General features: G+C 33.5%; 3 protein-coding genes across 4 annotated transcripts; 2 read left to right on the top strand and 1 right to left on the bottom strand.

Annotated features, from left to right (window-relative positions):
* Positions 1-46,000: 46,000 nt before the first annotated feature.
* Positions 46,001-48,016, top strand: LOC120158553 (putative 12-oxophytodienoate reductase 11). Its single transcript, XM_039169369.1, has 5 exons — positions 46,001-46,170; positions 46,316-46,456; positions 46,585-46,715; positions 47,000-47,176; positions 47,357-48,016. Exons 1-5 carry the CDS (start codon positions 46,070-46,072, stop codon positions 47,956-47,958), a joined length of 1,152 nt encoding a protein of 383 aa, XP_039025300.1. The 5' UTR covers positions 46,001-46,069; the 3' UTR covers positions 47,959-48,016.
* A 15,517-nt stretch (positions 48,017-63,533) lies between these two features.
* LOC120158569 (tRNase Z TRZ1-like) lies at positions 63,534-67,939 on the top strand. Its single transcript, XM_039169396.1, has 8 exons — positions 63,534-63,865; positions 64,568-64,730; positions 64,815-64,885; positions 64,977-65,072; positions 65,384-65,497; positions 66,520-66,588; positions 66,702-66,776; positions 67,633-67,939. The coding sequence occupies exons 1-8, from the start codon at positions 63,626-63,628 to the stop codon at positions 67,705-67,707; spliced, it is 903 nt and encodes a 300-aa protein (XP_039025327.1). The 5' UTR covers positions 63,534-63,625; the 3' UTR covers positions 67,708-67,939.
* A 1,699-nt stretch (positions 67,940-69,638) lies between these two features.
* On the bottom strand, positions 69,639-84,665 carry LOC120158830 (delta-1-pyrroline-5-carboxylate dehydrogenase 12A1, mitochondrial-like). Of its 2 annotated transcripts, XM_039169571.1 has the most exons (16): positions 84,354-84,665; positions 83,688-83,761; positions 83,308-83,411; positions 73,283-73,350; positions 73,116-73,173; positions 72,892-73,005; positions 72,464-72,547; positions 71,711-71,815; positions 71,501-71,614; positions 71,262-71,393; positions 71,078-71,167; positions 70,743-70,832; positions 70,372-70,581; positions 70,189-70,299; positions 69,989-70,068; positions 69,701-69,839 (listed from the first exon to the last, which is right to left on the bottom strand). In XM_039169571.1, the coding sequence occupies exons 1-16, from the start codon at positions 84,443-84,445 to the stop codon at positions 69,701-69,703; spliced, it is 1,665 nt and encodes a 554-aa protein (XP_039025502.1). In that variant the 5' UTR covers positions 84,446-84,665. The 2 variants fall into 2 exon arrangements, with proteins under 2 accessions (XP_039025504.1, XP_039025502.1); XM_039169573.1 differs by lacking the exon at positions 83,308-83,411 and having other exon boundaries at positions 69,639-69,839; positions 84,354-84,663.
* Between the last annotated feature and the right edge of the window lie 59,514 nt (positions 84,666-144,179).

Here is a 144,179-nt window from a genome sequence, read left to right as displayed (position 1 = left end):
GGTAACTGTTGTTATATGTAAATTTCGCTAAAGGCAAATACCTTACCCATGATCCTTAGAATTCAATCACGCATGCCCTTAATATATCCTCTAATACTTAAATAGTTAGTTATGACTACCCATCTGTCTACGGATGAAAAGTTGTGTTGAAATTCAATCGAGTACCTCATGCCTCAAGTAAAGATGTTTAAAATCTTAAAGTAAACCTTGGGTCTTGATCGGAAACTATCGATATAGGCACTCCATGCAGTCGAACTATCTCTTTTATATACAATTCGGCATATTTATCAATCGAGTAATCTACCCGAACTGGAATAAAGTGAGTTATCTTGGTCAATCTGTCTACAATTACCCTATCGAGTCCTTTTTACCTGGTGACAAAGGTAGCCTCGAAACAAAATCCATTGTAATTCGTTCCTACTTCCACTCATGAATGGATATCGGTTGTAGCAATCCGAGTGGCACTTGATGTTCAACTTTCACTTGCTAACATGTCAGGCATCTCGCATAAAACTTTGATACAGCTCTTTTCATGTGATGCCACCAATAACGACTCTTCATATCCTGATACATTTTATTCCAGCCTGGATGCATAGTCAAAGGATTATAATGTGTCTGAGAAAGAATATATTTTTTCAGTTCATCATTATCAGGAATGCAAAGTCTACCATGATAATATAAACATCCATCATACCTCATTTCGAAGTCCTTGGCCTCTCTTTTTTCTACTTGCGTAATTCTTGCCAAGCATTTCTCATCTTGACCTTGGAACTCTTTTAACTGATCCAAAAGCATCAGCTTTAACTTAAGTTCAGCAATCAAGGCACCATCTTCCTTTAAAGACATATACGTATCTAACACCCATAGAGCGGCATAAGTCTTTTGGCTAAGTGCATCTGCTACCACATTAGCCTTCCAGGGATGATAATCATGATCAAATCATACTCTTTTAAAAGCTCGATCCATCTTCTCTGCCTCAAGTTCAGTTCTTTTTGAGTCAGCAAGTACTTTAGAATCTTGTGATCCGTATAAATATGGCACCGCTCACCGTACTGATAATGACACCAAATTTTCAAAGCAAACACGACTTCTGTCAATTCCAAGTCATATGTCGGGTAATTTCTCTAATGAGTTTTCAACTGTCTTGAGGAATAAGCCATGATTTTTCCATCTTGCATAAGCATACATCCCAACCCATTATGAGATGCATCACTAAAGACTACATAGTATTTACCCCGACTCAAATTGTACGAGCAATAGGGCCTCTGTTACGATTCTCTTTAACATTTCAAAACTTTCTTGGCATTTCTCCAACCAAAAAAAAGGCACATCTTTCTGTAACAACTTAGTTAGAGGAGAAGCTAAAATTGAAAAGTTCTTCAAGAACTGTCTATAATTACCAGCAAGCCCCAATAAACTTTGAACTTTAGGAATATTCTTTGGGGGTTGCCAATCCACTATAGCTTGAATCTTTTTGGGATCTACTCTGATTTCTTCTATGGAGATTATATGACTAAGGAAAACAATCTCATCTAACCAAAATTCACACTTGGATAATTTGGCACACAACTTATTCTCTCAAAGAGTCTGAACAACAACACGAAGATGAGCATCATGCTCCTCTCTTGACTTGGGATACACCAAAATATCATCGATAAATACCACCACAAATTGATCCAAGTAAGATTGAAATACTCAGTTCATTAAGTCCATAAATGTCGCAGGAACATTATCAAACCAAATGGAATTACCACAAATTTGTAATATCTATACCAAGTCCGAAAAGTTGTTTTTGAATTATCATCATCTTTTATCTTTAATTGGTGGTATCCTGACGTTAGATCTATCTTAGAGAACACTAATGCGCCTTTCAATTGATCAAATAGATCATAAATTCTCAGAATAGGATACTTATTCTTTATGTTACTTTATTTAATTGACGATAGTCGATGCATAATCGCATAGACTCTCCCTTTTTTTCATAAAAAGCACATGTGTTCCCCAAGGAGAAACACTGGGTCTGACAAATCCTTTATCGAGAAGGTCTTGCAATTGGTCTTTTAATTATCTTAAATCCATTGGATCCATTCGATATGGAGCCATTGAAATAGGTTCAGTATTGGGTAAACCTCAACCTTGAATTCCACCTCACGATCTGGAGGTAAACCCGGTATTTCTTCCAAAAAAATCTAGAAACTCCCTAACCATTAGGATATCATCTAATTTTGCTTCAAATACTCGAGTGTCTAGCATGTTAGCTAGGAAGCCTATACACCCTTTTGAAATCATTTTCCTTGTAGTCATGGTTGATATCACATTGGATGATGATTTTGCTTTTTTGTCGATCACTGCGATTTCTGTGCCTTCCCCATCTTTTAAAAATAATCGCTTCTTGTGACAATCAACCCATCCATGATGTGGAGAGAACCAATCCATGCCCAAAATGATTTCAAACTCATCGAAAGGAAACTCCATTAAGTTTGGTGGGAACAAAATCCATTGAATCTTTAACTGGCACTTTCTACATACACGCGTTACTCTCACGTTGTGACCCATAGGGTTTACCGCTATCATTTCACTAAAAATCAATTCTAAAGGAATTCTTATAGCTCTAACTAGCTTTGTACTAATGTATGAGTGTGTAGAACTAAGGTCAACTAAAAAAATACAGGTTCATCAAAAAGATGGAATGTACCTGTTAAGTTATTCGAGTCATCCCAATTCTCATTGGTTTTAATATTTTAAATTTTGGCGACTCCCCAAGTCTCTTATCGCAACATCGATTCAGATTGTCCCCTTGATCTACCCCTTTCTTTTCTTCTATTAGAAGTTGTCATCGATCTCTCAAATTGCGTTGAATTATCCCTGAATTTCTTAGGACAGTTTCGGGCATAGTGACCAGTCTCACCACATTGGAAACAAGCTCCACTGAGAAATCTACATACTCCACAGTGAAATTTGCCACATGTCTGACATTGAGTAGTTCTCTCTCCAAATGCTCTACCCGAGCTAGCAGCAAAAGACTCTGATTGTTTAGTTTTATGTGAAGTTGTAGTAGAACCATCTCTATCAGTATATCGGGAACTCGAGCCCTTGCCTCTTTTAGCATGATGGGAAGTTGAAGACACTCCAACTCTTTTCCCCGTCTGCATACTCTACTTCGTTGTTAGAGTCTCCTTTTAAGCTATTTCAATAGTCATAGCTTGGTTTATAGCTTCTTACAGGCTAGGCAAGTTTAAAGCCAACATCATCTCTTTTACTTTGTCCTCAAACCCTCGATGAACCAATCACGTCGAGCTTTGTCATTGGGAACTACCTCAGTAGCAAAATGGCTCAGCTTGTTTTACTCAGCCTCGTTCTCATGTACTGCACGATCACCTTGTTTAAAATTGAGGAACTTCAGCAGCATTGCCCGCCTAAACTGCTCACCAGCATACTTGTTCTTAAATTCCTCCTAAAAGAACTGCCAGGTCACTTGCTATGGTGTTGCATACATCATAGTATTTGACCACTACACTCGAGCTGATCCTCGAAGTAAAAATATAGCTCCACCCAACTTTTTAGAATCCAAGCATTTAAGACTTTCAAGCATTACCATAACATCATTTAGCAAAAAATCAACCTCTATAGGACGTTCATCCTCTTCTCCCATGAACTCAGGAGCTACCAAACTTTTCATCTCTTTTGGGATCAACATCCTCGGTGCTGGAGGAGAAGGAGGAGGCGAAGAAGGTTGGAACCGTGTCAAGATGGCATCGAGAGCTTGCATAAAAGCTCCAAACTCTGACACCAACATATCATGATGTACAGGTGCACTAGTGTTTTCAGATGAAATCGAATACTCACTATTCGTCTCATAGCTTTTGCTACCTAATCCTTCTCTAATTTCTCGTTCAGCCGCTCTTCGCGAATTCGAATATTCCGACATATAATAGGACGTACATAATAATAACACTCAAGTTAGTAAGAAGTGACATCAATCACACTCTAATAACACCATATCAGTAACCTTAACAATCTTAGTGGCGTGTAACCCATTTTTTTTCAAGTCAAGTAAACTCGATTTCGGCTGAGAATCGGCTAAACCTATAGCTATGATATCAATAAATGTAACACCTATTTCCCATATATGTTTCTGTACACTAGTCACAGGTGTCACATGACTTATAAAAATATTTATTTATTTGTAAAATCATAAAATTTTGTTTCGAAAATAAAACAAATCATTTTCGTTTTATATAATAATAAAAAATGTTTGTTATAAAATATTATAAAATTATCAATTTAATACATTCCAGAACATTTTTCTTAAGTTCAAATACATGCCAGCTAATTATCAAAATAGACTTAATTGTCCTACTGTTACTGGTGAGTCAACCTGGGATTGATGACAGCTGTTGCACTCCTTACTCGTATAGTCTTTGCTAATACCTACGCGTAAAATCAACCCACGCTAAGAATTTACTTAGTGAGGCATAATAATGTAAAAGAATTGTAATTTATACACAAGTATATCATGACTATCAAAATACGAAATAAATCGTATACTTCATAAGAATCATTTAAAAACCATCTCAGTTAAACCAAGTTTCTTTCATATAGTCATCGAAACTATTCTTAGTATGCCCAACATACCTATCTATCCGTATCTTTCCTATTATCTTTTAGTTTGTTCAATGTATGTCAACTGAGAATGCAAGGTACATGTGTTGAACCGAAATGCCAAAATGGTATTTCACCTCATTATGAATACCATGGGTGGCACATTTTATGTCGAAAATGCACTGTTATGCATTAAGCAAAATTGATCGATAACTTTCATACACGAAGTATGTCGAAATGGTAATTCACCTCATTATGAATACCATGGGTGGAACCTTTTATGTAAAAAATGCATCGTTATGCATTAAGCAAAATCGATTGATAACTTTCATACATGAAGTATGTCGAAATGCACCTATAACTCTCAATGCAAATACAACGTTCTTTTAAGTTAAATAAACTGATTTAAACATTTATTTTTGTTACATCAATAACCATTGAACAACATCAATATTCATCAATTCATTTTAGAGCAGTTCATACTCTAAAACTTATTCATAATATCATTCCCATACACATTATGAAAATATATCAAAATTTTGTTAAACATACATTTAATAAAACCTTTGAGGTTAACTCATCGCGAGTCTTCCTCATCTCATATAATACAATAAATGCACTCACCTGATATGCCTCACTAGTATGTTGTATTGATGTTCGACTATTATGCAACTTTATCATTTCCCTTTTTCTTGCTTGACTCTGGAGCTTGGTTATAATCTACACAAGTATCCATTATTACACATACCATACAATGTTAGAATACCCTCTAACATTTATACTTTAATAATACTTAGAAAGTACTATTATTTCCAATTCATATTAAAATCCATCATATATAAAACATTCCAGGCTCAATGGTATCGGTACCCCTAGTATGGTATCGATACTTCTATACTATGGTACCAATACTCCCTTCAGTATCGATACAATTTTTGCATTCTGGAATCTGTGGTATTGATACCTTCCTCTTGGTATCGATATCCACAATAGTATCGATACTAATTGCATCAGTAACGATATTTTTCATCCTATTTCCCCAAATTTAAACCTATAATATCGATATTGTTCTTCCAATACTGATATCCTTATCCATATTTTCAAATTTTCAACTAGATTTTTACCCAAATTTATTTAAATTATCTTACTTTTACCACCAATAATACTATTAAACTCATCATTACTTAACCCAACTAACTTTTCTTCATTAATCTTCCTATAGCATCCAAATTCTCTAAAGAACTCTCCAAACCAAGAATCATACTACTTTTTCATGCATGTTTTTAATCACATACAAGGCTTCAAATCTCTTATTACTTCTTTTAAAAGTCAAAATTACTTGTAATCCTTAATAAAAAAACTCATATTTTAACATATCACTCAAAAACACATTTTCTTAAATTTCAAATAATTCACTAATACTTTGGTTTTAATCATCCTTAAACTTTCCTTAAGCCTCTATATCACTTAAGGTTTCAAAACTAGCCCATAAACTAAAGTAAAAACTAACTTAAAGAAAGCTCACCTTTGGCTATGGAGGAGAGCACGAGATGAGAAGAATGTGAAGAGAAGATAACTTATCTTGTTTTTTTTCAACTTTTCCCCTTTTTTCTCTTCTTAAAAAACCCAATAAAAATAAATTTTAAATTCATTTCCCTCTAAATGACCAAAATGCCCTTTCATTCTTTTATTCTTACTAATTGGTCTTAAACACAATTTGTAAATCATTTCCTATACTTTACCATTTATTAAATTTAATCCTCCAAATTTTAAATCCTTTCAATATAGTCATTGACCCGATATTTGGGGTATTACAATAGGAGGATAATTAAAAATAGCTTTTTAGACTCGATATGGACATTATGAATTGGTGGTGATGCCATTTGGATTGATAAATGCTCCTGCCGCATTTATGGATTTGATGAACCGAGTATTACAACCTTAATTGGATCAATTTGTGGTGGTATTTATCGATGATATTTTGGTGTATTCAATGTCAAGAGAGGAGAATGATGTTCATCTTCGTGTCGCTCTTCAGACACTTCGAGAGAAGAAGTTATTTACCAAACTATCCAAGTGTGAATTCTGGTTAGCTGAGATTGCTTTACTTGGTCAAATAGTCTCCGCAAAAGTCATAAGAGTAGATCCCAAAAAGATTCAAGCTATAGTGGATTGGCAACCCCCAAGGAATGTTTCTTAAGTTTGGAGTTTCTTGGGGCTTGTTGGTTATTATAGACGGTTCGTGAAGAATTTTTCAATGTTAGCTTCACCGCTAAATAAGTTGTTACGGAAAGATTTTCCTTTTGTTTGGTTGGAGAAATGTCAAGAAAGTTCTGAAATGCTAAAGAGGATTGTAACAGAGGCACCAGTGCTTGTACAACCTGAGTCGGGTAAAGACTATGTAGTTTTTAGTGATGAATTTCATAATGGATTTGGATGTGTGCTTATGCAAGAGGGAAAGTTGTGGCCTATGCCTCAAGACAGCTGAAAACTCATGAGAGAAATTACAAGACACATGATTTGGAATTGGTAGCGGTCACGTTTGCTTTGAAAATTTGGCGTCATTATCTGTACGGTGAGTGGTGCCATATTTATACAAATCACAAGTCTAAAGTATTTGTTGACTAAAAAGAGCTGAACTTGAGGTAGAGAAGATGGATCGAGCTTTTAAAAGATAATGATGTGATAATTGATTATCATCCAGGGAAACTAATAAGGTAGCTGATGCACTTAGCTGAAATAATTTTGCAGCTTTATGGGCTTTGGATGCGCGTTTGTCTTTAAAGGAGGATTACGTCTTAATTGCTGAGCTTAAGTTAAAGTCGATGCTCTTGGATCGGATAAAAGAACTGCAAGGACAAGATGAAAAGTACTTAGCAAGAATTGTAAAAATAGAAAAAAGTGAGGCCAAAGGCTTCAAAATGAGGACTGATGGATGTTTATATTATCGTGAAAGACTTTGCATTCCAGATAATGAAGAACTTAAGAAATATATTTTTTCTGAGGCATATTATAGTCCTTTGATTATGCATCCAAGTGGGAATAAGATGTATCAAGATGTAAAGAGTATTTATTGGTTGCCTGGCATGAAAAGAGTTGTATCAGAGTTTATTGTAAAATGCCTGACATGTCAGCAAGTGAAAGTTGAACATCAAGTGCCTTCTGAATTGCTACAACCGGTATCCATTCCCGAGTGGAAGTGGGAACGAGTAACAATGGATTTTGTTTCAGGGCTACCTTTGACACCCAGTAAAAAGGACTCAACATAGATAATTATGGACAAATTAACCAAGACAACTCACTTTATTCTAGTTCATGTGTATTACTCGATGGATAAATATGTGGAGTTGTATATAAAAGAGATAGTTCGGCTGCATGGAGTACCTGTATCGATAGTAACCGACCGAGATCCAATGTTAACTTCAAGATTATGGAAGTCTTTGCACGAGGCATTGAGTACTCGATTGAATTTCAGTATAGCTTTTCATCCGCATACATATGGGCAGTCAGATCGAACTATTTAGATATTGGAGGATATGCTAATAGCATGCGTGATTGAATTCAAAGGATCATGGGAAAGATATTTTCCTTTAGAGGAATTTTCTTATAATAACAATTATCAATCGAGTATTAAGATGGCTCCGTATGAGGCATTGTATGGGATGAAGTACCGAACACCATTAAATTGGTTTGAGCTAAAAGATCGAGATTTAGATGGCCCAAATTTAATGAAAGAAATTGAAGATAAAGTGAAAGTTATCCAATATAATCTTAAGATAGCTTCCGATCGACAAAAGTCTTATGTTGATCTAAAGAGAAAAGATATTGAATATTATATGGGGGATAAGGTATTTATGAAACTATTGACTTGGAAGAAAGTGTTGCGGTTTGGGCGCAAAGAAAAGTTGAATCCGAGATTTATTGGACCTTATGAAATTCTAAAAAGGGTTGGACCAATAGCTTATGAGTTAGCTTTGCCTCATGATATGGACAAGATCCACAAGGTTTTTCATGTGTCGATGCTCAAGAAGTACTAATCAGATCCATCGCATATCATCACACCAGAGGAAATAGAGATCCAACCATATTTGACTTATGAGGAAAAACCAGTGTGGATCTTGGCTCGAGAAAACAAAGAACTACGCAACAAGAAGATTCCTCTAGTTAAAGTACTTTGGGAAAATTATAAAGTCAAAAAGGATACTTGAGGATGAGAGGAGGACATGAGGAAGCAGTTTCCACACCTCTTCGCATCAGGTACGTCTTCAAATTCGAGGATGAATTTTCTTAAGGAGAGAATTATAATACCCCAAATATCAGGTAGGTGAGCATAGTGAAAGAATTTAAAATTTGGTGGGTTAATTGGAGTAAATTGAAAAGTATAAGGAATGATTTAGGAATTTGTGTTTGAGACTTATTAGTAAGAATGAAAGAATGAGGGGCAATTTGGTCCTTTAGATGGAATGAATTTAATATTAATTTAAATGGGGTTATTTAATAAAAGTATATTTGACTCTCCAAAGAGGTAAATAAGAGATTTGATGCCTTAGAAGTGGTTAAAAACATGTTTGATATTTGGCTGTGATCTTTTAGTTTTAAGGGTTCTTGGAAGTTATTGGATCGTATAGGGAGATTTATGGATGTATGTTAGTTGATTAAGTGATCATGAGTTTAATGATATAGTTGGAGATAAAAGTAAGAGATTTAGATAGAAATTTGGTAAAAATCAAAGTGAAGTAAGAAAAATATGGGTAAGGGTATCGGTACTGGATGAATAGTACCGATATTATATAGTTAAATTTGAGGAAAGAGTATGAACACGATGAGCAGTATCGATACTAATGCAAGCAATATCGACACTGAAGTGGGATATCGATACTAAGAGCAAGGTATCGATACTATTATTGAAAAATGAATTCCAAAATGTAAAAATGGTATCAATACTGAAAGGAGTATCGATACCTTAGGAGGGGTACCGATACTATTCAGTCTGTAATTTTTAAGTTAGAATGAATTTTAATAGAATTCGAGAATAATAATACTTTTGAATATTATTATTTTGTATAAATGTTATAAAGTATACTAGCATTTGTATTGTATATGTGATTATGAATGCTTTTTTAGATCGTAATCAAGCTCCTAAATCAAGCAAACAAAAAGGCAAGGATAAAGTTGTTGAATAGTTGGCCATCATTAAGGCATAATAGTTAGGCATACCAGGTGAGTGTATTTATTGTACTTATATGAGATGATGATGACTTGCTATGAGTCAACCTCAAATGTTTGATAAAAGTATTTTTTACAGTATTTCGATATGTGTTCATAATGTTTATGGAAATGATATTATGAATAATTTTAGAGTATGAACAACTATAAAATGAATAGATGAATGTTTATGTTATGTAATCTATGAATGCTGATTGAATAGCCCATTGTATGTGCATTGAGAGACATAGGTGCATTTCGACATAAATTGTATATAATGGTTATCGATCGATTTTGTGTAATGCATAATGGTGCATTTTTAGTATTAGTACTATGTGTACTTTCAACACTAGATGTTCAATCATGGTATTCATATTGAGTTTGTAAATTACCATTTTGATTACAATTATGTATAATAGTTATCGACCGATTTTGTTTAATGTATAATGGTGCATTTTCATATCAGTACTAGATGTAATTTCGACACTATGTGTTCATCCATGGAATTTATAACGAGTTTGTGATTTTCCATTTCGACACTTCGGTATAATGCATGTACCTTGCATTCTCATTTGACATACATTGGGCAAATAAAGGATGAATTGGAAAATACTGATTGATAGGTATGTTGGGCATATTAAATATATAGCTTATCAGGTTATGTGAATGAAACTTGGTTTGCCAAGCCAGTTTATGATATGTTTATATTTAAGTACAGTTCATTTTGTATTACTATACCTCACTAAGTACATACTTAGCATGTGTTGATTTTACATGTAAGAAATAGCAAAGATTAGCGGAGTCAAGAGTGTCGCGGATATCATCAATCAAAGGTTGCCTCATTAGTAACTGTAGGACAATTTTGTCTACTTTTAATAATTAGTTGGCATGTATTGGATTTATGAAAATGCTCTGGATTTTATTTGACTTATAATGTTGTAAGACGTTATAACTATAAGATTATTTAACTACTAAAAGTTAACTAATATTTTATTATTATTATATTAAAATGGTATTTTAGAAACAAAATTTTATGGGTTTACAAATAAGGAAATGTTTTAAAAAATATGTGACACTAGTGACTTGTGTACGGAAACGTATACGAGAAATGGGTGTTACAAACAATGCAAGAACATGTTTCATAATCATTTCCATATCAATGACATTGCTTGTTTTGTTAACATAGATGGAAGAAGTTGTACAAATTTCGTCAGTATTTTGATGGTAGAGAAACTTGGGTTGAAGACAAAAAAACATACAAGCTCATACAAGTTGCAATGAGTGAATGACATAGGAGAATTTAAAGTCACAAAGAAACTAATTATCTCATTCTCAATTGAGAAGTAAAAATATGAAGTCCTCTATCATATGGTCCCAGTACACGCCAATCACTTACTGTTAGTCCGACCTTGGCAATTCGATAAAAAGGCAAGTCATGATGGATATACCAAGCAATACACTCTTTCTTTGGAAGGAAATAAAATCACTTTGACACCTTTGAATATGAGTCTAGTAAATGATGATCAAATCATTTGAAAAAAAGCATTAAGGCCATAAAGGAATATGAGAAAACTGATGAAATTGAGAGAAAAGAAATATGGAAAATGAGAAAACATTTTTTGTCATAACAAAACCAACTTGTACTATTGTACAAGGAGAATTTTCTCAAACCCAGAAGAAGATTTTTCTTCTTCTATTTCTTATTTATTATATGATTTTAAAGACATATTTCTGAAGGATATTCCTATTGGATTGCCACATGTTTCGAGAATTGAACACCAAATTGATTTCATTCTCAAAGAGACTATTCCAAATCGACCTTCATATCAAAGTAATCTAGAAGAAGAAAAAAAGGATATTAAAAAGCAAATTATTTAACTCATGAAGAAAGGTTATATTCGAGAGTTTCTTAGCCCCACATTGTACCAAAATTATTTATGCCAAAGAAAGATGGGACTTGGCGGATGTGTGTTGATTGTAGAATAGTTAACCAGATCATTATCAAATACATGCGCTAAACATTAATCCAAGATCTTCCATCCTTTTCATATCCTTTAAATCCTATAATCATAATCCTTTATACCCTACACATTTATCATACTTAAATCCTAGCCCATTTCTTCTTTCTATTAAAACAAGTATCATCAAGGATATTCTCGAAGCACGATTGGCTACTACAATAATTGGTTCTATATGTTTTCATATTTGATCCAATTCATCTGCATTAACCTAAAACTCAAAGATTCTTCTAGAAACTAACTACTAGAACATGGTAGAGTTCTTTTTTTCTATATATTTTTGAAGGAACAACCTTACCTTTTCTTGAAAACGGGTGACAAGAGAGGCTAAAAATAAAAACGGCTTTAATTTAAAATTGTGGTAAAACAAATAAAGGTTATAAGGCTCAAAATTGACTGTCTAAGGGAAAAATAAATGAAGGGTAGGCCATTCATTTTTGGGAAGAGAAAAGGTTTAATCCTAATGCCTCTATCATACTAAAAACATCAAATTCGTGCATGTAGTCTCGACTAGCATTACATCACAAGTTCTAGAATGCTAAGACTAGTTTGGCACACACAAAGAAACAAAGAGCACGAATGAAAAGGGTATGCTCATAAGGCTCAAAGCTCACAAGAATAGGCTCAATGTATCAAGTCTAGCATCAATTCAACCAATAAACCATGGAATGTCAACAATTTCATGAAAAATTCACTAGCTATGCCAACTAACCATCATGCATCCAATGTTAATTTCAAAGCAAGATTAAAAAGTTGTTCAAAAAATTAAAACAATCAAGTAAACTAACGAATAGGCAACAAGAAATTTCAACATATCAAAATCAAAATAACTCAAATTCAACCATCCAATAAGCAAGGTAAAATTCAACATGCTACCCTTCCCCCCTCACGACATCCGTTTTGTCTCAAAGCGTAAATCAAATTTAAAGTAAAAGAGAGAAAAAATGAATACTCCTCGATCTAGTGAAAATTGTGGCCATGGTCGTGTCGAGATGAGCCCGGACGAAGGTAGGATAGAATCTCGGCAATGTTGGTTTCAATGGAAGCCAATGCACTTCATGAATTTCATTTCGCAAGTCTGATTGTGGGTGCTCTGCCGGTGCCGCAATTTATGGACCCCATCGAAGAAATACACGTGCATTGTACGGGGTAGTCGTTCCTAAGAATTTATATACGGTGCATCGGAAGTGTATGCTAGAAATCGATGTATGTAACCGAGAGGAGGGTAGTGGATGTGCCACCCTTTGGTGGTGCGAGAGTCAAAAGTAGCACCCGCTGATCCGATGAGCGATTCAAACGCGATGTCAATTTTAAAATCCAGCGGACTCTCGTGCAAAGAAGTTATAAAATCATGGTCTGTGACATCCATCATGAACCCTTTAGAAAAATTAAAATCCACTAAAGACTGAACAAAATGGTATCCAAGTAATCTAAAAGAAATCACGCCTGGCATATTTTTTGAAACCATTCAATTTGGCAAAAATATAAATGTAGTATAAAACTCGAGAACCAATTCGTTTTAGGTACTACAACGAATTTTAGAATATGAACGCCATCCAATTGCATCAAAGTAAACAATAACATAATCACATATATGCAACGAATCTAAAATGTGGTTGGAAATATACTTACAAACTTGTAACTTACGATGTCGTATTCCATCAAATCGCCACACCTCTTCATCTCGAAGTTGAGATACCCTTGAAGCAGTTCTTAGGTGGAACGAAATAGGTTCAGCCACGAAGATGGAATTCGGATGAATAGGCATGTTCAAGTTAATGATTTCAACATTAATGTGTTCGAAACTTACCTTGGGTTGGTTGGGTATGGTGGCGGTAGCAGGTGCCAAGTGAGACATCGACAAAGTAAAGAGGTTCCGCCACGGTCCAGATGGACTGGCAAAACCTTATGGAGCACCATGTAGTCTGTCGAGGATTAGGTAGCGGAATGCGAAGGGGGTTAGTGGTTAGACTGACTCGGGCGTGAGAGAATGCACGCGCAGTTGATGCGCACGACACCCATCTCATTGAGCTACTGGAGTAGGTGCATTTGCAGACGAAGGGGGTTACTGTGGCATCGAGTTCAAAACATTGGGTATGTCAATCATCGGTGGCGTAGTGAAACGGTGGCGGTCTCTGTTGAAGGTGACCGGGCGATGACAGGGGTTACCGAATTAATTTCTAGTGATCAACATTGTTTAAAAAATGAGAGAGATGAAGGTAAAGTGGATCAGCAACGGCGTGATGAGTTCAGGGAGGGTAAATCGATCAGAGAGATTGGGAAGAAAAACCAGTGGTGTAAAGCGTGAGTTGGCTGAGAGCCGGTTATGAAAGAATTAGAGAGTGCAGGCGAGCGGCTAGGAAGAAATAAATGGTGGAATGGTTTTGTGGGTTTAAAATTCACATGGGGAAGGACATTAAAAATAAAAGAATTTTAATTTGCTAAGGGAGGATGGTTATCAAAAAGAGTTTGATGGGGATTGCCACTAGGGTCGGTCGAATTTCACAAAATGGGGAAAGGAAATTGGTTAGAATGTTAGCGGCAAGGGAACAAAAGTTTTAAGGGTTTTGGGTTACACTAACTTGCGCATGGTTCAGGGGTAGACTAATGTGCACCATTAATTATGTTTTCCGTTTAGGGGAAGGAAACTAAATCCCAACATTTTGCCCGATGGTCCCCTGTAGCTTATGCGATTTGATGCTTCAATGTTAAAATCAAGGAAAAATATCGAACGAAATTGAATAAAAACAAAAAATTAAAAACGAATAAAATTAAATATAGATTACCTCCCATGAGCGCTTTTTTTAGCATCGCTAGCTCAATAACCTGTTTCGTTAAATTTCATGCTCCTCTAATTTAGTTTCTTCAATTAATCCAACCGGAGCATTATTGTAACAAGACTTCAATCTTTGGTCTTTTACTTTGAATCGATATCTCGTATCGTCTTCGATCTCTATCGCATTGTGTAGAAATATTTGAGTTAACTTATAAAGTCCAAGCCACATTAACTTTAACTTGCCTGCAAAAAGTTTGAGCTTGGAATTAAATAAAAAAAACTTTTTGTCTACAAAATGATTTAAAAGAAATAATTTGGTCATGATATTCTTTTAATTTTCCTTTAAATTTATTGGCATTGTCTTTCTTCCAAATCTTGAACGTATAACTTTCGTGCCTCGTCGATCGATTCCATGTCTATGTTGCATTGTTTAACGCGTAATAGGCTCGAAGCTCAAATTCAACCAGCAAATGACATGGCTTACCGAAGACAATTCGATATGGCGACATTTAGATGGGACCTTTATAAGCAGTTCGATATGGCCATAATGCGTCGGATAGCTTAAGACTCCAATCTTTACGATCTTGCTTTACAATTTTTCAAGAATTGCTTTAATCTCACGGTTTGATACTCCCGCTTGTGTGTTGATCTGCGGATGGCAGGTAGTGGCAATTATTTGAGTTACTTTGAACTTCTTCAAGAACGTGTCAATTATTTTGTTGATGAAGTGGGTTCCTAGATCACTTATTATCGCTCCTGGTGTTCCAAACCTTAAAAAAAACATTTTTTCCAAAAAGTTAACAGTAGTTCTAGCGTCGTTATTCTGGATAGCCTTAGCTTCTACCTATTTAGAAACATAATCAACATCAATAATGATATAAGTATTTCCTAATGAATAAGTAAAAATACCCATGTAATCGATTCCCACACAAAAAAATCTCACAAACGTGAATCAGATTTTGAGGTAATTCATTCCTTTAGCTTAAATTCCTTGCACACTAGCACTTATCGCATAATTTACAAAATAAATAAGCATCACGAAATAAAGTAGGCAAAAAACCATATTCTAAAATTTTATGGCAGGTCACTTTTGTCTAAAGTGGTCACGAGTAGAATAAGAATGGCAAAAGTTTATAAAATAATCGACCTTTTCTTCAGTGACAGTTACCTAATTACCTTATCCAAGTAGTGCTTCCATAAATAAGGATCATCTCAAATATAATATTAGGACTCCCACTTTAGATGATTAATTTAGATATAGGCAAGTCTACGGGTAATTTACTTGTCGCCAAATAATTTACCATATTTGCTAACCATGGAACCATTTTTCGCGCTAACATCAAATGTTCCTTTGGGAAGTCTTCTCGAAGTGGTGGATCAATTATAGAAAGGGGAATATGGTTCAAGTGATCTAAAACTATGTTCTCACATCCCTTCTTGTCTTTAATTTCCAAATTAAATTCTTGTAAAAGCAAGATCCACCATGTAAATCTTAGTTTCGCCTCTTTTTTCTCAATATGTACTTTAAAGTTGCATGATCAAAAAAGAAATTACATTAGTTCCAAGTAAATAAGATTTAAATTTATCTAAATCAAATACAATGGAAAGTAATTCTTTTTCTATTGTAGAGTAATTTCTCTAAGCCGACTCCAGAGTTCGTGATGTGTAGACAATAACATGTGGTTATTTACCGATTCTTTTCCCTAGAACGGCGTCACACATAAGCTCAAAATCATATTTCCTATTTGGTAATTTGACAATTGGTGTAGTGGTCAACTTTTCTTTAAGCACATCGAACGATTCTTCGCACTCAAGATTAAAGTCAAAGACTTTATCTTTGTGTAACATCTCACACAACGTCCGTGCCAGCTTTGAAAAACATTTAATAAATCTTCGATAGAAACCTACATGGCCAAGAAAAGAACAAACCTCCCTCACAATTGTGCGGTAAGGTAGTGAGCGTATAACATTGGTCTTGGATTTATCAATGGTAATCCCATTAGATGAAACAATATGTCCCAAAATTAATGCCTTATCAACCATAAAATGAATTTTTTCATAGTTCACTACAATATTAAATTATAAGTATCTCTTAAGAACATTAGTTAAATTATGAAGGCATTCACTAAAAGAATTATTGTATATCGTGAAGTCATCAATGAAAACTTTAATGCCCTTCTCCACATAGTTAGAAAAAATACTCAATATAAATCTCTGGAAAGTGGTCGATGCGTTACAAAGGCCAAAGGGCATCCGATGATATACAAACGTAACAAATGGACAACTAAAAGCCATTTTTTCTTGGTATTCTGGCGCCACTAGATCTGGAAAAACATGAAAACCCATAAAGGCAACATTAATGAGTTTTCCCATCTAATCTCTTAACTATTTGATCTATAAGGGGAAGAGGGAAATGGTCCTTTCTAGTGAGAGAGTTCAACTTCTTATAATCAATGTAGACTCACCATTCGTTCTAAACTCTTGTTGGCACTAACTCCCCTTCTTGATTTTCGATCACTGTAACTCTCGTTTTCTTGGGAACTACATGAATCAGACTTACCCAATTACTATCTGATATCAGATAGATCACGTCAACATTAAGAAGTTTTTTTAATCTCTTTCTATACCACTTCCATCATTGGTGAATTTAATATGTGTTAACCTTTTCCTGATGGCTTTGCACCATCTTAAACCTTGATTTTGTGCATACAAGTTGAGGGACTAAGTCCCTTAATGTAAGTAATAGTCCATCATATGGTTTTTTGTAAGCATGCAACACTTTCACCAATTGTTTCTCTTCTTCTTCGGATAACTTTTTTGAGATGATCACTGGTAAGGTCCATTTTTCCCAAACAGGCATACTTGAATTGCTCCATTAACTATTTTAATTTTATCTCGGGTGCCAGCAAAACAAAATCTAGTATTTTAGTTTTAGAGGAAAGTAAAAATAAGCTATAATTAATAGAAAAATATTTTCAAACTCTCTTTCTTCCTCTCTGCGGAAAAGTCTAAGATCCTTGTAAAAATTGTAAGAAAGATTAGATTTAACAAATTCATCAATTAAGGGATCAATAATATCGATATAATTAATTCTTTCAACTTGATATGTGTTTCTCATCGTTTTATAAACGTCAAATTCAATGACCTCGCCATCAAACTCCATTGTTAAAATACCACTCTTTACATGGATATTTATATGCGATGTGCTTAGGAATGGTCTTCCTAAAAGAACCTTGGAACAAGTATATGTCCTATTGTTTTCCATGTTTATAACATAGAAATTGGCAGGGAAAATGAGAGCATCGACCTTCACCAAGACATTTTCAAGCACTCCATCTGGGTATATAAGAGAACGATCAGCTAACTAGATAGTTAATCTTGTTTCATTCAAATTCTTGTTAGTGATCATTTTGTAAATAGAAAGCAACATAATGCTAATTGAAGCTCCTACGTCGTAAATTGCACGTTTAATTAAAACATTACCTATTTTACAAAGTATAACGAACATACCTTGTTCCTTCATTTTTGGTGGAAGATTATGTTGAAATATTGATTAGACATGTTCTCCCAGATTTACTTTCACGTGACCGGCCAGTCTCCTGTTTGTGGTGCAAAGATCCTTTAAAAATCGATAATACCTCGACACTTTTTGGATTACTTCAAGGAAAGGTATGTTGACTTGTAATTTTTGGAACACCTCAATGATTTCCCTTTATTCAGCTCTTTTGTCACACCTCATCAATCTTAATGGGAAGGGTGGTGCGATTTCAATAGAAGAAGGAGAAGGAAGTGGCGATGAAGATGTACCTTGAATGTAGGAAGGTGGCGTTTCCTTTTTTCTCTGGGATCCTGCGCCTGCTGTTGTTTCATCCTCCTGGGATTTCGGTTCTTTAGTTTTTCTGTGGGATTTTACTTCTAACTCCTTTCGTATTGGTTGATCTACAATTGTTCCACTTCAGAGGGTGATAGCGCTTACATTTTCCCGCATATTCAACTTCGTTTGAGATGGTAGTCTTTCTTGTGACTCTAGTTTCCCCACGGTTTGAGCTAGTTGACTAACTTTCTTATCTAACTCTTGAAGATGTGCTTTAGTTCAGATTTATAATTTTTTTCTGGGAAGTAACTAGTTTCTCCTAAGAAATCCCCAGCTTCTCCGTTCTCGCCTCAAATGATGTCTTTTGTGATTGTTGTTGTAGATGAGGCCTCAGTTGATATGTTGGCTTCTCGTTTTGTGCATAATTGAAGTTCGTTCTACCATCTCAGATTGTATGTATTTCCATACAGTTTGTATGGTCTCTATAGAGGTCTCATAAAGTTTCCTATAGCATTGACTTGTGCGCCTCCTTCTTCTTGTAGCATCAGGAAATAGTCCGTTGAATGATTAGGTGTTGTGCATATCTCGCATACTCTTATTGATCCAAGTTTTCCTGTAATAAGATAATCAACCACTTTAGTAAGTTTATCAATTTAATTTTCAAGGGAAGCAGTAATTACCTAATGAACCCGTTGGATGGGTTCATTGTAGAGCCAAACCGTTGAGAGTTAGCTGTCATCATTAAAATTAATTCCCTTGTTGCGTATGGGTTCATATTGACAAGAGATCATTTACTAGAAGCATCAACCATTTTCATCTCTGAAGGTAACATTCCTTCATGAAATACTATAGAAGTGTTTATTTGATTAATCCATGTTACGGACAATTTACACAACACTTCTTAAATCGCTCCCAGTAATCGTAAAGCGATTCTCCATATTTTTGTTTAATCCCCATGATGCTTCTTCTCAAGTTTCTTGCCTTTGCTGCTAGGAAAAACCTGTCAACAAATATACTATTTAGATCAACCCATGTATTTATTGAATTTTGAGAAAAATAAAATAACAAAATAAAGAAAAACAAAATGCTTGTAATTTAATTTGGTCATCGGATACTTCCTGAGGTTTCATGCTTGATAATGCCATGTGAAATTCCATGAGTTGCTTGTGTGGATTCTCACTGGGAAGACCACTAAAAGTAGGAAGAAGATGAATTAGTTCTGTTTTTAGTTGAAACAAAGTTTTAACTTGTGGGAAGGCGATACAGAGAGGTTGTTAAATAGCAGGTACTGCGGCTAATTCCCATATGGTGTATTCATCCATTGGTTCTGGAATTTGTGCATTGGCTTTGTCTTTGAGTAATGAAGAATGCAATTCGTCGTATGATGATGCTTAAATGGAATCCGTTGATTCTTCTAGTGTGGCATCAATTTTGGTTGATCATTCAGGATTTGATTGTTCTTTTTGTCATCTTATTTTCTCTCGAATCGTTTGTCTATGGATTATTCTAGCTCATGCTTTTATCTTAGGGTCAAATTCCTCTAATGTTCCAGGATTTTTCCTGGCCATAAATAAAAAAAATAAAAATCAATAACTTTTGCTGAAATCCTCGGTAACGACATCAATTTGACAATGCAGCGTTTCTGTGTCAAATAAATTTATCCTTAATCTAAAATAAATGAAATAAAAATAGATATTATAGATAGAGTAAGGGTCGATCCGCAGAGACTAAGGAAGTTGCCAAAAATTTGATTCTTGATTTGACATGAATTGTAAAGAAGTATAAAGAAAGGGGTATTTATTGAGAGTATATAAAAGGTAAATTTAATCTAAAATAATAAAGAAAGCATTTTAAAGAAAAACAAAGATAAAAATTCAATTTGCTAAAATTCAGCCTCATGATTTAGCTTCGCCTCAATTCTAATTTATCCATGAATAGGATTTTTACTCCGGTTAAATGCCAGTTTTGAGTCTACAAAGTTCAATCCTTGTAGCTCACTTTTCTCTTTGGTGATTGATTTTCTCAAATTTATTTTAGAAATCTCAATCCTTGTTTGGATTAACCGTGACTATCATTTTTCACTCAAAATAGTTTAAACCCGCTTGGAAATGGCCAACTTGAATTATGCTTTCTCTATGAAAGTCAAAATCGATCCCAATTTCCCATTAACGTGTTATCACTAAGTGTGTTCAAGGGAATTCAAATCAATTGATTTTATAATCCCAACAGTAAACCATCACGACATCCGAGCCAAAATCTATTTTTAAAGTGAAAGCATTTTGATTTTAAGAAAGGCAATCTGCCAATCTAGTTTTCATAAAATTGAGAAATTTAACCCGAAAGGTATAAGGTGTTTTTCAATTGAGTCATAACTTTAACCTTTGACCATGAAAAACTTAGCTGAGCATGATAGAAATCATACTCAACATTATTTAATAGAAAATAACTTGAAAATAAAAGAAGAGCGAAAAAGAAAAAGAATAATAATTGTATAAAATTAAAAGAAGAAAATGAACAAGTAACTAGAAATGTTTTGAATAACTGGGATTATCTCTAAGGCTTACCCCGAGGGGGTATTTATAGTCTCCTAAAACTCTAGCAAATCAAATTTGAAACAACTCAAGACAAATCCTAAAATTATCCAAATAAAATCCAAAATAAAGATAATTACAAATGTAAAGTTTGAATTTGCAGTTGAGTCTTCTGCTTCAATGAAAATGCTAACTAAACTTCTAGAAGATGTTGATTAGATTCCACGTCTGCACTTTCATGCCTAGTTTCATGCCCACTAGGTCACCCTTGATTTTGTAAAAATAAAAAAAGGTGCAGAACTTCATCTTTTAAGTGTAATTTCTAGAATTAAGGATCCTGCATATAAAACAAGTAGAAACACCCAAATGAGCAATAATAATGAACAATCAAGGAGTATTAAAACACAAAAAATAGCACAAAATAAACACCAGTCAATCAAAAACAAATGACTCAAATCAAAGTTATCTTTAGCACTATCGTTTAGGTCATATAAGTGAGAGGGGCATATCAAGGCTCCATAAAGATGGATTCTTATATTCATTTTTTAAACAATTTGATGTATGTGAATCTTGGTTATTGGGAAAAATGACTAAGGTTCCATTTAATAGTAAAGGTGAGCGAGCAAGTGATTTATTGGGATTAATATATAGTGATATATTTAGACCAAGGAATACACAAGCCAGTGGTGGATTCCAATACTTCATTACATTCACTGATGACTTCAGTCGGTATAGGTACGTTTACCTTATGCACCATAAATTTAAAGCCCATGAAAAGTTCAAGGAATTAAAAAATGAAGTATAAAACAAATTAGGCAAGAGTATTAAGGTACTTCTATCGGATCAATATGGATAATACTTGAGCATAGAGTTTGATGAACTCCTAAAATAGTGTAGGATTGTCTCACAGCTTACACCACCTGGTACACCACAGTGTGATGGAGTTTTTGAGAGAATGAATCAAACACTATTAGACATGGTTCGATCAATGATGAGTTCTAGTGATCTTTTGACTTCTTTTTGGGGACATGCACTTGAAACAACCACTTTCACACTAAATCGTGCTCTCTCTAAATCGGTTCAAAAGACAAAATAGAATATATAGACTCAAAAACATCCTAGTATGTCTTTTATGAAGATTTTGGGTTGCGAAGCTTATGAAAAAAATTATATGTCTTCAAATCTTGAACCTAAATCTCATAAATGTATAATTTTTGGATATCCTAAAGAAACTACAGGATATTATTTCTTCAACCATAACGAGAACAAAGTGTTTGTTGCCCGAACGGGAATCCTTTTCAAAAGAGAATTTCTTTCAAAGAAAGGTAAGGATAGAAATATTAAACATGGTGAAGTTCGATAACAATAGATCAATGAACCAGAGGTTGAGCATGTTTCACAAATTGTTAAGGATCAATTAATAGATTTAGAAATATAACCACTACGAAGATCCACAAGAGAACGCCATATACCCGAGAGATATGGATTTTTTTTACTACACATAAAGACGTTCTTCTTATGGATCAAGATGAACCTAGAACTTATCAAGAGGCAGTGTCAAGCCCAGACCCTGAGAAATGGCTTAAAGCTATGAGAATTGAGATGGATTCCACATTAGTAACCAAGTGTGGACTTTGGTTGAACCACCTGAAGGGCTTAAATATATAGGGTGTAAATGGGATTTCAAGAATAAAACCAACATTGATGGTATTGTACAAACATACAAGGGATGATTATTCGCTAAAGGTTTTCAATAAGTTCATGGCATAGACTATGATGAAACCTTCTTCAATATTGTTATGTTTAAATCTATATGGATTTTGCTTGCAATAGATGCATTCCATGACTATGAAATCTAGCAAATGGACATCAAAACTACTTTCCTTAATGAAAAACTTTAAGAGGATGTGCATATGACACAACCAGAAGGTTTTGTCACTCCAGGAAATGTTGAAAATATTTGTAAGCTACAAGGTATATTTAAGGACTAAAACAAGTTTCTCAAAGCTATAATCTTTTTTTCATTAGTTTTATCAGAAAAGAAAATGAGCCTTGTGTTTATAAGAATGCTAGTGTGAGCATTGTTTCTTTCTTAATCTTTTATGTATATGACATATTCATCATAGGAAATGATATACCTACTTTATAGTATGTTAAGACCTGTTTAGGTAGTTATTTTTCTATAAAACATTTAGGTGAAGTAGTGTATATCTTAGGAGTTAAGATCTATAGAGATAGAACAAGACGACTCCTAGGTCTGAGTCAAAATACATATATAGACAAAGTTCTAAAAAGCTTTAGTATGGAAGAATCAAATAAAGGATTTTTTCCTATGAGACATGGTATTTCTCTTTAGAAGGAAATGTGTCCTTCAAATCCACAAGAAAGAGAACGAATAAATAAGATTCCATATGCTTCATCTATTGGTTCTATCATATATTCCATGATATGTACTCGACTAGATGTATAGTATGCTTTAAGCATGATGAGTCGTTATCAGTTAAATCCTGGTAAAGGTTACTGGGTTGCAGTAAAAAATATCCTTGAGTACTTAAGAAGAACTAAGGATACAGTTCTTATCTATGGAGGCGAAGAAGATCTTAGTGTAAAAGGTTATATTGATGCCAACTTCCCAATTATCAAGGATGACTCATGATCACAATAGAATTTTATATTTTTTCTTAATGGAGGTGATGTAAGATGGAATAGTTTAAAGAAAGACACAATAGATGATTCTACAATAGAGGTTGAATACATTGCAGCTAGTGCGGCAACAAAAGAGGTTATTTGGATCAAGAAGTTCATATCTAAACTAGGGGTTGTTCCCAACATATTGGATTATATAGAACTTTGTTGTGATAATAATGGAGCCATTTCACAAGCAAAAGAACCCATATCTCATCAACGGTCCAAACATATTCTTAGGCACTTCCAACTCATTTGAGAGATCATAAATCGAGGATATGTGGATATATGCATAGTACACATGGATTACAACATTATTGATCCCCTGACGAAACCTCTAGAATAACAGAAGCATGATTGTCACACTGAGTCACTCGGTATTAGATATGTGAGTGATTGGTCTTAGTACTAGTGAGAGATTATTAGAGTATGCCTAAAGACAATTCATATGGTGATTGTATTGACATATTTTCTTTACCGTACATATTGAATAAAGGCATTATCGTTATTTTCTTGTGTTATATTTTTGTGCATTAAATAAACTAAAAGATAATAATGTTCATATAATAATATGATTATCATTTAAAGATCCTTAGTCAAGTACTATTATGGGCATGGACAATAATAATACGCTTAAGACTAACATTGTATTGATAGATGACAACAAGTTGTCATTGACATAGAGATGTCAGAATTGATACATGAATGTGTTGTTAGAGAACAATGTATTGGATTGACAGCTATGAGCATATGTCTTGGATTATTATGTGACGATCACAATATTGCTCATGGTGATAACTATATGTATGATCTTTAGACTTGATATCATTATTATATCAACATATATTGTTGTATGTTTTGATACAATTAAACGTACTCCGTAACTGGTTGCACTATAAAGGCTTACATTGAACATATCACGATATATGTAGTGGGGTATAAATGATCGAGATAAGATTTGTCCTTCCTGTATAATAGGAAATATATCACAGGCCACTTGATTAAGTGAGACTAGAAATGCAGAGCCATGCTCGAATAAGTTGATATAAGATATCACAAATTATTCATTTATTATAGTTTACTCTAAATATCAAAAAATAATATATGGGCTATACAAATGTGATTATTTCAATACTTGTGTCTATTCTAGATATAAAGGACAAAATGATATAATAGTTAAAAGAGTTAGTCACAAACATGTTATGTCAAATCATTATTTCCTGTAACTTAGGTAACAATGATATATTTCTAGATGACACTCATTGTTTGTAATATTATAACCGTTCTAATTATTACAACTAATGTTATAGGAACATATAGGGTCACACCCAATTGTTGAAAAGGCAAATTTATAAATGTGTTACATATGTACAATTTTATTGTACATGAATAAAATGTGTAGATTATATATATGTGTGTGTGTGTGTGTGTGTAATTTTAATTACATATTAAATATTAAATTTAATGAAAAGAATATAATTAGGGTAATTATATTCCTTATTAAATTTGGATTAAACCTTAATAGAGAGGAAAACATTGCTTAAAACTATTGGTCTAGCAGCCGTTTACCCTTATCCAATTATGAAATTCCTCAAAATTGTTCTGAGAAAGAAATTACTCTCGACTTCTTTTTAACCGGGTGAACTGAGTAGAGGCTGAGATGATTTTTCCTGGAGTCTAGGATTTGAATCATTTGTGAGATCATGAATTGTTGTTGTATTATGCTACTAAAGGAACCCAAGGTGAGAAATCGTATCTATTTATCCCGATCTCGATTTTATTGTATATGGATCGCTGGTGAGACTGTCGAGTTTGTTTTTGTTGCATCATGGAGTGCGCTGACAGTCCCAACATAAAAAAAAAACCATATTGTTCTGCTTCATCCCATGCTTCCACTTACCCCACACGCTTCGTAGCTCTTGGACATTGTTTTGCTTGAGGATGATTGAATCATAGACAACTAACTCTGACACATAATCTTATTGTATACTATCCTGATTATTCTCATACCATTATTGCACCTCTGTATTTTCAACCTCTTGCATCATAACCCCTTTGTCTATTAATGAATATTATTCAAAGTTGACGAACACTACATGAATCAACACCTTTATGTAATGATGCATATGAAAATAAATAAAATAAATATAAAAGAAGAAAAAAGAGAGACAAAAGAAATGATTAGTATGATACAAAGAAAAATTATAATAGTTCCTCATGGTATCTACCCTACATGTTTTGGTTCCTACTCGATCATAATTCTCTATCCTGCATGCTTTTCGACATAAAAAATCCTAACCGCATGAATTTCTAGTTCGCATGCTTAAAGTAGAAATAAAAGAAATAAGCATCCTAGGGTTTTCTTGTGCCTTTGGGGTAGGCTCTAATCTCCCGATAAAACATGATTTAGTTCTAAAAACGTACTTGGGTTCTCCTTGTCGGTGCCCCTTTGGGCCTGCGAGACCCTCGATCCTAAACTCATCATAGGCTTATATGGAATGAGTTAAACACGAGAAGATACATTCCCCTATGTCCATACTTTGAATAAATTCCTATAAAGACATATGATATATGAACCCCAAAGACTAATTGCTAGGCCCATGAGGATAATAAATTCTCACGAATGTATCGCTTTCACCATCACTTAAAAGGTTAGAGCTCGATATAGAGCTTGAGAAATGAATTTTTGAAAAACAATATGAAAACACTGAATTTCACATCAGTACAACTATTTACAAGTAAAATAAATATAAACTAAATGGGGTAAACATATTGAATAAGTATACATTTAAAAGACAACAACTAACCGAACATGGTATGACTCTCTAATCTCCCCTTAAAAGTCACCAAGCTATTAAAACGTCTTTAAGTCTAGAAGGTGGATCTTCCTTTAAAGTATCGCTTTGAATGGTATTGAATCTCGATTTGAGAATTTGCCACCAATCCTTTTTAGGGTGTGACTGAATCACCCAAAACCTTGTTAATTTAATAAAATTAAAATAACAAATTGAAGTCTACTAATCTTAGAAATAAATCATGGAGTCGATCACATTTGGGGAAGGATTAGCACCCCCACAATGCCCTTTCAGTATCTAGTTGATTACGATGTTGTCCTGAGAATGAAAAATAAATTCAATGATTAATTTAATTTAAGACCCCCTAAGAAAATAAAAATTGGTTTTGCACCTAAAAAATAAAATTAGTTAGTAAATATACAAAATAATAGGAAACTTAGTAAGAAGATAACATAAATACAAAAACTCAAATAAATGAAGAGAATTAAAAAGGAAATATAAATGCAAAAATAAAAAAACTAATTTAGAATAAAGAAAGATAAAACAAAGTTAAACTCGAATTAAAAAAGGTTGTTGAACCTATTTTGATTTTAAAAAATTAATGTCAAAATGTTTTTAGATTTGATTGCATTTATTTAAAGTTTTAAAAAATAATTCAAAGTCTATTTAATAATAATTTGAGCACAAAAACAATTTATGGTAAAGTAGTATTGATACTAATATTGTTTTTACAGTATCAATACTGCTTAAAAAATATTGATATTATTCTTGCAGTATCGACACCAAAGGTCAGAGAAATATTGATACTCATGTGACAGTTCTGATACTACCTGTTGTTTACAAGGATGTTCATATTGCAATAGGCATTTTTGGTACCGATACTGAAAAGAGTATCGATACACTTTACATAGGAGTATCGATACACTTTATATAGTAGTATCGATACCATGACCATTGTATTGATATTATTGTATCTCAACGGTCATAGATGAATATTTTATTTAAAAGTTATTAGAGCAGTACCGATACTCCTATCCTGAGTACTGATACTCCCTAGTCTGGGCAGTTTTATATTTTCAATAATTAAGTACCCAATGGCTAGAAACGGTCATAAACACATTCTAATATATTAAAACAAGTTCATGACACTTGAAGAAGGTTACAACACCTATCCAAGCCACATCAAGAAAAAAGCTCTTTCAATCTTATTTTTCCCTTTCTCTTATAAATAGAGTGTTTTTTAGTGAGCTTAAATTGTAAACACCTACCTTGTAGAGATTTTCTTATTTACACAATTGTTATCCTTTGTAAAAGGGGTTTGGTTCTATATTAGCTATTGAAAAGATAGATAATTTGTAAAGTTACTATTCATCCTAGAAAAAGGAAAGAACAAACTAGTGAAGTTATTAGAAATCCTTAGTGAGGAGATAAGGTGGTGGATTTAGACTTCATTAAGTAAGTTTAACCACTATAAATCTTTATACAAATATTTCTTATCCTTAATTCTCAAATTTTCAAATAGCCAGTTTACTCTTTCTTGGCCACTTTTTTGGTTAATTCATAAAACTTCAAATCTCAACAATTAGTATCAGAGCTTGACTTATTTGAAGGTCTTATAACCTCTTAAGATGGTCTTCAAAGAATCTCTATCAATTCCCGACAAAACTGAGAAGATAAATTTTAAGTGTCAAGTTATTAGAGTCAATTATTTTTTGGAATGCTTTTGTTGAGGGGGAGCTTTGATTTTTCAAAAAGATTTTATGTTAAAATTTATACTTGTTCTCCATTGTTATTTTGAACTTAAAAAGTTTGAATTATATTTTATATAACAAAAAAGGAGGGAAGTATAAGTTTGAAAAATTCAATTTCAAGAATGAAAAAGGGGGAGCTTAAATATTTTTCCAAAATACTTCTATTTTTCATTAAATGTTCTATATAAGGGGAGTTTTTTCCAATGTCATTTTTCAAATGTTTGGTCATATAAAAATGGGGAGATTGTTGTACATATTTTGATATAACAAATTAAGGGCAAAATATTTTTAGACTTAATTGAATTTATTCAAAGTTTTCAAAAATAATTTGAAGTACATTTAACAATAGTTTGAACACAAAAATAGTTTTATGGAAAAGCAGTACTGATAATGTTCTTACAGTATCGATATCGCTGAAAAGTACTGATACTATTCTTGCACTATCGATGCCAAAAGCAAGAAAGTATTGTTACTCATATGGTAGTACCGATACTACCTATTGTTTTCAAAGGTGTTCAGATTCCAGTAGACATTTTTGGTATCGATACTGCTAAAGTAGTATCGATACCATGGCCCCTAGTATCAATATTGTTGTATCAAACGATCATAAACGACTATTTATTTAAAAGTTATTAGGGCAGTATCGATATTCATATCCTGAGTATCGATACTTCTAGGTATGGGTAATTTTAATTTTTGCTGCAATTAAGTTTCCAACGGCTCCAAAATATCCCCAACAGCTAGAATTGGTCATAAACACATTCCAAAATATAAAAACAAATTGATTACACTTAAAGAAGGTTACAACACCAATCCAAGGAATTCACATCAAGAGAAAAGCTATTTCAATCTTATTTTTCCTTTTCTCTTGCAAATATAGTGTTTTTTAATGAGCTTAAATTGTAAACACCTACCTTATAGAGGTTTTCTTGTTCACACAATTGTTATCCTTTGTAAAAGGGGTTTTGTTCTATCTTAGCCATTGAAAAGATAGGGAATTTGTCAAGGTTACTCTTGAGCCTAAAAAAAGAAATAACAAATTATTGAATTTGTTAGAAATCTTTTGTAAGGAGCTAAGATAGTATATGTAAACTTTATTGAGGAAGTTAAATCACTATAAATATTTTCGCAAATCTTTTCTATCATCTCTCCTTGATTCACAAATTTTCAAATTGTCAATTCATCCACTCTTAGCCACTTTTTCGGTTAATTTATAGAGGTTCAAATCTCAACAAAAGTAAATTAGGACAAAAAAAGGAAAATCATACCAAATTAGATGACATAATTTCCTTGTTGACAAAACACATTATATTAAAATTTGAATAATGGAAATGGAGTGAATCATGCAAAATTAAAGTAAATGGAAACAATTGATCATGAATGAAAATTAAGGTAGATTGAAAATGAATTGAATTAAAATATTATCAAAGAATGGAAAGATTAAATAATGAAAGATGTCAAATAAAATAAATTTTAAAAATATACTAAATTAAAATAAAAAGCATGGTCTTGATTAGAGGAAACCTAAAAAAAAAAAATAAAGAAAAATAGATTTAGATAATTATATAATTAAACTTTAAATAAAATAAATAAAATAAAAATAAAATGGTTAAAATAAACCAAAAATATTAAAGGTGTAATAAATAAAAAAATTAAACAAGATAAACAAAAAATACAGTAAACTAAATACATATGCTAGAGAAACTTGAATATATATATATATTAGTAAAATAAAGCATGAATTAAATATTTGAATAAAAATTAAAATAAATAATAAATTAGAAAATACTAGAATAAAATAAATATAAAATCAAATGATCAAACAATTCACAATTCCATCAAAAATATAGGGACCGAAAGAGTAATGTCCCCAACAACTTAAAATAGGCGCATATAGGTGTTTAAACGACGTTGTTTTGATGTCTAAACAACCCTCCTAAAACTACATTGTTTTGGAGAGGGTTTAAATCCCCTTTAAGGTTTTTTTTTCATTATGCCTCATTTTTTATTTTTAGTGAGAAAATCTCTCCCTTGTCTCTAGACCTGAAATAGATAATCGTCGTCTACCACTGCTCTTCGTCTTCAATCATAGCCAACCGACAACCACCGTTGATGAACACTGATGGACACAAAACTTGACCACAAGGTTCAACTCTTTTAAAAAATACGTAATAAGAATACATAATAATAACATAGTATTAATTGATAATAATATAATGACTAATAAGTGTAATAAAATAGTACATAATAATTAATACATATATTCGCAATATAAAATAATATATAATAATAACTAAATAGTAATGATAATAATATATTAGAGTAAAAATATTAAATAATAAGAAATAATAACAAGATAAAAAATAAAATTCAATCTCGGACGAAAATAAGTGTCTTGTAGAAATTATTGAATGGATGAACCATAATTTTGCTGGTTTTTCTTGAGCAAAACCTTAGTAGGGATTTTTTATGTCCAAATGGTCTGAGTTTTTTACCGGAAACCGATCCTGTGATGGGCAACATGCCTATAAACATTTAGATCAAAATTCATTTAGTAGAATTTTCTAAATTTTTTACAACGAAGACCCTAAATCTATTGAAAACTTTTGAATGATGTTTTTGAGGAGCCTATTGATGTCCTATTGACCTGAATTTTTTACAAGAGATCACTATTGGGATGAAGAATTTACATGCAAAAAATCATTTCCAAATTCGTTCGTTTGGTTTTTCTAGGATTTTTTGCTTTTTCGGTTTTTTCTCTTTTATTTTCCCCCCAAATTTTAGTTTTTTCTTTTTTTTATGAAAAACAAAAAACTACAAGAAGAAATTCAAAAAATTAAAATAATGCAAAAAGAACCTAAAAATGATTAATCATTTCGAACTAGCTCTGTTAGAGTACCTTGAAGTTGATGTGCACAAGAATAAGCAAGATTCCTTTATTTTCTCCAAGAATCGATCTAAATGTGATACACATGATAGGGAATGGTAGCAGAGAGATGAACATTTCTTTTAGTTGAAGAATCAAGCTTAGGGGTTTAGACCTAATCAAAGAACGAGATGAAAGATGAATTAGATTATTGTTGCAATCTAGGTTTTGAATGGGGAAGAAAATCGCTGGAAAATTAAGATAAGAACGCGATTTTAAGGTTAAAACAATCTAGATAAACAAAAGATAAAGCAATTAAATAAAGGTGATGAATAAATAAAGATGATGAATAAATAAAGATAAGAATATTTAGCCAAAATTACGATTTTGGTGATGATGGGCGATAATGATGATTTGAAGATGATGATGGTGATTGATAGATAGTTTTCTTACAAACCCTCCTAGTCACAATTGATTAGGCAAACTCAATATGCAACTCTAACCAGCACTTTTAATTACAATGAAAATGAAAACTGGAGTGTGAAAATCTCTCTCACGAAGAACTTGAAAAACTTAATGATGAAGAATGTTTTGAAGGTACAAGACAATCAACATTTGAAAAAACATTCTCACACTACATTATTAATCCAAAGAAATCGGATCTACAAAGGTTAATGGTGCCTCTTTTAAATAGGAAAGAAGTTCCAAAGTCCTAAGTAACTAATGAATAAAATAATATTAACTAGCGATAATAATTGAATATATTTCCTAATAATATCATAAATCTAGTCTTAAACTATAATGCAACTTCCTACATTAAATTATATTACAAATAATCAATAACATATTGAAAATTCATAATATTTGCAAAATCTCGTATTAATCTTGTATAGGAATTTCTGTATGCAATTTCTTCACTAAAATGAACGTATCTTGTGTTTCTGACATTGGATTAATGTCGTTCAAGTACCGTTGGAAAGCTAAGAGATAATCGGTCGTATCTCCAGAAGACATGTTGACCAAATAACACCTAGATACCATTCAAAAAGTCATCGCAAGTGTGTTGTTGTTCTAATCTTCTTTTCCAAGGCTTGAATGTGTGAATCAATTGGAAGAATTAGTCCCTCTTCCTTTGATGTGAGCCTCATGGTGCATGTATCAATCATTCTCATTTCAATATATTAAGATTGGAATCTGATAAGTGTTGAGCCTTATGCATCAGTATTATGATTAATATTAGATCAATGGAAATCATTTGTATGTATGGTAAAAGTGTAAATCTCGAGGTTAATATATTATGTCTGAAAGAAACAATTATGCTTGTATACTGCAGTAGAGGTAAGTAAGCCGATTATATTTTTCGATACTCATGAATGAGAGCTCTACTTTTCAAAATGATGTGTCTAATTCATGATTTTTAAAGGTAATCATGGTGGATGAGTAGGTCATTCCTTACTATAAACTTGGGTTAATATTTATTTGTGATGGTACAAGTAAGGCTTTTGAAGAATAAGAAACTTATGGTAACCTGAAAAAATGTGACATTGATTTCAGTGCATAAGATTATGCATTACCTAAGTATCATTGTGGAATAGAATACCAAGATTAGGCGTAAAGGGCAAACTAAGTCATGGATTCTCTGAACTACTCTAGATACTTAAGATTATTAGATCAGTCGTTTACTAGCTTGAGTTGAATCTAAAATCCAATTGCATTCAGGATCTTTAATGTGTCTATGATGAGATAATACCGTTCTGACCCCCATTTAATTGAAGTTTGATTGGTTCTATTAGAAGAAATGTTCTCATATTTTGGAATTATAATAAAAGAGAGTTTTGTCTAGTAAACATACTCTAATGGCTAAGGTTCAATGAAGGAATTGTAACCCTGCGGAATCTACTTGAGTGACTGAAGAATAGATGTAACTTTAGTTTCAACATTTCTTTTACTCGTGTAAATTTTAAAGATAAAATTTCTTTTATGGGGAAGAGTTGTAACGTCTCAAATTTAATTAAAGGGTTAAATAGAGAAGTATTAAAAATATAAAAGTCGGTGCTGTCATGGTGGAGGGTGAAGCTGTCTTATCTTTCCGTTAAGGCCATATCCACCAATCTCACGTAAGCAATGACGATAGCAAGTTACTTAAAATCGTGAAATCTTCAATTCTATAGGTTTTAGCTTTGTTTTGAGCATCGGTGACCTTCGGACACGCCCCACGTAATTGATAAATGAAAAAATACGTAGTAAAGAGAAGTAAGGGTTGATTCCATAGAGACTTAAAAAATTATAAATTTTTGTCTGATTTATTTAAGTCAGGCGTGATATAGTAAATAGGGGTTTTGGTAAAAAGCGTTTAAGTAATAAAAGAGATTAAATAAAAGGTAATTTTGAGTGAAAATAAAAGAGTGTAACGTTGAAAGTTGAATATGGTAAAAATAGCCTCAAGCCTCGCTTTCACTCAATTTCCTTCAGATCATCGAATTAGATTTTCCCTTCGGAATTCACGTTGGTTACTTTGTCTACAAGGGCAATCCCCGTGACTCTTTTTTTTATACCGAATACCCAAGGCAATCTTCGATTCTAGCTTCGGAAATTGATCTAATCAACATCAATTGTCGTAGATCAATTACTGTTTAAGTTCGTGGTGACCGACTTGGATTGTCGCTTCAATAACCGTCAATTTCGATCTCAATTCCCTCTTGGCGAAGCTATCTCACCAAGTGTGTTCCTAGGAAGTCGAATGTGCTTTCAATAAGTCGATCCTTTCTCCCACACATTCAATCACAACAACCTCTTAACCAAAGTCAATCTTTGATTTTGAAAATTGTTTTGATTTTGAAAATTGTTTTGATTTTGAAAAATAAGTGCAGAAATTGAGAGAGATATTTCGAAGTTATTAAGGGCTTGTTTCAATTCTCCCATTGGAATTGAGTCATCGCTTCAGCTCTCGGCTTATGAGAAAACTAGCTAAGCATGACAAAAGTCATACTTAGCATATTTAAAAACAAAGCTAAAAAATAAAGTAAAAACCCGAAAACTTGAAAATAAAATAAAAGAGAGAATTTTTATAAAACTAGAAAGAAGAAGAAGATTGTAATCCGATTTGTGTATTTAGCTTACCCCAATAGGGTATTTATAGCCTCTAAAAAACAAAAGATAAATAAAGAAATTAAAATAAATAATTATTTTTCCTAAATTCAAACTTTTAACAAGTCTCCTAATGCAACCCTGCTCGTCCATCTTCCAGAAGGCGAGCTGACTAGATCTTCTAGAAAAATGACACTGACTAGACCTTCTAGAAACTGTCATGTCAGACCGTGTCATGCCAAGAGACGTGCCCATGTCTCCAGCCGTGACCAAAAAATTAAAAAAAATGCAAAATGCGTCATTTTTACCACTAATTCTGGAAAGTAAGGCCCTGCACGAAAACAAACATAACACAACCAAATCAGCAGCAATAAATCCATAAGATCGAAGAATTAACGAGAAAATACTACCGATTCTGAACACTCATCAAATTCCCCCTCACTTATCTCATGCTTGTTCTCAAGTATCATATAATCAAATAAGTCAAAAATTTCATTTACCGTTCTTTATAAAGTTTCACATTCAAGGAAGCAAGGTAGAGACCACAAGAATTATTCAAGTCAAGACATCAATCAATTGAACATCACCAATTGGAACAAGTTAAAAGCAATTGTAACAACCATTCATTCATTAATCTCAATGCCCATTACTCAACACCTTACCGGGATTCACTCAAATCACTCAATGTGTTTGGGGTAAAGAAATGCTCAATGTTAGAACGGACACAATATTACCCTAGGCCTGCAAGTAAATCAAATATCTACTACTAATAAGAACAAGATGCATAAATCAAAGGGTCTTTGATTGGTTGTAACGGGGCTTAGGTAAAGATGGGGAAAAGGCTAATTAATATGGCTAGAATTCAAGGCAATGAACTGGCAAATAACAAGTTCAACTCCATCAAAATATTAAGAACAACAAGATAAAAACACAATCTATCAAACAATAAATTTCTTTTTGAAATGCATAGGATTTTTTTCTCTCTTTGTTGTTGTTTCGTTTTTCATTTTTTCACGTCTTTTTTATTTTCTTTTCTCTTTTTTCTGAAAAACTTCTTTTTTTTCTTTCAAAATGCTGTTGTTTTTTTCTTTTATAGATCGTACATCGGATTGACTGTTCACTTGCCTTGAAAAGGCTAGAAAAGAAGGATAAAATAAAAAGTCTCAGGTTTATAAATGTGGTGAAAATAAAGAAATGAGAATAGACTAAAGAGTGGTTAACTAAGGGAAAATGCAGGGGTAGGAAATTTTAGTAGGGAAAACGGAATGGTTAATCTTAAGGTGCCCAAATCATTTTTAAGAATCATGTTCATTTGTAATCTTGACAGTATTTAAAATGCAGGTTCTAGAATACCAATGTCAAATTCGACACACTCAATCCAACAAGATGAGAGAAAAAATGATATGCTCGTAAAGGCTCAAATCTCACCAAATTGTTTTCATGCATTGAGCTAATCACATTTCAACCAATAAAATCATGGAATATCACAAAATACCAACTTGATCACAATTCATGCTATCCGCTATCAAGAATATCTTAATTCTAAACAATTATGTGTTCCCAAACAATCATGGTATTCCAAAAATATTCAACAAGACAAAGGAATTCAATGAAATTTTCTGTAAATCCAATCAACACGTACTAGCATCAAAACATAGAGATAAGCAAAGGGAAATTCAACCTATACTCTACCCCCCCTCACTTAAAGTGTTTTTCCCTAAAACGTAAAAAGAAAGTGCAAGAGAATTAATATAATACTCCCCGGATTTATTGTCAACCACGGTCACGACCACGACCGCGGTGGAGAGGGACGGTGAATTAAACTGCTCGGGTTGATGCTGTGAACTAGAAGCATGGTAATGTGGTGTCGTCGGTGGAAGACTATCATCGAAATCCTCTGTAAAACCATAAATCGAATGGTACATCAGTAACAGTTGAATGAAAATAAGATCAGAATTTACCTCTCAATGCATTGAATACGATTGAAAATTCGATGGGCATGGCCGAGAGGAAGAGGAGACCACGGTTAGCATAGACTGGAAGGATAGTGATGGTGAGCACGATGATTATGAACAGTAGACAATGCTCGGTCCGAGGCATAACAAGGCGGTCGGTGCAAACGTCGAATGGTACGACGTGGTCGGAGTGTTTGGTACGGGCCTCGGCATTATTGTTTTGCTGGTTCCTCGTGCACACCATTTTGGAAGTGATGGATGATTAAAATCTCGGTGGTGGGTATGACAAGGGAAGTGATCGGTGCGGCGTAGAAAGTGGGACAGGCCAACGGCGGGAGTGAATGAGAAGAGAATGAGGCGACATGTTTGGCTTGGGGAAGATGAATGTGCTGGGTTTTGATTTTTTTTGTTTGGTTAAAAAATATAGGAAATGGTGTTTTGATTGGGGTGAAATTGGTTTTCAAAATTAAAAATATGGTAAATATGATTGGGATAGGAGTTGAAAGGATAGATTGGTTAGGGGTATGGCCCACAGTGAAAGGAAAATAAAGGAAAGATATAGGTCGGCGACACATTATCTCACAAAAAAGGGGAAAAGGTGATTTGGGCTTTGCTAACGTGTGTCGATCTTCAAAGAGTTATGCAAACGTGCATCGTTTTTAATGAAACGATGTGCACGGGTTTGAACAAGTTTTGTCAATGCTCTACGTGATTTCTACTGCTCTTGGGGTCCGAAATTGGCACTGTTTCAAATGATAATTTCATAAATCTCCATCGTTTAAGTTTGATTAACAACATTTGGTTCTCTCAAAATAATAAAGATTAAATGAAACATGTTCAATCGAAATAAAATAAAATAAAATAAATGATATAAAATTAAAAATAAATAATGGGTTGCCTCCCATAAAGCGCATTTGTTTAACGTCGTTAGCTCGACGACTTGATTCAGACTACAAGTTCCAAGAGAAATACTTCTTCCACTTCATACGCTTTTTCCAACTAAGAATTTCCTTATTAGAAATTCTATGATCTTATAATTCTTTTATTTTCTCCTTGCAGAATTTGGCATTCTCATAGGTTATTCTTCAAATCTTTTTTAGCTTTGAAAGCTTATTCGAAATAACCAGTGAAATAGTATTTTCTCCTAAAAAAGCACTCTTTATGGGTTTAGGCATTTGTTTCAGTTTTATCTCAGGTGCCTGTAAAACAGAAGGCAGAACTTTAGACTTAGAAAGAATCAATTTTAAATCGGCACAATCTGAAAATATTTTTTCAACTTCCTGATTTCCTCATCATGATCTTCTAACTCCCTACATAGATCAAAAGGATCAATAATACCAACATAATTTATGCTCTCCACTTTGTCAGGATATCTCATTGTCTTATACACATCAAATTGAACAATCTCACCATCAAACTCCATGGTTAAAATCCCACTTCTTACGTCAGTTTTTGTGTGCGTTGTACTTAGGAAGGGACGCTCCAATAGAATATCGGAAGAAGTACTGGTGCAATCATTCTCTATATCAATTATATAAAAGTCGGCGGGAAATAATAAGTTGTTTACCTCTACTAGCACATTTTCCAAGAGTCATTCTGAGTAAATCACAGATCTGTCGGCAAGTTAAATTGATATTTTTGTATCCTTCAAAGGCTTTCGTTAGTAATCATATTGTAAATAGAGAGAGGCATTATATTAATAGAGGTGCCAAGGTCACACATGGCTCGTTTTATCCCAACTTTACCAATTTTATACGGTATTACGAACATACTTTGGTCTTTCAGTTTCGGTAGTAACTTTCGTTGGATAACATACTGAGACATGTTCTCCCAAATTCACTTTCTCATTCACGGTAAGCTTCCTCTTTGTTGTACAAAGGTCCTTCAAAAACCGAGCATATCTTGGAACCTTTCGGATAACCTCAAGGAGAGGTATATAGATTTCCACCTTCTGAAATATGTCTAGTATTTCCTTTTCCTCAGCTTGTTTATCCTTTTTTACTAATCTCGATGGAAAAGGTGGTGGCACGTCATAGGGAGATGGCGTTGGATTCATTTTTTCTTCGTCATTTGTCTTCTGGGATCCTGAATTAACAATCTTCTTCTCTATTTAGATTGCTTCATCTCATGGAACAGGTGGCGCCACTACTATAATATTCCGAAGAGTGATGACACTGACATTCTCCCTTGGATTTACCTCAGTTTGAGATGGAAGTTTACCTTATGATTCTAAATGTCTTACGGTTTGAGCCAGTTGGCTTATCTTCTTGTCTATCTCTTGGAAGTGGGCTTCAGTACGAATCTAGAACTTTTCTTGGGAAAGAGCTAATGTTTTGACAATTGATTCTAATGATTTCTTCTGCGGCTGTTGTGGCAGTGGAGGTGGTCTCACTTTATAACCTTGATTCGCCCTTGAGTTTTGAGCATAATTAAAATTTGGATGATCCCTCCATCCTGGATTGTAAGTATTACCGTAGGGATTATAAGCTATTTGGGGAAGTCCTTGAAAGTTCTCGACTGCATTGACTTGATTCGATGTGTCATCTTGGATCAGTGGACAACCATCTGTTGGATGATCAGGTAACACACATATTCCACACGATCTATTTGGTTTTGTATTTCTTGCAACAAGAGAGTTGACAACTTCAGTTAATTTATCTATCTTATTTTCTAAAGAATATGAACTTATCTCATGAATCTTTCGAGGAGGTTCATTATTTTTGCGAAAGTATTGGAAATTTGCAGCCATTGTGGAAATTAAGTCCCTAGCCTCAGTAGGAGTCATATTCACAAAGGCTCCACCACTAGAAGCATTGATCATCTTCATTTCTAAGGGAGTTAATCATTCATAAAAGTTTTGAAGGAGTGTTTTTTCTGTTAACCCATGTTGTGGGTAACTAGCACACAACTTTTTAAACCGCTCCCTGTAATCGTAAAGCGACTCTCCTTCAAGCTGCTTGATTCCAAGTATTCTCCTTTGTAGTTCACTTTATTTCACTCCTGGGAAAAAACTGTCAAGAAAAAGACGAGTTATTTGAGTCCATGTAGTAATAGAATTAGGGGGTAGATAAAATAACCACTCCTTATCCGAATCGGCTAAGGAAAAAAGAAAAGATCTAAGATTGATTTGATCATCGGTTACTCCCTGTGATCTCATGTTGGAGCAGACCATGTGAAATTCCGTGAGATATTTATGTAGATTCTCATTTCGCAATCCACAGAATGTAGGGAGGAGATGAATAAGGCCAGTTTTTAACTGGTATGGAGTTTCCCCTTGGGGAAAGTCAATGCACAAAGGCTCTTGTTCAGTAGGTGTCGCGACTAACTCTCTAATAGTTGGATCAGCCATCGAAATTGGTTTTGTATTAGCGGATTCACCTGAATTTGACTCTGATTCTGGATTTGATTGTTGCGTCGTTCTTTCCTGAAGCATATGTGCATGAAGTCTCCTAGCTCTGGCTTCGATTTCCGGGTCGTACTCCACTAATGCGCCCAGATTAGTCCTGGTCATAAATCAAAAGAAAACAAAAAATTAGTAACTTTGGCGAAGTCCCCGACAACGGTGCCAATTTGACAACTGTCGTTTTGATGTCAAAATAAATTACTTCTTCTCAATTGATAAATAAAGAAAATATGTAGTAAAGAGAAGTAAGGTTCGATTCCACAAGGACTTAGAAAATTATAATTTTTGTCTAATTTGTTTAAGCCATGCGTGATGTAGTAAACAGGGGGTTTGGTAAAAAGCATTTAAGTAATAAAAGATATTAAATAAAAGGCAATTTTAAGTGAAAATAAAAGAGTCTAACGTTGAAAGTTGAATATGGTAAAAATAGCCTCAAGCCTCACTTTGACTCAATTTCCTTCAGATCATCAAATTAGATTTTCCCTTCGGGATTCACATCGGTTACTTTTTCTACAAGGACAATCCCCGTGACTCTATTTTGTATATCGAATACCCAAGGAAATCTTCGATTTGTCTTTGGAAATTGATCTAATCAACATCAATTGTCATAGATCAATTACCATTTAAGTTTGTGGCAACCGACTCGGATTGTTGCTTCAATAACAGTCAATTTTGATCTCAATTCCCTCTTGGTGAAGCTATCTCACCAATTGTGTTCCCAGGAAGTTGAATATGCTTTCAATAAGCCAATCCTTCCTCCCACACATTTAATCACAACAACCTTTTAACCAAAGTCAATCTTTGATTTTGAAAACTGTTTTGATTTTGAAACATAAGCTCAGAGATTGAGAGAGATATTCCGAAGTTATTAAGGGTCTGTTTCAATTCTCCCATTGGAATTGAGTCATCGCTTCAGCTCTCGGTTTATGAGAAAAATACCTAAGCATGAAAAAAATCATACTTAGCATATTTAAAAACAAAGATAAAAAATAATGTAAAAATACCAAAAACTTGAAAATAAAATAAAAGAGAGAATTTTTATAAAACTAGAAAGAAGAAAAAGATTGTAATCTGAGTTGTGTATTTAGGCTTACCCCAAGAGGGTATTTATAGCCTCTAAAAACCTAAAGATAAATAAAGAAATTAAAATAAAATAATCATAAAGATAATTATTTTCCCTAAATTCAAACTTTAAACAAGTCTCCTAATGCAACTCTGCTCGTCCATCTTCCAGAATGCGCGCTGACTAGATCTTCTAGAAAACTGTCGCTGACTGGACCTTCTAGGAACTGCCACGTCAGACCGTGTCATGCCAAGAGTCGTGCCCATGTCTCCAGCCGTGACCAAATAATAAAAAAATGCAAAATGTATCCATTTTACCATTAATTCTGGTAAGTAAGGCCCTGCACGAAAACAAGCATAACACAACTAAATCATCAGCAATAAATCTATAAGATCGAAGAATTAATGAGAAAATACTATTGATTCTAAACAATCATTACCCCATGTGTCGCCCTACATGTAGAGGTTGTTTTCCAGCTTGAGAGTTCCCAAATTGATCTGGAATGGTCCAGACTACCCAAATCGATCCAAACTGTCTGAACCAGATTTAACTAAGCCATTGACTAAGCTGAATGAGCCATTAACCAAGTCATTGGCCAAGTTAACCTAGTCGGTAACCATGACATTAACGGAGTCGACCAAGTCAACTAAGCCATTAACCGAGCATACCAAGCCGTTGACTAAGCCATTGACTGAAACATTGATTGAGCCCCTGACTGTGCTATCGAGTTAAGCCATTGGCTGTCATTGACTTTCATTTACCGTCGTTGATTGGTTGTTAAATTTTTCTAAGACCACTTATATTTATGTTTTTGACATATTGAGTCCATTTTTAATGTCCATTTTGCAAAATTCAAACTAGGTAAGTTGTTTTTTAGTGTTTTATCTTCTGATTTGATCCAATTTTCACGCTTAAGTTCTGTTTCTAATGCAATTCATTTTCCGTGTATCTGGGATGTCATGGAACTTCAAATTCAAGTTCAAAAGCAATCAAATGATGTTTAAATAACGATCGATATAGCTTAGAAATCAAAGTAATACTTTACTACCCTGTGTATTATTTATGGTACATGTTGGTAACTAGTTAAAGCATGGATCAAATGATTGGTCATGTAAATCCCAATAATTATTCTTAACTCATGCTGAAAATGGGTAATAAGATAGTAAATTGGTTAATAATCAATTGAATCGTATAGGAAACTAGAAGATCGATAAGAAATAATTCTAAGTTTAGTGACTAGTCGGTTAAGCGATTAACCTTAGAATTCTTAGATTATGATTATTCTCGTTACAAGTTTTAAATGACGAAAGTACTTAAATAAGAAATTACAAAATTAAAGCAGAGATAACCCTAAATATTTATGCTTGATCAGGTAGAACTCTTCTTTGACTTGATAAATGATTGATCTGTTTAGAAAAAATACTTAAAATTTTTATTTCTGAAAAAAATGCATACTTGTCCACCAAAAGTATTTCATATGTTTGAATTATTCAAAATGACCAAACTACTCTCGAAATCTCAAATGACTAAAATAACATCGAGTACTGAAATGATCCAAATACCACCCCTAAATTCTAAAGATACTAATAAACCTAAATATTGTACCGCACCTAAAGGTTATGAAGCATGACCCAAGTATGTCGATCATTCTTGATACTGTTGCAAAATAGAAATAAAACAAATACCACTAGAATACATGTTCATGTCCTCAAGATTCGTTCAATGATGATTTTGAAAGTGATTAGTTAACTATATAGTGTAGGTAGTATTAAGAAGTGAAAATTCATGAAGTGCCTCATTCCAAATGATTGGCACTCATAATCTTGATAATTTAAATAAATCTTGAATGTTGAAAATCATCGTTTTACCCTATTGAGTTAACTTACTAAGAATTCTTTAGAAATCGATATGTCTAAAATACTTTTGATGTCTTGAAAAATGGAACCACTCCTATTATATTTGAATGTTAATAATTTTGATACACAGGTTCCTGAATACCTTCAAATATATATGAATTGTAAATTATCCTAAAGTATATATTTTCGAATGCCTGATTAGATCGGTTGGATATCAATCCCTTCTCAATACGAATCTCATTTCTAAAAGCAGATCGATACTATCCAAAATTCTATGTTTTCTTCCTGGTAATTACCATGTAGCTCCGAATAATAAATTAGACCCTATCGTGTGTTCCATGTGTATTTGGGTATTTCCCCCTATTTAAAACTTAGATTGTTTTCTTTGATTTAAAAGTATGACTTTATTATTTGAAATGAAATTTATGATATTTTTATTTATTTTTCCCAATACGAAAATATATTTGATTCGTGATTCTTGATATTACTAATGATCGTCTGAAAATTAATTTTTATTCGGGGTAATACTTGGAATCTATTATGGAGTCTCTATAAGTTTAGCTCTGATCAAGCTGGTAATTCTTTATTAACTTAAGGCGACCTTTGGTAGGCTCTCATGCTCAATGGGCCTAGAGTAAGACCTTATGGATCCTAAGGTATCCCCTTAGGATGACTCCTCTATTTTTTTTTAAAAGGGTAAGTCATTATAGACCTGAGGCACCCCCTCAGCTGGGCTCCTAAGCTTCAGCTAGGGTAAGCCCTTATGGTCCAAGGTATTCTCTAACTCATGTACCCAATGGGTATAGCGTAACTCCTTATGGATACAGTTCTTGTGAAATGCATATCGGTGTTTGATTGGAGGGTATTAATGAAATTTTGAAATTTATTTTACTGAAACAAATTATTTTTGTATTTAAACTATATATACAATTTTCTCTAGTTTTTTTTTTTGGATACACTAGACTTCCAAATTCAATTTATTGGATTTGTATCTCTAAATGTTTCATTTAGACTGTAGGTTTTTCTGAATTCTACATGAAGATTTAATTTTAAGAAACTACCACCCATCACTAGAACCTATATATGACTGGATCACTAAGAAAATTTTATGATTTACATATATATGCTTGACCCTTAGCATTGATCTGGTAGTTTGTATTATAGAGGTTTCCCAAAGCTCAATCTATTGCTTATCATTTAAAGTTAAATGAATTGTTGTGCAGTTATCAACATCAGTAATGGGAGTTCTTTTGACGTTACTTACAGAGTATGGTACTCGTATAATTAGGGGCATGTAGGTCACATTTTGTATGTATATTAGAATCTGAAAATTGTTTTGATATTGTATTTTTTTATTTTTTTTATTTTAATAAATGAATGATTTTTAACTTATTTTATGATTTTAAATGGTTTAATAAAAAAAATTCCTAAATATTTAGTGTAGGTTGCTCTTGTGGCCCTAATGCGACACATTGGATTGAATCGGGTCAACTGTATCGATTTGAGGGTGTTAAAGTAAATTAAGCACATAATTAAGACATTTTCCTAAAATTATTGAAAAAAAAAGTAACTTAAGATCACATAAGAACCATACAAAGAAAGACTGTAAAACCTAACCAAAACTCGAAAAATATAGATATAAACAGATTTAATCACATTAGCAAGCGAATTGCAAAATTGGATTAAGCTATTGAAAGATCATTGACAAAACCGTAAATTAGAGTCGAGCGACATGAAAAATCTATCCATGAACGCAAATCAAGTATCCAAATCCAATCCGAAAGTCTAAAGTATGTAATATCATCATGATAACATATAAGCGCCATCTTGACCAATTGTGGCAATGTCGAATCAAACCTTAAAGAAGATAAATGAAAACAACGACCAAACAACCGAAAACGTGCCAAAAGACAGAGAAAATGTGTCATAAAGGTAAATGAAAACGTGCCATAAAGACAAACTTGTTAAAAATTAAAAACAAGAAAAAAATAAAGATGTGATATAAAAAACGTAAAATGACAATAAAAAATATCGGCGATCGACAACTAATGTCAAAGTTAATGTTGTCGTCAATCAATAAAGATGAAAAGAAAAAGTATGGATGGCACACAAAAAATGAGAGAAGCTAGAAAACCTATTCTTAAAATGTTTTATTTGAATATAGCTGTATTTGATCAGATATTGGAGTAGATTTAGGCATATACCAAGTTTTATTTACTTTTATGTTAAGTTTGCTTGAGATGTTTACATGAATTTTATTTGAGAGGAAAGAACAAAAGACAATTTAGGGGTTAATCAAGGAACGAAAGAGAAAAATTTTAGTGTCAAGCTCAATAGAAGCTACATATATAGATTTGATTTTAATAATTTATAGATATGTACATATTTGGATATTATTGAATAAAATTTATATTTTTCAAGATGCTGGTAGATTTATGCTTTTAATTGGGTAATGATACATACGAATTATATAAAAATCTATAAACAATCTATGTTTTAATCTATTTTACAATAGATGCTTTTTCATAACTATTCAATTATTTTTATATATTAATATATATTTTGGTAAAGTATTTAAAATTAGAGTAAAGTATATAAATGGTCTCTTGATTACAGAGAGTTGTTTTATTGAGTCTCTCAACTATTACAAGTTATAAAATTGTCCATAGATTATAGGGAATTATTTTGTTGAGTATCCCGAATATTAAAAAGTTACAAAATGTTCATTTAACTATTCATTTGTTCTAAAATTGTCCCTTTCCTTTAAAAAATCAACGTTCGTCTAAGTTGAATGTTAATCTGGTGAATGAGATACGATATAATCATATTTTAATGATATTTATTTGCACCGTCGTTGTTTTCAAGTATTGACTTTATGATATAATATTTCAAGCATTGACTCGATGATATTATGTAAATGGAGAGTCGATCCATAAAATACAATTCAAACAATTTTAAGATTAGATTTTAACATGCCCAAATCAATATGTTAATGTCCAACTTACATGACTACCAATTTTTTAACGTAAAAGATGAGTTTGGAACATATGTATAGTTTGGTGACCATTTTATAACTTTTAATAGTTAGGGGAGTTAATAAAGTAATATCCTACAATCGAAGAATAATTTTGTTACTTTTAATAATCGAAAGACTAAATAAAACAACATCTTATAGTCGGAGCCCATTTCTATATTTTACCCTTAAATTACAATATTTAAATGGAGGAAGTGATAGAATTGTTGGCCAAATCACGTGTTTGGATTTGAGTTGACCGATGAAAAAGAGTGAGAGAATGCGTGAAGTTGATCATTGATGGAAGTAGGTCAGGTATGGCGGCAGTATTTGTTCTCCATTAACCTTAAAAATAGTATTCAATAGCAGACAGGATTGAAGTCACCATGCAACTGTTTTATTTTAATATATTCAATAGCAGTCACACTTGAAAAATTCATTAAAATTACTCTAATATTATATTAATATTCTTGCTATTACTTACTTGAAAAAATAAGTCTACTGCGTCAATAGCATTTGTTCACACTTTGATGGCACTATAAAACCATCAAAATCCATACCAAAAAGGAGGTGGCAATCGAGCTCTAACACCAAACTAAACCATAAACAAAAGGGTTTTCTTCTCAGTTCCTGCAGAAACCACAAGAAAATGGGTCACAGTGTAGTAACAGTTCAGCAAGAAGTTGAACAAACTCTCACGATGCCTGTTCTTACTCCCTACAAAATGGGAAAATTTAACCTTTCCCATAGGTAATATCTTTTCTTCCGTCAATGTTACATGAATAGGGGTGAGGGTTCGACCAAGTTGAATAGACCAAAGTTTTAAGTTTAGTCGAATTCTGCTCACCCTTACAAAGTAAAGGTTTGATCATTTTTTGGTTCTTTTGCCTCTCAGAATGGTAATGCCACCAATGACAAGGCAGAGATCTTGGAACAATATTCCTCAGCTGCATGCTGCCGTTTACTATTCCCAGAGAGCCACCAAGGGCGGTCTTATTATAAGCGAGGCTACTGTCATTTCTGAAGCTGCTCGAGGGTAATCTAACTCTCCTCCTTTTACTATAACTGTAAATGTACAAGTTTGGATATATAATATTGAATTGTACCCTTTTTTTTAATCACTTTTAGCATTAAACTAAAAACATGGGGTCTGCCCTTATAAAGGTACAAAGATACACCTGGTATATGGTCAAAAGAGCAAGTAGAGGCATGGAAACCCATTGTTGATGCTGTCCATGCAAAAGGTGGGATCTTCTTCTGTCAGATATGGCATGTTGGAAGGGCTTCTACATATGGTGAGTTAGGATTTTCTCTTTGTTTAGTGTGTGTTTATCAAAGATTACTACTCTTGTCTTCTATCAAGATGGATGGTAGGGACTGGTGGAAGCAGACGAATTATTATATATTTTAAATATTTTATTATAATTTTAATTGATAATCTATTTTCATCCCTAAAATTTTATAAATTCACTCACTCCTAAAACTTTAGAAGTTTATCCCTTAACGTAAGATCATATGTTGTATTTGTCTTCTATATTCTCTCGCTGATACCTAATCACTCCAATACCCTAATTAACAGAGTATCAACCAAATGGGCAACCTCCAATCTCCTCCACCAGCAATGTATTGAAGCCCCAAGTTCAGGCAAATGCCGAGGAGCCTGCGAAATTCTCTCCTCCAAGGAGATTAACCACTGAAGAGATCCCTCAAGTTGTGAATGAGTATAGACTTGCTGCAAGGAATGCCATGGAAGCTGGCAAGTTCCTATCCCCCTTTAAACAACTTCTATGTTGTCGTCGGAGATTTAAATAGCGAATTGCTATCGTGATAAATACAACATACCGTAAACGTGACCGCAATCGTTATTTAAATCCTGATTACTGACACCCTTTTCGCTATTTTTAGTTTCTCTAAAACGAGGCCTTTGGATTCACAGGTTTTGATGGAGTTGAGATACACGGGGCGCATGGATATCTACTTGACCAGTTCATGAAAGACCACATTAATGATCGAACAGATCAATATGGAGGGCCTCTAGAAAACCGCTGCAGGTTTGCATTAGAAGTAGTTGAAGCTGTTGCTAATGAGATAGGAGCAGACCGAGTTGGACTCAGGCTATCTCCATATGCAACCTACTTGGATTCAGGTGATTCCAATCCGACAGCATTGGGTGTTTACATGGCCGAGTCTTTGAACAGATACGGTATCCTGTACTGCCATATGGTTGAACCAAGGATGAAACTTTCTGAAGAAAGTTTTGAAACAACTGAAAGTTTGGTTCCCATGAGGAAGGCTTTTAAGGGTACTTTTATTGTAGCTGGAGGGTATGATAAAGAAGATGGTAACAAAGCTGTGGCTGAGAACCGCACTGATCTGGTGTCGTTTGGTCGTTTGTTTTTATCAAATCCAGATTTGCCAAAGAGATTTGAGCTCAATGCGCCTCTCACCAAGCACAACCGTAGTACCTACTGCGAACCGGATCCTGTTGTTGGCTACACCGATTACCCATTTCTTCAAAACACGGCTCAGGCTTGTTGAGATTGGGGATTTCGCAAGTATTTAAATAATAAATAACAAAATCAATTTAATATTCAGCATTTGTAATTTTTCTTTCTTTCTTACTTTGTTGCGTTTTCATTTTATCAATCTAAAGCTTACAATTACAACAATTTAAGTATGTAGAAGAATTCTCACATTCTTTTCTTATTCATAGTGTGCAGACTTTTTCAGATTTGTACCAAGATGTTGCTTTTATGGCACTAGAAAATCTTTAAACCCATTAAAAAAGTATAAGTCGAGTTCTAACAGCAAACTAAACCAAAACAAAAGGTATTATTTTTAGTTATGTATAAACAAAAAAGGGTACACAACATAAAAATATAAAGTTTAACAAACTATCACTAAGAATGGTCCCCAGATGCACGTTTTTATATTATATTCGATGGTGAAATTCTAAAATTTTAGGAGATAAATTTAATATTTTAAGGGTAAAATTAGATTATCAATTAAAAATATAAGAAAAATAAATAAACTATATAGTAATTTAAAATTTTTAAGAGACGGTTATGTTCACCCACCCTCACAATTTTTAAGATTTGATGAGTTCATCAAGTCTGTCTCACAAAGACCACCCAAAGTAAGGGATGTGAATTCATTAAGAATATTTAATAGTTCACCCTATAAATTTGTGAATTCATCATGTCCATCTCACACAGACTTCCCAAATATAGGGATATGAATTGATTAAGACTATAAAACTCAACCTCTCAAGTCAGTAATCAATCAAGTCCATCTCACTAGAAACATCTAAATCTTGACTATGAATTCATTAAGAGTGTAAAGCTCATCCTTTCACATTGGCGGGATCTTCAAATCATTCTCACTAAAATCACCCAAAACCATGGTTATGAATCCATTAAGAGAAAAAGTTCAACCTTATGCATGCACATTGTTTGCCATATAGACTACAGGAAGATGAATTCCTTAACATGACAAAATAACTTCCCTTTACCCTTTATTGATCAAATGGTTGAAAGATTAGCATGAAAGTCTCACTATTGTTGCCTTGTTGGGTTTCAGGATTTTTCCAGATTCCAGTGGCACTCGAAGACCAGGAAAAGATGATGTTTACTTGCCCATTTGGAATAGTCACCTACTGCAGAATGCCTTTCGGACTCTGTAAGATACCTGTGACATTTCAAAGATGCATGTTAAGTATTCTTTTCGACCACATCAAAAAAGGTATTGAAGTATTTATAGATGACTTCACAGTTTATGGTAACTCTTTTAACCAATGTCTTTCTAATTTTACTTATGTGCTTAAGTGTTGCATCAAATTTTATTTAGTCCTTAACTATGAAAAATGTCATTTCATGGTAAGTAAAGTATTAATTCTTGGGCATGTTGTTTCCTCTAAAGGAATTGTGGTAGACATATAAAAAAACTAATGTCATTTTCTCACTTCCGCAACCCACTACGGTGAGAGAGATCCATCCTTTTCTTGGTCATACAGGTTTCTACCGATGATTTATCAAAGATTTCTCCAAAATAGCGTAACTGCTGTGTAGATTGCTGCAAAACGATGTGACATTTTATTTTGATCAAGAATGCAAAGACTAGTTTGATATCCTAAAGGAAAAACTAGTATTAACACCAATTGTTCAACCACCGAATTGGAACTTAACTTTTGAAATCATGTGGGATGCTTCGGATTTGAGTGTTGGAGTTATTCTCAGGCAAATAATTGGAAAAGAACCTCACATAATCCCCTACACATTAAGAACCTTATATTCGACTCAGTGTAATTACTCAACTATAAAAAAAAACTATTTGTTGTTGTTTTTGCATTAGAGAAATTTTGATCTTATTTACTCGACACTAAAAATATTTGTTTTCTCTAATCATGCAACACTAAAGTATTTGATGAGCAAGAAGGAAGTGAAATTAAGATTGATTCGCTGGATTATCCTTATCCAAGAATTTGATCTGGATTAAGGACAAAAAGGGAAGCAAAAATTTGGTTGTCGATTTCAACAGTTGAACCACTGATCAAAGAATAATTCCCGGAGGAAAGCTTGACATGGCACACTAGTCACTCCCTTGGTTCGCCAATATGGTGAATTTTTTAGCCACGGGTAAGTTGCCAATTGATTTTCCAAAATTTGAAATTAAATGAATTATACGGGAATCTCGGTTTTATGTTTGGGATGACTCCTATCTCTCGAAGCATTGGTCAGATCAAATCATTCGTCGACGCGTCACCGAAAGTGAGGTAAATTTAATTATTTCTTTTTGTCATTTCTATTCTTGTGGAGGTCACTTCGAACCTAAGCGAATTGCACACAAAATTTTGGAGTGCAGATTTTTTGGCGTAATCTTTTTTGTGATACCTACGCTTTTTGCAAAGCTTGTGAATGATGTCAACGTGTGACCAATTTAAGCCGAATGAACAAAATGCCTCTCAACCCTATCACACATATACGAAATTTTGACATTTGGGAAATCAACTACAAGAGGCCTTTCACGTCTTCTTTCGGGAATTTATATATCATTCTTGTTGTTGATTATGTCTCTAAATGGGTAGAGGCAAAGGTCATCCGAAACAATTATTCTAAAACGACTACTAACTTCCTTCAAAATTTTATTTTTTTCAAAGTTTGGAACCCCAATAGTGATCAAAAGTGATAGAGGGATGCATTTCATCAATCGAGTGATAGAAGAGTTAATGAACAAATATGGTGTAACTCAATGGATTGCCACATCTTATAATCCACAAACAAACAGACAAGGAAAAGTATCGAACCGAGAGATTAAGAAAATTCTAGAAAAAAATTTCAAACAAAACTGTAAGGATTGGAGTTTGAAGCAAAGGTATATGTGATCACAAGGCCATGCCATTTATTGGTCAAATTAGAGCACAAGGTGTACTGGGCAGTCAAACATTATAATATAGAAATGGATGTGATTGGCGAGACATGCAAATTGCACATTCAAGAGCTCGAGGAAATATGTAGAAACAATTACGATAACACGAATATATTTAAAGAAAAAACAAATGAGTTCAACGACCGAAGAAGATCATTTAAATCATTTTCTATCGGAAAAAGGATATTCTATTTAACTCTAAGTTTAAATTTTTTGCAAGTAAACTTAGATCGAAGTGACTCGAACCTTTGACGGTGACTCACATTTTTCCTCATAGTGCGGTAGAAGACGAAGATAGCTAGGGGGCTTGGTTTAAAGTCAATGGCCAATGACTTAAACCATTTTATGAGAACATATCAGTTGGACTAATTGAATAAATCAGTTTGGAAGAACCGAAAATCTAAGTCAGGTCGTCAAGTTTAACGACGTTAAACAAAGAGCTTCATGGGAGGGAACCCATTTTAATTTCGTTTTGTTCCAATTTTAATTTTGTTTCTTTAGTTTTCTTGAAGTTTAATTTTTAATTTTTGATTTTATTGAGTTTTTTACTTACTTTAATTTTTATTTTTATTTTTCAGGTGACCTAGTGAATTTATTCAGACTTAAATGGAATCAAAGACGGTGTTTTTGAACGAATTTCACAATTTTCAAACCCCCAAACACCAGCAACAACGAATGGATTTCCCCTAGCAATGAGGTGCGCCCTTTCATTAAACGGCACATGTTAGCATACCTAAGAAAGGTGTGGCGCATGTTTGCAAAGCCACCCAATTTTATCACCTTTTGCTGCCCAAATTGAAACATTCTCCCTTATCCCCTACATGTTTGACTGGCCAATCTCCTTATTTGTTTGAAATTTTGAAACAAATCCTTTTATCCCGCATACTAACCCACGTGCTTATTACTTAAAAAATCAATTTTAGTTTTACCCTAGCCGCCCGATTCTTCCTCTACTATCCTTCTTTCACTTTTATTTTTATTTCTTCACAACTCACGATAGTCTCCCCAAACTGCCTCCACTTATAGAATAAAATTTATCGGCATCGATTGGGTGCACTCTTTTTTCTTTATATAAGTTTATAGAGGTTTTTTTTAACAAGACTCCTATCTTTGTTTTGTTTTGCATGTTGAAACCAATGAAATCATACAAAACCCCTCTTTCCAAATATATATATCTTTGCCAACTCGGGAGAAACAAAATAAACAAGGACGGATGAATGATTTCAAATTTATCAAGATGGTATTTATGTTTTTGATGGAAATTTTATGTGTCCGATGATAAGGACTGAGGTATGTTTTACTTCATGTGGTATACTATTATTTGCGTTATAAATTCTAGAAAAGAAATAAGATTTATCATTGTCGGAACCGTCTTTCGGTTGGACCCGGAATTGGGCTTCAACTTGAATAATTGGGTTAGAGACGCCACCGACCAGTTTAAAATGAATTTAGGTGGGTCGGACACCATCTTACCGGATATGCGTTGTACCAAAAATGTGTCGGGTTCGGGAGTCGGTTACGGTCAATGAAGGATTAGCACCCTTGAACCGCCCTTTCGGTACCAATTAATTTAGCGGTTGTCTTTAGTTGCGAAAATTTGAAATTTAAATTAAAATTTAAACTACCCGATTCAAATTGCTTACCTTTGATCGATTAAAATTACCATTAAAAATGTCAAAAAATGTTAGGGGGTAAAATAATAATTAAATATCAAATAGATAAATAAATAAAAAAAAAACAAAACAATAGAAGAATAAGAAATAAAAAACGAAATTGAATATAAAAAGGTTTTAAGAAATAATAATAAAAAAAATGGATGTTAATTAGTGACCAAAATAAAACCTGCATAAAATCTTGGGCCAAATTCAAAAATATATAACTTGGGGACTAAAATATAAGCATAATAAATTAAAATTCCAAATTAAAATACTAAAAAATGAAATTCAGTGACCAAAGTACAAATATGATAAAATATGATGGCTGAGGACCGAGTTTACCCCTCACGAAATTACACTGAAGTCCCTCCTTGCAAAACGACGTAGTTTTGCTATCGTTATATATGCCCGTTTCCAAGGCCAAAATGACCCAACCTTGGCCATTTCTCACTTTGCTCTCTCTCTCCTCAACGAGAGAACCATCTGTTCTCTCGCCTCTCTCTAACCCGGCCAAGATTCGGCCGCCACCACCGATGGTCAACCGCCGCGCCGGCCACCATGCCGGCTACCGCCGGCGGTGCCCGGAAAAACCACTTAGCCCGAAACACTCGCCTTGTCACTCTAAACCCCGATCCGAAGCCCATTTCCCCTAAAGGGACCCCAAACGGCGTAGATCTACGCCTAAAGTTTGGGTCTTTTACCTTAAAACCGATGCCCTTTGGTTTTCCGATAGCTTCTCCGAGGCCTTTGGTTGGTACTTCGGTTTTGTGTATTTGGTTGTGTTCGACCTTTTTTGTTGGTCGATTTGTTTACTGTTTTTGTGGGTTCTCGATTGTTGGTATTTTGGTGGTTTTTGTGTTGATGGTCTTTGTGATGTTATGGGTCCTTGGTTTCCCGTGGCCGATGTTCTCTCGGTTCTGTGATTCTCGATGGTTGGTTTGTGATGGCTCTGTGTGTGGTGTTCTCGATGGGTTATCCCTATTCTGTGGTTGATGGTACGGTGAGTTTGAGCCCTCAGCTTACTGTGATCCTCCCCCCTTGGCAGTGGCTTGGTGGGGGTCTTTATATCCCACCAGTGGCCTGTTAGTTCCAAAATAGGGGCGATCGTGGCTGTTGTGACCGGTCACCCCGGGATAGGTCAGTCCCGGGGATCTCGGCCGGAAATCTCGCGCCGTCTGTGACTGTTGGTGTGACTTCTGAAATATTCCTTGATTTGATCTCGACCGTTGGATTGGGTCAGATCCAACGGTCCAGATCTGGCTGCACAAATGAGGTCTTAGGGTTTTCCCCTATGCGCCGCCTGTGTTAAACGTGTGTAAACCCTATCTCCTTTGGATGTTGGCTACGGGCTGATTCAGGCCCAATTTGGACTGTTGCTGGACCAAAACAATTGACCTAAAAAAAACAAAAAAAACAATAATTAAATAATTAAATAAAAACGGGTGAATAATAATAAATAAAAACAATAAATAAAAACTATATAATATATATTTTAAAACTGTTTCTTTTTTAAAAACTATATACTATATATAAATTTTCAAAAATGTTTTTCAAAAAACTAATAATTTTTAAAAATGTTCTTTTAAAAATTATATAATTTTTTTTAAAAAATGTTTTTAAAAAATTATATATTATATATAAGTTTTCAAAAATGCTCTAAAAATTATATATTATATGTTTTCAAAATGTTTTTCAAAAATTATATATTATATATTTTTTTAAAATGTTTTGAAAATATATATAATATATAGTTTTTAAAAGTGTTTTAAAAACCATATATTATATACGTATTTTCAAACCGCTTGCAAATTATATAATATATAGAAATATCCGGAAAAAAATGAACGAAAATTAGTGTCTACAGCTGCCCCTCTTTGTCATTTTTCGTAGAACGAAAAATAGGACAAAGATAAAAAGACACAAATTTTTGTTCAGTGGAGTTGAAAAATTGACTCTGAAAGAATAACTCCCTGTCGAATTGAGTTGCGAATGGCCCCTCCGTCGCGAAGTCGAGTCCTTCTTGAAATGATATGGAATTGAAGCTGTGGTCCGGAATTTGAAACAGAATGTGGCTTCTCGTCGTAGTCCGCCTCTGTCTTTTTTCTCGGTTTAAAGACCTTGGTTTGAGAATTCGACTGAAAAATCATTCTTTGACTCCACCATATGGTTGATAGGCCCTTGAGCTGACTGAAATCGAACTCGAAAGGTCTTCATTGACAGATAGCTTTTCACGACTTAAGCTATGCTGCCGGAAAAACGATTTATTGTCACTAAGGCACGGTTAACCCAGGTCTTCTTCTCGACTTGAAAACCTTGATTGTAGCCGAACAGTAGTGTGGTTGGGGTGTCATCGAGCTGAATGGAACCGAACTCGACAATTTTATTGACAAATAGCCCTTCTTGCCTTGAGCTATGTTGTAAATGATATGACCTCGAAGTTGAGTGTAATCAAACTCGGGGGTCTTTGGCAGATAGCCCTTCTCGACTTAAGTTGTGCTACAAATGATATGCCTTGGAGCTGAGCGTAGTCGAACTCGAAGGTCTTTGGTAGATAGCCCTTCTCGACTTAAGCTATGCTGGAAATGATGTGCCGTTGAGCTGAGCGTAGTCGAACTCAAAGGTCTTTGGTTGGCAGACAACCCTTCTCGACTTCAGGTATGCTGCAAATGATGTGCCGTTGAGCTGAGCATAGTCGAACTCAAAGGACTTTTGGTCACAGATAACCCTTCTAGCCTTGAGTTATGCTGTAAATGATGTGCCCTCGAAGCTGAGTGTAATCGAACTCGGGGGTCTTTGGCAGATAGCCCTTCTCGACTTAAGCTATGCTGCAAATGATGTGCCTTGGAGCTGAGCGTAGTCGAACTCAAAGGTCTTTTGTTAGCAGATAACCCTTCTTGACTTAAGTTATACTGCAAATGATGTGCCCTCGAAGCTGAGTGTGATCGAACTCGGGGGTCTTTGGCAGATAGCCCTTCTCGACTTAAGCTATGCTGCAAATGATGTGCCGTTGAGCTGAGCATAGTCGAACTCAAAGGTCTTTTGTTGGCAGACAACCCTTCTAGACTTAAGTTGTGCTGCAAATGATATGCCTTGGAGCTAAGCGTAGTCGAACTCGAAGGTCTTTGGTTGGCAGATAACCCTTCTCGACTTAAGTTATGCTGCAAATGAAGTGCCCTCGAAGCTGAGTGTAATCGAACTCGGGGGTCTTTGGTAGATAGCCCTTCTCGACTTAAGCTATGCTGTAAATGATGTGCCGTTGAGCTGAGCGTAGTCGAACTCAAAGGTCTTTTGGTCACAGAAAACCCTTCTAGCCTTGAGTTATGCTGTAAATGATGTGCCCTCGAAGCTGAGTGTAATTGAACTTAAGAGTCTTTGGCAGATAGCCCTTCTCGACTTAAGCTATGCTGCAAATGATGTGCCTTGGAGCTGAGTGTAGTCGAACTAAAAGGTTTTTGTTGACAGATAACCCTTCTAGCGTTGAGTTATGCTGTAAATGATATGCCCTTGAAGCTGAGTGTAATCGAACTTAAGGGACTTTGGCAGATAGCTCTTCTCGACTTAAGCTATATTACGAATGATGTGCCTTGGAGCTGAGCGTAGTCGAACTCAAAGGTCTTTGGTTGGCAGATAACCCTTCTCGACTTAAGTTATGCTACAAATGATGTGCCCTCGAAGCTGAGTGTAATCGAACTTGGGGGTCTTTGGCAGATAGCCCTTCTCGACTTAAGCTATGCTGCAAATGATGTGCCGTTGAGCTGAGCGTAGTCGAACTCAAAGGTCTTTGTGGCAGGTAGCCCTTCTGGCCTTGAGCTAAGCTGCAAATAGTTTGTTCAAAAATGGTTTCCCTTTACGGGTCGAAAACGGTCATGATTCTTCAGGTGGTTACCCTGAGCTAGTCTGGGAAAACCTATTGATAAATTCTGGCAGTCGGATATCTTCCGTCGTGGAATTGAAATCTGGCTTGAAAGTGTTGCTCATGGTGAGTTTGAGTCGAACTGGATTTGATCTGAATTGGTTCTCGAACCTATCTGAAATTGGTCTTGAGATGTCAAGTCGGTTGAGGTGTAGCTTCTCACTGCTGAGTTAAGCAACCACCATCATTCTTTAAAGGCACTTTTGAATCGAGTATCCTTCATCCTGAAGTCGAAACTTGACTTGAAAAGCTGCAAAAATCTTATATGTTAAAATGATGAATGTGATGCATCTAGGTATGTCTAAGATGCATGGAATATGGATGAATTATGCTTTATTTCTTGGACTGAAGTCTCATGTTTTGTCTGCCAATCTGGTCCATGGAATCGATCGTGCCCCCATCCTCTTTTCGAGATTTTGGCTTTACAGACCTTTCAAATATCAGACTTTCCTGTTTGAAAATGTTTTTCTCTTTTTCTTGTTTTAGGAGAGAAAATGATAAAAATGCTGTAAAATATTGTTCGCAATTGAATCAAATTATAAATGTGAGTTCAAAGACTATCAAAGGAATCAAGAGCTCTTTTAATGTTTCAGAGTTACAACTCTTTGACAAATGTTCAAATGGATGAGTTGGCTTTAGGTTGGCCTCCTTTCTAAGGTTTTGGTAACCCAAAATGTCATTTTTTGAAATATCAAACCATGCTTTGGCATTTCATTTGGGTGCGGACAAAATGACGCAACTAGAATGACCAATTACTAGATATTTTATTTCGGTCCTCTGAAATATTCTATTTGTTCAAGCTTTGTAGGCTCCTCTAACAAAGGCAGTGCAAAAAATATCGATCTAAAAATGAAATTCTTGAGTGCTCGTGTGTAGTTGACTATAACAGGTGTTCCTTAACTCTATTAGTCCATCATTACTGAAAAGTTCTTGCTTAGATAAATTTGGTTTAGTTTACCATTGTCTGGCTAGTTGAATCCATAAAGCCGGGGCGTTTGACCAATTGCTTTAGAGGGACAACTTAATATTATAATCACTCTTATCAAGTTAACTGAAGGGTTCATCTCATCACAGAGTCTTCAGCCTGACAAGAGCAGTGGAGCAAACACCGAATTGCCAAGTGTCCGAGCAATGTCATGGTTTGAACGTAATCTACTCATAAGGCCAGGGCTTTCAAGTTCCCTCTATAACCAATTGCCTTAGCGGAATAGCTCAGTTTTTACGGATTTAATTTCTTAAGATTTTCAATAAGAACCTGTTATAGTCTAGGTGTTGTTAAAAGTCAAAAATTTCATTTTTAGAGCTCAATTTTCAAGCAACTGACCTAAACTGAATTCACCTACTCGACTATTTCATTTGTAAGGATCATCATCGTCATTGAACGTCTTAAATAAAAAAACATAGTAATTATCATATGCAAATGATGCCACATGTTGTCCGCACCTTATGAAAGGAAAAGGGTATATTGGTTAATTACAAGAGCAGGGTAGGTGTTTGAGGGTATATTCTGGATAAGGTCAAAGTCCTTGTTTTAAATCATGTTACTTTGTCAAAGATCTGTAACTTTGAACCATTTACAGAGTTTCTTAATTCAGATAATATTCAAAGAATTGCGAGTTTACAAATGTGATTCGTTGCTTAAAATCTTTAAAGTAGCATACATTTATTCAAATATCCAAAGAAAGTTCAAAAACAAGTCCCAAACATGAAAAACAAATCAAAAACAAATTTAAACAAGATGTCTCAAAATTGAATAAGGCCTCATCAGGATGCCCCACTTGTCATGACTCTTTCTGCTTTAGGAGTGTCATTGCTTTCATCCTAAAATTCCAGCTCTTTCCTGTCCATCATTAGTTGGATTAAGGCCCTAAATTCGGCACATTCTTGTACATCATGTCCATCTTCATTGTGATAACAACAATAGATGTCACTTTTGGAATCTGATGTGCTAAGATGTGGTGCAAGAAACCCCTCATTTATCATTTGCCTCCATACCCAAGCAAGAGGTAACTTCACTTCAGAAACTCTGGTTTTGGCCTTTTTACCTTTTTCCTCGGTGACTGCACTTTCCTTATTCTCTTCATGTTTTGGTTGGGGGTTCTGTGCAACGTGGAGTGATTCTGAATTATTAAAATGAATCCAACCCCTGTTGCGCATCCTTTGGATAACCCTCTTAAAGGGGAGGCAATTTTCGATAGCATGTCCCGAAACACTACCATGATATTCACAGTGCGCATTTTTGTCATACCACCTGGGGTATGGGGGCTTTAGAGGTGTCTCGGGATAGGGTGACACCACATGTGCGTCAAACAGTTGTTGGTAGAGCTCCTTGTATGTCATGGGAATGGGATCAAAATGCTCTTTTTCCTTTCTTTGTTTTTGCCTACAAAAGGGTACGACTGGAAACGACTTTGAAATGTTGATGATCTCTCTTTCTTTCTTCTTCAGGGGAGGCTTTCCACCCGTTCTACCTCCTGGGTTAATGGTAATTTCTACCCTCGTTGTTTTGACCTCTTCTTCAAATTTCGGAATGCGATAACTATCCGAATTATCTTGAAGTCCTGGTAAGATTCTGGGCGAGACAACCACTTGCGGGGTAAGTGGCATGGTTACCCCTTCCGATGAGCCTGCCCCAGGCACACTTGTATGACGTAAGCCAACTAACTTGGCAACGATCTGATCGATCAAGGACTCTTGGCCTTTCGTGATTGCATCTAGGGTACTCTGGCTATTCTGATTTATCTTTTCTTCTAACTCTCTCTGGAGCTTCAACATGTTCTCCTCGATTTGTGTAATTCTGGCTTCCATCATCTTCTTCTTCAAACGAGTGTTATGCAGATGGGGTGTGTCCAACGCTTGAGGCGGTGTATCCAGTATTTGCTCCTTTTGATGAGACATGTATATGTTAGTTAATGTGAATGCAAAGAAAAATGACAAAATGCAACATATGTTTAGATGCATAATGCATGCAATGTTCGAGGCATTGATCCAAAAAATGTGTCTGTTACTAGAAATAATCCTTATTGGGGACAAAAGTGTTTTATCTTTTAAGAGACAAAAAATATTCTGACAGCTTCTAACATGTTGACTAGTCTTCTGCCTTCATCCGTCATCAGTTGAATAACCTGTCGAACCGCTCTGGCTTCTCTGGATGAACCGTGCAAATGACGAGTTGTTTGCCCTAAAAAAAAGTATTAAAGGACTGTACCTCTGGCATTTATCTTTTGTCGAGCCTGTTCCCAACGAATACGTCATTGGAGCCCTTAATTGATAGGAACTATGTTAAGTCCATTTGTCTGTTTCTTGAATTCGTCAGTAATGGTCTCCCATTTCAGTTATCATTTTGCCATTGTCGTCTTTGAAGTGACTCCTAAGATCAGTGGTCTTAATCTTGCCCCTGCAACTTCTACCAGTCAGTTCTTCAAAGATAGACTTTCATTGTGCTTGATGTAGACCCGATTCATTGACTCATTTATAATGCAGTATAGTGATATACTCTTCAATCGCGGGCACCACGTCTTCTGGATTAAACGTGACACATAGTCTCCTTGTAGACTATCCTCTGCATTTTCATCTCTTGTATTACAACCCCTTTGTCCATTAATGCAGATTATTCATGTTTAGCAAACACGTTTTTGGTGGATCAACACCTCTTTTAAATGATGCAAGGGATGAAAATAAAGTGAAAGAGAAAAAAAGTTAGTGAGGTAAAAATAATCATGAAAAATAAAAGTCCTACCCCACATGATATCTACCCGAACATGCTTAATATTCCTACTCGGACATGATTTCTATCCCGTATGCTAATTTCAAACAAATCCTAACCGCATATTTGTCTAGTTCGTATGCTTTGAACATAAAATAATGCAGGAAACGAAACAGCCTAGGGTTTGGAATGAGCTTTTGGGGTGGGCTCTAATTCCCTGTACTCTCCCGGTTTAGGTTCTTAAAAAAAGGTACTCGAGTTCTCCTTGCCGGTGCCCCCTTGGGCTTGCCAGACCCTTATTCCTAAACCCATCACAGGCTTGTGTGGACTAAGTTAAACTCGAGAGGACACATTCCCTTAGGTCTGTGCGGTGAATAAATTCACACGAAGACATAAGGTATATGAATCCCGAAGGCTACTTGCTAGGCCTGTGCGGTGAATAAATTCACACGAAGGCGTCGCTTTCACCTCCACTTAAATAGGGTTCAGAGCTCGGGTTTAGAGCTTAGAGATGACAATTTTGAAAAAAAATATGAAATCATTAAAAAACGTCAGTACAACTATTTATTTGAAAAATAATCAAAGATAAATAATTGGAATCGAATAAATAAATTAAAATTAAAATTTACCATTTTCGCATAAAAAGACAACCGAAAATTAATTTCGGCCTGACTCACTTACCTGTCCCCAGCAGAGTCGCCAAGCTGTCGGAACCGTCTTTCGGTTGGACCCGGAATTGGGCTTCGACTTGAATAATTGGGTTAGAGTCGCCACCGACCAGTTTAAAATGAATTTAGGTGGGTCGGACACCATCTTACCGGATCTGCGTTGTACCAAAAATGTGTCGGGTTCGGGAGTCGGTTACGGTCAAGGAAGGATTAGCACCCTTGAACCGCCCTTTCGGTACCAATTAATTTAGCGGTTGTCTTTAGTTGAGAAAATTTGAAATTTAAATTAAAATTTAAACTACCCGATTCAAATTGCTTACCTTTGATCGATTAAAATTACCATTGAAAATGTCAAAAAATGTTAGGGGGTAAAATAATAATTAAATATCAAATAGATAAATAAAAAAAAACAAAACAATAGAAGAATAAGAAATAAAAAAACGGAATTGAATATAAAAAGGTTTTAAGAAATAAAAAAAAAATGGATGTTAATTAGTGACCAAAATAAAACCTGCATAAAATCTTGGGCTAAATTCAAAAATATATAACTTGGGGACTAAAATATAAGCATAATAAATTAAAATTCCAAATTAAAATACTAAAAAATGAAATTCAGTGACCAAAGTACAAATATGATAAAATATGATGGCCGAGGACCGAGTTTACCCCTCACGAAATTACACTGAAGTCCCTCCTTGCAAAACGACGTAGTTTTGCTATCGTTATATATGCCCGTTTCCAAGGCCAAAATGACCCAACCTTGGCCATTTCTCACTTTGCTCTCTCTCTCCTCAACGAGAGAACCATCTGTTCTCTCGCCTCTCTCTAACCCGGCCAAGATTCGGCCGCCACCACCGATGGTCAACCGCCACGCCGGCCACCATGCCGGCTACCGCCGGCGGTGGCCGGAAAAACCACTTAGCCCGAAACACTCACCTTGTCACTCTAAACCCTGATCCGAAGCCCATTTCCCCTAAAGGGACCCCAAACGGCGTAGATCTACGCCTAAAGTTCGGGTCTTTTACCTTAAAACCGATGCCCTTTGGTTTTCCGATAGCTTCTCCGAGGCCTTTGGTTGGTACTTCGGTTTTGTGTATTTGGTTGTGTTCGACCTTTGTTGTTGGTCGATTTGTTTACTGTTTTTGTGGGTTCTCGATTGTTGGTATTTTGGTGGTTTTTGTGTTGATGGTCTTTGTGATGTTATCGGTCCTTGGTTTCCCGTGGCCGATGTTCTCTCGGTTCTGTGATTCTCGATGGTTGGTTTGTGATGGCTCTGTGTGTGGTGTTCTCGATGGGTTATCCATGTTCTGTGGTTGATGGTACGGTGGGTTTGAGCCCTCAGCTTACTGTGATCCTCCCCCCTTGGCAGTGGCTTGGTGGGGGTCTTTATACCCCACCAGTGGCCTGTTAGTTCTGAAATAGGGGCGATCGTGGTTGTTGTGACCGGTCACCCCGGGATAGGTCAGTCCCGGGGATCTCAGCCGGAAATCTCGCGCCGTCTGTGACTGTTGGTGTGACTTCTGGAATATTCCTTGATTTGATCTCGACCGTTGGATTGGGTCAGATCCAACGGTCCAGATCTGGCTGCACAAATGAGGTCTTAGGGTTTTCCCCTATACGCCGCCTGTGTTAAATGTGTAAACCCTATCTCCTTTGGATGTTGGCTACGGGCTGATTCAGGCCCAATTTGGACTGTTGCTGGACCAAAACAATTGACCTAAAAAACAAAAAAAAAAATTAAATAATTAAATAAAAACGAGTGAATAATAATAAATAAAAACAATAAATAAAAACTATATAATATATATTTTAAAACTGTTTCTTTTTTAAAAACTATATACTATATATAAATTTTCAAAAATGTTTTTCAAAAAACTAATAATTTTTAAAAATGTTCTTTTAAAAATTATATATATTTTTTTTAAAAATGTTTTTAAAAAATTATATATTATATATAAGTTTTCAAAAATGCTCTAAAAATTATATATTATATGTTTTCAAAATGTTTTTCAAAAATTATATATTATATATTTTTTAAAAATGTTTTGAAAATATATATAATATATAGTTTTTAAAAGTGTTTTAAAAACCATATATTATATACGTATTTTCAAACCGCTTGCAAATTATATAGTATATAGAAATATCCGGAAAAAAATGAACGAAAATTAGTGTCTACAATCATGATTTTAAAGAAATTATATAAAATAACTGAGAGATCAAAATATAGTAAATGATAATGATAATTTGAAAATTGGTATAAAATAATTTAAAGTTTATGAACTAATTTAAAATAGAGTTCATAGTTTATGGACCTCAAGTATAGTTATATCATATTTATAAATCTAAAAGGCTTAAACTGAAAATAAATCCTTAAATTATATTCTTTTACTTTAAATCCTCAAATTATTTTTTGGTAAAAATAAATACTTAAACTATTATATATAATTACCTTAAGTTCTTAAATTATTTTTTTATCAAAATAAACCCTTAAATTGTGCCTTTTTTGTTTTAAGTCTCTAAATTATTTTTTGTCAATACAAATACTTAGTTTATGTCAACATCTTATTGGTTAGGAAAAAAATTTCTAACTAAAAAATATTATAAGACTTAAATGATTATATATTTATATAATAATTTAAAAAAAATAGTTTAGGGACTTAAAACAAGAACACATATTTTGGAGGTTTATTTTTCTTTAAGCCAATTTACAACCCAAAACGCATCGGTTCAGATTTCTTGGAGCCTATGGTAAGCTTTTTCTTAGGATTTTCCATATAGCCCAAACCGAAAGATTCGTCGCCTAGACGAGTTGTTCTTGGAGTCTATAAACTTCGAAATGGATAGGAGGAGCAAAAAATTAAAGAACCCAGAATCAGAAAAACCACAAAACGGTGAGAAAAAGAACAACAAAGTGATGGAAATTGAAGGATACCGAGTAGAAGGCTTGTCAATAGGAGGGCATGAAACTTGCATTATTTTCCCTGCTCTTAACTTAGCATTCGATATCGGTCGGTGCCCGCAACGTGCCCTTTCTCAAGACTTTCTCTTTATCTCCCATGGCCATATGGATCATATCGTTAGTGCTTTCCTTTATCTTTCTGTTTTTGCTCTTCTTCTGCTCTTGCTTTTGGTAGTCTAGCTCTTGGTTTGCCCCTTTTTCTTTTAATTCTTGGATGCTGAATGAATAATTCTACACAAAATTAGGTGATTACACTTGAATGCACAAAGCTTTTTTTTATTGTTTTACGGATGAAGGTAGAATTTCAAGGTCTCTTCATATTAATCTCTGTTTTTAGGTGCTTTTGATTGTTTTAAGTTTGAAGAAATTCAATTTTAACAGAAGGGAAAATGTGTAGCTGTTTCCAAGTTTCATTTTCTTAATGTGCCATTTTCTTCAAGTTGATTCCTATGATACTTTCCGTTTGTTTTGAATACATTCATCAATATATATTTAAATTGCGGTTGCCGTGGCATTTTTTGGTTGCGCTGTGTTTAAGCATTGCTGTGATTGCGGGTAGCGCGGATTCGCGTTCATGCAATAATGGTTTTGGACGGCACTGCTACTGCTATATAACAGGCGCAAATGCAGTAGTGGACTGCTACTTAAATCCCTGTTCAACACCATTTATAAGAACCACCTATTGATTGTGAAACATGAATATATAAATGGTGATTAAAGTTGTATTGGCAAGTAATGGACTGGAAAATAATCAAAGGGATTGTAATCCAATAAGTTTGGGTACAAATCAAGTTCATTTACCGTCTATTTGTTTGACAGGGTGGCCTGCCAATGTATGTCGCAACCCGGGGTTTATATGGCATGAAGCCTCCAACTATCATTGTACCTTCTTGCATAAAAGAAGATGTTGATAAACTCTTCGAGGTCCATAGAAAGATGGATCAATCAGAGCTTAAGCATAGTTTAATCAGCTTGGATGTGGGTAATGTGCAAGTATTTAACTTTTATCAAATCACTTACCTCTGCATATATTTTCTTGTCTGTTACATATCATATATATTTTCAGGAGAGGAGTTCTTCTTGAGAAGGGATCTAAAAGTAAGAGCTTTTAGAACTTATCATGTCATACCAAGCCAGGTGAATAAATCCAGATCTAATGTTTATTTTTCCTTTTTTCCGGCTTTCAGCTTGAATTTAATTTTAACGTTTGATAGTGTAATTGTTGCAGGGTTATATAGTTTACTCCGTAAAACAAAAACTTAAAGAAGAGTACTTGGGCCTTTCTGGAAATGAGATCAAGAACATGAAGTCATCAGGTGTGGAGGTCTGTCTTGATTATCTTGGTTAGGACCTACTTAAAATACCACAGATGGTTACAAATTTTGAGAATTTCATTTTACAATTCGGAGTACGTTGCATCTCTGGAACTTTATAGTTCACATGTGATAATAATTGGTAAAATCACCTAAGGGGTTTCCTTCAAAGGTTTTTAATTATTTGTGTTTTCATTTTCTTCTCATGTTGATACTCATTATATTTAGATAAAAAGCTCTCCATACTTTTACCTTCATATTAGTTGTACTTAATCATCCTATAGATCTTGTGTGTAACTTGGTTGAATTCATGCCTGGACAGATCACTTATACTACTAATGCACCAGAAGTTGCTTTTACCGGAGATACTAAGTCGGATTTTATAGTTGATGAAGCTAATTTAGATGTTTTGCGGGCAAAGATTCTTGTCATTGAGGTGCATTTTACTCTATTTTTTTCATTTTGCTATCTTTATTTTAGGAATGCCAGTTTGCATTATTATTATAAATATTTGAGATGAACCGATTGGATGCTTTACTATTATCCTGATGAGGTTCTGAGACATAGATTATCCCAAATCTCCTTGATAGCCATTGGATACTCGAACTTAGATTTCTATCGGAAACCTGCTCTCATAAAAGCATAATTGAATTGTGCTATTGATAAATGGTAAGATTAGGCTGCAAATTTCTCTCGGTTATGCAGCTCATGTTACTAATTTGAATGGTATCCTGTTCAGCGTCATGTGTTTATTAATTGGTTGTAGAATTTTAGTTTGCCTTTTCGAATAGGGTAAAGTTCACAAATGGTTCCCCGACTATAGGACCATGCTTTGTTGAGTCCCCCAACTATTAAAAGTTACAAAATGGTCCCCCAAGTATAGGGTGTTGTTTTGTTGAGTCTCCCGACTATTAAAAATTACAAAATGGTCACCCGGCGATTCTTATGTTATAAACTCGTCCTTTTCTGTTAAAGACGATAGTCTAAGCTGGACATTAACCTGCTGATTGGGATATGATAAAATTTGATCTCAGAATCTCAAACAATTATCATATCCCAGTCAGCATGTTAACGTCCAACTTAGACGACTATTAATTTTTAACGGGAAATGATGAGTTTAGAATATATGACTTTTAATATTCGAGAGACTCAACAAAGAAACCTCCTATAGTCGGAGGATCATTGTGTAATTTTTAATAGTCGGGAGACTCAACAAAGTAGCGCCCTATAGCAGGGGACAATTTGTGTACTTTACCCTTTAGAATATTGGATTGTTCAATCATTTTCATCCCTTTTGTTGGACGTGCTGATATGCTATGGTGGTGTAGAAGTATTTTTTAGGAGTTAATCAAACCCCCTCATCCCCAACCCCTCGGTAAGATAGTCAACATAAAAGGCCTAGGATTTATGTATTAGACTATTAATTATAGACAACTGAGAATCTGTCTTGTTCTGCAGAGCACATTCCTAGATAACTCGGTATCAGTGGAGCATGCTAGAGAATATGGACACGTTCATCTGTCTGAGGTAAACTTCATACACTAGACATCGTCTTGTATTTTGTGCATACGAAAGTTATATATTTGTTTATGATTGAAAAATAAGCCATGTTTTTATTGTTTTCATGGATGGGATTGTAGATCATTAATTATGCAGACAAGTTTGAGAATCGAGCAATTCTTTTGATTCACTTCTCAGCTCGGTATGCATTAGAGGTATGCCCTGGCAGTTTTGGTGTATGATGGTCCATTTTATAGCTCAGTAATTAAGGTCAAGTTTGCTTTCTCTCATAGAAAGTTTCCAGATCTCTATCTGGTTCAATATCTTTGCCCTCATTGGTTCAAAGATGTTTATCATTTTAATAGGCAAATTAAATGACTCTGTACGATTGGATCGAGTCAATTATAGCTTTTGTTTTAAGGGTAGTACACAAATGGTCCCTCGACTATACGACGTTATTTTATTGAGTCCCCCGACTATTAAAAGTTACAAAATGGTCTCTCGACCATAGGATGTTGCTTTGTTGAGTCCTCCTACTATTGAAAGTTACAAAATAGTCACATGACTATTCGTATGTTCCAAACTCATCATTTTCCGTTGAAAGCTTAACGGTCGTCTTTGTTGGACGTAACTTTTTGACTAGGATATGATAAAATCATATTTTCATGATGTCTACTAGCATCGTCGTTGCTTTCAAGCACTGACTCATTGGCATAATGTAAACAGAAAAACGATCTACAAAATACGGTTCAAACAGTTATGTGATCAGATATTATTGTATCCTAATGAGCATGTTAATATCCAACTCAAGACGATCATCAATTTTCTAACGGAAAACGACGAGTTTGGAACATATGAATAGTCGGGTGACTATTTTTTATCTTTTAATAGTTGATTGATTCAACAAAGTAAACATTTATAATATGGGGACTATTTTGTAACTTTTGATAGTCGGAGGTTTAACAAAACAACTTCTTATAGTTAGGGAATCATTTGTGTATATCACCCTTGTTTTAAATGGTGACCTTAGTTTGTGCTCCTAGTAGTGATTAAGAAATTTATGTCATTCAGAAAATCCAGGAAGCAGTTGCGGCACTGCCTTCACCTCTGGCCGGTCGAGTTTTTGCGCTTACGGAAGGTTTCTAAAGGGATGGGGATGAGAATAGGATTTGATCTATAAGTTTATGGTGTTGTGCAACTGATCCATAATTCTGTCATGTGGTTTAGCAGTTGGTTTGGGTTTCTTTAGAATTCTAATGATGCTATGTTTATGAAAACTTTTCTTTTTAATTTAATGGCAGTCCTGAGGTCATTTTTAGTAGAGTAAGGTCGGATAGGGAAACGATCTTTTAAACAATCATATAGTGTGTTTGGTCTGTTAGAATGGGATAAAAATTATGTAATTTTTAAATACATTGTATCTATTATTAACATAAAAAACCATCTTTAAAAACGTTTATTAAAATTTGTAATTGGACTTATTGTAATATTATAAATCACGATAAAAGTTATATTAAAATATGATTATCAAATACATGATTAATATATATAAAAAATATTTTAACATTTAGTGAATAATATGTTGATGAACATTAATAAATGAGTTACTAGATCCTTCAAGTAAGTTTAGGGATTCAAATATTGATGTTTTTGAATAAAACAAATTAGGTTGGCAGGGTCATCTTCAAATTTGTATTACCTGATATGAATTTATCGATTAATAGATCGGATATCAATCATTATATTAAAAATTATTTTTCTTCTTCCATTCTGTAGGCCTTTATAAAATCAATTTCATTTTCTCCTTTCTTTTCTAAGTTATTTTTCTTTTTTTTCTTCATTAACAACGTGCATCCTATATGCATAGTTGTTCGAATTTAGAATCTGAAAAAAGAATTAACTTTTTTAACCATTAAAATTATTTAATGAATTCTCATCTCTATCTTTTAATTGATGGTATTCTTATTTTCTTATGATATATTATTGTATCTTTTAATATTTTTATATATAATCTCATGGTAATATCTATTATATTTTTAGTCAAAATAGAATTCATACATAATTTGTTAAATATATAAAGTTTGAATTTGGATCATTTAACGAAAGTATATCACTAGAACATAAACTATCTTATAATACCTCAGATTATTAAAAAAAATACGAGTTATTTAATATCAAATAGTTGAGAATCATTTTTAAACGGATACTACTTGTACTTATTCCATATTAATAAAAAAGTATTAGCCCATTTAAGCAAAATGGTATTTATTCGATTTTATTAAAAAAATAATATGGGTGTACTACATGTGCAATCCCTTATATTTTGAATTCGTCAAATTTCGGTCATCAATTCAAAAGAAAAAAAAAAGAATAGTTTTAATCTATTACGTTAACTCTCGCAAGAAAAAGAAGATGACACAAAACACGTGAACTTTTTTTTAATTATCAACTCATATTTTTCGTTAATAAATTAACGTAACGGAGTTAAAAATTGAATGTAGTTAATTACCACAAATGGGGTTACGCAAACGAAGAGTAAATTTCACTATTCATTCACTAAACCTTTACCAAAATTTATTTTTTTTTAAGTTCAAAATTTAATTTTATAGATGATTTAACTTTACTAACTATATAAAATATTATCATTGAATTGGGAGAAGAGATTCAATTAACAAGAGCTTTCGATTCAACTATGCAAATTGAGCCCATTAAGTAACCTTAATGATAGAAATTTAATCCTAGTGATAAAAAGGAATGTTGTTCTTCCTAGAATTCCTAGGTTCAAACAATTCCGTCTACAATATGTTTATGCATTATCAATTGGTTAAGAAAGTTTTGAACAAATGTTACCTTGTAATCACTTGCTAACCGTGCATTATAGTTTTGATTAATTCTAGGAATCCATGGAGATCAAATGAGCATATAAGCTTAAAAGTTCAAACTTTTTATCTTATTAAATATATGTGTCCGACACATTCAACTACGGGTATGCAAGTATCATCCCCGGGTACATTGCCTAAAACTAATACATTATACTAGAGAAAGATCAAAATTTCTCATTTTATTCCTAAAACTGCAATGGCACTGGCAAAAGAAAACATATATGAAACCCTAAATGTTTCTTCTGAGTACGCTCCTCTCAAGTTGAGGGTGGAATTTCCCATCCCCTTGGCACGGGACCGAAATCATAAATGATTTCCCTGTGACATGACCAAACAAGCTTTATCGCTTCTGGTGTTCCGATTCCAGCTCCTCTAGGATCTCCAGCCGGTCCAAACCTAGAACCAGATAACCATTGGGATTTAGAATCTCTCTTTTTTTTGTCCTTTCATTCTTTCTTTGTTGCACACAAGTCTTCCATTTTCATCTCCTACTACCAAATATGATGCATACATGAAAATGATTTTTTGTTTTCGTTTCAACTTACCAGTGGTTTTGTGGAGCGCCAGTAGTCCTTGCTCTCAATCCAGCATAAGTCGTCCCATTCACCGTTTTCCCGATGACATCCTGCGGATTTACATTTGATGAAAATTATAAAGTGCCAAAGAATAAAGGTCAATTCGAGTCCATGTGCTAGACTTCGAAATTTCATACTTTGAACTGACTGAAAAAAGTTTTAAGTTTTACCTGCAAGAAGATGGGATCATTCGAGACAACTGCAGCTGTTAGATGTGCATGCATTCGTTCCAAAGCATCCAACACCATTGCTAATTGATCCTTCTTATAATCGGTTATAATCTACAAGCAAACATAGTAATCAATGTTTTTACCTTCGTTTCACCCTTCAAATGAAATCGTAAACAGTTATACCTGAAATGGCCCGAAGATTTCTTTGGTTACGAGCTCATAATTAGCTGGCTTTAAAATTTCTTCAAGAGGAACGTATATGGAAGTCGGCTTCATAGCACCATAAATGGTTGGAATTGAATGATTTTCCAAGGGTTCACCTCCAAAAAGTAACTTGGAGCCTGGAATTTGCAGTAATTTCTTCTTGTGCTCCAACATTGCTTCGGTTGTAACCTGCAACAGTACAGTACAATATATTTTTATCAAAATTATAATCCTATTACAAGAGTTTCAACAGCTTTTGGCAAATAATATATGATTTGATGCTAAATACGATTTTAAAGTACTTCCTACTGATTATAAGAAAATAAATACAATATATGAAGCATACTTACAGTAAGGACAGGGCCAATGGTTAAATCTTCTAGCTTCCTTCTCTCAGCAAGACCTTTTATTTTCGATATGAGTGAACTCGTAGACCAATTCTGAATATATATATATATATATACACAACTTAAAAAGTTAAAAAGCAAAGAACATTTTGTGCTACAAATAAGAATGAAGAGCTATCTTCTTTCTCTAGGTCATATGTTTTCCTAGAAGTACTCATGTCTAAGGCAATGTCCGACACATTTGAATGTGCATAGGGATATCCGACACATTCAAGTCCAAGTAACATAGGTGATAATGGAATAAATTAATGCAAATATGCCGAATGCAAGTCGCTAACCTCGTGCATGAATAATATCGATTGTGCTGAGCATTTCTGACCACTGCATTCATATGCATCCTGGTCACATACCCAAGCAACATAATCGACCTGCGATTAGAAAATAAAGAGAAACGTCCAACACTGGTCTAGACTTGGAAAAAGAATATTAAACACAGAGTTCAGAATTCGTTTCGTATGGAACCTCTTCAACATCAGGACCAAGAATTTTCCAATCAAATCCTGCATCTTCCAGTTTCACGCGACCCTTCAGGTCAACGGCTAATTTCTCTGCTACTCTTGAGCTTCCAGTAAAAAGGGTCATTCTGGGATTTGCCTGCTTAAAGGAAACTTCATAAGCTAGAGAATGATACAAATAAAAGAAAAACGTCTCATTAAATTTTCTAGAGCACAGAGAGATAACTTATACTCAAAGTAACTGACCTCCATTAGCAGTTCGTTCATGGTCTTCCCATCAGAATTTATGAAGTCCACATCTTCTGGTGGTAACCCACAATGATGAAGCAAGCGCATCATTTGCTCCATTACGATGCTTACCTGCAGAAAGAGGTTTCAAACTATTACTTACTAGTGACCATGAAAGTACCAGTCGAACCAATTAATGAAAACGAAACTGATCTTCAAGTGGTCCACCTTGCTATCAACTTTAAGAATGGGTTTGTTTCCCATATAGAGTGCTCCCATAAGTTGAAGTACAGGAATCTCGAGTGGGAAATTGAAGGGCGTAATAATAGCGACCTGTATTTAAATATCAGGGAGAGGTCTACAGACAGAATTATATGACAGCAAATTTCAAGTACAGATAACAGAATAAATCATGCCTCGACAACAATAAGTGACAAAATTACCATCCAATTCTTTCCATAAGTTGTATGAGACAAATTAACTCCACCATTATCAAACTACTGAAGTGAAAGACCTATGCAAATGTTTTGTTAAAATAAAATATGAATCATGTTATCCAATAGTTATGCCGTTACCGGAAGAGTAAATTTATTGTTATTCTACAATTTACAAAAATTCTTGTGTAAAGCTTCTTTTCTCACATAAACTCCTAGAATACAAAGATATGGAGTGCTCTAAAGCGCATCAGATACAGTTGATACCATTGATAAGTCTAGCTATGTAAACTTAATAGAGTAGGGATCATTCTATGACACATTTGTCATTTCCTCTTTTAATCATTTTATAAGTACTTGGAGGATCTAATTTCATATTACTTTTAACTAAAATAGGAGGTGAAATTTTCTTAAATTTCTGAACTTATTAAATTTTTTCTTCTTTCAGAATAAGTCAATTGCATCAATTTTTCAAATTGCTTTTAAACAGTAAGGCGTGAAAGATGCTTTTCGAATGATCAGAATCAACCATGAGTGTATGCCTTACCGGACCATAAGGCCAACGGTACCCTTGGCTTTGCTGTCCAATATGATTTCCGGGTACTGCAAAAGACCTTGCTAGAAAACGAACCTACCATAAATAAAGAATAGAAGAATAGGTTAAAGATCATAACTGAATGTCATAAATTTTTATTATAGGTATGGACTTAAGGCATATTTGAAATCTTGATATCTGTATCATTTTCGTTGAAGAAACTATATATTCATGAAGGCAACTTTATGAAGAAATGCAGAACTATATTTGTCATCTGTCATGATCACTTTCCATAGATGATTTGCCCAGTGCAATTAGAAAAGCTGAAGTAATGCGTTCATGATATACCTGATCACCAGAGAAGTTTTCAAGGAACTTTTTTCCATAGATGATTTGCCCAGTGCAATTAGAAAAGCTGAAGTAATGCGTTAATGATATACCTGATCACCAGAGAAATTTTCAAGGAACTTTTGTGTGACATAAACTTCACCAAAGGCCTGCTTATAGCTTTTAGGAGAGACTCTTTGTATTAACCTAGTGAAGAAATTGGACACCTGAAAACCATAAAATTTGAAAAAAAAAATAATGAATTTGATACCAAATAACATCAAGATACTACATTTCCCACCTAAATGACTAAATAGATTTCCTTAAAGCACATTACCTTTGGCAAGGAAAGCATGTGTGCTGCCTTAGCAGATATGTCTCCATATAAGAGATATCTGTAGAAAAAAAATACCAGAAGGATTATTTCTTCAACTACAAATGTGGGAAAAAAAGGCACATATGGCCCAAGTATTAAGATTAAACAGAAGGATAAGTTATAGCTACCTCTCAGGTGATTTGAAGGGATTGTGTAAACCATGTTTTGGGCACTTGGACAAGCTCTCTATAAATGGCTGGCATTATATCCATTACAGAATGCTTAGTTCATTCAAAAGCATGAAAAAAAAAATTGCATTTGCAAACAACTGATAGTGAGAAGAGGCCCAATGAAAAGCACTCTTTGAAGTACTAAGACTGTAACCCCCTAGACCCGGCCTATGCGTTTCGACTAAGTCTAGTGGATCACATTATGATTATTAAAGACATTTTTCGAAACCGTTATTCCATCAATATAAAATCACATTATAAATAACATGAAATTATAAACAAATTATACTATCAAAATCCAACTCGTAAATATAGTACCAATAAATAATAATTTAATTTAATACACGTATTCAAATTCAATATCACAATAAACCGAGCAGTATTAGCAAAAGAGTTATCATTATAAAATCCGATATTTTAAAATAAGGTCCATGTCACCAAAATAAAGTCAACTTGCCAGATAAAAACATTACAATTTGATTTACTTCAAGAGATATGTTGATCCTCCAAGTGCTCGTACCAAGGTATCTAACCAACAGTATCTGAAAGGGGAAAACATTTTCAAAAGGTGAGCTAGGCTCAGTGTGTCCCAACATTTCCATAAAATCACAATAGGTACAAATCATAGTCCAGTAATCTCACAAATTCGTAAAAGAGTTTAACTTTTTGAAAATCATAGTTTAAACCCTTTTCTGGTACACCATCAGTAGTTCCCAAAAGTATTTTCCATATAGCTTACTTTATGCACATAGCAAAAAGAAAGCCGACTTAAGGATAGGCTATGAAGCTTGTATCCTTAAGCCCAAGTCAATAAGTCCATATAGCTTACCCTAAGCACACAGCAAAGGAAAGCCGACCTAATGAAACATCTTGGGGCCCTCAAGAGTCACATTAGGCCCAGTTAGCTTGATCAGAGCTATTCCATCGTATTTCAATTCCAAAATTCAATTGCACCGTGACATAAATTCCATAAATCCAAAAACATGGTAATCATATACCATTTCAAAACAAAAATTAGATAGCAGCCATATTCCATAAATTGTCACATTAAATTGGTGCATCCATAAAACAATAGCCAATGAATTCGGTGTACCACATATTAAAACCAATAAAACAGTTCAATAATAAGTAGGGAACACACCTCGACAATAGGTTCAAATAGCAAATTTACTGATTGCTGGTTTCACCACGCTCTGCTACAATTTTCGAACGGGTGAATACTGGCACACGTGGTTTAACTGATCTAGAAGAGCTGGGTCGAGCTGTCGAACGATCCGGAGAGTCTCTTGTACCTTCAAACAATAATAATCTATCAGTCCCAAATCCTATTTAATTGTTCAAAGCTAGTCTTCTTAAGTATATAAGCATTTTTCGAGTTTGACTATCAATTTGGGGTATTTCGAGTCTGAATTTGGCCAAACGGATTGCGGAAACGGAATCAGGACGTCGAAAAATATAAAGTATGACTTTTCAGAAATTCAGATTCTTGGTCAAAGTCAAAGTCAACCACTTTGACCGTCGATTTGGAGACCTTCGGGTTTGAATTTGGCAAAACGGACTGCGGAAATGGATTTGGCACGTCGAAAACTATCAGGATAGGTATACTCGGAAAAGATTTACGGTCGTTTAAGGGTCGGTCAAAGCCATTTTAAGTTTTAGTCAAAGAAAGTCAACGGTCAACGGTCACGGTCAACGGTCAACGGTCGGGTCGGGTCAACGGTCGGGTCGGGTCAACAGTCGGGTCGGGTCAACCCGGTTCAGACCGGTCAAACCGGTTCAGACCGGTCAAACCGGTTCGAACCGGTCAAACCGGTTCAAAACGGTCAAACCGGTTTTCCAGCAGCTCACTCTCCCTGCGGCGGCGCGTGCGGCGCGTGAACAGTGCCACGGTGTCGGAAAATTCCCGGAAAAATTTCTAAAAATTATTTTGAGCGATTTCGAGATACTTACAACGATCGGTTCAAATTTTTGAACGGCGGAGAGCTCGTATTTCAACTCGGCCGAATCTTTGACTGCTCCACCTCCTCACGCGCCGCCGTCGACGGCAAACAAGGTTGACACCGGCGGACTCGCAACGATACAAGGAACACGATGGTGCAGGAGGTGTCGTAAACGGAACAACGATCGGCGGTGAATTTAAGTTTTTCCCGACGATAGAGCTAAAAAAACGACGATGCTTTGACTGAAAATTCCCGACGTTGGCAGCGTTTCACTTCAATTAATTTGAAGGGTTTGTTCCTCGCTTGATGATGAACACAACGGTGGTTTCAATTTTACGATTGGACGTCGAACGGCGTCGGAATCGGCTTTGAAGTAGAGTGCGGGAGGAGGAATTTCACAATTGTTTTCTGTTTGAAAACAGAAAACCATTCATACGTTTATATTAAATTTTCTGCCGACACTAAAAGGAGTAATGCAGGGCTTGGTCCCTGAATTTCCTTTAACTTCTAAAATGGCCTACAATTTTGAAAACTTCCGATTTAATCCTCAAATTTTGCCAAATTACTTAATTAAAATTTTTTTCTCTAAATTTTATTCCGGGTTGTTACAATTCTCCCCCTCTACAAGAAATTTCGTCCTCGAAATTTACCTTATGAGAATAGTTGAGGAAACTGAGCCTCCATTGACTCCAATGTCTCCCAAGTAGCTTCTGAGGGGCCTCGATTACTCCACTGAACTTTGACTATTGGAATTTGCCTATTCCGAAGAACTCTTTCATCTCTTTCTAAAATCTGAATGGGCTCCTCCTCATATGACAAATCCGGTCTCAGCTCTACTTCTTCAACCTGAATAATGTGACTTGGATCTGGACGGTATCGCCTTAACATAGACACATGAAAAACATCATGAATACGACTGAGGTGGGAAGGCAACTCAAGCTGATAAGCAACAGGTCCAACTTTCTTCAGAATACGATACGGCCCAATAAATCGTGGACTCAATTTACCCTTACGCCCGAATCTCAATACTTTCTTCCACGGTGAAACTTTTAAGAAGACCTGATCACCAACCTCAAATTGTATATCTTTCCTTCTCTGATCTGCATAAGACTTCTGCCTATCAAATGCCTCTTTCAAACGGTCACGTATAAATCTGACTGTGTCCTCCGTCTCTCGCACTAACTCAGGTCCCAACGTTTTCCTATCACGCAACTCAGTCCAACAGATCGGAGTGCGACATTTACGCCCATAGAGTGCTTCATAGGGTGCCATACGAATGCTGGTCTGATAACTGTTATTGTAAGCAAATTCAGCCAAAGGCAAAAATTTCTCCCAGCTACCATGAAAATCGATTACGCAACCCCGCAACATATCCTCAAGTATCTGAATCACTCTCTCAGATTGACCATCAGTTTGTGGGTGAAAGGATGTGCTATAATCCAATCTTGTTCCCAAAGCCGTATGTAGCGCCTTCCAAAATCTCGAAGTAAATCTCGGATCTCGATCAGAAATAATAGTCAATGGAACACCATGCAATCTAACAATCTCTGAAATATACAATCTTGCCAGCTTGTCCAAAGTATAATTTACTCGCACAGGAATGAAGTGAGCTGACTTTGTAAGTCTGTCAACAATCACCCAAACTGAATCTTTTTTCGAATGAGTCATAGGCAAGCTAGTAACAAAATCCATAGTAATACGCTCCCATTTCCATTCAGGAATCTTAATAGGCTGTAACAAACCTGATGGATGTTGATGTTCTGCCTTAACTTGTTGACAAGTCAAACACCTCGCTACAAAATTTGAGATGTCCTTCTTCATGCCGATCCAATGATACCTCTCTCTCAAATTTCGATACATCTTATCTCCACCGGGGTGCATAGCATATGGACTACTATGAGCCTCAGTAAGGATAGTCTGTCTCAACTCAGCATCATCAGGCACACAATACCGACCTTTGAAGCATAGAACTTCATCCCGGTCAAGGGCGTAATCTGAGCTTGTCCCCTGCTCTACTTGCTCAAAGATGGGAAGCAAGGAGCTATCAAAGGGCTGCTTAGCCTTGATCTCATCAACCAAGGTCGGCTTAACTTGCAATTCTGCTAACAAAGTGCCATCATCATATAAATTCATCCTGGCCATTAAAGATCTCAACTCCGATACCGTCTTTCGACTCAAAGCATCCGCTACAATGTTAGCTTTACCAGGGTGATAATCAATCACACAATCATAATCCTTCAGAAGCTCTAGCCAGCGCCGTTGTCTCAAATTAAGCTCCTTCTGGGTCAGGAGATACTTTAAGCTCTTATGATCCGTGAAAATATAACACTTCTCTCCATAAAGATAGTGTCTCCAAATCTTCAATGCAAAAATCACTGCTGCTAACTCCAAATCGTGAGTAGGATAATTACACTCATGAGGTCGCAACTGACGGGATGCATAAGCCACCACTTTACCTTCCTGCATTAAAACACAGCCAAGTCCTGAGTGTGAAGCATCACTATACACTGTAAAATCCTTCCCGGACTCTGGTTGAATCAACACCGGTGCTTGAGTCAAAACTGCCTTTAATTTCTCAAAGCTCTCCTGTTGTGCCTCGCCCCAGTCAAATGGCACATTCTTCCTTAACAACTTTGTCAAAGGAGAAGCAATGATCGAGAAGCCCTCAACAAAACGTCGATAATAACCAGCCAAGCCCAAGAAACTGCGGATCTCAGATACGTTCTTAGGTCGTTTCCAATTCATAATAGCTTCTATCTTGCTGGGATCGACCTGAACACCTCGCGCAGAAATAATATGCCCCAGAAACGACACTTCTTGAAGCCAAAATTCACACTTGCTTAGTTTGGCATATAGACGATGCTCTCTCAAAGTCCGCAGAACGATCTTCAAATGCTCGTCATGCTCTGCCTCAGTACGAGAATAGATCAGAATATCATCAATGAAGACCACCACAAATTGATCCAAATATGGTCGGAACACCCGATTCATCAAATCCATGAAAGCTGCAGGAGCGTTCGTCAAACCAAAAGGCATCACTAAGAATTCATAATGACCATATCTAGTGCGAATAGCCGTTTTTGCAATATCTGATCCTTTAACTCTCAATTGATAATACCCCAAACGAAGATCAATCTTAGAGAATACAATAGCTCCTCGCAATTGATCAAATAAATCATCAATCCTGGGTAGTGGGTATTTATTCTTGACCGTCATCTTGTTCAATTTCCGATAGTCAATACATAATCTTAGCGACCCATCCTTCTTTTTCACGAACAGAACTGGAGCTCCCCATGGTGAAGTACTATGTCGGATAAATCCTCGATCGAATAATTCTTGCAATTGGACTTTCAACTCTTTAAGTTCCCTTGGAGCCATACGATAAGGTGCCATAGAAATAGGTGACGATCCCGGATAAGTCTCAATCTCAAACTCTACCTCTCTATCAGGAGGTAACCCAGGCAACTCCTCCGGAAAAACATCAGGAAACTCGCTAACTGTACGAATCTCCTCGATCGTGGACAATGCACCCTTGGTGTTCAAAATACAAGCAATGAAGGTCTCATATCCCTTCCGGATCATACGATCAATTTCCATCGCTGAAACTATATTGGAGAGATAACCACGCCGTTCACCAATTAACACAACAGTCCGACCATCTGAAGTCTTCAGAGTAGCCCGCTTGTATTCGCAATCCAGCTTTACCTTGTGTTTATTCAACCAATCCATTCCAAGAATTAAATCGAACTCCTCTAAAGGAAGCTCCATAAGATCAGCGAGAAAATTTCTCCCTGAACCTCGAGAGGACAACGCCGGAATACTTTATTCACTAATACCGCTTGTCCTACTGGACTTGTAACTGTAACAGTATTTTCAGTGTTCTCGATCGGAATCTGAAGGTTTCGAGATACTGAGCTCGATACATAGGAGTGAGTGGAACCATTGTCCAATAATGCAAAGTATGGGGTAGAATAAATAGTAAATGTACCTGCAATAACCTCAGGCTCATCTCTGTCATCACGACGTCTAGTTGCATAAACCAAAGCTGGCTGTCTAGCCTCAGAAGCTGTTGGCCCTCTATTTTGCTGAGGTCGGGCTCTATTGTCTGTCCTGGACGCTGATCCTCGAGTCTTTCCTTGACTACGATCTCTAATTGGGGTCTGTACTGTAGTCTGCGAACGCACATGAGTTTGGGTAGTGGTCTGCTCAAACGAAACTAACTGAGGACAATCCCTCCGATAATGACCACTAGATCCACACTGATAGCAAAGACACATCTTCTTACGACACTCTCCTGAGTGCTGTTTACCACAATACTCACAAAGGGGCCCATTATAATACGACGAGGAACCGCCTCGACTGACAGCTAAAGGTGAGGATGCTGCAGGCCTGAAACGTGTATTGCTTCTCTGAGGGGCTGAAGTACGAGTCCTCTTTCCGGACTGTTTTGATGACTCCATCGGGCCTGAAAATTTCTTAGATCGATCTTGATCAACACGCTCTCTACCAGAAGCTAAAACCTCCACCTCTTCCGCATCTTTGGCTCTGCCCACCAGCACATCAATATCTCATCCTGATGGGTTACAACTTGCCTACGCAGCTCGTATCTGAGTCCAAGGGCAAATTTACGACATCGATCTCTCTCCGTAGGTACCATACTGAATCCATACTTCAGCAATTTCAGGAACTCGATCTCATATTCAGAAACAGTCATGTCTCCCTGAACCAGGTCTTGAAACTGTTGTCGTCTCTGAGCTAAGTAGCGCTCTCCCAGAAAACGACTCCGAAAGCGATCCTTAAAGAAATTCCAGGTCAAACGATCGGTAGGAACACTACTGGTCACTGACTCCCACCAAGTGTAGGCATTACCATCTAACATTGCTACAGCACCCAGATATCTCTTAGTTGAGTCCAAACCCAACTGATCCATGCGTCTCTCTGTATCCTGGAGCCAATCCTCAGCTTCAGTAGGAGCTCCACCAATATGTCCCCCAAAAGTTCTAACTCCATTGGAAATCAACGTCCGTGAAATAGGAACCTCAGATACAACACCAGTAGCTCTAACTGCTCCCTGTATTAACTGCAGAAACTGTCTACTAAAATTCTCATCCAATGCAACTCCAGTAGACTCTGACTCAATATCGGTCGCTCCTATGATCGGTGTAGTCATGCCAATACCATCGGTAGGTGGCATATTCGTTGGTGTCGTAGGAGCAGGATCACCTATTGGAGGTGGGGGATCTACTCGTATCTCATCAATCGGATCTGCAAATCTAGTTACTCGACCTCGTCCACGACTAGTTCGACGACCACGTCTAGCACTCATTTTGGTAGATCTCGAGATTACTACAGAAGATAAACTTAAGGTTAGATAAGCACTTGGAGTCTCGAACATAGTTAAAATCTTAATAACTTTGTGACATGGCCTTAGTAACTCGTTTTGTAAAATATTTTAAAACTGTATTTTCAATATGGACTCATACACAGTCCGAGGGTTAAAAACCAAAAGCTCTGATACCAATAAATGTAACCCCCTAGACCCGGCCTATGCGTTTCGACTAAGTCTAGTGGATCACATTATGATTATTAAAGACATTTTTCGAAACCGTTATTCCATCAATATAAAATCACATTATAAATAACATGAAATTATAAACAAATTATACTATCAAAATCCAACTCGTAAATATAGTACCAATAAATAATAATTTAATTTAATACACGTATTCAAATTCAATATCACAATAAACCGAGCAGTATTAGCAAAAGAGTTATCATTATAAAATCCGATATTTTAAAATAAGGTCCATGTCACCAAAATAAAGTCAACTTGCCAGATAAAACATTACAATTTGATTTACTTCAAGAGATATGTTGATCCTCCAAGTGCTCGTACCAAGGTATCTAACCAACAGTATCTGAAAGGGGAAAACATTTTCAAAAGGTGAGCTAGGCTCAGTGTGTCCCAACATTTCCATAAAATCACAATAGGTACAAATCATAGTCCAGTAATCTCACAAATTCGTAAAAGAGTTTAACTTTTTGAAAATCATAGTTTAAACCCTTTTCTGGTACACCATCAGTAGTTCCCAAAAGTATTTTCCATATAGCTTACTTTATGCACATAGCAAAAAGAAAGCCGACTTAAGGATAGGCTATGAAGCTTGTATCCTTAAGCCCAAGTCAATAAGTCCATATAGCTTACCCTAAGCACACAGCAAAGGAAAGCCGACCTAATGAAACATCTTGGGGCCCTCAAGAGTCACATTAGGCCCAGTTAGCTTGATCAGAGCTATTCCATCGTATTTCAATTCCAAAATTCAATTGCACCGTGACATAAATTCCATAAATCCAAAACATGGTAATCATATACCATTTCAAAACAAAAATTAGATAGCAGCCATATTCCATAAATTGTCACATTAAATTGGTGCATCCATAAAACAATAGCCAATGAATTCGGTGTACCACATATTAAAACCAATAAAACAGTTCAATAATAAGTAGGGAACACACCTCGACAATAGGTTCAAATAGCAAATTTACTGATTGCTGGTTTCACCACGCTCTGCTACAATTTTCGAACGGGTGAATACTGGCACACGTGGTTTAACTGATCTAGAAGAGCTGGGTCGAGCTGTCGAACGATCCGGAGAGTCTCTTGTACCTTCAAACAATAATAATCTATCAGTCCCAAATCCTATTTAATTGTTCAAAGCTAGTCTTCTTAAGTATATAAGCATTTTTCGAGTTTGACTATCAATTTGGGGTATTCGAGTCTGAATTTGGCCAAACGGATTGCGGAAACGGAATCAGGACGTCGAAAAATATAAAGTATGACTTTTCAGAAATTCAGATTCTTGGTCAAAGTCAAAGTCAACCACTTTGACCGTCGATTTGGAGACCTTCGGGTTTGAATTTGGCAAAAACGGACTGCGGAAATGGATTTGGCACGTCGAAAACTATCAGGATAGGTATACTCGGAAAAGATTTACGGTCGTTTAAGGGTCGGTCAAAGCCATTTTAAGTTTTAGTCAAAGAAAGTCAACGGTCAACGGTCACGGTCAACGGTCAACGGTCGGGTCGGGTCAACGGTCGGGTCGGGTCAACAGTCGGGTCGGGTCAACCCGGTTCAGACCGGTCAAACCGGTTCAGACCGGTCAAACGGTTCGAACGGTCAAACCGGTTCAAAACGGTCAAACCGGTTTTCTAGCAGCTCACTCTCCCTGCGGCGGCGCGTGCGGCGCGTGAACAGTGCCACGGTGTCGGAAAATTCCCGGAAAAATTTCTAAAAATTATTTTGAGCGATTTCGAGATACTTACAACGATCGGTTCAAATTTTTGAACGGCGGAGAGCTCGTATTTCAACTCGGCCGAATCTTTGACTGCTCCACCTCCTCACGCGCCGCCGTCGACGGCAAACAAGGTTGACACGGCGGACTCGCAACGATACAAGGAACACGATGGTGCAGGAGGTGTCGTAAACGGAACAACGATCGGCGGTGAATTTAAGTTTTTCCCGACGATAGAGCTAAAAAACGACGATGCTTTGACTGAAAATTCCCGACGTTTGGCAGCGTTTCACTTCAATTAATTTGAAGGGTTTGTTCCTCGCTTGATGATGAACACAACGGTGGTTTCAATTTTACGATTGGACGTCGAACGGCGTCGGAATCGGCTTTGAAGTAGAGTGCGGGAGGAGGAATTTCACAATTTGTTTTCTGTTTTGAAAACAGAAAACCATTCATACGTTTATATTAAATTTTCTGCCGACACTAAAAGGAGTAATGCAGGGCTTGGTCCCTGAATTTCCTTTAACTTCTAAAATGGCCTACAATTTTGAAAACTTCCGATTTAATCCTCAAATTTTGCCAAATTACTTAATTAAAATTTTTTTCTCTAAATTTTATTCCGGGTTGTTACAAAGACCATGAGGACCAGGACATGCCCGGGTTTTGCTTAGACAATCAAAAGTTAAGCAGAATGGATTCAACTGAAACGAAGCAATACAAGTATCTAACACATTACATCCAATGGACAAACCTGAACTCCACTTTCATCTATTTCTGCAACTTTAATGAATGGTTCTCCATTTAAAGGATCCACAAGAGTGTTCCAAGCTGCAGACTCTTTCCATTTACCATGCACTAAAAACAAAAACATTCCAAATTAGAAGAAGTTGCTTATCTCTGGACTTTATTAAAGATCAGTTCTATCATCTAACTTCTACGCTAATCGCACACAACCATAAGGGGAAAGAATCACAACATAGCTTTCAAGCAAATTGTGAGACAAAAGAAAAGAACAGGCTAAACCTTCCCCCTCATCCTCCCCCTACCTCACAACAAAACAATTTCTCTAACAAGCATTGCACAGCTTATGTTTGAAGGTTTCTTTATGAGCATAAAATACTGACTACCTACCCAAGTTTTGTACTTCGGCAGGTTGAGAACCCGATATCGCTTCAGCTTCAACGGTTGCAAAAGGTAAAGAATGAACAGACCTAGCATAATAGAAATTGTCAAATATTAAAAAGAAATCCATATGAAGTTTTTGGATATAAAACAAACGGCACAAAAGTAGCGTTTCTTCAAGCAAATAAAGACCAAATTCAGCAATCCAAACTTCATGGTTTATCAGATCAGCAAAAAGAACTAAATAACACATTCCATAAAATTATGTAAAATCATCAAATTTTCAATCCAATTAAGTACATAAAATATATCTACATATGTTTTAAGCTTTATAAAGAAAAGATGATCTTTTATTGTATGTTACGAATAAAATAAAATGAATGAACTCTTAGATCAAAACACTCACAAGTTTCAACAGATCAGATTATCCAAATTCAAAAATTAAACTCTATTTTTCACAACATTCAGTTCCCTGCAAATAATTCTATAAATATGAAGAAACAAAACCCAGATTCGCCCAACATCTACTATCAAAAAACCGATTAAAAAAGCGATATCAGCCGTCACCGCAATAGCACTGTTATGTCCCAATCCCATAAACACAACACAACACAATCAAAATCGCGACAGCAATTTAAATCTCTGGTCATATGCTGCATATGATCAAGAAGTTTGGCATACCTATAAAGATTGGAAGAATTGAACCAAGAAAGATCCGTGTGGGAAGCTCTGCTTCTGATTTCCCTTTGCAATACGATTCTATGCATTGTGAAGGCGGATAAAAAGCTTAAGGAAATAAAGAGATGGGGAAAATAACAGTGAAGAACAAAAGCGATCGCTTTTTCTAAGATATGTGCTTTTCACTGCCTAAGATCTGTGCTTTTCAACACAATTTTTCACATCGCATAATCAAATCCTTAAAAGGATTCTATTGTTTTGTGGAAATATGATCCCACGGTATCCACCTTCATCAAAATCAATGCAGGTGTAGGGCTTTTCAAATTCCACGAATCCGAATCAAATATATTGACGTAATATTATTGTGTTCATGGACAATCATGGTAATTATACTTCGGAAGCAAACAAAAGTAAAAGCGGGGATTAAGGACACGTAAGAATGAGTGTATGTAACCCATGAATTAGTGACACGTGCAATAAATTAGCATACTTTATCACATGCATCTGATTTTGTTCCAATTTTTCTATATTAAAAAGGAGTTATCCTTTTATAATAGAAAATTTTTTATAGCGTTGAACCAACGACTGAAATGTCTCGACACTAGTAGAGATGTAGCCCTTGTTATGTTCATTAATTGTTCTAATTTATAAGTTCATTTAAGAAGTTCTGATGTTGTTTGACCCTTTTCCAAACTCTTTGAATAAATTGCGTTTATTGTTCAATTCAGGATGATGGTATACTAATCTTTATAGTATTGATACCATCCCTTGAGTATTTCTATCAATCCTTGCTACCGATACCAAAACTAGTTACTAAAATTTGAGGAAAACTGATAGAATTGATATCTCTATTGAAAGTATCAGTACTTCTATACTAGGGTATTGATACCATCTTGAGTATTGATAAATTAGGTTCGATGTTTTGGGAAATTAAAATTAGTATTGATACCCTTACTTAGAGTATTGATACCTATACTTGGTACGGTATGGATACTCCTTGAGTATCGATACCTTATGAATAGTATGGATACCTTATGAATAGGGTATCGATACCATCAGCCAAAACCCTCTTTTTTGGTTACCTAAAGAATAATGTTGGTACTATTCATATAGTACTGATACCCAAACCCAAAAATACTCTGTTTAAGCACAAAAACAAAAAATGACACCTAACTTCACCCATATGACTTATGTAAGCTGATAGAGGTCATAATTAGTCATTTTACATATTGTACAACATCAAATGACATAATCTACCATAGGTGCACTCACATGCTCTGTGAACTCATACAAGCTATCAAGTACATCTAATGACTCACAAGTACTATAAAATAGTTAGAAATGTATTACCTTAGTCCTAAGCTACTGGAAACATCCTCAACTCAACCAAGTACTAACTTCTCCTTGCCTTTGGTCTTGGAGCTTTCTCCCACTTTTTTCACTAATCACAATCAAGAAAAATGAGTTACAAACTCGTTTAAGATCTTAGAAAGAAGTTGAGACACTTCATAAGGTTTAAACCCTCTAAAAATGGATTGGTTTGTTAAGGGTTTCTAAACCCCCAATAAAAACTCAATTGAGGCTACCATGATCAAAACTTGTGTTTGAGGGGTTGAATGAAAGCTTAAGATGAGGAGACTTTGATTCTTACCTTGATATTTTCATACTAAGAATTTCACTTAACAAAGTTCTCTCATGTATACTTCTACTTGGGAAGAATATGAGAGAAAAGAGGATGAGGGAAATAAGGTGAAGAAAATGAGAAGAGGGGAACAACTTTTCCTTTTTTTAGTCATGTGACTTCACCAACAATTAAGGGAAATCAATCTTTGATTCAAACAATGGATTAATTACTCCCCAAGTCCTTCATCTTTTGCTCAGAGATTAAAAATACCCTTTTTAAGTCTATTTGGACTCATGTCGAGCCCAATCTAATCCAAACATGGACTAGGGCTTCCTAGAAGTGTAATACCTCAAATATCAGGTCAATGACTTTATTGAAAGATTTAAAATTGGAGGATTAAATTGAATAAATCATAAAGGATATGAAATGATTTAGAAATAGTGTTTAAGACCAATTAGTAACAATGGAAGAATAAAGAGGGCATTTTTGGTCCTTTAAGGGGAAATGAATTTAAAATCAATTTTTAAATTAGGGATTTAAGAAGGGAAAAAAGGGAAAGTGAAAGCTAAAATAGTTATCTCTTTTTCTTCTTCTTACCGTGTAAGTTCTCTCCTCCATAGCCAAAGGTAAGGCTTCATTTAGCTAGCTTTTCCTTCCGTTTTTGGTTTGTTCTTGAAGCATTGAGTATTATAGATGATTAAGGAAGGATTAAATAAGATTAAAACTAGGAGATGAATGAAATATTTCATATTTAAGAAAATGGGTTTTTGAATGATATGTTGATAAATGAGTTTTTATTGAAGTTTATTAGTATATTTGAATTGTCAAAGAAGTAAATAAGAGATTAGAAGCCTTGAATGTGATTAAAACATGTTAGAAAAAGTGGTATGATTCTTGGTTTGAGGTGTTCTTTAGAGATTTTAGAAGTTATAAGAAGCTAAATGAAGAAAAGTGAGTTGGGATAAGTAAATAATAGTTTAATAGTATTATTGGAGGTAAAAGTAAGGGAATTTGATTAAATTTGTAGACAAATTGAGCTGAAAAATAGAAAATCTGGGTAAGGGTATCGGTACTGGAAGAACAGTACCGATACTATAGGTTTAAATTTAAAGAATTATGATGAATAATATCGATACTAAAAGAAAGGTATCGATACCATAGATTACAGAAAGCAAAAATGGTATTGATACTGAAAAGGAGTATCAGTACCATATTATATAAGTATCGATACCATGATAGGGGTACCAATACTATTGAATTTGGAAACTTTAATATAGGATGAATTTTGATAGAAATTGAATATAGTAGTACTTTTAAGTATTATTAAAATTATAAATATTAGAGAAGTATATTAACATTTATTATGGTATGTGTACTTATTAGATGCTTGTGTAGATCGTAACCAAGCTCCCGAGTCAAGCAAGAAATGGCATGACATCCTTAAAGCATATTAACGAGGCATACCAGGTGAGTGCATATATGGTAATTATATCGGTTGAGGAAGAATCATAATAAATTCACCTCAAATGTTTAAATTAATGTATGTTTGGCCTTATATGATATATATGTTTATAATGGGTGTGGAATTGATACTATGAATAATCTTTAGGGTATAAATTGCTTTAAAATAAAAGATTAATTGCCTAGTTGTGCATTTGACATAAAGGTGTCAATCATGACAGTTAGATGAAAGGTTAAATACTTTTGAGTAAAAGACTAATTGCCTAGCTGTGCATTTGATAGAAAGGTGTCAATCATGCTAGTTAGATAAAAGGTTAAATACCTTTAACTAAAAGACTAATTGCCTAGCTATGTATTTGACAGAAAGGTGTCAATCATGCAAGTTAAATGAAAGGTTAAATACCTTTGAGTAAAAGACTAATTGCCTAGCTGTGCATATGATAGAAAGGTGACAGAAAGGTGTCAATCATGCCAGTTAGATGAAAGGTTAAATACCTTTGAGTAAAACATTAACTGCCTAACTGTGCATTTGGCTGAAAGGTGCCAATAATGCAAGTTAAATGAAAGGTTAAATGCCTTTGGCATGAAAGGATGCCATAAATAAAAATGCATAATGGTGCATTATTGGCATGAAAGGATGCCATAAATGAAAATGCATAACGGTGCATTATAGGCATGAAAGGATGCCATAAATGAAAATGCATAACAATGCATTATAGGCATGAAAGGATGCCATAAATGAAAATGTATAACGATGCATTATATGCATTAAAGGATGCCATAAATGAAAATGCATAACAGTGCATTATAGGCTTGAAAGGATGCCATAAATGAAAATGTTTAACGGTACATAATTTGCATGAAAAGATGCCACCAATACAAATACATAATGGTATATTAACGACATATAAGGTGACACTCATAGTGATTATAAAAGATAAATGACCATTTGGCACTTTGATGCAATACATGTACATTACTTTCTCATTTAACATACATAGAACAAAAAAATATAATTGGGAAAAATATATAGAATGACAGCTATGCTCGACATACTAAGAATAATTTCGATAAGTGTATGAAAGAAATATGGTTTAACTGAGAACGATTTATCTGACCGTCAGGGAGAATGCGATTTAATTCGTCATTAAATAGGCATGATATACTTATATATAAATTGTAGTTACTTTACAATATTATGTCTCACTAGGTAAATACTTAACGTGTGTTGATTTCACGCGTAGGTAAAAGCAAAGACTAGCCGATTAAAGGGTGCAGTAACAACTATCATCAATCTAAGGTTGACTCTCATCAGTAACAGTAGGACATTCACGTTTATTTTGAAAATTTTATGGCATGTAATCGAAATTAAGAAAGATGTTATGTAATGTATTCAAAGTGATAATTTTGGTAATATGTTTCAACAACTGTTTTATTGTTGTACTAAAATGTTTTGTTTTAAATTTCAAAACAAAATTTTATGGGTTTTACAAATGGGTGAATGTTTTAAAAAGTCATGTGACACCTATGACTTGTGTACATAAACGTATATGGGAAATGGGTGTTGCATTTATTGGTATCAAAGCTATATGTTTAGTCGATTCTCAGCCAAAATCGGGTTTAAATTGAATTAAGAAAAAGGATTACATGCCATTAAGATTGTCAAAGTTACTGATATGATTAACTTGAGTGTTATTATTATGTATGTCCTAATAGATGTTAGAAACTAAGGACAAAGATAATAAAGTAGATAATATTGAAAAGAAGGTCGAGATCAAAATCGACCCAAGAAAAGTTGAATTAGATGAGGATCCAGAGGATATTTTTGAATTTAGTGATGATTTCGAGGTTTCTTCAGGTAAGATTAAATAATTGAGAAATATTTAAGTGAAGCGTTAAATTGTTTAAAGTATTGTTAATTTGAGTAAGAGAAAATGAGTAAGTGGTAAATGCATTGACCGCTAAAAGCTTATAGAAAGATGAGTTATTAGTGGATCAACTTATTATGAGTTTGTTTAAGAATAAATGTTAAGTTTTATGGACCTAATAGAGTTACTTTTAGAAGGTAATTTGTGAAAATGGATTTTCTACCCATTTCATACTTTAATGAATTATTATTTAAAAATCGAGATTAATTCTCGAGAACTTGGAAAAGTTACACAGATTACCTCAAGAAGGAAATGAAATTTTTAAAAATAAAAGTATTCTATTCAACTTAATCTCGAGTGAGATGATAGCGGTAAACCATAGTGGGTTATGGTACAAGTGTGAGTTGGATAGGTAGTAAACATTTAATAAAGATTTTATGGACTATGATCCCGGTGAATCTGATGGAATTATCATTGGATGAGTTAAGATCATATTGGGTATAAGTTGTTTGTCTCCAGAGACGATTAGTTCAGAAAGATGCAGAGAGTATGGAAATTATAGTTTTTGGATAGAAAGTAAAATCATCGCTCAAGGTGATATCGATAATGATTGTGAAGAAAATGATGTCAGAAAGATATATATAGCTTTTGTGGCTATTGTGATAGATACTCAAATAATTAAAGTAGAATTGTTTGATAATCTCTCAAAATTGGGAATTTATGGATGTATTTTCAGGTAAATTTATTGAGTTACCTCCAGATCGAGAGGTGGAATTCAAGGTTGATGGTTATTAAAGTATTGAACATGTTTATATGATTTAGTATCAAATGAGTTAAGCGAGTCAAGAAAATTAGGGGCTCAATTATAAGAGTTAATTGATCAAAGTTTTATTAGCCCAAGTATTTCATCTTGGGAAGTATTTGTGTTATTAACGAAAAGAAAGATAAATCTATGTGGTTATGCATAGATTTTGACAGTTAAATAAGATTCTTCAAGAGAATAACTTGTATGCCAAATTATTCCAATGTGAAATTTTGGTTCTTTGGCCAGGTTGTTTCAGCATAAGGTATAAGAGTAGATTCTAAGAGAAACTCATGTTTTAGTAAATTGGAAACTCCCAAAGAATGATCCTGAAGTTTGAATTTCATTGGGGCTTGCTGGTTACTATCGAATGTTAGTGAAGAACTTATCAACGTTAGCTTTGCTGCTAACCAAGTTTTTAAAGAAAGATGTGTCTTTTGTAGATCGGAGAAGGGTCAAGAGAGTTTTGAAATGCTAAAGAGGATTTTAATAGAGACACCAGGTGTTTATACAACTTGAGTAGGGTAAGGATTATGTGGTTTTTAATAATGCATATCCCAACGGCTTAGGAAGTGTGCTTATGAAAAAAAGGTAAGATTATGGCATATGCCTTGATAAAGTTAAAGACGCACAAGAGGAATTACCCTATGCATGATTTAGAGTTGGCAGTAGTCGAGTTTGACTTAAAAGATTTGACACCATTATCTGTATGATAAGCGGTGTTATAATTGTGCTAATTACAAAAGCCTAAAGTACTTGTGGAATTAAAGAGAGTTGAAACTCAGACAGAAAAGATGAAAGAACCTTTAAAGAATTACAAAGTGGTCATTGATTATTTTCCAGGAAATGCTAATGTTGTTGCAGAGGTACTTGGTCAGAAACCTTTTGTAATTTTGTGAGCTATGGACGTACAATTAGTGTTGAATGAAATGGCACCGTGGGCTGAATTAATTATGAAGTCGATGTTTTTATTAGATCTGATAAGAGAATTATAAAGGAAAGACGAAAATTTCTTAATAAGAATTTTATAAGTAGAAAATGAAGAGATTAAGGACTTTTGATGTCAGGTTTGACGGATGTTTGTATTATCGTGGGATACTTTGTATTTCCCAATGATTAAGAATTTAGAAAGATATTCTTTTTGAGGCATTAAGTCCGTTGACTATGCATTCAAGTGGAACAAGAAGTAGCAAGATATAAAGAGTCGGTTGGGTGGCCTGGTTTGAAAAGAGCCATCACGAAAATTTTAGCAAAATGTCTGACGTACTATTAGAGGAAAAGTTGAACATCAAGTATCTTCTAGATTGTTTCAATGAATCTCGACGAAAAGGGATCATGGGAAAAATATTTTCTTTTAGAAGAATTTGCTTGCAATAACAGTTACTAATCGAACATCAAGATGGTTGTATACGAAGCTTTATATGGGAGAAAAGGTTAAACACCATTAAATTAGTTTGAGTTAAAAGATAGAAATCTAGTTGAACCTAAATTAATGAAAGAAATGGAATATAAAATGAAAGTTACCCATGATAATTCTTAAGTTCGCTTCCGAGTGAAAAAAGTCTAATGCTGATATAAAGAGAAAACATATTGAATAACAAGAAGGTGAGAAATTTTTTCTGAAAGTATCGCCTTGGAATGAAGTATTGAGGTTTGGAATGAGTCCGAGAATTTTTGAACCTTATGAGATTTTATCAGTTACCTTTTACCTCTTGAAACGGACAAGACCTATACTGTTTTTATGTGTTGTTGCTTGTTAATTATCGATCAGATTTGAATTAGGAACAAGAACCAATACGGATTTAGACTCGAGAAATCAGAAACCAACTTTATTAAAAAGATTTAAAATTGGAGGATTAAATTGAATAAATGATAATGGATATGAAATGATTTAGAAATAGTGTTTAAGATCAATTAGTAACAATGGAAAAATAAAGAGGGCATTTTGGTCCTTTAAGGGGAAATGCATTTAAAATCAATTTTTAAATTAGGGATTTAAGAAGGGAAAAAAGGGAAAGTGTCTCTTTTTATTCTTCTTCCCGTGTAAGTTCTCTCCTCCATAGCCAAAGGTAAGGCTTCATTTAGCTACTTTTACCTTTCTATTTTGGTTTGTTCTTGAATTGAGTATTATAGATGATTAAGGAAGGGTTAAATAAGATTAAAACTATGAGAATGATGAAATATTTGAGATTTAAGAAAATAGGGTTTTGAATGATATGTTGATATATGAGTTTTTATTGAAGTTTATTAGTATATTTGACTTGTAAAAGAAGTAAATAAGAGATTGGAAGCCTTGAATGTGATTAAAACATGTTAGAAAAAGTGGTATGATTATTGGTTTGAGATGTTCTTTGAATATTTTAGATGTTATAAGAAGCTAAATGAAGGAAAGTGAGTTGAGATAAGTAAATAATAGTTTAATAGTATTGTTGGAGGAAAAAGTAAGGGAAGTTGATTAAATTTGTAGAAAAATCGAGCTGAAAAATCAAAAATTTGGGTAAGGGTATCGGTACTGGAAGACCAGTACCGATACTATAGGTTTAAATTTGAAGAATTATGATGAATAATATCGATACTGATGCAATGAGTATCGATACTGATGCAATGAGTATCGATACTAATGTGGGTATCGATACTAAAAAGAATGTATCGATACCATGGATTACAGAATGCAGAAATGGTATCGATACTAAAAAGGAGTATCGGTACCATAATATATAAGTATCGATATCATGATAGGGGTACCGATACTATTGAATCTGGAAACTTTAATATAGGATGAATTTTGATAGAAATTGAATATAGTAGTACTTTTAAGTATTATTAAAGTATAAATGCTAGAGAAGAATACTAACATTTAGTATGGTATGTGTACTTATTGGATGCTTGTGTAGATCGTAACTAAGCTCCCGAGACAAGCAAGAAAAAAGGGCAAAGATAAAGTTACCGAATAGCAGGACATCCTTAAAGCATATTAACGAGGCATACTAGGTGAGTGCATATATGGTAATTATATTGGTTGATGAAGAATCACAATAAATTCACCTCAAATATTTAAATTAATGTATGTTTGTCCTTATATGATATATGTTTATAATGGGTGTGGAATTGATACTATGAATAATCTTTAGTGTATAAACTGTTTTTAAATAAAAGATTAATTGCCTAGTTGTGCATTTGATAGAAAGGTGTCAATCATGCCATCTAGATGAAATGTTAAATACTTTTGAGTAAAAGACTAATTGCCTAGCTGTGTATTTGACAGAAAGGTGTCAATCATGCTAGTTAGATGAAAGGTTAAATAACTTTGAGTAAAAGGCTAATTGCCTAGCTGTGTATTTGACAGAAAGGTGTCAATTATGCCAGTTACATGAAGGTTAAATACCTTTGAGTAAAAGACTAATTGCCTAGCTGTACATTCAACAGAAAGGTATCAATCATGCCAATTAGTTGAAATGTTAAATACCTTTGAGTAAAAGAGTAATTGCCTAACTGTGGATTTGGCAGAAAGGTGCCAATAATGCAAGTTAGATGAAAGGTTAAATGCCTTTTGGCATGAAAGGATGCCATAAATGAAAATGCATAACAATGTATTATCGACATGAAAGGATGCCATAAATGAAAATGCATAACGGTGCATTATCGGCATGAAAGGATGCCATAAATGACGGCATGAAAGGATGCCATAAATGAAAATACGTAACGGTGCATTATAGGCATGAAAGGATGCCATAAATGAAAATGCATAACGGTGCATTATAGGCATGAAAGGATGCCATAAATGAAAATGCAGAACGGTGCATTATAGGCATGAAAGGATGCCATAAATGAAAATGCATAACGGTGCATTATAAGCATGAAAGGATTCCATAAATTGAAATGAATAACGGTGCATTATAGGAATGAAAGGATGCCATAAATGAAAATGCTTAAACGGTGCATAATTGGCATGAAAGGATGCCACCAATGAAAATACATAATTGCATATTAACGACATATAAGGTGACACTCATGGTTATATAAGATAAATGACCATTTGACACTTTGATGCAATACATGTACATTACTTTCTCATTTAACATACATAGAACAAACAAGGAATAATTGGGAAAAATATACGGAAGGATAGGTATGCTGGGCATACTAAGAATAATTTCGATAAGTGTATGAAAGAAATATGGTTTAACTGAGAATGTTTTATCTGATCCTTAGGGAGAATGCGATTTAATTCGTCATTAAATAGCCATGATATACTTATGTATAAATTGTAGTTTCTTTACAATATTATGTCTCACTAGGTAAATACTTAACATGTGTTGATTTCACGCGTAGGTAAAATCAAAGACTAGCCCATTAAAGGGTGCAGTAGCAGCTATCATCAATCTAAGGTTGACTCTCATCAGTAACAATAGGACAATCACGTTTATTTTGAAAATTTTATGGCATGTAATCGAAATTAAGAAAGATGTTATGTAATATATTCAAAGTGATAATTTTGGTAATATGTTTCAACGACTGTTTTATTGTTGTACTAAAATGTTTTGTCCTAAATTTTCGAAACACAATTTTATGGGTTTTACAAATGGGTGAATATTTTAAAAAGTCATGTGACACATATGACTTGTGTACGGAAACATATATGAGAAATGGGTGTTACAAGAAGGCTATTGAATTAATCCAAAATCCTCTCAAGTTAGCCTAAAATCACTAACCCGAGATTTAGGGTGTTACTGATAGAGAACGAAAAAGTGTTGTCTTGACCTTGAAAGAATTCATAGTTTATCCCTTGATTTGGTGTCGTATAATTCCCTTCAAACCATTCTAGATTTTTATTTTGAATTTGAAAAGCTTCATCTGATAAACACCTAATGATAAATCAACAATATTTTAATTCAAAATTTAAATTAGTCAAAAACATTTTTTTTCGAATCGAAGATTTTTTTTTTTAAATTATAGAGGTATGGTAAGTCATTAGCATCCTTGACCCTTTCATAAAAATATGAAGACAATTTTCTTAAGTGAAGAAGAGTTGATGACCTAGATTCTAACAATAAAAAAGCATAATTGACTAATGACATTAACCATGAGAGGAATTAAATACATAATATATGAATGTTATTTCATTATCTTTTTTTTTTATTAAAAAAAGTTCATGACCTTGTATCCTAATCACATGAAATATGTTAAATACTGAGCTCAATTCCGTTAGTTTTGAGTAAAAATTGTTGGTAAAATAACTAATGCAAAATGAAAATATTAGCACTGCTTAATAATAATAATAAAATCAAATAAATAAGAAGATTAATAATCGTTTCATGGTAGAACCATTGTCTTAGAAATGAATTAGTCTCAATGTGTGTGATTGCTTCAATAGGCATTTGTTCTCCGAGGTTAGCACGATCTCTTCGAAAATTCGAACACCTGAATATCTAAGTGAACAAATGGTGGTATTATTATTCTCTTAACGTCGAACAGAAGGTAATGGAAAGCTGTGAAAGATATTAGAGGATAAAAAGAATTTTGTAAAGCAAAATTATTTGTTTGAATAATTTTGAAAAAACTGAAATGTTCAACTATTTAAAGGCTTCACCCTGAGATTTAAAACACCTATGAAAATTATTCATTATATCTGATTTTAATTTTCAGAAAAAAAACTATTAGTTAAATAGTTGTAATTGCTCTATTGTAGTTGAATGAACCAAGCCTCAAACCGGTCCAGATTCATTCAGAAACAACTCTTAAAACAACTATTTAACAACAAATAAAAATATTATAATTAAGCGTCTGTAACTACTACAACAAAACAACAATAACAACAATTGTATAATGTTGTAATATTGTCCAGGTACATCCTTATATACAACCAGCTAATTATTTGAAATTAAATTGTCAATTACCATAATTAAAATAGTGAAAATAATGTTGTCAATAAGAACAATTTAAAATAGTCTATAAAAACTAAAGGAGAATTCTTTTACAATTTTAGAAAACACAAGGAGAAGTTCCTATGAATTTTCTCTAAAAAGACAGTGCGTGTAATATCCCAAAATTTAGGCAAGTGACTAAAATATAATTTTTGAAAGTTTAATGGCTAAATTAGAAATTTTGGAAAAGTTTAGAGAATAAAGTGATAATTTTCCTAAAAAGAAGTTTTATCTCGTAAATGAATAGTTCTCCCCAGAATGATATTTTTATGGGAATCAAAATTTTGATTCAGAGTTTGTATAAAAAACTATAAAGCGATAAAGTTTGGTAAATAATCGGACCGAATCGAAAATTTAGGAAATTTTGAAGGATGAAATTAAAAGGTTAACAATTTTATTTTTCATATTTTTAATTGGTGAAATTTAACATGGATTTTCAGATTTAAATTGATTTTCCAAGTTAAAACAAGATTCTTGGATTATAGTAACTAGATTGTAAATTCGGGAAAACTACAAGGACAAAATTGGAAAGAATGAATATTTTTTCATATTTGACTTTGAATGGTGATATGGACAAGTGACATGATAATTTGGCAATTATCATGATTTTTAAAGGGTAAAATGTTCTTTAGCATAAAATGAATTTTTAATTAATTTTAAATAATTTTAAGATAAGTGTCTCATGATATTTTGATGGAAAATCAAGAAATTTGCTCTTCTTCCTCCTCCAAACTGTGGCCTCCATAGATAAGGTAAGAGAACTTTTATTATTCATTTCTAAGCCATCTTATTAGGTTTTTGGACTAAGGTATGAAATGGAGAATTAATCTACATCAAATTCTTTATCATTTGGTATAAAATATTTCATGGTTTTCTTGCTTGGATCATTGGTTTGGTTATTTGGGTAGATGAAGAACAAGTTGTATATAATGATTTAAGGATGTATTTTTGATTTAGTAGATGTTGTTGAGATGTTTCCAAGCACATGTGATGAATAAAATCAATTGGAAATACATGTACAAGGATTTGGCTAGTGTTAGGGTTTGAAGGAAAGATTGATTTTGGATTGAATATGATATGGAAATATTTGAGATTGCATGGGAATGATGTTTAGAAGATGAATTCACGTTTGAATCAAGCTGAAAATCAATTTAGAAGTTTGTAAAGAAAACATTTTGTGAAAAATATTGAAAAATTTCTCTAAGCTTAGAAATGGTATTAGAATGATTCTACATGCTTTGAAATGTGATTTGGACCAATATAGAAGTTTGTAAAAGTGTATAGACCTATTCATATATTTTGAGAAATTTAGGGATTAAATTATAATTGTTCAATAATTGATGTACTATGTTGGAATTTAATGTTAGAATGTTGAATTTGATATTAGAAGGTGAAATTGGTCTGTTTTGAGAAGTTGGTAAAGTTTGAGGACTAAATCACAAATATGGAAAATTTGAGAATTTAAGTGAAAATTGTGTAATTGTTGAGTTATTATGCTGGAATTAAATTCTATAATTTTTAATTAAGTTAATTGAAGAAAAAAATGGTAATGGACCATTTTTAATAAATTGGAAAAGTGGGGGCAAATTCTAAAAGAATTCATTTCATTAGTCAAGAATGTGAAATTGAGGTGAATATGGAGATTAGTGAATGAATGTGGATAGTAATAGGATTGGAGTTATATTTTTAAAGTGTTGAAGTTAGTATTGAAAATGTGAAATGAAATTTATATCGAATATGCATTAATTGCGTAATCAATAATTTTTATGTTAATATACACCTATTATATTAGTGTAGATACTAACATATGCTTTGAATTTTATATGTTGGTAAATTATACTCGTGTAGACTGTACTCGAGATCGTTAGATGAGTAAGCTTAAAGTTAAGGAAAAGTACGAGAATAAAGGCTTATACTGAAAATAAAAGTTCACTAGTGAGACATTACCAAGTGAGTGCATTTTATTAATTTAATTATATTGATTGAGGAAGACTTGCGATAAGTAAACCTTGGATGATTTTTAAAGAAAGGTTTGAATCAAATTATGGAAAATTTTCATAATGTTTACTGAAAATGATTTATGCTTTATTTTAGGGTATGAACTCCCCAGTGTAATATCCATAACCCGTATATGGCTCAAAATACGAGCTAAAGATGTCACATCAACTTTAGGAATGTTCACTGAAAGTAAATGCTAAAATTTTTTGTTTCATTTTAAAACATTACTTTATCAATTTTATATCTGCTTCATTTAGCATGCATATTCGTAAAATAATAAATTTTCATCCAAAAACATGTTGATATTATCCAACAATTAGGCAGTTCCATGCGATTTCTTATTTATATACAACTGTCTAATATTGCTTAATTTTAAAACCATTTAAAAACCGTTCGATATTCATTCATAATTATGACTATAATTAAAATTAATCAAAATTAAACAGTCCTAAATTACAATTACAGACCCCTTTTGAAAATAAATATGATAAAGCAATCTAACAGATACAATATACATGCCACTAATAAGTCAAAGTTATGATATCTTACTGATATTATTGGTAGGTTTGATTTTCATAAGATGCTGGTCAACTCCTCACTTCATGTCCTCTGCCTTATTCAAATCTACGCATGAAAATCATCATGCGCTAAGTAAAACTTAGTGAGGCAATAATATAAATAAAATGATATAAAATATAAATTTCATAAGATATTATAACACGAAACTGTAATTTAAATAAAAATACTAAAGCTTTTCAACTGTGTTGTTCAAGTTGATTTTCCTTTGAACTTGAAAATCATCATCTCATGATTTTATAAAAAATAATGTAAATCAATAATAAATGTCGTAAACAATTCATATTTCTATCATTTTAACTTATAAATTCATAAAGTGAGTTTAAGGTGCGCACTAGGCACGTTTTGTCGAATCATAAATGAAACTGTGATATGATGCACTTAAGTGCCATCGTAATCTGAGCAAAAATGGTGCTGAACATTGGTACACGAATGTACCAAAGCTGAACTGATAACTGATAAGCACTCACTTAATGGCATGCCAAAAGTACTTACGACTCTCAATGCAACATGCAATGAGCTTATATTTGTCATCATAGAATTATTTATTAATCTACGTCTGATAACTGTAAAACATCTGATAACTGTAATCATACGATAATTGTAAATATCTGATAACAGTGAAATGTCCGATAACTGTAAATATTTATAATTTATCATCATAAATATCATACTTGGGTATTTCATACCCAAAATCATTCATAAATCTGAAATAAAATATTATGGAAATATTCCTTATTTAAGCTTTATAAATCATGTTGTAAATTAAAATGAGGTTGACTTATTGCAAATCGTCCTTGATCAAAATAATTAAATAAATAAACTGCACTCACTTAAACACTTTACTTATAAATTAAAATATAAGCCTCACTAATCTTTAGAATTAATCCTTTGTTTACAAATGCTTCAACTACCCAATTTATCAAAATTTCATATTATAATAGTTTGCACTACCTTCAAAGAAATGCTATTATGTATTAATCTATATATTTAAAAATTATTCCGTTAATACCACTGAAAACTAGACTCAAACACGAATATAAAAAATATAAAATACCTCTTTTAGTTTAACTTGTACGATTAATAGCGAATTTTCAAAGTTGACTGATAGAAGATGTTTTGAACAGAATCTGCTACCCTATTTTCTGACCTATTCATGATTAAAAATACATATCTTTTTGTATACAACTCGAAATTAGTCACTATTTATTTTAAAAGAAGCTAGACTGACATACAAATCTAACGGTATAGAGATCATCTTCTAATCCATTCTTTATAATTTATGGTGAATTTCTAAAGTCACAGTTCGAATCTAAATTTCTAGACAACATTCAGTAATTAGCATCCTTAGCTTAATTTCATAATTTTGTAAGCTTAATAAATGAACCTTTAGGGTAGAATCACAATTCACATAACATTAGGCGTCACTTCTTACCGTAGCAACTTCGCCACTGGCTCATCGCAAGCCAATGTTTGTACGTTAACACAAACAAGAATTAAATACGCTCACCTTTGCCTTATTGTCGAATCTCCTCCTCGATAATCTTCTCAATTCCCACACTTTTTCCTTCTTTTTTGAGTTACTTGGATCACTAGATTTATTGAGGTCTGACGACGTCATATAATAACATAAAATGTTCAAAGTATATGTTAGTATACATAATCTAAACATAAATATAAAATTCAATAGAAATAAAATCGACACTTAAATCGATATAAAATTAAATCGTACTCCCATCAAAATTTCAAACTTCTCAAAATATTTCCTTAAATTCCATATATATATCCATTATCAACCCTTCAACTTTTTGCTAATTGCACTATCAAACTACTAATTATGAATTCTTTCTAGAATTCACCTTAACTTCCCATTAAATTCATAATAGCCTTTCACTATTATGGTCATGTCACATTAATCACATAAAATTTACAGCACCTTAATAAAATATTCAAATAAACACTTGAACATTTAAAAACTTGCAATTTCTTCCTTAACCTTCGGAAACTTTTCAATTTCAACCACTCAACTTGATAAACTTGAAATTCGATCCCAACTCATCATTTAAACTAAAAAATCAACACACAAGTAAAATTTCCAGCAATGTACTATTTTACCCAAATGGTATTTTCACATTTAAAAACTTGAAATCAAGTCCCTATATTTCTTGGACTTTTTGAATTCCACCCCTAAATTTTACCAACTTGCAATTTGGTTCCAACCAACTTTGCAACTTAAATTTCCAGCATTCAAATAATAAAAATTAATATTAAACCCCTAAAATATCATATTCTTGCAATAATGTTCCACAATTCTAAAAACTTGTATATTAGCACTTTTTCTTATTCAAGCTTCCAAATCAATCTCACTTACAACATTCGCTCATACTACAATAATTTCCAGCAAAGGACCTTAATGTTTTTACATTTGTACACAAATCCTCCATAATTCCAAAAGTTACAAAATGGGTCCTTAAATTTCAACAAAACTTCAATTTAGTCCAAACATGATTTTCAAGTACACAAAATCACTTCTATAATCATTCCAAGCCTTGAGAAAAGTTTTGGGAATTTTTCCATATAATCCCCCTTTAGGCCAAATAGTTTAATTCTTTACAAAATAATCCCTAAACTAGATTCAAGCTCAATTTCATCATCCACACAACATTTTCTTAAACATAACCCTATGGTAGAACCTTATATATAGTCCTACACTTGATTTTTAACAACTTTCATGCTTGATTTAAACTTCACAATACTTCTAAGATCAATAATCAACCTTTAATAAAAAATCACACTTCCCCTTCATCTACATCTCCCAACTTAATCATAAAACATGAAGATTTTTATGCCAAATGAAAGAGAATTTCATGTAGGTTATTTTATCCTTAATAACCTAACATAAAATCTTAATGAAAATGGACCAAAAATTAAAAAGAAAATTTTCTCACCTTGGCTATAGAACTCACGGCTGGAAGAAGAAGAAACTAAAATTTTCTTCAATTTACTTGAAATTATCCTTTCATACACATGGCATCATCTAATATAAATGAATTTTAAATTTATTTAATCCACTTTACCATTTTTCCCTTAATAAAACTTAATAATTTCATCCATTCCACTCTATGACATCACCCCTTACATCATCAAATCCTTAAGAAAAACATCAATTATGATTTTACACTTCTATCTTTGAAATTTTTAAAACATGCAGTTTAGTCACTAAATTTCTTCAATTCGACTAAATAGAGAAAATTATATCCAAATTCATTGATCCATAATAATTTTCACTGTTCTAAAATATGGAAATAATTTTGCCAACCTCTATTTAGCATCTTCCAAATTTTAATGAAATTCTTATTCGATTTGATTATCCTATTTCTTACCAGAATTTACTGCTAATTAATTCTTGCAAAAATTCCGGATCAAAATATGAATTTCACATAAGATCCATTCTTAAGGATGAACTATCAATTTATGAAATAAAAATTCTTTTTGGGAAAATTACCATCTTGGTCCTTAAACTTTTTCCTAACTTATACTATAGTAACTAAATTTTCAAAACTTTTATTTAGTCACTAACCAAAAGTTGGGGTATTAAACCCAATATGTCAATTTTTGATAAAAGATATTTAGAGATGTTATCGATTGGATATATAAATGAAAATTATTTTATGGTAAATCCCATTGTATGTTGCATTGAGAGTCTTATGTATAATTGGCATATCATGAGGTGGAGTGATCACTGTTTACTGATATTGATATAGTATATTCGTGTACATTTTATGTGGCACCGTTGGTGCAAAGTATATAAGACACTTTTGAGTGCATACTATTGTTTGCTGATGAGGCATAGGAGTGCATATTGCACACACTTATCTGACTTTCGTACCTTGCATTCTCTTAAAATATACATTGGGCTATGAAAATGAAATCTAAAAGTTCTGAAGTGTGATTAAATGGAAAAGAATATGAAATGATTACAGTGACTGATATTGATTACCATAATTTTTACAAAAATCACGAGATGATGATTTTTGTTATGATATGTTTTTTATTTAATAAAGTGTTTATATATGTGATATGATTCGAAAGAAAACTATTGTTTTTGAGTGTTTGGATTTGGAACTATATGTTTATACATGTGCTAAGGAATGATTTTTTAGGTTCAATTTCATTAAAAGGAAAAAGGTTTGAATTATCAATTTTATATATTTTTATACGATGGTAGTAGCACTCTAGTTATTAATGATCTTTTCACAATTTAAAATGTCTTATCTTAGTTTATATGCCTCACTAAGTGGAAACGTAGCATGTGATTGTTTCACGCGTAGGTGAAGAAAATGGATCGGAGTAAGGAACGTGGTTTGGCATCACTTTTGAAGATCGTATCAGCTCTCTAGTATCAGTATGTTATTTTCTAATGGTTTGACTTTTCTTATTGGCATGTATATTGTATGAGTATTATGTTTCTATGATATGGTAGTTATAAATCGAACCATAAACTATTCAATATACAGACTAAAAATGGACACTACTAAGTATAATAAAGAGTAGATGTATGAATAATAGTTTACTAAGTTATGTTTAAAATATTACATGTTAGGATTTGTAGAAGCTCGAATCGATCAATCGAAAAACATTTGCAAGAGGGGTGAATTGGCAATAATTTATTTAGGGAGTAAAGAGAGTAAAAGATAGAGAAATTTGGCACAAGGATTTATAGTGGTTCGACTTATCAACCAAGTCTACTTCCACTACCTAAGCTCGTCACTTAGGATTTTCTAACAAATTCAATAATTTGTTCTTTCCTTTTCAAGGATCAAGAGATAACCTTTACACTCCCTATCTTTTCACTTGGCTAAGATAGAACCAATCCCCTTTTACAAAAGGTAAAAAAAAGTAAACAATGAAACCTCTACAAGGTAGGGTGTTTACAAACTTAACACACTAAAACACTAGTATTTACAAGAGAGATAAAATAAGATTGAAAAACTCTTCTCTTGTGTTTAAATGCTTGGATAGGTGTTCTAACCCTTGTTCAAGTGTCTTGAACTTGTATTTATATGTTGGAATGAAGTTGTGGTCATTTAAAGCCGTTGGGGATGATTTGGAGCCGTTTGGGAATGTTTTCTCTATAAAAATAAAACTGCCTAGTACAGAGGGTATCAATACTACCTTTGTTATTTTTAAATCAACTAGATGTTACTAGCAGTTGGGGCTTGATGGTATCGATACTATTTCTATGGTATCTATACTACTATGTAATGTAGTATCGGTACCCCTTTAGGTATCGATACCATTTTTGCATTCTGGAATTTTAGCAATGCTGGTAGTATCGATACTACCTAGTGAAATCGATACTTCCCTTACATTTGGTATCGGTACCATATGAACAACATCGATACTGTTCATAGGGTATCGATATTGTTCTTATTGTAAGAACAATATCGGTACTTCTTGTCTAGAAAATCATTTTGTGCTCAATTCTAAGTTTTAAGGACTTTGAATTATTTTTGAAAACTTTGAATAAATTCAATTCAAGTCCAAATTGTTTTTTCCTTAATTGTTATATCAAAAAAATAGTTCAACAATCTCCCCCATTTTGATATAACAAAACATTTGAAAAATTGTTTTGGCAAAACTCCCCTTTAATAAAATATTTAATGAAAAAGATGCCAATTGTTGGAAAATGTATGAAAATGTTCAGCTCCATCTTTTTCATTAAGAAATTAAATTTTTCAAATCGTACTTCTTCCCCTTTTTGTAATATAAAAAATAATTCAACTTTAAAGTTCTAATATAACAATGGAGAGCAAGTGATAACTTAAATTTAAAAACATTTGAAAAATCAAAGGGCTACCCCTTAAATATTGCATTCCAAACAAAAATTTGATAAAAGACACTTAAACAAAATTGAATTTCAAAAAATAATAACAAACATGTTAGTAGGACATGAAATTCAATATATCCACGTCTAAAATACTTTATGCAATACCAAATGTTGAAATTAAGTGCATATACATAAAGCTTTCCAAAAATGTTATGCATTTGAAAAATTTGATATCAATTGTTAGAGAGATATCATTTGCATTTTTAAATTACATGCAAAAACATTTAAATTTAGGTCAAAAACTTATTTTTTTTTAAATCAAAGCATTTGGAAAATTGATATAAATTGTTAGAGAGATATCATTAGCATTTAAACCCAATTTTGACCCAAATTCATTATGATGAACTAAAAATTATGAAAAATCATTAAAAACTTTAAAATATTCATCATAACACATTTTTGACATACATAAGATAGAAAATCAACACATAATTATTTAAGTTAAAAACTCATGCATGCATAAACCAAATGAGTAACCAATTATGCAAAAATAAAAAGATTTTATGCTTAGAGGTTATGCATTCCTTTCTGAGTGTGGCTAGAGCATTTAGTATCCTCACTTTCATCACTATTGCTCCCACACACCTACTAGAGACATTTAAGTAGATTTTGGTATCCAAATTGCTTTGGATCCTTGAACGTTAGTTTCAATGCCCCTTGTTCCCTTAGGAACCCATACTTGTATAATTTTAAAAGATTTTCTTTTATTTATAGGACAAGCATGTTCCATATGACCATGAAAATGGCAATGTCAGCATTTTTCCATTTTAAACATAATGAGTTATTTTTAGAAATTAATTATTTTTCTTTTGTTAAGCTCTCAAGCTTAACTCTCAAATCAAAATTTTGTTTTTCTAAATAATTGATTTTGACTTTTGAAAGCTCTATATTCATTTTACAAAATTTCATTTTGATTTTCAAAATCAATTTTTGCTTTCAAAACCAAATCATTTCAACTTTAAGTTTTGAAATTAATTTCTTATATTTGGAATTCATGGTCTCAAATTCCAAATACAACACATTATAAGCATCTTGTAACTCATCAAAAGAATGTGAATTTAAATAATTTGAGATAGAAGATACCATTGAATCTTCTTCGATGGGCATGAGGCATAGATTGGATACTTCATCTTCTTTATTGGAGTCATATTCATCACTCCAGGCCGCCACAAATGCCTTTTTCATGGATGATCCATTCTTTTTTAGGAGGGGACATTCATACTTGACATGCCCCATTTTTTGACAATTGAAGCACACCGGGGGACTCTTTTTCTTGCTTGATTCATGCTTCACTTCCTTGGAAGTCATGAATCTCTTGAATCTTTTAAAGAGCTTGACCATTTCTTCTTATTCAGCATCGTCTTCATCTACCTCTTTATTTGAATATTCATAGCTCTCATTAGTGGATTTGAAGGCAATGCCTACCTTCTTTTTCTTATCCTACTTTTATTCTACTTTTATTCATCATCTTCCTTTTCCTTCACCATCAACTCATGAGTGAGAAGAGAACCGATAAGCTCATCGAGAGTGAGAGACTTTATGTTTTTAGCTTCGATAATCGCTATCTTCTTCGATTGCCAAGACTTTAGAAGAGAGTATATCATCTTCCTCACAAGCTTCTCGTTGGGGATTTCTTCTCTAAATCCCTTAAGGACGTTGATAATCGCAGAAAATCTATCCGTTATAGCTTTGATGTCTTCATTAGGTTTCATCTTGAAATTCTCGTAGCTATGGTTGAGAAGACTTATCTTGGTTTCCCTCACTTCATCGGTTCGTTCATGAGTGACTTAGAGCGTATCCCATATTTACTTGGCGTTGGAACGAGAGGAAACTCTTCCATATTCATTAGGGCATAATGCACAAAAAAGATTGTGTATAGCCTTAGCATTGTGTTGAATATTCTTCTTCTCTCCATCACTCCAATCGTCCATCTCGCCGGTTGGAATGGTGTATCATTTCATGATTGAGTTCCAAGCTCCTAGATCATTGGATTGAATGAAGATCATCATAATATTCTTCCAATAAGAATAATTTGCTACATTGAAGTATGGTAGCTTGTTCACCGGTTATGAACCATATTTTTGTCGGTTGTGTCGGGAATCGATAGAGGTTCTTCGAGGAACGTCTCAAGGATGTGAATCCTTATAATGAGTCAAGTTCTGATACCAATAGTTAGGATTTGAGGAAGCTCGAATCGATCAACCAAAAAAAATTTGCAAGAAGGGTGAAATGGAAATAATTTATTTAGGGAGTAAAGAGAGTAAAAAATAGAGAAATTTGGTGCAAGGATTTATAATGGTTCAACTTATCAACCAAGTCTACTTACACTACCTAAGCTACTCACTTAGGATTTTCTAACAAATTCACTAATTTCTTCTTTATTTTTTAAGGACTAAAAGATAACCTTTACACTTGCTATATTTTCACTTGGCTAAGATATAACCAATCCCCTTTTACAAAAGGTAAAGAGATGTAAACAATGAAATCCCTCAAAGGTAGGGTGTTTACAAATTTAGCTCCCTAAAACACTAGTATTTGTAAGAGAGATAAAATAAGTTTGGAAAACTCTTCTCTTGTTTTTGAATGCTTGGATAGGTGTTCTAATGCTTCTTCAAGTGTCTTGAACTTGTATTTATATGTTGGAATGAATTTTTGGCCGTTTATAGCATTTGGGGATGATTTGGAGCCGTTTAGGAATGTTTTCTCTGCAAAATAAAACTGCCCAGTATAGAGGGTATCGATACTCCTGAAGGGAGTATCGATACTACCTTTGTTATTTTTAAATTAACTAGCCGTTGGGGTGTGATGGTATGGATACTATTTCTATGGTATCAATACTACTATGTAAAGTAGTATCGGTACCCCTTTGGGTATCGATACCAGTTTTACATTCTAAATTTGAGCAATACTGGTAGTATCGATACTACTTAGTGAGTATCGACACTTCCCTTACCTTTGGTATCGGTACCATATTAAAAATATCGATATTTTTCATAGGGTATCGATATTGTAAGAACAGTATCATTACTTCTTGTCCAAAAAATCATTTTGTGCTCAATTCCAAGTTTTAAGGGCACTGACTTATTTTTGAAAACTTTGAATAAATTCAATTCAAGTCCAAAAAAGTTTTGCCTTAATTGTTATATAAAAGAAATAGTTCAACAATCTCCCCCCTTTTTGATATAACAAAACATTTGAAAAATTGCTTTTGACAAAAGTCTCCCATATTAAATTATTTAATGAAAAAGATGCCAATTGTTGGAAAATGTATGAAAATGTTCAGCTCCCCCTTTTTCATTAAGAAATTGAATTTTTCAAACCACACTTCTTCCCCTTTTTGTTATATAAAAAATAATTCAACTTTAAATTTCTAATATAACATTAGAGAGTAAGTGATAAACTTAACATTAAAAACAATTGAAAAATCAAAGGGCTCCCCGTCAAATAGTGCATTCCAAACAAAAATTAATAAAAGACACTTACAAAAATTGAATTTCAACAAAGAATAAAAAAATGTTAGTAGCACATGAAATTCAATATATCCAAGTCTAAAATACTTTAAGCAATACCAAATGTTGAAATTAACTGCATATGCATAAAGCTTTCCAAAAATTTTATGCATTTGAAAAACTTTATATCAATTGTTATAGAGATATCATTTGCATTTTAAATTACATGCATAAACATTTAAATTTAGGTCAAAAATTTAAAAAATATAAAATCAAAGCATTTGGAAAATTGATATAGATTGTTAGAGAGATATCATTAGCATTTAAACCCGATTTTGACCCAAATTCATTATGATGAACTAAAAATTATGAAAAAAACATTAAAAACTTTAAAATATTCATCATAGCACCTTTTTTACATACATGAGATAGAAAATCAACACATAATTATTTAAGTTAAAAAACTCATGCATGCATAAACCAAATGAACAACCACTTATGAAAAAATAAAAAGATTTTATGCTTAGAGGTTACACATTCCTTTTTGAGTGTGGCTAGAGCATTTGAGTATTTTCACTTTCATCACTATTGCTCACACAAACCTACCAGAGACATTTAAGTAGATTTTTGTATCCAAATTGCATTGGATCGTTGAATGTTAGTTTCAATGCCCCTTGTTCCCTTAGGAACCCATACTTGTCTAATTTTAAAAGATTTTATTTTCTTTATAAGACAAGCATGTTCCATATGACCATGAAAATGGCATTGTGAGCATTTTTCCATTTTAAACATAATGAGTTGTTTTTAGAAAATAATTTCTTTTTTCTTTTGTTAATCTCCCAAGCTTAACTCTCAAATCAAAATTTTGTTTTTCTAAATCATTGATTTTGACTTTTGAAAGCTCTAAATTCATTTTTCAAAATTTCATTTTGATTACCAAAATCAATTTTTACTTTCAAAACCAAATCATTTAATCTTTAAGTTTTGAAATTAATTTCTTATATTTGGAATTCATGGTCTCAAATTCCAAATACAACTCATTATAAGGATCATGTAACTTATCAAAAGAATCTGAATTTAAATCATTTGAGATAGAAGATACCATTAAATCTTCTTCGATGCTCACTTTCCTTGGAAGTCATGAATCTCTTGGTTATTTTAAAGAGTTTGGCCATCTCTTCTTCTTCATCATCATCTTCATCCACCTCTTTATTTGAATCTTCATAGCTCTCATTAGTGGATTTAAAGGCAATGCCTACCTCTTTCTTCTTTTTTTTCCTTATTCTTGTCCTTATTTTCTTCAACATCTTCCTCTTCCTTCACCATCAACTCATGAGTGAGAAGAGAACCAATAGGCTCCTCGAGAGGGAGAGACTTTAGGTTTTTAGCTTCGATAATCATTGTCTTCTTCGATTGCCAAGACTTTGGAAGAGAGTATATCATCTTCCTCACAAGCTTCTCATTGTTGATTACTTCTCTAGATCCCTTGAGGTCGTTGACAATCACAGAAAATCTATCCGTCATAGTTTTAATGTCTTCATCGGGTTTCGTCTTTAAATTCTCGTAACTATGGTTGAGATGACTTATCTTGGTTTCCCTTACTTCATCGATTCCTTTATGAATGACTTGGAGCTTATCCCATATTTCCTTGGCATTGGAACAAGCGGAAACTCTTTCATATTCATTAGAGCCCAATGAACAAAATAGAATGTGTATAGCCTTAGCATTGAGTTGGAACTTCTTCTTCTCTCCATCACTCCAATCGTCCATCTCGCCGGTTGGAATGATGTATCATTTCATGATTGAGTTCCAAGCTCCTAGATCATTGGATTGAATGAAGAGAATCATCTTATTCTTCCAATAGGAATAATTTGCTCCATTGAAGTAGGGTGGCTTATTGACTGGTTGTGAATCTTCAATGTAATAGGCACCGAAGGTTGAAGCCATCTTTTTGTCGGTTGTGTCGAGAATCGATAGAGGTTCTTAGAGGAACGTCTCAAGGATGTGAAGCCTTCTCATGAGTCAAGTTCTGATACCAATTGTTAAGATTTGTGGAAGCTCGAATCGATCAATCGAAGAAATTTGCAAGAGGGGTGAAATGATAATAATTTATTTAGGGTGTAAAGAGAGTAAAAAATAGAGAAATTTGGCACAAGGATTTATAGTGGTTCAACTTATCAACCAAGTCTACTTCCACTACCTAAGCTTCTCACTTAGGATTTTCTAACAAATTCACTAATTTGTTCTTTATTTTTCAAGGATCAAGAGATAACCTTTACACTCAGTATCTTTTCACTTGGCTAAGATATAACTAATCCCCTTTTACAAAAGGTAAAAAGAAGTAAACAATGAAATCTCTGGAAGGTAGGGCGTTTACAAATTTAGCTCACTAAAACACTAGTATTTGCAAGAGAGATAAAATAAGATTGGAAAACTCTTCTCTTGTATTTGAATGCTTGGATAGGTGTTCTAACCTTCATCAAGTGTCTTGAACTTGTATTTATATGTTGGAATGAAGTTGTAGCCATTTATAGCCGTTGGGGATGATTTGGAGCCGTTTAGGAATGTTTTCTCTGCAAAACAAAAAAAATCTGCCCAGTACAGAGGGTATCAATACTTCTGAAGGGAGTATTGGAACTACCTTTGTTATTTTTAAATCAACTAGCCGTTACTAGCCGTAGGGGCCTGATGGTATGGATACTATTTCTATGGTATCGATACTACTATGTAAAGTAGTATCGGTACCTCTTTGGGTATCGATACAATTTTTACGTTATGAAATTTGAGCAATGCTGGTAGTGTCGATATTACCTAGTGAGTATCGATACTTCCCTTACCTTTGGTATTAGTACCATATGAACATCATCGATACTGTTCACGGGGTATCGATATTGTATGAACAATATCGGTCCTTCTTGTCCTGAAAATCATTTTGTGATCAATTCCAAGTTTTAAGGACTTTGAATTATTTTTGAAAACTTTGAATAAAATCAATTCAAGTCCAAAACATTTTGCCTTAATTGTTATATAAAAAAATAGTTCAACAATCTCCCCCTTTTTGATATAACAAAACATTTGAAAAATTGTTTTTGGCAAAACTCCCCGTTAATAAAATATTTAACGAAAAAGATGTCAATTGTTGGAAAATGTATGAAAATGTTCAACTCCCCCTTTCTCATTAAGAAATTGAATTTTTCAAACCATACTTCTCTCCCTTTTTGTTATATAAAAAATAATTCAACTTTAAAGTTCTAAAATAACATTGGAGAGTAAGTGATAAACTTAACATTAAAAACATTTGAAATATCAAAGGGCTCACCCTCAAATTGTGCATTCCAAACAAAAATTTGATAAAAACTTAACCCTTAAACAATATTGAATTTCAACAAAGAATAACAAACATGTTAGTAACACATGAAATTCAATATATCCAAGTATAAAATAATTTATGCAATACCAAATGTTGAAATTAAGTTCATATGCATAAAGCTTTCCAAAAATGTTATGCATTTGAAAAACTTGATATCAATTGTTATAAAGATATCATTTGCATTTTTAAATTACATGCATAAACATTTAAATTTAGGTCAAAAACTTAAATTTTTTAAAATCAATGCATTTTGAAATTTGATATCAATTGTGTGAGATATCATTACCTTTAAACCTAATTTTGACAAAAAAACATTATGATGAACTAACAAATTTGAAAAATCATTAAAAACTTTAAAATATTCATCATAACACCTTTTTGACATAAATGAGATACAAAATCAACACTTAATTATTTAAGTTCAAAAACTCATTCATGCATAAACCAAATGAGCAACCAATTATGCAAAAATAAAAAGCTTTTAAGTTTAGAGGTTACCCATTGCTCCCACACACCTACAAGATACATTTAAGTAGATTTTGATATCCAAATTGCTTTGGATCCTTGAACGTTAGTTTCAGTGCCCCTTGTTCTCGTAGGAACCCATACTTGTCTAATTTTAAAAGATTTTCTTTTATTTATAGGACAAGCATGTTCCATATGACCATGAAAATGGTAATGTGAGCATTTTGCCATTTTTAAACATAATGAGTTGTTTTTAGAAATTAATTCTTTTTCTTTTGTTAAGCTCTCAAGCTTAACTCTCAAATCAAAATTTTCTTTTTCTAAATCATTGATTTTGACTTTTGAAAGCTCTAATTCATTTTTCAAAATTTCATTTTGATTTTCAAAATCAATTTTTGCTTTCAAAACCAAATCATTTTCAACTTTATGTTTTGAAATTAATTTCTTATATTTGGAATCCATGGTCTCAAATTCCAAATACAACTCATTATAAGCATCTTGTAACTCATCGAAAGAATATGAATTTAAATCATTTAAGATAGAAGATACCATTGTATCTTCTTCGATGGCCATGAGGCATAGGTTGTCTACTTCATCTTCATCATTGGAGTTATATTCATCACTTCAAGCTCCCACAAATGCCTTTTTCTTGAATGATCCATTCTTCTTTATGAGGGGACATTCATACTTGACATGCCTCGTTATTTGACAATTGAAGCACACCGGGGGACTCTTTTTCTTGCTCAATTCATGCTTCACTTCCTTGGAAGTCATGAATCTCTTGAATCTTTTAAAGAGCTTGGCCATCTCTTATTTGATTGCCAAGACTTTGAAAGAGAGTATATATTCTTCCTCACAAGCTTATCGTTGAGGATTACTTCTCTAAATCCCTTTAGGCTGTTGATAATCATGAAAAATATATTTGTCATAGCTTTGATGTCTTCATCGGGTTTCATCTTGAAATTCTCGTAGCTATGGTTGAGAAGACTTATCTTGGTTTCCATCACTTCATCGGTTCCTTCATGAGTTACTTGTAGCTTATCCATATCTCATTGGCATTGGAACAAGAGGAAACTCTTTCATATTCATCCGTGCCTAATGCACAAAACAGAATGTGCATAGCCTTAGCATTGAGTTGAAACTTCTTCTTCTCTCAATCACTCTAATCGTCCATCTCACCGGTTGGAATGGTGTATCATTTCATGATTGAGTTCCAAGGACCTAGACCGTTTGCTTGAATGAAGAACATCATCTTATTCTTCCAATATGAATAATTTGCTCCATTGAATTAGGGTGGCTTGTTGACTGATTGTGAATCTTCAATATAATAGGCACCGGAGGTTGAAGCCATCTTTTTTTCGGTTGTGTCAGGAATTGGTATAGGTTCTTCGAAGAAAGTCTCAAGGATGTGAAGCCTTCTAATGAGTCAAATTCTGATACCAATTGTTAGGATTTACGGAAGCTCTAATCGATCAACGGAAACAAAATTGTAAAAGGGGTGAAATGGCAATAATTTATTTAGGGAATAAAGAGAGTAAAAAATGGAGAAATTTGACTCAAGGATTTATAGTGGTTCAACTTATCAACCAAATCTACTTCCACTACCTAAGCTCCTCACTTAGGATTTTCTAACAAATTCACTAATTTGTTCTTTCTTTTTCAAGGATCAAGAGATAACCTTTACTCTACCTATCTTTTGACTTGGCTAAGATAGAACCAATCCCCTTTTACAAAAGGTAAAAAGAAGTAAAAAATGAAATATCTCAAAGGTAGGGTCCTTAACACTAGTATTTACACTCCCTATCTTTAGGTGTTTTAACTCTTCTTCAAGTGTCTTGAACTTATATTTATTTGTTGGAATGAAGTTGTGGCCGTTTATAGCCGTTGGGGATGATTTGGAGTCGTTTGGGAATTTTTTCTCTACAAAATAAAACTACTGAGTACAGAGGGTATCAATACTCCTAAAGGGAGTATCAATACTACCTTTGTTAATTTTAAATCAACTAGCCGTTACTAGCCATTGGGGCCTGATGGTATCGATACTACTATGTAAAGTAGTATCGATACCCCTTTGGGTATCAATACCATTTTTTGCATTTTGGAATTTGAGCAATACTAGTAGTGTCGATACTACCTAGTGAGTATCGATACTTCCCTTACCTTTGGTATCAGTACCATATGAACAATATCAGTACTGTTCATGAGGTATCGATATTGTAAGAACAATATCGACACTTCTTGTCCAGAAAATCATTTTGTGCTCAATTCCAAGTTTTAAGGACTTTGAATTATTTTTGAATTCTTTTGAAAACTTTGAATAAATTCAATTCAAGTCCAAAAACATTTTGCCTTAATTGTTATATCAAAAATATAGTTCAATATTATCAATATGGATTTTTATAGTATGCAACTTTTAGACAGTTTTGAATGTTTTATGAAACAATATCGAATGGCTACATTGCTTCCTAAAATCAGGCTTGAAATGAACGATAAACTATTTCTTTTCGTTTTTACTCGATTAAATGTTTTAATGATTAAAGTAAATTTGATGTTTTTGAAAGAAACAAAATTTTATGGGATTTTGAGTAGAAAATATTATAAAAGGTCAGTGTGACATCTTTAACTCATTTTTGAATACTGTTGAGTTAATCGATCGATGGAATTGGCCAAGAGGGGGGTGAATTAGAAATTAAAATTTTGGTGGAAGCTTTTGTAGAAAATTGAAAAGATTTGCAAAATGATTTAGAGTGGTTCGACTTTCTCAACCAAAGTCTACGTCCACTACCTTAGTTATCCACACTAAGGATTCTCCAACAAATTCACTAATTTGTTCTTTTTTTAGACCAAAGAGATAACCTTACAACACCCTCAAGAATATACCCCAATTCTTGAGAACACTCTTTCTCAAAGAGAAGATTACAAATTTGCAAACTTACAAGGAAATCATCACAAGGTAGATTGTTTGCACAATTCTAGAACAGAGAAAAGAACACTAAAAAATGAATACAATTGAGTACAAGTAGTGTTCTTGAAAGAAAAATGAATATTGAATAAAAAATAGGCTTGAAATGCTCAAACTTGAGGTTTGATGCTTTCTCTTTGATTTTCTCTTGATTCTTGTTTTTTGTGTTTTCTTTTTGTTGATCAATGGCTTCTAAGATTGTTTAAATACACCTTCAAATGATTCTGAATGATGAGGATGATTAGCGGAGTCAATAGAGCCGTTTAAGTGTGAAAACAATTAATAAAATCAGTTGGGAGCGTCAGTGCATCGGTGCATCAAGTGTAAAATTCAAATATTTTGACCGTTGAACCCTTAGTGCATCGGTGCACTAAGAGTGCATCGATGCATGAAATGCATTCGATGTTTCAAAATAGCCAGAGTGCATCGATGCATGCCTGGTGCATTGATGCATGAAATGCATTCGATGTTTTCATAAAACTCTGAGTGCATCGATGCATAGTATAGGCATCGATGCATGAAATGCATTCGATGTTCAAAATATTCCATGGTGCACCGATGCATGGATTGGTGCATCGGTGCATCACTTTGAAAAATTAATTTTAGGCTTGATTTTGGTTCAAAATACTTTGTGAAAATTGTTTCAAAAATATATTAAGTATAAAACACAATTTTACACATTTAGTAAGGTTTGAAATTGATCTTGAAGACTTGGAGTAATAATTTGATATTCGAGTAATTAAATCGAATATACTTACAAAATCATTTGTAAAATCTTAAAATTCATTTATACTTAATTTGTTATATCAAAACATCAAAATGTTTTCAACAATCTCCCCCTTTTTGATATAACAAAACATGTGTGTAATTTTAAGATTTTCTTTGAAAATAAATTTTGAAAAATTAAGTTTGAAATTACTCCCCCTTACTTTAACACTTCTCCCCTTTAAAAAATTTTAATACTTTAACATTTCTCCCCCTTTTTGTTAAATCAAAAAGACTTAAAAATCGATTTAAACAAGGTTTTGAAAAAATAACCAATTGATATATATATATAACTTAAGCTACTAAGATCAAAGATCAAAAGAGAGATTAGCCATTAGTTTCATAATCAATATTCATAATCAAATGTGAAATGGCATAATTGGTCATAATAAACTAATATGATGCAAAAATTAAGAAACTTTAAGCTTAAAATAATAAAGTTAAAATCAAACCAAATATATATAAATATAAGTTCAAAAATCCATAAAACAACAAATAAGTTCAAAACATCCAAGAACCATCAAATTTAAACATCCAGAAACATCAAAATCAATCCAAGTTTGAAAATCCAAGATAACATAACAAGGAAACAAATTCACTCCATCGGAGGATCAGGAAGAGGAGGATAATGAGCTCGAACTTCAAGAGTGAGAGCGTCCATATGTTCACGCATCTCCCACTGAAACTCAGTAATTTGAGACTCCATGGAGGTAAACCTCATATCAAACGACTCCAAGAAAGATTGAAAATAGGGTGGCATTTGATCTTCTTGTCGTGCTGGTTCCGGTACACGCTCATCGTCTGGTACATGATCGTCGATATCTTGCATAAGTTGTTGAAACTCAAGATCATCGTCAGCAGCTGGTGCCGGAGGAGGAGGAGGAGCATGAGAAGAGCTAGGAGCAGCTCGTGAAGAACTAGCTCTCGGGGTTTACTTACCGGGTCAAAAAACCCAAAGACCAGTTTCCTCGTCTTGTTTCCAATCCGCTTTCTTTAATGAGGTGAGATTGATTTAATTTTGGAGAGGGATAGGATTGTCGAGAGAGACGTTTAGACCGAGTTTGATAGAAAGGTTACTAAGAAGACATCCATAAATCAATGTTTCGACATGTTTTGAAGGAACAATGTTTATGATGCCCACTAGTTGACTAAATATATGTGGGGCAGATTTATTTTGATCTTATTCTTAATACAGTGCATCCACCATAAATCCCTAGTACGAAGAGTGGAGTACCTACCTCCGGATGGTCTAAACCACCAAGAGATCATCAAATGAAGAAAACAATCGTGATGAGATCGTAGAGTACAAACACTAGAGTTTGGAACATAGAGATATTCCACATTTTCATTCTCATTATATAACCCATCATCATCTAACCCAAAATGGAAAGCTATAGTCTCGGGGTTAATATTAATATTTTGGCCTAAAAGATATGATCTAATGGTTATAGTCCCACATTGAGTTTGGTTTTGAATGCATACCGCATTGGAGTAGAAGATGCGGACTAACTGTTGATAGACAATAGGTTGGAGATGAAACATTTTATCAAACTTCCAAGTTTTAAGAATCGAAAGGTATTCGAAGTCAATATCAATAATGGTTTGAAGAGAAGGAATACGCTCTTCTCGGATTCTATAGGATTGGAAAGAATTTCTATACCTAGAGTATAATTCGTCTCTACGACGTTCAGGCATATCAAAACAGGATCCTATTAGACTATTAGGTGGAAGAGGAACGGGATTTGGAGGTTAGTTTGAACGAGAATGACTCGATGACGTTCTAGGGCGATTGGGATTAGACATGGTTTAGGAATCGGAAAAATGAATATAACCTGCAAATTGAAACACATGTATGCAATTTAATCAATCCCAAAACTCAATTGAGTCCTCAATAATTCAAGGTTCTTTAAATCAAATCCTAATGGGCAAGGATTTGAAAAACATTTGAAAAATCATAATATGTATATGAAAACAACATAATTAAATAAAAAACATCAAATTTAAAAATTAAATTCAGATTTTCGAATAAATTTTTTTTATTTCGAAAATTCAAAAAATTATTGAAAATTTGTGAATTTTTGATGAAATTAGTTGTAAAATCTAGTTTGTAATCATAAAATAATCAATGCACAATATAATGTTCATCGTAGAACTAATTAAAACTAGTCTTAAGATCAAGATTCAATAAAATAGGCGTTTTTAGAAAAATACCTTGAAAATTTCGGATTTTATGAGAATGAAAAGTTGTGTTGCACGATTTGATGATAAGAGTAGGATAAGAAGTTGAAAAGCTCGAAGTTTCTGATAAAAAAACCAAGGATTTGGAGCAATTTTGATAGTAAGGAGAGAGAGAGGAGTGGCGGCCAAGAGAGAGATTTAAGAGTGTTTTAAGAAAATGAGGAAGAAATAGGGTTTTTATCCAAAAACCCGATGGATGCATCGATGCATGGCCTTGTGCATCGATTCACGTTCAAGGCATGCATCGATGCACCTTCATGGTGTATCGATGCACATTGAAAGGGATGCATTGATGCACTGTTAAGTGTATCGATGCATGAAGCACAAAAATGAAAAAAATCCATTTTAAACACTAAAAAATTCTAAATTAATTAGCTCTAGTGGTATTGGCAACTCATATATTGAAAATTAATCATGTTCAATCAATCAAATTAATCCTTAAACAACATTTGAACATAAAATTAATTTTCACCAAAGAACATAAACTCCCCTTAACTAATAGCAATAAATGCAATCAAAAATTACTATTATAAGCATTTTTCATTTATTCTTAAAAATGTTAAAATTATTTTAAACACTAAGTGATGATAAGTCAGTTAAACCTAATTCTCTCCCAAGTGTCCAAAATCTTTCTTTGTCTAAAGGTTTTGTAAAGATATCTGCTAATTGGTGCAAAGTATCAACAAATTCAAGATCTACATCTTCCTTAGCGACATAGTCTCTAATGAAGTGATGTCTAATTTCAATATGCTTAGTTCTAGAGTGTTGGATGGGATTTTTAGTGAGACAAATAGCACTAGTATTGTCACACTTGATAGGAATGATACCTACTTCAATTCCATAATCAAAAAAGTTGTTGTTTCATCCATAAAATTTGTGCACAACAACTACTGGCTGAAATGTATTCCACTTCAGTGGTAGATAATGCAACACAATTTTGTTTCATTGAAAACCAAGAAATAAACATATTTCCAAGGAATTGGCAAGTACCAGAGGTGCTTTTTCTATCAAATTTGCATCCTCCATAATCCGCATCAGAGAAGGCATGGAAGCTAAAACTAGAGTCTCTAGGATACCAAAGTCCTAAACTAGGAGTGTCCTTAAGGTATCTAATGATCCTCTTAACAGCTAGTAAATGTGATTCCTTAGGACATGATTGAAATCTAGCACATAAGAAAACACTAAACATAATGTCCGGTCTACTTGCAGTTAGATAAAGCAAAGAACCAATCATTGACCTATATAATTTAACATCCACACATTTACCTCATTCATCTATGTCAAGCTTTGTTGATGAGCTCATTGGAGTGTCATGCGGTTTCCCATTTTCCAGTCCAAACTTCTTGAGCATGTCTTTGACGTACTTAGCTTGATTGATGAAGATGTCATCTTTTCTTTGCTTGATTTGGAGTCCCAAAAAAAAATGAGAGCTCCCCCATCATGCTCATCTCGAATTCACTTTGCATTAGCATTTAAAATTCTTAGCAAAGAACATCATTAGTAGAACCAAATATTATATCATCAACATAAGTTTGAACTACTAATAAATCTTTACCTTTATGCTTTAAAAACAATGTAATGTCAACCTTCCCTTTTAAAAAACCTTTTTCAATTAAAAAGTTTGACAATCTTTCATACCAAGCTCTAGGAGCTTGTTTTAAACCTTAAAGTGCTTTTGTCAATTTAAGAACATGATTTGGAAATTTTAAATCTTCAAAACCTAGAGGTTGTTCCACATACACTTCTTCCTTTATAAAACCATTTAAAAATGCACTTTGAACATCCATTTGGTATAATTTAAATTCATGAAAACATGCAAATGCTAATAACATTCTAATTGCTTTCATCCTAGCTACGGGAGCGTATGTTTCATCATAGTCTATGCCCTCTTCTTGAGTATACCCTTGAGCAACAAGTCTAGCCTTGTTTCTCACTATATTACCACTTTAATCAAGCTTATTCCTAAATACCCATCTTGTACCTACAGTAGATTTATTACTAGGCCTTTCAACTAATATCCATACTTTACTTCTCTCAAATTGATTTAACTCTTCTTGCATAGCCATAATCCAATGTTCATCATTTAATGCTTCTTTAATATTCTTAGGCTCTATGCATGAGATAAATGCAACATAATTACAAATATTTCTAAGCGAAGATCGAGTTGTTAACCTTTTGGATGGATCACCTATAATCTCATCATCCTTGACATAGTTATATTCCATTGGGAAAGATACTTCCCTTTCTTTAATGGTTGGATTCTCGAGAGGATCTTGAGTTTCCTCATCTTTCGTTTCTTCCTTTGATGATGGTTCTCCAACGTCATGTCCAATGTCATTTGTATTTATAACACCTACATCATCATTCAAACAAGAATACTTCCTCATAAGGATATTATCATCGAAAACAACATGTATAGACTCTTCTACAACCAAAGTTCTTTTATTAAATACTCGATAAGCTTTAGAATTTAAGGAATATCCCAGAAAAATTCCTTCATCACTTTTAGCATCAAATTTGCCAAGATTGTCTTTACCATTGTTTAAAACAAAACATTTACATCCAAAAGGATGAAAATAGCTAATAATAGGCTTTTTATTTTTAAAAAGTTCATATGGAGTTTTCTTAAAAATAGGCCTAATCATTACTCGATTAATAACATAACAAGCGGTATTTGTGGCATCCGCCTAAAAATATTTTGGCAAATTGTTTTCACAAAGCATGGTTCTAGCCATTTCTTCTAAAGTTCGATTTTTTCTCTCAACAACTCCATTTTGTTGAGGGGTTCTAGGTGCTGAAAAATTATGGCTAATACCATTTGAATTACAAAATTCAGTAAATCCAAGATTTTCAAATTCAGTTCCATGATCACTCCTAACACTAGTTATAGAGTAACCTTTTTCGTTTTGGATTACTTTTAAAAACGTGATGAATTTTTCTAATGCTTCATCTTTAGTACTTAAGAATAGAACCCAAGTATATCTAGAATAGTCATCTACCAAGACAAATGCGTATTGTTTTCCACCCAAGCTAGTAGTTCTAGATGGCCCAAAAAGATCTAAGTGGATCAATCATAATACTCTATTAGTTGATACACCGTTAATGGATTTAAAAGAAATTAGCTTCTGTTTTCCTTTAGCACAAGCATCACAAATTTTATCATTATCAAATTTTAGTTTAGGCAACCCTAGAACTAAATCACCTTGAATTAGCCATTACAAAACGCTCATACTAGCATGTCCTAGTCTCCTATGCCATAACCAACTATCATGCTCATCCTTAGAAACTAGGCATAAATTAGTCATATCAATAGAGTCTAAATGCACCATGTAAATGTTTCCTATTCTATGACCAACAAGCATAATCCGATTAGATGCAATGTCAATGACTTTACAACCATTAGTTTCAAACATGACATTGAATCCCTTATCACATAATTGACTAATACTCAAAAGATTATGCTTTAACCCATTCACATATAAAACATTTTTAATTTGTATGGAAGAGGTATTACCTATTGTACCTATACCTTCAATCTGACCTTTTGAATTATCACCAAAAGTCACTTCTCCTATATTTTTGGCGTTAAGCTCTATGAACCGACTTTTTTCCCCGGTCATGTGTCTTGAGCATCCATTATCAAGGTACCATGAGTTTGAATTTGTTTCCCGTGCCTTGTAGCAATGCTCCTTTTCCTATAAACATAGATTAATTTCTAATTTTTTGTACCCAAATTCTTTTGGGTCCATATTCATTAGTTTCCAAAATCCTAGTCCCCTTAGGTATCCATTTGTGTAGGATATCTTTATCTTTAGTAGTAATGTGTCCTTTAGGAACCCATATACTTATGATGATTTTTCCATTAGAGGTTCTTCGGGGACCTCAATGATTGTAGTTTTTAAAACTTTTTCTAATAAAGTTGGATTTTGAATTTTCTCCAATTTCAAAACGTTTTGTTCCAACTTTATCAAAAGAAGCTTTAAGATCATCAATTTTCTTTTGATGATCATCATTGACCTTTGAAAGTAAATTTTACAAATCCGAATTTTTATTTTCAAACTCTTCTAATTTGATTTGTAAATCATTGATTTTACTTTCAAGATCGTTGTTAGTTTTGGATATGAGTTTATTTTCATTCTTCAATTTTGAAATATCATTTTTATATTTCAAAAACAATTTCTCATAATCTGAAGTCAACCCATTATATTCCTCTAATAACTCATCATAAGATAAATCATCTAAATCAAATGAGTTAGAGGTTACCTTAGAATCTTCCCCGAATGCCATCAAGCACAAGTTTGCTACTTCTTGTTCCTCTTCATCGGAACCTTCTTCATCGCTCCATGTAGCCACATGAGCCTTGTGCTTATTCTTTGATTGACCCTTTCTCTTTAATTGTAGGCAATCATATTTGACATGCCCTGACTTTTTGCATTTATAGAAAATGATTGGGTCCTTCTCTTTTGGTTCATTTTTGAGGCCTTCATTTCGTTTGAATTTTCTTTCTCGGTAAGGTCTCATCATTTTTCTGAACCGTTTGGCAAACAATACCATTTCCTCATCATCGTCATCTTTATCTGAATCGCTCTCATCTTTTTTGGATTTTCGAGCAACTCCAATATTTTTATTCTTCTCATTCTCCTTTGGTATCTCGTCAATCTTATCGAGGTCCACCTCATCTTCAAGAATCATTTCATTAGTGAGGAGGTAACCTATTAGCTCTTCGAGAGTTAAGGACTTTAGGTTCTTAGCCTCGATAATTATCGTCTTCTTGGATTGCCACGATTTTGGAAGTGAGTAAACTAACTTCGTCATAAGCTTTTCATTTGGAATGATCTCTCCATATGATTTGATACCATTGACAATTGTTGAGAATCTATCTGTCATAGCTTTGATATCTTCATTTGGTTTCATCCTGAAATTTTCATAGCTATGTGTTAGAAGACTAATTTTAGATTCTTTTACCTCGTCGATTCCTTCATGAGTGGCTTGTAGTTTATCCCATATTTCTTTGGCGGTTGTACAAGATGAAACTCTCCATATTCCTCTGGTCTAAGAGAACAAAATATGATATGGATGGCTTTGGAGTTGAGCTGGAACATTCTTGTCTCTCATTCACTCCATAATCTTGGATGAGTGAGAGGTTTGATATATCCTTCTTCTACAACATTCCATGCTCCCATGTCACTTGCTTGAATGAAATACATCATCCTATTTTTCAAATATGCATAGTTAGCTCCATTGAATAAAGGAGGCTTGTTGACGGGCATTGAATCAAGACCGGAGTCGACGTTTGAAGTTGAGGCCATTGATGACTTGATTATCGATGTAACTCTTCCCAAATCGACTCAAGATGTGATTAAACCTTCAAATGAGTGAGGCTCTGATACTAATTCTTGAGTTAGTCGATCGATGGAATTAGCCAAGAGGGGGTGAATTGGCAATTAAAATTTTGGAGGAAGCTTTTACAGAAAATTGAAAATATTTACACAACGATTTAGAGTGGTTCGACTTTCTCAACCAAAGTGTACGTCCACTACCTTAGCTATCCACACTAAGGATTTTCCAACAAATTCACTAATTTGTTCTTTCTTTTGAGGCCAAAGAGATAACCTTACAACACCCTCAAGAATATACCCCAATTCTTGAGAACACTCTTTCTCAAAGAGAAGATTACAAATTTGCAAACTTACAAGGAAATCCTCACAAGGTAGATTGTTTGCACAATTCTAGAACAGAGAAAAGAACACTAAAAAATGAATACAAGTGAGTACAAGTTCTTGAAAGCAAAATGAATATTGAATGAAAAATAGGCTTGAAATGCTCAAACGTGAGGTTTGATGCTTTCTCTTTGATTTTCTCTTGATTCTTGTTTCTTGTGTTTTCTTTTTTGTTGATCAATGTCTTCTAAGCTTGTTTAAATACACCTTCAAATGATTCTGACCGTTGGGGATGATTAGTGGATTCAATAGAGTCGTTTAATTGTGAAAACAATTAATAAAATCAGTTGGGAACGTTAGTGTATCGATGCATACCCAAGGTGCATCGGTGCATCAAGTGTAAAATTCAAATATTTTAACCATTGGACCCTTAGTGCATCGATGCATGAAATTCATTCGATGTTTCAAAATAGCCAGAGTGTATCGATGCATGGCTGGTGCATCGATGTATCAAATACATTCGATGTTTTAATAAAACTCTGAGTGCATCGAGGCATAGTATGTGCATCGATGCATGAAATGCATTCGATGTTCAAAATATTCCATGGTGCATCGATGCATGGATTGGTGCATCGATGCATCACTTTGAAAAATTGATTTTAGGCTTGATTTTGCTTCAAAATACTTTGTGAAAATTGTTTTAAAAATATATTAAGTATAAAACACAATTTTACACATTTAGTAAGGTTTGAAATTGATCTTGAAGACTTGGAGTAATAATTTGATATTCGAGTAATTAAATTGAATATACTTAGAAAATCATTTATAAAAGCTTAAAATTCATTTATACTTAATTTGTTATATCAAAACATCAAAATGTTTTCAACAAATACATATACGGGTTAAGGGTGTTACACTTATTAGTATCAAAGCTACAGGGTTTAGTCGATTCTCAACCTAAACTGAAGTTATTTGATGTTGAAAAGTGTGTATATGCCACTAGGACATCAAAATTCCTGATATGGTGTAAGCATTTATATGTTTTGATTGATGCCCTCCTTACTAATGTATTATGAAATGTGTTTATATTAGATTTCTGAAATGGAAGGATCGCCTTAAGTGATAGATCGAGATGTTTCCTGATGAAATTTATAGTAAAAGTAGGGAGTATAATAATAACTTTCCTCTCGAGCTTGATCATGGAGACGAGTTGGCAGGACAAAAAAGTGTGTTAATGTCAATATTAGTATTGGAAAATGTTAAGAAGAAGAAGGCTACGTATGAGTGAAGTAAATGGAAAAGGATGTTAGCACATCATTCCAGAAAAGGGGCTATTGTCGTAAGAGATTTTACTCCATCTTATGCAATAAATGTTTGTTATCACCAATTTTTCACCATACATATATTATTATATTATTATAATAATACAAAAAAAAAGAGATATCAAAGGGAAATCCCATACTGTCTGGGGCATTCAATACCCCGGTTGAAGCTAATCACCAACCTGTTGTAGCAGCCCATACCGCCAGCAACAGTAACCATCACGAGCTTACCAAATGTCGGCTGCTCCACGCCATCTCCATGACCTGCCAGCAGCCTCCTCACTTCATCAACAACCACACAACCAAATTAGCATTTTTTTTGATTTTATGCATGTAAAAATGGGTACTATAAAAACCCAAAGCACACAATAATGTAAGGGGTTCTCACCCTTTGTTTTCGAAAGTAATAAAAAAAGCCAAAAAAGAGTTGATAGAGTTGAAGGTACTCTCTTATTTGTTCTTTAGGTTTGAAACAATATATATATATATATATATATTTGTATGTATTAAAAACCGAGGGAGAGGGGTTAGTTTCATAGTTACCTGAGTTATCGGGGATGTTCTTATAAGGCGGAGGTCATCGAAGCGTTAGAAGGCCGGAGCGTGAGGAGGCCGAGGCTTTTTGGAGCATTTTGGGGTGTTTAAGGTCGTTATAGGCTAGATTAGGCATCTAGGGAGTAGATCTAGGTTTTGGGGTCATTTTAGGAGAGTTTGGGGAATTTTGACCACCGTGTGCGGCGACCGGAGGCGGTTAGAGGTGGTCGACCTACTGTCGGGCGGGGAAAGGGACAGCTCCTAAAGTTTTTTTTATTCTTTTTTTCTTTTAAGTTTCAGTTGAAATGAGGGTAAAAAAATAAGTTGTATTTATAAGCAAAGTTTAAGGGTTAATTGCATTTAGCCCCTAAACCTTTGTCGTGTTTTTATAGTTTGTTTTCTAAAGGGACCAAAACTACAATTTTACCTTTCTACATGTATGATTTGTTTTTGGTAAAATATCATTCTAGGTCCCCTTATGTTTGTCGTGTTTTTGCATTTTGGTCACTGGACCATTCTTTTATAATTTATTACAATTTTATCACCCTGTTTTGTTTTATTTTAATTTATTCACTGTTAATTTTTGATTTAGTTACCATTATTTTAATTTTTGCATTTTGGTCACTATTTATTTCTTATTTAACTACTAACTTTTATTTTCTTTTATTTTAGTAATTGTTATTTTATTTTATGAAATTAGGTCCGTGTACTAGTGTTTATTTTATTTTATTTTTTATTTTTTTTATTTTCTATTATTGTTATTTTATTTTTTAAAATTATGTTTATTAATTGTTTTGATTATCTCATAGTTTAATCCTTAGATTTAGTTTCTTATATTAGATTAGTATTTGAATCTAACTTAGAAATTAGGATGACACTCTAGTTTAATTAGGGAGCAATTCGAGTAGAGTTTTCGAATAAGATGTCCGATTACTCGAATCGATTGCTCGACTTTTAAAATTTATTAATAAATAATACTTTCTAAAAATACTCTAGGTTTAATAATTTAGATAATAATTAGGGTTTTAGTTTAGATTTAGTATTTAATTCTAGAAATTATCAATTTAGGTCCTAAGCTTTTAGATCTTTTAGAAATAATTTTTTTTAGATCTTGACCTTTTTAATCCCCGGACTTTGATTAGTGTTTTAATTTTTACATAATTAAATAGGTTAAGTAGAACCTCCATTTTCAGCTAGATTTTATTTTAGTCTCTCTAACTTAGGGAATAATTTGAGGTGGCGCTCGCTTAAATGCTTGAGGGACCATATCGATTATTTTATTCAATAATTGGTTTAAAAATTAAATAGGGGTAATATTATAACTTACACTTCTAGGTTTGTGCCTTTAGGTTCTGTAACTTTCATAATTCGACACTTTAAGCTAGAGAAAACCTTAAATTACCCTTAGTTAATTAGGACAAATAAAAATTTGTTTGATTGCTTTGTTTTTTTAAACCTAAGGCAACGCTGACTTATTAGAGAATTAATATCTCCCGCAAATATGCTCAGGGGTGACTATTGGTGATTCCTGAAATAGGTCGACATCCTTTTCAAAGACCACATCATGATTTTCTAAAAACAAGGCAATATTCGGTTATTAGGAACAATAGCTAATCTCCTGTATTTACGTAGCGAATGCTATCGGTCTCAATAGACAAAGACCCTTTTCAACTTTGCATCCTTAATGATTTTCAAATTAAATAAAGATAAAACTCATAATTTCCAATTTTAAACATAGGGTAATCAACTAGCTACCAATTTTTGGGCGCTTGTGGGGGTGCTAATGCCTCCCCACGCGTAACTGACTCCCGAACCCGATTTTTGGATTTTCGCAGACCTTAAAACTTGATATTTTGATAAAAATAAAACATTTTTATTAAAATCACTTGGTTTTTATAGTGTCTCAATCACACCTTAAATGATTGGTCGCTAATCCTCACATTTTGAAAATTCCTTTCAAAGAGAAAACCCTCAAGTCGGTATCGGTCTTTCCCCGCCCAGGCAAAAAACGGTGTCGAGAGCTTGGTGACTCCACTGGGGACATTTTATTTTTAAAAAAAATTGAGAGTCGAGCCATGAGTTGGTTACCCTATATTTAGGATTTTGGGAAATTATGAGTTTGATCTTGTTTTAATTTACAGTTCATATAGAGAATTTAGTAAACCTACCCCGTTAGAGCCATGTGGATAACCTAGGAGAACTAAGAACGCATGAGATTAGGATTATTAATTTTCTTCGTATGCTTTATTTTTCAGTCTCAACTTTGAGTCAAATTTAATTATTGTTGTTAGGATTACATTTCTTTGACTAATCATTTCAACTGACTTGATTCTTTTTGTTTCTACTAACATTGATTTCCTTTTGTCTTCTCTTATTGCTTTTTTGCATGAACATGATATATCATTCAAAGGTATTGATCCCTTAAGTAACTGATCATTTAGAAGGTTCATGAAAAACAATGCCACATCAATGTCTTTAGCTGGGATCAGTAGAAATTAGAAAATGCTCTACGTAGATCGAGTAGTGTCAAGGGAGAGTCTACCTACTGAGAAGCCAGACGTATCCCTACTAAGGTAACAAGTTGAGTTCAAGAAGGTTCGACGCTGAAGCCAACAGTTGAAGATGACAAACCAACACAAAAGATTTTTGAAAGTAGTGGACGAAGTTGAGTCGAGTTTAACATTCGAATCAAACTTAGAAATTAGGATGACACTCTAGTTTAATTAGGGAGCAAGTTGAGTCGAGTTTTCGCATAAGATGCCCGATTACTGAATCGATTGCTCGACTTTTAAAATTTATTAATAAATAATACTTTCTAAAAATACTTTAGATTTAATAATTTAGATAATAATTAGGTTTTTAGTTTAGATTTATTCCTCAATTTTAGAAATTATCAATTTAGGTCCTAAGGTTTTTGATCTTTTAAAAATCAATATTTTTAGATTTTGACCTTTTTAATCCCCGGACTTTAATTAGTTTTTTAATTTTGACATAATTAAATAGGTTAAATAGAGCCTCCATTTTCAGCTAGATTTTGAATTAGTCTGTTTAACTTAGAGAATAATTCGAGGTGGCCCTTGTTTTAATGCTCGAGGGACCATATTGATTATTCGATTCAATAATTGGTTTAAAAATTAAATAAGGTTAATATTAGAACTTACGCTTCTAGGTTTGTGCCTTTAGGTTCTGTAACTTTCATAATTCGACACTTTAAGTTAGAAAAAACCTTAAATTACCCTTAGCTAATTAGGACAAATAAAAATTTGTTTGATTGCAATGTTTTTTTAACCTAAGGTGATGTTAACTTATTAGGGAATAAATGGTATATCTTCCGCAAATATGCTCAGGGGTGACTATTTGTGATTCCTAAAATAGGTCGACATCCTTTTCAAAGACCACATCATGATTTTCTAAAAAATGAGGCAATATTCAGTTACTAGGAACAATAGCTAATATCCCGTATTTACGCTTGGGAGCGAATGCTATCAGTCTCAATAGACAAAGACCCTTTTCAACTTTGCATCCATAAAGCTTTTCAAATTAAATAAAGATAAAACTCAAAATTTCCAATTTTAAACATAGGGTAATCAACTAGGTACCAGTTTTTGGGCGCTTGTGGGGGTGCTAATCCTTCCCCACGCGTAACTGACTCCTGAACCCGATTTCTAGATTTTCGTAGACCTTAAAACTCGATAGTTTGATAAAAATAAAATGTTTTATTAAAATCACCCAATTTTTATGGTGTCTCAACCGCACCTTAAATGATTGGAGGCGACTCCTCACATTTCGAAAATTCCTTTCAAAGAGAAAATCCCCGAGTCATTATCAATCTTTTCCCGCCCTGGCGAAAAACAGTGTTGACAATGTCTTACTTCTTAATGATAAGGAACGTGTTAAACTATTTATTTGTTTTAAGAATAAAGATAAATCATTTATCCAATATTATTGTTGTTGTTTTGCTAAGAAATTATTGTTATAAAGCTGGAAAAGTTTCTTAAAAAAGTTGGTGGATAGTTGATTAGTTTAGGATTAAGTGGGATGATATTACGAATGTCAGAGAGTGTCCGTATTCGGATATTTTTCCATATGAGCCACTAGGATTATCCCTAGATTTAGATGTAGAGATAAAGTAGAAGTGTTTCTTGGTATCGCGTTTATTCCTATGGTCTGTATTGAATAGTTCCGACTTAGTTCAAAGAATTAAAGATATAGTTATAAGAATTATAAGAATGGAATTTTATTAAATCAAGTGTGTTACTCTGGGGCGCATAGGTGTTGGTTGTGCAAAAGAAGTATAAAACTATGTGATTACGCATAGATTATGCTCAGTTGAATAAAGTGATTGTGAGAAGTAATTTTCTTCTTTCCAAGATTGATGATATATTTGATTAACTAAAGGATGTATCGATATTTTCCAAGATTTATCTTCAATATGGTTATCATCAATTAAAGAAAAAAAGGAAGATATTTCTAAAATAATTTTTAGAATTTGATACAACCACTATGAATTGTGGTTTTACCATTTAGATTAAGGAATGCCTTTGCAACATACTTGGATTTGATGAATTAGGTATTTCAGTTGTACCTCGATCGATTTGTCATAGCATGTATAGACGATGTTTAGATCTATTCTAATGACAAGGTAAGATCACGATAAGCGCGTTGTACTTCATATTATTTGGGATAAAAGGCTATAGGTTAGATCATAAAAGTGCAAATTTTGATTAATCGAAGCTGTTTCTCTTAGTCATGTGATTTTCATAGAAGAGATAAAAGTTGATCTTGAGAAAATACATGCTATAGTAGATTGGGAAATTTCTACGAATGTCTCCGAAGTTTGAAATTTCTTGAGAATTGTTGGATATTATCAAAAGTTCGTGAATAACTTCTTGATGATTTCCTCCCGTTTGATCAAGTATTATGAATGAATAATAGTCGACTAAGTTATGTTTAAAATATTATCAATATGGATTTTATAGTATGCAAATTTTTGACATTTTTAAACGTTATATGAAACAATATCAAATGGATACATTACTACCTAAAATCAGGTTTGAAATGAATGATTAAATATTTCTTTTCGATTTTTACTCGATTAAATGTTTTAATGATTAAAGAAATGTGATGTTTTGAAAGAAACAAAATTTTATAGGATTTGAGTAGGAAAAGTTATAAAAGGTCTGTGTGATATCTTTAACTCATATTTGAGTATGTATACGGGTTAAGGGTGTTATAGTGTGCAAACATATCAAAGACATATATGACCACAAATCAATATGATCAAACAAAAACAACGATAGTGCATGCATGCAAGGGGCCTTATCTTTTATCACTCAACAAAGAAAGAAAAGAAAGGTATTATAAATACCATTCCAAAAGGATTTCATTCTCAATGTGGAATTTCATGCTTTTACACCCTTTGAGCATTACCAACATTTCCCTACTCGTGGGAAAGAATTCTTTTGAAAATAGAGAGATAGTTTTGAGTTTAAAGTACCAGAAGATCAATAGTAAGATTAGTTGCATAAGCACAAGTGAACGTATCTAGAACTAGTACATAATGATAATGAGTAATTATTCTCTTTGATAAGTGAGTGAATCTTAAACTTTCTAAAATAAATATGAACTCATAACACACACTAACCATTTCATCCATCGGAGTCCTCGATGTGTCAAATATATATATATATATGAGTGTATATATATATCCCTCTTTCATTAGGATTCTAGTAAACATAATAGAAAAAACCAATGTTTTTCATAGAATATGGTTAATCCTTACTTACGTAGGTTATTTCACCAGGTTTATATAAAAATAAATCACTCAAATATGGGCTATAAAATAATTAAGAGTTTTTCCAATAATTTAACCTCACAATAAATAAGGTGAATTTTTTAAAATTCACTTTAAATGAAACCAATCAAACTCTGGGCTAAAATATCATTAAGAATAAAACTATACATCTTTAAATGTAATAAGTCCTTAAATAAGATCACACAAAATCTTGGGATTGAAATCATTAAGAGTTTGTGAAAACTCATCTTCTTTAGCAACAAGTTCATCTAGTCCTTTGCCATAGGACTACCTAAACTCTATACTAGGTTATGAACTTATTAAGAGTTAATATTTATCTAAAATCAATAAATTCATCAGTCTTTCTCACTAACACCACCCAAAGCCTAATTTATGAATTTATTAAGAGTAAAGAACTCATCTTGTATATGTACATTATTCTTCATATGGATAGACAAAAATATACAATATGAGTCTTTCCATAGTTTTGTTTGATAATATTGAACTTAGATAACTAAGTTGGATATCCATCATGAATTCCTTAACCAATAAGCTTTAACCTCATTAACCTCGACGAATCTAGGATCAATTTCCTACTTAATCTTTTGATAAGAGGATCACCAAGGTTTCTTCTTACTTTCACATACTCTAAAGAGAGTATTTTGTTCCTTATTAAGGTCTCAATGATTCATGTCTTATATGGATATGTGTTTTCTTAACATTGTAAGCTTGGTTTCAAGCTACACATATCGCCACTTGTTGATCACATAATAAAGACATCGTAGGAGTTGGTTTTCCCATAACATAATTTATGATAATAAATATTTAACCCATTCGAACTCTTTCCCAACTAGATCAATAGCAATAAACTTTGAATCCATGGTAGAAAGAGCAATACAAGTCTTCCTAGTAAACTTCTACAAAATCATTACGTCAGCTAAAGTAAAGACATACTCACTCGTAGAGCTTATCGCATCATTATTAGTAACCCTGTCGATGTCACAGTATCCCTTTAGAATTATAGGACATCCAACAAACTTGAGTTTTCAATCTATAGTACCTTTAATATGCATTAGTAAACATTTGACTGCAATCTAATGTTAACCATTATGATTGTAAGTATATCTACTTAACCTACTCATTGCATAGGAAATATCATGTTGAATATAGTGCATTAAGAACATAAGGCTTCCAATAATTTCAACATACTCAACTTGGGAAACATTGTTTTCTTTATTCTTAAAGATATTTATATTAGAGTCGTAAGGAGTTCGAACAAGAATGCATAAACACTATCAAATTTCTTTAGGGTAAACTAACATTTAGTACCTAAACTATCAGTTTTAGTTCCAAAACTTACAAAAACAATTTCAAATCCATACCTAACGTTTAGTTTTTGTTTCATTTTAGTACATCACATTTAAAAACTTAACGTGTTTAGTACCTAAATTATCTATTTTGGTTTGTCTTAATACCTAAACCTTTATTTTTTTTCAAAACTTAATGTTACATTTTGAACATCGTACTAAAATAAAACAAAAACTAAACTTTAGGTATGGTTTTGAACAAATAAAAAGTGTATGTACAAAAACATACCAAAACTGATAGTTTAGGTACTAAATACGTAATTACCCTTTTCTTTAATATCTTCTCAATATAGTATGTTTGATTAAAGAAAATCTCTTTTCAGTTTTGGTAACTTTAACTTTTATTATTACATTAACCTCTCCCATATCAATTATCTCAAACTTAGTAGACAAGGAATTTTTTGTTTTCTTAATAGATTCAATGTTAATAGTGAAAATCAACATGTCACCTACATACAAACTTATGATGAAACAATAAGTTCTAAAAAAAATTAGGTGCACGCATGCATATGCTTCATTAACAATAAAACCAAAAACTAATATTACTTTGTTAAATTTCTCATACCAATGCTTTGGAGATTATTTAAGGATATAAAGAGACTTTTTAAGTGTACACACTTTGTCTTTCATGCCAGGAACTTCATAACTTTATAGTTTCTCTATATAGATATCATCGTCTAAATCATCATTTAAAAATGTAGTCTTTACATCTATTTGATATACTAGCAGATTTTGAATGAAGGTAATCGCAAATAAGGCATGAATCATTGAGATCTTCATAACATGAGAGTACTTATCAAATATGTCTATACCAAATTTTAAGTGAACCCTTTGACTACTAATCTTGCCTTATATTTCTAAATTGACCCATCTAGTCTAAGTTCCTTTCTAAAAAATCACTTACTATTGATAAGTCTAAATCCTTTAGGCATGTCTATCAACACACAAATATGATTAGACAATATTGATTCTAATTTATCATTAATTGTACTTCTCCAAAAACTAGCATCAGTAGATCTCATAGCTTCATCATATGACGTTTGATCCTTACCTAATAGGAAAGTTTAAGTTATAGAATCAAATATCGAGTCTAAATCGCTTCTTTCAGTACTAAAGGAAGTTATAAAACTTGGTCCAAAATATTTAGCTATCATTTGTCTTTTACTCATTCTAGGCCTTAATTCAATCTTTACAGTATCATTGACATGAATACTAGAAGAAGTCAAAGTATGATTTTCTAGATGTGTTTAAGCATTTAGTCTAAGCTTCTTTAGAGAAAAGTTAATCTTAAAGAATACGACATCCCTAGATTTACAAATAGAAAAAAATCATGTATAGACATGAAATTGTATGCGACATTATTAGTAGCATACTAATAAACATTGTATTAATGGTTTTGAGAACGATAGTGATTTTTTTAAAATCATACAAATTGACTTTGGTCAGACTCCTCCACACTTTCAATTATTATAAATTAGGTGCATAACATTTCCACAACTCATATGGGGTGTATTCTAATTTTATGAGCCATTCAATTTAATATGTAATTTATAGAAAAAATGACTTCACCCCATATGTTATCATATAACCCATAACTAATTAACAAAGAGTTCAATATCTCTTTTAAGGTTCTATTTTTCTTGTCAACTACACTATTCTATTGAGAAAAATATAAAGTAGAAGTCTCATGAATTATGTCATTCTTCTCACACACCTCTTTGAGGAAATTAGACACATGTTCACTACCTCAATCGTATCTAACCCACTTTATTCTTCTATCAAACTGATTTTCAACTTCTAACTTATAAATAAGGGAAAAGTTTTCAACTTCATCTTTAGTTTTAAGGAGATATACCTTTTTATATCTTGAGTAATCATCTGCAAGTGAGATGTAATAGTTTTTTTCCTCCCTTACTCTTAGAGTTTTTAAAGTCTGTTAGATCAATATGAATATGTTCAAATAGTTTAGTATTTATCTTATAAATAAATTTAAAAGAGGGTCTAGTATGCTTGGCTTATACATAAATTTCATTTATTTAAGCTATTCTCATATAGATTAGGAAGAATATTCATTTTAAAGAGTTTCTTTAGAGAATGGATCTTCACATGTCCTAATCTAGCATGTCATATATAAAAAATCTCAACAATATAAGTAGAAGATGGGATTTCATCAATTTCATTAAATTGGGTCTCGATCACAAATAAACCTCTATTTAAATAACATTTCCCAACTTAATCTCCATTTGAAGAAAGTAAAAATTTATCTGCTTCAAAAACTAATTTAATGTCTTTCTTATTAAGAAACCCACCATTAATCAAAAATTTTTGCAGATCAAGTACATAAAAACATTATTCAAAGCTAAAGTTTTACTGGAAGTCAGCTTGAATAAAAACTTTCTTTTACCTAGCACTTTAGAACTGTTAGAGTTTTTCATGTACATTTGTTCACCTTTATCCACACCCTCGAACTAGGTGAATAGCTCATGTTTGACATAGAAATGTCTAGAAGCACCAGTGTACACAACACACTTAGCATTAGTCTCCATGATATTAAATTTGGAAACCATCACTGTAATGATCTCTTCAATGTTTTCTGTAATATTCAATTATGGTTTATTCTTGTTTTGATGGTTTGATAATTGTTGACACTAGTAGGTTTTATGTTTGGTAGATCCATACACATAGTAGTTAAAGAGCTTTGTTTAGGGTCTTATCCTTTCTTGGCTTCTTGAAGTTGGCAACCTTTTGAGGTTTGGATTTTTTTTGAATTACCTTAATTCTTGGACTTATTAGCCTTAGAACCCGAGGTAGATCTGGACTTAACTAAATTAGTGTTATAAGGAAATTGACTAGAGGATTTCATAACTTTATATTACAAACAATTTTCCTCATCCATATTTATATGTCCCACTAGCTCTTCTAGTGAAATGTCTCTTTTTATGTTTAAGAGAGTTATATTAGTCAGACTAGGACTTCGATAAATTTTTAATGAGAACATTAGCCTATGGAACTCACTTATCTACATTCCCTCCGTAAGGATTTTGTATGCCAACTTCTCTTAGTTATGGACTTGATCCATGATCGGTGTATTATCTGTCATCTGAAACTTAAGCCATTCATCGATGACATATTTCTTTATGCCCATATCATCTTTATATTTCTTCTTTAGCATGTCCCATATGCATTTAGCATTTGTCTCTTTAAGAAACATATCAAAGAGTTTATTAGACATATGGCTCAAGAGATGACATTAAACCATCTTGTTATCCTTCTCAAACTTCTTAGTGGATACTTGAGCTGAGGAGATGTAATAAATATTCACTATAGCATCATCATCATATTAAGATGGTGGTATGAGTTGTAACTTCAACAACACATAGTCAAGGTCAAGTTGCTCAAAGAAAATTAGGATTATCTATGACCACATTTGATAGTTTAACCCATCGAGTGCATCGAGTATTGACAAATCTAGGATTAGCTTGATCACTGGAATCAACATTTTATAGTATGTTATAGATTTATTTCTAAATTGTTGGTAAAATAGATACTGCAAAACAAAAATGTTAGCATTGACTCGATAATAATAAAATTGAATAAACAAGAAACTCAACAACTGTGTCATGGTAGAACCACTAACTTAAATGAATTCATCTCGATGTTGTAATTGATGTAATAAGCATTCGCCTCCCGAGGCTAGTATGACCTCTACGAGGATTCGTGCGTTCGAATATCATAGTGAACAAATAATGATATTGCTCTTTTCTTAGAATCAAAAAAGGTAATGGAAAGTTTTGAAAGAATATAGAGGATGGAGAGAATTCGATAAAGCTAGATTATTTGCTTGGATAATTTTAAAAAGTTGAAATGTTCAACTATTTATAGGCTTCACCATATGGTAAAAACATCGAACCCTATGGCTCTTTAGAAATGAGGTTGATAATCGTCGTTTTACTATCAAAATAATTCTGGCTTCTTAGTAAGTAAAAAGTGAGAGTAGTATAGAGAAGCAGGGTCGATCCATAGGGTCTCTGGTGTTTTTGATTTAGTGGACTTTTTTATTTAGAAAAAGATATAATTTTAGATAAGGATAAAAAGATAAGAATAAAATAATAAAATAAATAATTAAATATAAATTGTTTTAAATAGAAGATAAGGATAAAATAATAAAATAATAAATAATAATTATAAGATAATGATAAAGATAAGAAAGGGGAGTTTTTAAATTGTTTAAAGAAATATAATGAGAAAAAAATTAGATAAACAAATAAATAAATAAATAAATAAAATAAATTGAGATAAAGAAGACTTCTGGTAAGAAAAACCTCAGACTTCAGCTTTGCCTCAAATTCCTCGGATCATCAAAATAGATATTTACTTCAAGATTCACGTTGGCTACTTGTCTACAAGGACAATTCCTTGTGACTATGCTTTGTATATCGAATATCCAAGTGCACTCTTAAATTTCGATTTGTGAGTTGATCTAAGAAACAACAATGTTTTAGATCTTAAAATGTTGAAGTTCGAAAAGCTGCCGACTCGAATTATGTTGTTTCAATAATAATTGATTCCAATCTCAGTTTCCTCTTAGCAAACAATTTTGCTAAGTGTGTTCACAAGAAGTTGAATGTGCTTCAATAAGCTGATCCTCCTTCCTACATTAACCATAACAACATCCAAACCAACACCGTTTTTTGGTTTTGAAAATCGTTTTGATTTGAAAATAAGCCCAGAAAACATAGAGAAAAATCCGAAGCGATTTAAGTGCCTTACAATTCTCACGTTTGGAATTGAGCCTTCGGCATAAAAGAAAATTAGCTAAGCATGACCAAATTCATACTTAGCATATTTGAAAACAAAACTTTAAAATAAAATGAAAATTGCGAAAAACTTGAAAGAAAATAGAAGAGAAAATTTTATAAAGCTAGAGAAAAGAAGAAGGGTAAATTCTCAGTTGTTAAGAGATATGTCTGTAGGCTTACTCTGAGAGCATATTTATAGCCTTCAAAATCCTAAAATCAAGGTAAAGATAATCCTATAATAAAGAAAATAAATCCTAATTAAAATACTTAAAACTATTTAAACTAAAATACCAAAACAAAGATAAGATAAAATAATATCCTAAATCCTAATTAAAATACTTAAAACTATTTAAACTATAATACTGAAAACAAAGATAAGATAAAATATAATATTTAAAATAATATCCTAAAACATTAGTTTAATTCAAATCTGAATTGTAGAAACGTGCAGCTAATCAATTTGTTCTTATAGAAGCGATATATGGACCTTCTAGAAGGTGTTGATGTTATCGCCTCGTCAGATGTTTCATGCCCAAAGTCATGTCCACTAATCCAGCTTTGATTCCGAAAATAAAAAAACTAAAGAATTTTGTTCTTTTAGTGCAATTTCTAGAATCTAGCGTCCTTCACAGAAAATGAATAAAAATGAATAAATAAGCCACAAAACCAATGATTACGAAGCAATTTAAAAGAAAAATAATAGCTAAATAAAGCACTTATCAAATTCCCCTCTCTTATTCAATGCTTGTCCTCAAGCATTCCTCAATTAACTTATCAAAATCATAAGTTGCCATCTTCAAGTTCAATTTATTCCTCAAACTTCCAATTGAACTAAGTAACATTTTCCGAATTCAGGTTACAATCAATCAAAGACACAACTAAGAAAATTTAAAGTAAGTAAGATATCCTAAGTAATTGCCAATTTCAATGAAACATGACTCAATACCTCATAAAGATTCACACATATTCGCTCAAAGTGTTTGGGGTAAATGAAATCGCTCAAACCGAAACTAACCAAATTATTACCATAGGCTTGGAATCCAATCAAGTCTCCATTACTAAAAGTGAACATAATGCAATAATCAATGGGTCTTTAAACAAGGTTTAATGGGGCTTAGTTTAGGGTATGAAAAGGCCAAAAAAGAAAGGTTTAAAATGCCAAAATATTATATCATAATAATTAAGAACAATCCACGAATTAACATGAAGAACAATGACAGACAAAACAAGGAAAAAGAATAGATGAAAGGCAATTGAAATGATCGATTTTTCCTTCTTCTTCTTCTTCTTTTTTCATTCGAACGAAGGGTCTTTTTCTTTTTTCTCTGTTGTTCAAAACAGTGAACAAATTTTTTTTAAAAAAAAATTGAAACAATGAAATTTTCATTTCCCTTTTTTTCGTGGAACAAAAATGATACAAGATCTCAAATCTCGACAAGGGTGTGAAAAGAGAGGAAAATAAAAAGAAAGGATTCATGTTTAATTATGAGATGTAAAAAAAAAGAAAGGGAAATAGTCTCAAATGTGGTTCACTAGTGGATATATAAACGGGTAGACTTTTTGGGAAAAGTGGGTTTATCCTAGGTGCCCCTATCACATTAAAACATTACGTTCAACTTGTAGTCTCGATATGCATTGTGATTACAAGTTCTAGAATATCCTAATTAGTCCAGTACACTCATGTCAAACAATGAGCAAGAAAGCAAATGTATGCTCGTTAGGTTTGAATCTCACAAGAAACGTTTATATGCACTGAGTCAAGTTCATCTCTATAAACAAAAGCATGAAATATCAATACTCATCAAAAAAATTCACCAGCTATAACAATTACCAATCATGTAAATTAAATTCGATCAAAACATGGTCACAATCCGAAAGGAAATAATAGTATAAAATGAAGTTCAAGAATAGCAACCAACAATCCCAACACATCAATATCAGAATATCTCAATTTCAAACAATTAAACAAGTCAAGGAAAATTTTGACATGCTTATCTTTTCCCCCTCACTTAATCTGTTTTGTCCCAAAACGTATATCAAATTTAAAAAGAAACAGAGGGAAAAGGAATACTCCCCGATCTAGTAGCGACCGCAGCCACGGCTACGTCGAGATGAGCTCAGGCAAATGTAATAAAGAATCTCGTCTAGGTTGGCTTCAATAGTGTCAAGGCGACCAAACACACCTTACATCTATGCTAACATATCCGGTTGGGAGCTGGCTGCTGGAGGTGGTTCAGTCTGCTTCATGTACATGCTCCCATTACGAGGTGTAATGGTATCGGGAGGTACAATATGGGGGCAATGGGAGTGCCTACAAGAAGTCCCATTAAGTCCAAACATCTAGCATCAAGTGGATCCATAGCAAAAGTATGAGTAAAATTCGCAGTGTCAAAGGTCAATAGAAATAAACGACATGCTAACTGTGTGATATAAGGTCCAAGAATCAAGAGTCGATTGGTTCGTAAAACTCACGCAAAGGCTCGAGTGAACCAATATCCTAAGTTTACATTCTTTTCGGTTTCCATAAACCATAAGAAAAAACAATTCAACCTTACTTAAACAAGATGTAGTTTCATTACGATCGAAATGGTTGTAAGCCAGGAACCAGTGTATGTAACGGAGAGCGAGGTCATGAATATACCAAATCTTTGTAATACGTGCATTGAATTGAATGCCAGTCAATCTTGTAATTTCTTCAAAAGTCATATCAGTGTCAAAATCCTATGGAATCTCACGTAAAGATATCAGATAATCATGGTCCGTTACATCAGTCATGAACCCCATAGAAAAGTTAAAATCATTTAACGACATCCTAAAATATTGTCCTAGCAACCGAAAAACAATAACATCAGGTGTATTCATAGATATGGCACGACGTTGTAGAAAAATAAACGTGGCATAGAACTCAAAGACTAACTCGTAATAAGTATCAAATCTAATATTTGAATAGAGAGGCCAATCAATAGCATCAAAATAGTTCATCATAACATCATGTTAATATAAAGTGTCGAGTGTACGAAATGGAATATACTTACAAAATTAAAACATACGGTGACGATTGCTATGAAAACCCTCGCGTCATCACCATCAAAATCGAGATAACCTTATAGCAGCTCCTCGGGTGGTACATAATAAGTTTGGCCTCTTTGATTTCTTTCATCGAAATGATTGAACATTTCATATGGGGGCCCTTCGGTTTCATCTGAGCATGCATTAAAGGATGAAGGTTGAGCTGTCCGAGTGAGTAGCGGGGCGGCGAAGGAGCGGATCTATTTGAGGATGTAGGGCTCGGTTATGGTGATACACCACCCGGGAAATTGAATATATTCCTAAAATCTTCAGAATAACCAAAAACAGGGTGCCACATTAATAACGATTCAATATCGACAGGTTCAGAATTTACCTCGGGTTGTTAAGGTGTAGTAAACGGTATGGAATAAAACATTGGGGTCGTCGGTAATGAAAGACTGGATGGTCGTACAATGCTCGATTCGACAGTGTGAGGGTGGAAATTGGTGGAAGGGTACACGCGTTAGGGTTCTCGGTGGTGATCCTTGTGGTCGTCACGTACCACATTGAGGAGGTGTTGGTGTGGGATACGGGTCAGAATCGTTTGGAACGTCGATGACATTCAGAGCAGCGTGGCGGTGACGTCCTCCAAGGTTGAGCGGTGGTGGAACCCCTTAGTTCTCTTGGTTACGTGTTCGTACCACGGTGAAAAGAAAGAGAGTAGTCGGCGTGTAAGGAAGACGACGAGCGATAAGCGGTGGATGAAGCGTGACCGATGTTGATTTATGGTTTACGGTGAGGTGACCGATCGAAAGAAAGAAAGCAAAATAAAGGGGTGTGCGGCTGTAATGAATGAAGAAAGAAAATTGTTGGGTTGTTTTAGTGGGGCTAGTCACGTGGGAAATAAAAAAAATAAAAAGGAAGAGTATGATTTTGAGTCAAACTAAAATTTGAAAAGGTAAAATGGAAAGTTGTTGTGATTGGTTTAAAATTGTAAATATAAAGAAAGTGATAGATAAGGTGAGGCCCACAAAAAAATTGAAACAAAATTATCTCCAAAACTTGGAATTTTCGGAAGAAGAGGGAAAAAAAATTTGACTTGGGTTATGCTAACATGTGCCATATGAGGGTTGGGCTATGCTAACGTGTGCTTGCTTCATATCCCCATACGTGAGACACTGCTCTTTCATTATATATTCGATCAGAATTCGAATTTGTTCAGAGAAAAATAAAATAAAATTAAGTATCTTATAAAATAATAAAATAACTGAATGAAATAAAGTTTGCTAAAAATAAAGCAAAAATAAAACGAAATTAAAACAAAATGGGTTGCCTCCCATCAAGTGCTTTTGTTTAACGTCATTAGCTCAACAACCTAAATTTTCAGACTGCATGTTCTTCTAAATTGATTTCTTTTATTAGACTAACCGGAGCATTGTCTTAATATGACTTCCATCTTTTACCATTAACTTTAAATCGAACTCCTGAGTTATCTTCAACTTCAATAGCACCATGAGGAAATACTTGAGTTACTGTAAATGGTTCGAGTCATTTTTATCTGAGTTTTCTTGCAAAAAATTTAAATTTGGAGTTAAATAATTAAAACTTTTTGACCGACAGAAAAAGTTTTAAAATAAATTCTACTATCGTGAAATTCTTTTGTTTTTTCTTTAAATGTTTGAGCACTATCATAGGCATTGTTTCGGATTTCCTCAAGTTCTTGAATATGTAATTTTCAAGCTTCACCAACCGCATCCATGTCCATGTTGCATTGTTTAATAGCCCAATAAGCCTGATGTTCTAACTCAATCGGTAAATGGCATGGTTTATCGAAAACAAGTCGATATGGTGACATCCCAATGGGACCTTTATAAGCGGTTAGATATGCCCAAAGTGCATCAGTTAATTTTAAACTCTAATCCTTTTGATCTGGTTAAAATTTTTTTTTTCAAGAATTGTTTTAATTTCCCGATTTGATACTTCAGTCTTTCCATTTGTCTGTGGATGGTAAGAAGTAGCAATTCTTTGAGTTACTCCAAATTTCTTCATTAGCGACTCGATTACTCTGTTGAAAATGAGTTCCTTTATCGCTTATTATAGCTCGTGGCATGCCAAACCTGGAAAAATACTATTTTTCAAAATATTAACTGTAGTTTTAGCATCATTATTTAGAGTGGTCTTAACTTCCACCTATTTAGAAACATAATCTACATCTAAAATGATATAAGTATTTCCAAATGACAAAATAAAAGGACCCATATAATCGATTCCCCAAACATCCAAAATTTCACAAAGATATCTTTCACAAGTTTTACAAAATAGATAAGAGTCCCGAAAGATGTTAGGCCAAAAGAAACCGCATTCCAGAATTTTATGAGTTGTACGTTTTGGCCCAAAATGACCATCACACGAGTAAGAATGACAAAATTGTAAAAATGAATTTACCTCACTTTCAGCAATACATCATCAAATTACCTGATCCGAGCAGTGCTTCCATAACTAAGGATCATCCCAAATATAATATCGAGATTCACGTGAAATTCGATTAATTTCAGCTCTCGATAATTCTAATGGTAACTTTTGTGGCCAAATAATTAACCATATCTGCAAACCATGGAGTTATGCTTTGCGCCACCATCAGTTTTTCTTCAGGAAATTATTCTATAAGTTGTGGGTTAGATATGGAAGGGGGAATTCGACTAAAGTGATTTACTACCATATTTTTGCATCCTTTTTTGTCTTTGATTTCCAAGTTAAACTCCTGTAAAAGCAGGATCCATCAGAGAAGCCTTGGTTTTGTTTCCTATTTTCTCATAAATCACCTTAAAACTGCATGATCAGAAAAAACAGTAATTTTAGTGCCAAGCAAATAAGATCTAAATTTTTCTAAAGCAAAAATTATAGCAAAAAGTTCTTTTTCCGTAGTTGAATAATTTTTCTGAGACGAGTCCAAAGTTTGGGATGTATAGGCTAGGACATGTGGCTCTTTCTCTATTTTTTGGCCGAGAACGGCTCCAATGCTAGTATCCAATGCGTTACACATAAGTTCAAAGGGGTGATTCCAATATGGTGGTTGAACAATTAGAGCTGAAATAAGCTTTTCCTTTAATGAATCAAAAGACTCCTTGCATTTTGAATCAAAATTAAAGTTTTGTTCCTTTTGGAGAAGAATGCATAAAGGTTGCGCTATCTTTGAAAAATCTTTAATAAACCTATGGTAAAATCCTGCATGGCCAAGAAAAGAATGAATTTCCCTCAGAGTTGTGGGGTAAGAAAGTGAGCGTATAATATATGTTTTAGCTTTATCAACCGCAATCCCTTTTGATGAAACAATATGAGCTAAAATTAACCCTTTATCAACCATAAAATGGCATTTTTCATAATTTAAAACAATGTTATATTCCAAGCATCATTTAAGCACATTAGTGAAATTATCAAGACATTCACTAAAAGAATTACCATAAACTGTGAAGTCATCCATAAAGACTTTGATGCCCTTCTCCATATAATCATAAAATATACTCAACATGCATCTTTGGAATATGGCCGACGCATTACAAAGACCAAAGGGCATTAATCTATATGCAAATGTATCAAAGGGACAAGTAAAAATCATTTTTTCTTGATCCTCGAGCGCTACTAGGATTTGGTAAAAACTTGAAAAACCATCAAGGCAACAATAATGAGTTTTCCCAAATAATCTTCAATCATTTGGTCTATAAAGGGAAGAGGAAAATGATCTTTTCGAGTAAGAGAGTTCAATTTCCTATAATCAATACAAACTCGCCATCCATTTTGAACTCTTGTTGACAATAATTTCCCTTCTTGATTTTCGACCACTGTGACTCCCATTTTCTTGGGAATAACATGAATCAGACTTACCTAATTACTATCCGATATCAGATAGATTACATCAGCATCAAGGAGTTTTTGAATTTTCTTATTT

This window comes from Hibiscus syriacus, unplaced genomic scaffold (genome assembly GCF_006381635.1).
Source record: "Hibiscus syriacus cultivar Baekdansim isolate YM2019G1 unplaced genomic scaffold, ASM638163v2 tig00111330_pilon, whole genome shotgun sequence".
In the NCBI taxonomy this organism is placed as follows: Eukaryota; Viridiplantae; Streptophyta; class Magnoliopsida; order Malvales; family Malvaceae; genus Hibiscus; species Hibiscus syriacus.
Note: the sequence above shows the minus strand (reverse complement) of the source record. Positions and strands in the feature narration are given on the sequence as shown.

What these genes read in the sequence shown, in the direction of transcription:
- LOC120158553 (XM_039169369.1), top strand. Translation starts at nt 46,070, where the DNA reads ATGGGTCACAGTGTAGTAACAGTTCAGCAAGAAGTTGAACAAACTCTC. An exon ending in ATTTCTGAAGCTGCTCGAGG is followed by an intron (nt 46,457 to 46,584) that starts GTAATCTAACTC and finishes GCCCTTATAAAG; the next exon opens with GTACAAAGATACACCTGGTA. An exon ending in TGGAAGGGCTTCTACATATG is followed by an intron (nt 46,716 to 46,999) that starts GTGAGTTAGGAT and finishes CCTAATTAACAG; the next exon opens with AGTATCAACCAAATGGGCAA.
- LOC120158569 (XM_039169396.1), top strand. Translation starts at nt 63,626, where the DNA reads ATGGATAGGAGGAGCAAAAAATTAAAGAACCCAGAATCAGAAAAACCA. An exon ending in ATCATGTCATACCAAGCCAG is followed by an intron (nt 64,886 to 64,976) that starts GTGAATAAATCC and finishes TAATTGTTGCAG; the next exon opens with GGTTATATAGTTTACTCCGT. An exon ending in GACACGTTCATCTGTCTGAG is followed by an intron (nt 66,589 to 66,701) that starts GTAAACTTCATA and finishes ATGGGATTGTAG; the next exon opens with ATCATTAATTATGCAGACAA.
- LOC120158830 (XM_039169571.1), bottom strand. Translation starts at nt 84,445, where the DNA reads ATGCATAGAATCGTATTGCAAAGGGAAATCAGAAGCAGAGCTTCCCAC. An exon ending in TAGATGAAAGTGGAGTTCAG is followed by an intron (nt 73,351 to 83,307) that starts GTTTGTCCATTG and finishes ATATAATGCCAG; the next exon opens with CCATTTATAGAGAGCTTGTC. An exon ending in GGCGCTCCACAAAACCACTG is followed by an intron (nt 69,840 to 69,988) that starts GTAAGTTGAAAC and finishes ATCTGGTTCTAG; the next exon opens with GTTTGGACCGGCTGGAGATC.